The following is a 144179-nucleotide window of genomic DNA, read 5'->3' as shown; positions in this document are numbered from 1 at the left end:
GGGAACACCCTGAATATACTGACTCCACTCGTTAGAAACCAGAGAAAGAAAGTCCTTATGCTTGGACCAGAAATTAAAGAACTTAAAAGGTTTCTTGTAAGAGGTGACAGCATCAGAAACGACCACTACAACAGGAGAGTGGTCAGAGATTGTGGAAGGTAGAAAAAAAGCAGTAGAGTTGGGAAAATTATCCAGCCAAGACTCATTAACCAAAACTCTATCAATTTTAGTTGCAATATACTCCCCACAGTCCCTCTTGTTAGCCCAAGTAAATTGGCAGCCAGAGTAGGACAAATCATCAAGCTCAGAGGCAATAATATAAGAATTAAATTCCTCCTTTGAAGAGTTCCAAATCTGAGAGCCCCCAAATTTCTCATGACTGTATCTAGTAGCATTAAAATCCCCTAAAAAGGCAATGGGACAATTGGACTGAGAATGGGATAAACGAACCATGGTTTCACAAAAGACCCTTCTCACAGAGTAGTTATTATCAGCATACACAAAACAGGCAAGGAAACTAGAGGCCTGAGTAAGATCAGTAATCTCACAAAAAATATGTTGGTCAGAGGCAGAAAGCTGGTTGACCATACAAAAATTTGAGTCCCAAAAAACACAAATTCTGCCAGTTTCATTAGGTTGTGAGTTTGACAAAAAGGACCAATTCTTTAAACAAGAAGAGAAAATTTTCTTTTCATTTACAGCTTTTATTTTGGTCTCCAAAATACCCATGACTTTAATATCTTCTTTAACCACAAAATTTTTTAACTCTCTATGTTTAGAAGGGTCATTCAACCCTCTAATATTCCAAGCAGCTATTTTGAAAGTCATGGAGAACAAAAGACAAAACAAAACCCACAACTAAGAAACTGAGAGTTACCTCCTCTTTTTCCTCTGGCTACTGCTGCTCTTGCCAGAGGATTTACCTTTTGCTGGAAGATTGGGTACAGGACTAGCCTTAGGACTACCAAGATTTGAATCCTTGAACTTCTGGACTTCCTCCAGCAATGTTGGGTCTTGAGGGATGATAAGGCTTATAACATCTGCCAAATTGCTCTTCATCTTTTGCAGGCCCTCAAAGTAGGGAACATCTTCCCCGGTGACAGCCGAAGAACCAGCAAGATTCTGAGAGGCAGCAGGCCTGTTGTCCTCTGCTACTGAGTCAGAAGTTTTTCCTTGAACTGTAGAAGGTACTTCCCTATTCAACAATAAGTCCTCTTCAGTAGCTTCAATTTGGTCAGGTAGGGAAACCTCCCCTGGCACTACTTCCTGTTCATTTGTTCCATGAGTACCTTGAGGAGCAGGGATTGCCTCATCTCCAGCACTAACTCCAACTTGCTTCTTCCCTTTAGCCATAATAGTGGTCCAGCCAGGCTCAGTAGGATTCTCTTCTGTTTCTTTCTGGAGAGATACCAGTTTGGCCACTTGAGTAGTAACACATCTAGTTGTGTCATGGCCGAAAGCAACACAATGCTCACATTTAGCAGGAAGACCTTGGTATTCAACATTCACAACAACTGTTTCACCATCACAATTTACAGGGAATGAAGGTGGTTGTTTGGAAGAAGCATCAACTTCCACACACACTCTGGCAAAAGCAACCCTACCCCCACTAGCCATGAGTTGATCCGTAAACAAAGGGTTACCAACAGCACTAGCAATCCTACCAAGGCCATTATCATCCCAATATTCTAAAGGAATGTTATAGAATCTAACCCAGACTGCTACTTTAGTCACCTTATCCTTCGATAATTTCATCATCCGTTTCCATTTTTTCAGAATAATATTGAAGCCCCCAATGTACCAAGGACCTCCCTCCAGAACTTCAAAGCAACACTCAGGGTTATCAAAAATGAAGAAAATAAAACCCTCACCATTAGCTAAAACTTCTTTAAGACCCTTATTCTTCCACATGCTAAATGCGCTGTTCTTCATATAGTTGAAGTTAACCCCTTTCCCTAAGAAGTAACCCACCAAACAGGAATCCCACTTTTGAAGGGGATTAGGTCTAGGGGGCAAATCAACACTGATAAAGTCATCTTTAACAGTAGGAGGGAAGTACCTGAGAGAGACTTGCGATCTAGTAGACGAATTTGTGATTTCAGCCCACGATTTCCCCGAATGATTTCCAGATCCCCTACCTCCGCCACGACCTCTGTTGCCTCTTCCTCCTCGAGTATTTGTCCCTCCGCGATCTAGATTATCCCCGAATGAGATATCCTCCCTTTGTTCTTCCTGACCCAGAAAGTCTTGTAGATTTTTCCTCACAGTGTCAGACGGCTGACCTGAATCACCCTCCATACCCTCACGGGATTTCCCATCACCTCTATTCCTTGCTATTTCCAAGCTATCTAGAAGCCTATGGAACACAGAAGGCTCATTCTCACTACGATCTGACCAGCGAGGAGTACCTGGAGTCGAAGGGGCTCCGATGGCCAGGTTAGGGTTAGACGATTTAAGCCTTTCAACCCGATCTACAAAAGTCCGGGGATCAAAGGTCAGATGGGGGGTTACAAAGTCACGTACTCCTTTGCGATTTACCATTTGATCCACCAGATGAGGACTATCTCCAGAGGCTTCTGCCATCTTTGATTCCTGTGGATCATTCGAAATGACCCTTCCCTCGTTATGCTGAGTTGCCATATCTAGGGTGTTAACCCTACGATCAGATTGAGATTGGACCGAGTCACTGCTATCCTGTCCAAGAACAGATACATGAGGATTGATCTCCGATGAATCCATAGCCTCACCACCAAGGATATCGTATTTGTTTTTAAGAAATCCTAGTTTATCACTCATGATGTTTACGCCAAAGTCTGCCTTGCAGATCGTGTCAACACATACAGAAGGTGAAACATTAATGGGACTAGCATTAACTCCTACCATCGTATTCAATAAGGTATTGAAACCCTAGAAACAGAGTTTCTAGAGAGATGCGGGAGCTTCTCATTCTAACCCATGTCCTAGTCCAAATGGATGAAATAATTATGGTGTTTACTACCCATTTCTCATGCATTAGGGTTCGAACACTCGGTCACTTATTCGGACCCTCTTGCATGATGGCAGATACGTAATTATGGTGTTTACTGGCCATGTCTCATACATTAGGGTTCGAACACTCGGTCACTTATTCGGAACCACTTGCATGATGAAAGATATGTAATTATGGTGTTTACTTGCCATTTCTCATGCACTAGGGTTTAAACAAACGGACACGCATTCGGATCATCTTGCACGATTGCAGAATTGTAATTATGGTGTCTATTAGCCATTTCTCATACATTAGGGTTCGAACACTCGGACACTTATTCAAACCCTCTTGCATGATTGCAGATATGTAATTATGGTGTTTACTTGCCATTTCTCACGCATTAGGTTGAAACACTCGGACACTTATTCGGACCCTCTTGTGTGATGGCAAATATGTAATTATGATGTTTACTTGCCATTTATCATGCATTAGGGTTTAAACACATGAATACGTATTCGGATCATCTTACATGATGGTAGATATGTAATTATGGTGTTTACTAGCCATTTCCCAGACATTAGGGTTCGAACACTCAGACACTTAATCAGACCCTCTTGCATGATGGGTTATATGTAGTTATGGTGTTTACTTGCCATTTCTAATGCATTAGGGTTTAAACATTGGGATACTTATTCGGACCCTCTTGCATTATGGTAGATATGTAATTATGGTATTTACTTGCCAGTTCTCATGCATTAGCGTTCGAACACTAGTACACTTGTTCGGACCCTCTTGCACGATGGCAGATATGTAATTATGGTGTTTACTTGCCATTTCTCACGCATTAGGTTTTCAACACTCAGACACTTATTCGGACCCTCTTGCGTGACTGCAGATATGCAATTATGGTGTTCATTTGCCATTTCTCATGCATTAGGGTTTAAACACCTGGACACTTATTCGGACCCTCTTGCATGATGGTAGATATTTAATTATGGTGTTTACTTGCCATTTCTCATGCATTCGCGTTCGAACACTAGTACACTTGTTCGGACCCTCTTGCACGATGGCAGATATGTAATTATGGTGCTTACTTTCCATTTCTCATGCATTAGTGTTTAAACACACGGACTTGTATTCGGATCCTCTTGCATGATGGCAGAGATGTAATTATGGTGTTTACCAGCCATTTCTCATACGTTAGGGTTCGAACACTCAGTCACTTATTCGGACCCATTTGCATGGTGGCAGATTCGTAATTATGGTGTTTACTTGCCGTTTCACATGCATTAGGGTTTAAACACACGGACACGTATTCGGATCATCTTGCACGACGACAGATATGTAATTATGGTGTTCACTAACAATTTTTCAGACATTAGGGTTCGAACACTCGGACACTTATTCAGACCGTCTTGCATGATGGCAGATATGTAACTATGGTGTTTACTTGCCATTTCTAATGCATTAGGGTTTAAACACTTGGACACTTATTCGGACCCTATTGCATGATGATAGATATGTAATTATGGTGTTTACTTGCCATTTCTCATGCATTAGCGTTCGAACACTAGTACACTTATTCGGACCCTCTTGCACGATGACAGATATGTAATTATGGTGTTTACTTGCCATTTTACATGCATTAGGGTTTAAACACACAGACATGTATTCGGATCCTCTTGCATGATGGCAGATTTGTAATTATGGTGCTTATTAGCCATTTCTCATACATTAGGGTTCGAACACTCGGCCACTTATTCGGACCCACTTGCATGATGGCAAATATGTAATTATGGTGTTTACTGTCCATTTCTCATGCATTAGTGTTTAAACACACAGACACGTATTCGGATCCTCTTGCACGATGGCAGATATGTAATTATGGTGTTTACTAGCCATTTCTCATACATTAGGGTTCGAACACTGGGTCACTTATTCGGACCCCCTTGTAGGATGACAAATATGTAATTATGTTGTTTATGGGCCATTTCTCATGCATTAGTGTTTAAACACATGGACACGTATTCAGATCATCTTGCATGATTGCAGATATGTAATTATGGTGTTCATTTGCAATTTCTCATGCATTAGGGTTTAAACACTTGGACACATATTCGGACCCTCTTGCATGATGGTAGATATGTAATTATGGTGTTTACTTGCCATTTGTCATGCATTAGCGTTCGAACACTAGTACACTTGTTTGGACCCTCTTGCACGATGGCAGATTTGTAATTATGGTGTTTACTTTCCATTTCTCATGCATTAGTGTTTAAACACACGGACACGTATTCGGATCCTCTTGCATGATGGCGGATATGTAATTGTGGTGTTTACTAGCCATTTCTCATACATTGGGGCTCGAACACTCGGTTACTTGTTCGGACCCACTTGCACGATGGCAGATATGTAATTATGGTGTTCACTTGCCATTTCTCATGCATTAGGGTTTAAACACACGGACACGTATTCGGATGATCTTGCACGATGGCAGCTACGTAATTATGGTGTTTACTAACAATTTTTCAGACATTAGGGTTCGAACACTCGGAGACTTATTTAGACCGTCTTGCATAATGGCAGATATGTAATTATAGTGTTCACTTGCCATTTTAATTCATTAGGGTTTAAAAACATGGACACTTATTCGGACCCTCTTGCATGCTGGTAGATATGTAATTATGGTGTTTACTTGCCATTTCTCATGCATTACCGTTCGAACACTAGCAAACTTATTCGGTACCTCTTGCACGATGACAGATATGTAATTATGGTGTTTACTTGCCATTTCTCACACATTAGGGTTTAAACACACGGACACGTATTCGGAACTTCTTGCATGATGGCAGATATGCAATTATGGTGTTTATTAGCCATTTCTCGTACATTAGGGTTCGAACACTCGGTCACTTATTCGGACCCACTTAAATGATGGCAGATATGTAATTATGGTGTTTACTTGCCATTTCTCATGCAAATGTTCGAACACTCGGACACTTAATCAGACCCTCTTGCATGATGGGATATATGTAATTATGGTGTTTACTTGCCATTTCTAATGCATTAGGGTTTAAACATTTGGACACTTATTCGGACCCTCTTGCATGATGATAAATATATAATTATGGTGTTTACTTGCCATTTCTCACGCATTAGTCTTTAAACACACGGACACGTATTCGGATCCTCCTGCACGATGGCGGATATGTAATTGTGGTGTTTCCTAGCAATTTTTTCTTACATTCGGGTTCGAACACTTGGTAACTTATTCGGACCCACTTGCATGATGGCAGATATGTAATTATGGTGTTTACTTGCCATTGCTCATGCATTAGGGTTTAAACACACGGGCACGTATTCGACTCATCTTGCACGATGGCAGATATGTAATTATGGTGTTTACTAGCCATTTCTCATACATTAGGGTTCGAACACTCGTACACTTATTCAGACCCTCTTGCATGATGGCAGATATCTAATTATGGTGTTTACTTGCCATTTCTCACCCATTAGGGTTTAAATACTCGGACACTTATTCGGACCCTCTTGCGTGATGGCAGATATGTAATTGTGGTGTTTACTTGCCATTTCCCATGCATTAGGGTTTAGACACACGGACACGTATTCGGATTATCTTGCATGATGGCAGATATGTAATTATGGTGTTTACTAGCCATTTCTCATACAGTTGGGTTTGAACACTCGGACACTTAATCAGACAGTCTTGCATGATGGGTGATATGTAATTATGGTGTGTACTTGTCATTTCCAACGCATTAGGGTTTAAACACTTGGACACTTATTCAGACCCTCTTGCATGATGGTAGATATGTATTTATGGTGTTTACTTGCCATTTCTTATGCATTAGCTTTCGAACACTAGTACACTTATTCGGACCCTTTTGCACGATGGCAGATATGTAATTGTGGTGTTTACTTGCCATTTCTCATGCATTAAGGTTTAAACACACGGGCACGTATTCGGATCCTCTCTCATGATGGCAGATATGTAACTGTGGTGCTTACTCCCCATTTCTCATACATTAGGGTTCGAACACTTGGTCACTTATTCGGACCCTCTTGCATGATGGCAGATATGTAATTATGGTGTTTATTTGCCATTTCTCATGCATTAGCCTTCGAACACTCGGAAACTTATTCGGACCGTCTTGTATGATGGCAGATATTTAATTATGGTGTTTACTTGCCATTTCACATGCACTAGGGTTTAAACAAACGAACACGTATTCGGATCATCTTACACGATTGCAGATTTGTAATTATGGTGTGTATTAGCCATTCCTCATACATTAGGGTTCGAACACTCGAACACTTATTCTGACCCACTTGCATGATTGCAGATATGTAATTATGATGTTTACTTGCCATTTCTCACACATTAGGTTTAAACACTCGGACACTTATTCGGACCCTCTTGTGTGATGGCAGATATGTAATTACGGTGTTTACTTGCCATTTCTCATGCATTAGGGTTTAAACACACGGATACGTACTCGGATCATCTTGCATGATGGTAGATATGTAATTATGGTGTTTACTAGCCATTTCCCAGACATTAGGGTTCGAATACTCGGACACTGAATCAGACCCTCTTGCATGATGGGATATACGTAATTATGGTGTTTACTTGCCATTTCTCATGCATCAGGGTTTAAACACACGGACTCGTATTCGTATCCTCTTGCATGATGGCAGATATGTAATTATGGTGTTTACTTGCCATTTCTCATGCAATAGGGTTTGAAGAAACGGACCCGTATTCGAATCCTCTTGCATGATAACAGATATGTAGTTAGGGTGTTTACTAGCCATTTCTCATACATTAGGGTTCGAACACTCGGTCACTTATTCGAACCCTTTTGCACGATGGGAGATATGTAATTATGGTGTTTACTTGCCATTTCTCATGCATTAGCGTTCGAACACTCGGACACTTATTCGGACCGTCTTCTATGATGGCAGATATGTAATTATGGTGTTTACTTGCCATTTCACACGCATTAGGGTTTAAACAAACGGACACGTATTCAGATCATCTTGCACCATGGCCGATATGTTATTATACTGTTTACTTGCCATTTCTCATACATTAGGGTTCGAACATTTGGACACTTATTCAGACCCTCTTGCATGATGGCAGATATGTAATTGTGGGGTTTACTTGCCATCTCTCACGCATTAGGTTTAAACACTCGTACACTTATTTGGACCCTCTTGCATAATGGCAGATATGTAATTATGGCATTTACTTCTCGTTTCTCATGCGTTAGGGTTTAAACACACGGACACGTATTCGGATCATCTTGCATGATAGCAGATATGTACTTATGGTGTTTACTAGTGATTTCCCATACATTGGGGTTCGAACACTCGGACACTTAATCAGACCCTCTTGCATGATGGGATATATGTAATTATAGTGTTTACTTGCCATTATCTAATGCATTAGGGTTTAAACACTTGGACACTTATTCGGACCCTCTTGCATGACGGTAGTTATGTAATTATGGTGTTTACTTGCCATTTCTCATGTAATGCGTTCGAACACTGGTACACTTGTTCGGACCCTCTTGCACGATGGCAGATATGTAATTATGGTGTTTACTTTCCACTTCTCATGCATTAGTGTTTAAACACACGGACACGTATTCGGATCCTCATGCATGATGGCAGAAATGTAATTATGGTATTTACTAGCCATTTCTCATACATTTGGGTTCGAACACTCGGTCACTTATTCGGACCCAATTGCATAATGGCAAATATGTAATTATGGTGTTTACTTGCCATTTCTAATGCATTAGGGTTTAAACACACGGACACACGTACTCGAATCATCTTGCACGATGGCAGATATGTAATTATGGTGTTTACTAACAATTTTTCAGACATTAGGGTTCGAACATTCGTACACTTATTCAGACCGTCTTGCATGATGACGGATGTGTTATTATGGTGTTTACTTGCCATTTCTAATGCATTAGGGTTTAAACACTTAGACAGTTATTCAGACCCTCTTGCGTGATGGTAGATATGTAATTATGGGGTTTACTTGCCAATTCTCATGCATTAGCGTTCGAACAATCGCACACTTATTTGGACCCACTTGCACGATGACAGATATGTAATTATGGTGTTTACTTGCCATTTCTCATGCATTGGTGTTTAAACATACGGACACGTATTCAGATCCTCTTGCATGATGGCAGATATGTAATTATGGTGTTTATTAGTCATTTCTCACACATTAGGGTTCGAACACTCGGTCACTTATTCGGACCCACTTGCATGATGGCAGATACTTAATTATGATGTTTAGTTGCCATTTCTCATCCACTAGTGTTTAAACACACGGACACATATTCGGATCCTCTTGCATGATGGCAGATATGTAATTATAGTGTTTACTAGCCATTTCTCATACATTAGGGTTCGAACACTCGGTCACTTATTCGGACCCACTTGCATGATGGCAGATTTGTAATTATGGTGTTTACTTGCCGTTTGTCATGCATTAGGGTTTAAACACACGGACACGTATTGAGATCATCTTGCATGATGGCAGATATGCAATTATGGTGTTTACTAGCCATTTCTCATATATTAGGGTTCGAACACTCGAACACTTAATCAGACCGTCTTGCATGATGGCAGATATGTAATTATGGTGTTTACTTGCCATTTCTAATGCATTAGGGTTTAAACACTTGGACACTTATTCGGACCCTCTTGCATGATGGTAGATATTTAATTATGGTTTTATTTGCCATTTCTCATGCATTAGCGTTCGAACACCAGCACACTTATTCGGACCCTCTAGCATGATGACAGATATGTAATTATGGTGTTTACTTGCCATTTCTCATGCATTAGGGTTTAAGCACACGGACACGTATTCGGATCCTCTCGCATGATGGCAGATATGTAATTATGGTGTTTATTAGCCATTTCTCATGCATTAGGGTTCAAACACTCGGTCACTTATTTGGACCCTCTTGCATGATGGCAGATATGTAATTATGGTATTTACTTGCCATTTCTCATGTATTAGGGTTTAAAAACACGGTCACGCATTCGGATCCTCCTACATGATGGCAGATATGTAAATATGGTCTTTTTTTTTGGGTGAATAAGTAATAAATAAAACAGGAAAATTTACACGAATACAAGGGGCATCCCCCAGGCCCTACCACAAACTACAACAACAACAGCTAAACTGCAAAGAAACAAAAACCTACCAACCCACAAAACCGGGAACACACGCAGCCAAGACGACTAAGCAGAACATAATAATTGTTCAAGAACCATGTCCCCACAACAGACAGGGGTCTTGCACAAATACAACACCAGCCCAGCATTTGCACCGAAACTGGGGAAATACAAGGACCAGCATGAAAACCAACAAAACACCAGCCTAATACTAAGTCTCAAACATGACCAGAACTAAAGACAAAACAACCCAAAGAGGGGACAAAATTATGGTATACAAAAATTACAAACACACTATACGGGAATATGTACAAACAGAAATGAAAACAGCTTATGAACCCACTGAAATGCCTAGGCAAGGCGCAACTTGCAGCCATCGCCGAAGAGCATATCCACACAGTGTACAACGTCAAAGAGGGGCGCTGGTTGCAGCCACCTTCACACCACCAGGCAAAACCAGGCACAGATTGTTGCCAATGCCCAAAAGTAGTCACCAACAGCAGACTACTAGCAGCCGAAGCCCAATAACAAGCCCAATAACCATCCGAAAGAAACTGCCAGGAACAATCCCACCTTACAAGTTGCTGCTTAACCTGTTCAACATATAATAGAAAGGAATTTCCATAACAATATATTGAGTCATAAAGAAGAAGAAACAACAAGCATTCAGTATAGGACCTCCCCTCACTCGACCCACAATAAAAGAGAGCTCTTCACTCAATGTAAGATCTCCCATCACTCGGCCCACATATCTTGTGCTCTCTCATTCCAGCCAGCTGAACAATGTACTTGAGAATTCCATAAACCTGCACAAAATATATATAATATATAGTACATGTTAGTCTAAAATATATGTACTTCCTCCCCCCACACAACCCACATTTACAATAGCATCTGTACTGGCTCACATCACTCAACCCTCCCTTCATAGGCTCCAGATTTTGTAAACATTTGGGATCCATAATAGCTGATAGAATCTGAGAGTAAAACCATCTGCAAGACAGCACCATTTGTTAAACAAAACACTCCTTATCTGCTCACCATCACTCAACCCTCAATGTAGGATAATTCACACCACTCAAATTCCTTTCAGCTGCAGCAGTTTGGGACTGCAACAGGATTTTAGAAGGTAGGTTCCATTGTTCCAAATACCAGTTGTCACCTGCATAAGCTTTCACATTTTCCATAGAAAGGAGTCTACCCCTAACCATTTGGATGATAGAGTTAGTGACAACCTCTTCAGGTTTGAAAACCTTACTAAAAATTCTACTATTTCTCTCCATCCAAATGTGGTAGATAGTGCAGAGAAAAGAGAGTTTCATAATCACAGATTTCAGAGATTTACCATTGATTGATTTAGTAGCAAACTTAACAAGTTCCAACCAGGGCAAAGAAGGCCAATGGGAATTACATTTAGCTTGGATAACAGCCCAAATCCTAGAGGAGTAGAGGCACCTAAAGAACAGATGGGAGTGGTTCTCCTCAGGAGCACAACATAAAGGGCAACTAGGGCTCGTAAGAAGACCAAAGATTTGGAGCCTATCCCCAGTGTTAAGTCTCTCATGGATAGCCAGCCACACAATGAAACTAACCCTAGGGATAACAAGAGGACCCCAAATGAGATTAGACCAAGTAACCTTTGGGCCCTTGTCCCTCCAACATTCCCAAGCAGAGTGAATAGAAAAAGAGCCATCAGCAGTCAAACTCCACACAGGAATATAAGGGGAATCAAGGGAAGGTTTAAGAGAAGGAGGAGTGGCAGCAATCCATTCCTGTATCTCCCAAGAGTTAGGAAAAGGCCAAATCCAAACACTCGGTCGAACACCCGGACACCATATGGTCTTTACTTGCCATTTCTCATGCATTAGCGATCGAACACTCGGACACTTATTCGGACCGTCTTGTATCGTGGCAGATATGTAATTATGGTGTTTACATGCCATTTCACATGCATTAGGGTTTAAACAAACGGACACGTATTTGGATCCTCTTGTACGATGGCAGATATGTAATTATGGTGTTTACTAGCCATTTCTCATACATTAGGGTTCGAACACTCGGTCACTTATTCAGACCCCCTTGCATTATGGCAGATATGTAATTAAGGTGTTTACTTGCCATTTCACACGCATTAGGTTTAAACACTCGGACACATATTCGGACCCTCTTGCGTGATGGTAGATATGTAATTATGGTGTTTACTTGCCATTTCTCATGCATTCGGGTCTAAACACACGGACACGTATTCGGATCGTCTTGCATGATGGCAGATATGTAATTATGGTGTTTACTAGCCATTTCCCATACATTAGGGTTCGAACACTCGGACACTTAATCAGACCCTCTTGCATGATGGGATATATGTAATTATGGTGTTTACTTGCCATTTCTAATGCATTAGGGTTTAAACACCTGGACACTTATTCGGAACCTCTTGCATGATGGTAGATATGTAATTATGGTGTTTACTTGCCATTTCTCATGCATTAGCGTTCGAACACTAGTACACTTGTTCGGACCCTCTTGCACGATGGCAGATATGTAATTATGGTGTTTACTTGTCATTTCCCATGCATTAGTGTTTAAACACCCGGACACAAATTCGGATCCTCTTGCATGATGGCAGATATCTAATTATGGTGTTTACTAGCCATGTCTCATACATTAGAGTTGGAACACTCGGTCACTTATTCGGACCTACTTGCATGATGGGAGATATGTAATTATGGTGTTTACTTGCCATTTCTCATGCATTAGGGTTTAAACACACGGACACGTATTCGGATCATCTTGCACGATGGCAGATATGTAATTTTGGTGTTTACTAGCCATTTCTCATACATTAGGGTTCAAACACTCGGTCACTTATTCGGACCCTCATGTATGATGGCAGATATGTAATTATGGTATTTACTTGCCATTTCTCTTGTATTAGCGTTCGAACACTAGCACACTTATTCGGACCCTCCTGCACGATGACAGATATGTAATTATGGTGTTTACTTGCCATTTCTCATGCATTTGGGTTTAAACACGCGGACACGTATTTGGATGCTCTTGCATGATGGCAAATATGTAATTATGGTGTTTATTAGCCATTTCTCATACATTACGGTTCGAACACTCGGTCACTTATTCGGACCCTCTTGCATGATGGCAGATATGTAATTATGGTGTTTACTTGCCATTTCTCATGCATTAGGGTTTAAACACATGGACACATATTCGGATCCTCTTGCATGATGGCAGATATGTAAATATGGTCTTTACTTGCCATTTCTCATGCATTAGCGATCGAACACTCGGACACTTTTTCGGACCGTCTTGAATCGTGGCAGATAAGTGATTATGGTGTTTACTTACCATTTCACATACATTAGGGTTTAAACAAACGGACACGTATTCAGATCATCTTGAACGATGGCAGATATGTAATTATGGTGTTTACTAGCCATTTCTCATACATTAGGGTTCGAACTCTCGGAAACTTATTCAGGCCCCCTTGCATGACGGCAGATATGTAATTATGGTGTTTACTTGCCATTTCACACGCATTAGGGTTAAACACACGGACACTTATTCGGACCCTCTTGCGTGATAGCAGATATGTAATTATGGTGTTTACTTGCCATTTCTCATGCATTAGGGTTTAAACACATGGACACGTATTCGGATCATCTTGCATGATGGCAGAAATGTAATTTTGACGTTTACTAGGCATTTCCCAAACATTAGGGTTCGAACACTTGGACATTTAAGCAGACCCTCTTGCATGATGGGATATATGTAATTATGGTGTTTACTTTCCATTTCTAATGCATTAGGGTTTAAACACTTGGACACTTATTCGGACCCTCTTGCACGATGGTAGATATGTATTTATGGTGTTTACTTGCCATTTCTCATGCCTTAGCGTTCGAACACTAGTACACTTGTTCGGACCCACTTGCACGATGGTAGATACGTAATTATAGTGTTTACTTGCCATTTCTCATGCATTAGTGTTTAAACACACGGACACGTATTCGGATCCTCTTGCATGATGGCAGATATGTAATTATGGTGCCTATTAGCCATTTCTCATACATTAGGATTCGAACACTCAGTCACTTATTCGGACCCTCTTGCATGATGGCAGATATGTAATTATGGTATTTACTTGCCATTTCTCATGCATTAGGGTTTAAACACACGGACACGTATTCAGATCCTCTTGCGCGATGGCAGATATGTAAATATGGTCTTTACTTGCCATTTCTCAAGCATTAGCTATCGAACACTCAGACACTTGTTCGGACCGTCTTGTATTATGGTGTTTAGTTGCCATTTCACATGCATTAGGGTTTAAACAAATGGACACGCATTCGGATCATCTTGCACGATGGCAGATATGTAATTATGGTGTTTATTAGCCATTTCTCATACATTAGGGTTCGAACACTCGGACACTTATTCAGACCTCCTTGCCTGATGGCAGATATGTAATTATGGTGTTTACTTGCCATTTCACACGCATTAGGTTTAAACACTCGGACGCTTATTCGGACCCTCTTGCGTGATGGCAGATATGTAATTATGGTGTTTACTTGCCATTTCTCATGCATTAGGGTTTAAACACGTGGACACATATTCCGATCATCTTGCATGATGGCAGACATGTAATTATGGTGTTTACTAGCCATTTCCCATACATTAGGGTTCAAACACACGGACACTTAATCAGACCCTCTTGCATGATGGGATATATGTAATTATGGTGTTTACTTGCCATTTCTCATGGATTAGCGTTCGAACACTAGTATACATGTTCGGACCCTCTTGCACGTTGGCAGATATGTAATTATGGTGTTTACTTGCCATTTCTCATGCATTAGCGTTTAAACACACGGACACGTATTCATATCCACTTGCATGACGGCAGATATGTAATTATGGTGTTTCCTAGCCAATTCTCATACATTAGGGTTCGAACCCTCGGCCACCTATTTGGACCCACTTGCATGATGGTTGATGTGTAATTATGGTGTTTACTAGCCATTTCTCATGCATTAGGGTTTAAACACGTGGACACATATTCCGATCATCTTGCATGATGGCAGACATGTAATTATGGTGTTTACTAGCCATTTCCCATACATTAGGGTTCAAACACACGGACACTTAATCAGACCCTCTTGCATGATGGGATATATGTAATTATGGTGTTTACTTGCCATTTCTCATGGATTAGCGTTCGAACACTAGTATACATGTTCGGACCCTCTTGCACGATGGCAGATATGTAATTATGGTGTTTACTTGCCATTTCTCATGCATTAGCGTTTAAACACACGGACACGTATTCATATCCACTTGCATGACGGCAGATATGTAATTATGGTGTTTCCTAGCCAATTCTCATACATTAGGGTTCGAACCCTCGGCCACCTATTTGGACCCACTTGCATGATGGTTGATGTGTAATTATGGTGTTTACTAGCCATTTCTCATGCATTAGGGTTTAAACACACGGACACGTATTCGGATCATCTTGCGCGATGGCAGATATGTAATTATGGTGTTTTCTCATACATTAGGGTTCGAACACTCGGACACTTATTCAGACCCTCTTGCATGATGGCAGATATGTAATTATGGTGTTTACTGGCCATTTCTCACGCATTAAGGTTTAAACACTCGGACACTTGTTCAGACTCTCTTGCGTGATGGCAGATATGTAATTATGGTGTTTACTTGACATTTCCCACGGATTAGGGTGTAAACACTTGGACACTTATTCGGATCTTCTTGTATGATGGGAGATATGTAATTATGGTGTTCACTTGCCATTTCTCATGCATTAGTGTTCGAACACTAGCGCACTTATTCGGACCCTCTTGCACGATGACAGATATGTAATTATGGTGTTTACTTGCCATTTCTCATGCATTAGGGTTTAAACACACAGACACGTATTCGGATTCTCTTGCATGGTGGTTGATATGTAATTATGGTGTTTATTAGCCATTTCTCATACATTAGGGTTCGAACACTCTGTCACTTATTCGGACCCTCTTGCATGATGGCAGATATATAATTATGGTGTTTACTTGCCATTTCTCATGCATTAGGGTTCGAACACTCGGACACTTATTCGGACCGACTTGTATCATGGCAGATATGTAATTATGGTATTTACTTGCCATTTCTCATGCATTAGGATTTAAACAAACGGACCCGTATTCGGATCCTCTTGCATGATGGCAAATATGTAATTATGGTGTTTACTAGCCATTTCTCGTACATTAGGGTTCGAACACTCGGACACTTATTCAAACACTCTTGCATGATGGCAGATATGTAATTATGGTGTTTACTTGCCATTTCTAACGCATTAGGGTTTAAACACTCGGACATTTATTCGGACCCTCTTACGTGATGGCAGATATGTAATTATGGTGTTTACTTGCCATTTCTCTTACATTATGGTTAAAACACACGGACACGTATTCGGATCATCATGCATGATGGCAGATATGTAATTATGGTGTTTACTTGCCATTTCTCATACATTAGGGTTCGAACACTCGGACACTTATTCAGAACCTCTTGCACGATGGCAGGTATGTAATTATGGTGTTTAGTTGCCATTTCTCATGCACTAGGGTTTAAACACTCGGACACTTATTCGAACCCTCTTGCATGATGGCAGATATGTAATTATGGTGTTTACTTGCCATTTCTAATGCAAAGCATTCGAACACTGGGGCACTTATTCGGACCGGCTTGTATGATGATAGATATATAATTATGATGTTTACTTGCCATTTCCCATGCATTAGGGTTTAAGCACTTGGACACTTATTCGGATCCTCTTGCACGATGGTAGATATGTAATTATGGTGTTTACTTGCTATTTCTCATGCATTAGCGTTCGAACACTAGTACACTTATTCGGACCCTCTTGCACGATGGCAGATATGTAATATTGTGTTTATTTGCCATTTCTCATGCATTAGGGTTTAAACAAACGGACACGTATTCGGATCCTCTTGCATGATGCAGATATGTAATTATGGTGTTCACTAGCCATTTCTCATACATTAGGGCTCGAACATTCGGTCACTTATTCGGACCCTCTTGCATGATGGCAGATATGTAAGTATGGTGTTTACTTGCCATTTCTCATGCATTTGGGTTTAAACACACGGACACGTATTCGGATGGCATATATGTAATTATGGTGTTCACTAGCCATTTCTCATACATTAGGGTTCAAACACTCGGACACCTAATCAGACTATCTTGCATGATGGCAGATATGTAATTACGGTTTTTACTTGCCATTTCTAATGCAATTGGGTTTAAACACATGGACACTTATTGGGACCCTCTTGCGTGATGATAGATATGTAATTATGGTGTTTACTTGCCATTTCTCATGCATTAGGGTTTAAACACACGGACACGTATTCGGATCATCTTGCACGATGGCAGATATGTAATTTTGGTGTTTACTAGCCATTTCTCATACATTAGGGTTCAAACACTCGGTCACTTATTCGGACCCTCATGTATGATGGCAGATATGTAATTATGGTATTTACTTGCCATTTCTCATGTATTAGCGTTCGAACACTAGCACACTTATTCGGACCCTCCTGCACGATGACAGATATGTAATTATGGTGTTTACTTGCCATTTCTCATGCATTTGGGTTTAAACACGCGGACACGTATTTGGATGCTCTTGCATGATGGCAAATATGTAATTATGGTGTTTATTAGCCATTTCTCATACATTAGGGTTCGAATACTCGGTCACTTATTCGGACCCTCTTGCATGATGGCAGATATGTAATTATGGTGTTTACTTGCCATTTCTCATGCATTAGGGTTTAAACACATGGACACACATTCGGATCCTCTTGCATGATGGCAGATATGTAAATATGGTCTTTACTTGCCATTTCTCATGCATTAGCGATCGAACACTCGGACACTTTTTCGGACCGTCTTGTATCGTGGCAGATAAGTGATTATGGTGTTTTTTTTTGGGTGAATAAGACATAAATTAAAGACAAAGGATATACAAGATTACAAGGGGAATACCCCAGGCCCTACAGCAACTATACAGGAAAAACAGAAACCCAGAAAAACCAAAAAGCTAACGCAAAGCGAAAACAAAACCCAAAAGAAACACACACTGTTCAGCAGCCATATCAAGAGAGATAGGGATAATGAACACTGCGAAGGACAGCTAATAGCCGAGACCAAAACAAACCCATAGCAACACAAAACAACGGCACAAAACAACGGCACCAAAACCGAGAAACAAGAACGGTTAACAAAAACAAAAAAAAAACCCTGCTAGAGAATAGCCCAAAGCCGAGGGATGAACAGCCCCATAATAGCAAAACAAAATATAACCTGTGGACTACCTAATCCAAAACCAAACAGTAAAGTAATAAAAAACAAAGATAGGTCAAAGATGGACCATTTACTTCCTAGCACACCCCGCTAGGATAGGTAAAATAGCTAAGATGTTAAAACAGAAAAGAAAACAGCTTATATCCCTGATGAAACAACCAGCGGCGCATTCAGCAGCCAGCTTCAAGCCGAGTATCCCAAGAATCAAAACCAAGATGTAGACCTCCACTAGACTAGAACATCCTGCCAGAATTGAGTAACCACATCCATTAGTGATCCTGAAAGATTCCAGTAAACAGATAACCACAATATATGTCTCACATCACTAAACCCTCAATAACCTCACATCACTCAGTTGGAATTTAGCACACAGTATATAAACTCTCATCACTCAACCCACACAGCAAAGCATTACTCCATAGCCTGCACATAAAACTTACAATATATATAAACATTAGATAAAACATTTATGAGAAGCTATTTCACTCAACCCACAATTCTGTCAGTTGTGAATTTTGGACTCACAACACTCAACCCACACTGATCCAAGCACTCCTCATTACTACACATGAAGAAAACAGTTAGAAAAGAAACACTCTGTTTGCTTACAATCACTCAACCCTCATATAGTGAACTCACATCACTCAGCAGCCCTCCCAATGCCGAGAGCATGGGGCTTCAGGACAGTAGCAGGCAGATTCCAATGGTCAATGTACCAGTTATCACCTGCATTTCTAGGAACATTTGTGATAGACAACAATCTACCCCGAATCAGTTGGACAATTATTTTAACCACCACTTCTTCTGGCTTGAATTCTTTGTTGAAAATTCTGTTATTCCTTTCAAGCCAGATTATATAAACAGAGCACAACAATGACAATTTGATGATTATGGATCTTAATGATCTTCTCTTAGTCTCTCTAGTAGCAAAGGGAATAATGCCAGGCCACTGAAAATCAGGCCACTGCACATTACATTTAGCTTTAATTTCAGTCCAGATTTTAGTAGAGAAGACACACTCAAAAAAGAGGTGAGAATGAGTTTCAGTATCATGTTGGCAAAATGGGCAGGTTGGTGTAGGAGAGATGCCAAATAGCTGAAGCCTGTCACCAGTATTAAGTCTCTCCTGGACAGCCATCCAAACCACAAAACTAACCCTAGGAATATTGTGACACCCCTGTTCCGTAGTATGTTAATTGGTCCTTAACATGATGTGATTATGTATTTTGATATGATTTTGTGTTCCACTATGTGAAAATATGTGGTTTGAAATTTTATCTGTTCATCGTAGGAATATCTGTTTGAGTAGTCTGTTTTGGAAATTTAATTGAGGGCCTTATCGGCCACGGAACCCGAAATTGACTACGCCATTGTGGTTGGCATAATTTTTAGGGCCTACGGTGAAATTTAACTGAAATTTGATTCTGGCCAATTTAAACTGATTAAATTGATAAATTAAGTACCCCATTATTTTATATTAAAATATTTGTTAGTGGGGCTTGTTTTATATTTGCATTGCACTCCCCTTTAGCTCTCTTAAAACTCAAAATTTGAGTTAGACAATTGAGAGGGAGAGAGAGGCCGGCCATGGAGAGAAAAAGGGAGAGATTTGTGTAATTTGGGCTCAAGACTTGGGAATTTGAAGATCTAGCTCAAGATTTGGCTAGAGCTTGAGTGTTGAAGCTCTTAGGTAAGTGATTTCATGAACTCTTACTTGTAATTTGTAAGTTCAAGGGTTGTTTGTGATCAAGAACATGTAATGAGTTGATTTTTGTTGAGATTGAAGTCTTAGAACTCATGCATGTAAGAAATTACCTTGAAATTGCATGTTTGAGCTTGAAACACATGATTCATGTGGAGTTTTGGGTAAAGCTCATATTGTAGTCACCATTTGTACCATCTAAGTTGAGAATGATGAGCATCTCCCACATGCATGTACAAATCATGGGAGTATAAGTCTTGAATGTTGAATTTGAGCATGTTGATGATGGGTTTGAGACAATTTGGGACATGCATGTAGATAATTCATGTAATTGAGCTTCCTAATGTTATAATCTGCATTAGTAGCATGTTAGCATGTGTAAATGTGTAATTTGAACCATTGCATGCAAGAAATGTAGATGGAAAACTGATTTGGAGCTCAAGAACACGATCTGGGAAACCCAGATTTTTGAGGTCCGCTCGAGCGGGGTAATGGCCGCTCGAGCGGGAAAATCGTGCTCCCAGCATTTTTGCAGAGTTGGATGCCCGCTCGAGCGGGACATTTCACGCTCGAGCGTGGATTCTTGTAGACGGACCTTCAGCTCGAGCGCATCTTTTGTGCAAACCAGTACCTTGCAGGCCTTAAGGGTCCGCTCGAGCGGAGAAGCTTACGCTCGAGCGGGGACCCTGTTTTCTGGAATTTTGTTCATGCATTCTGTGATTCGTTTTCCGTTCTCTTTCACTTGTAAGCACTCTTAGGCATGTGTTAAGCATTGTAAATGAGTTAATGAGATAAGAACAAAGCCTAAAGAGGAATATGTGAATTAAAGAACGGATCGAACTGTTAGTGACCCTTTTGTATTCATGAAATGTGTAGGGTCAAGCTCCAGGGCGCATCCACAAGCCGATCACTGTGAGTAATATCAATATTCGAAAACTTGTCAATGTCCAATCGTTATTCCCCCATAAATATTATGAGTTGTTAATTGGGATTGTGGACAAAAGTTTGACATGAATGAATGGGCCAAAGGCCGTTTGACATGAACGAATGGGCCAAAGGCCGTTTGACATGAATGAATGGGCCAAAGGCCATTTGACACGAATGAATGGGCCAAAGGCCGTTTGACATGAACGAATGGGCCAAAGGCCGTTTGACATGAATGAATGGGCCAAAGGCCGTTTGACACGAATGAATGGGCCAAAGGCCGTTTGACACGAATGAATGGGCCAAAGGCCGTTTGACACGAATGAATGGGCCAAAGGCCGTTTGACATGAATGAATGGGCCAAAGGCCGTTTGACATGAATGAATGGGCCGAAGGCCGTTTGACATGAATGAATGGGCCGAAGGCCGTTTTGCCATGAATGGAAACCCGGATGGGCCGAAGGCCGTTTTGCCATGAATGGACACGTATTCAGATCATCTTGCACGATGGCAGATATGTAATTATGGTGTTTACTAGCCATTTCTCATACATTAGGGTTCGAACTCTCGGACACTTATTCAGGCCCCCTTGCATGACGGCAGATATGTAATTATGGTGTTTACTTGCCATTTCACACGCATTAGGGTTAAACACTCGGACACTTATTCGGACCCTCTTGCGTGATAGCAGATATGTAATTATGGTGTTTACTTGCCATTTCTCATGCATTAGGGTTTAAACACATGGACACGTATTCGGATCATCTTGCATGATGGCAGAAATGTAATTATGACGTTTACTAGGCATTTCCCAAACATTAGGGTTCGAACACTTGGACATTTAAGCAGACCCTCTTGCATGATGGGATATATGTAATTATGGTGTTTACTTTCCATTTCTAATGCATTAGGGTTTAAACACTTGGACACTTATTCGGACCCTCTTGCACGATGGTGGATATGTATTTATGGTGTTTACTTGCCATTTCTAATGCATTAGCGTTCGAACACTAGTACACTTGTTCGGACCCACTTGCACGATGGTAGATACGTAATTATAGTGTTTACTTGCCATTTCTCATGCATTAGTGTTTAAACACACGGACACGTATTCGGATCCTCTTGCATGATGGCAGATATGTAATTATGGTGCCTATTAGCCATTTCTCATACATTAGGATTCGAACACTCAGTCACTTATTCGGACCCTCTTGCATGATGGCAGATATGTAATTATGGTATTTACTTGCCATTTCTCATGCATTAGGGTTTAAACACACGAACACGTATTCAGATCCTCTTGCGTGATGGCAGATATGTAAATATGGTCTTTACTTGCCATTTCTCAAGCATTAGCTATCGAACACTCGGACACTTGTTCGGACCGTCTTGTATTATGGTGTTTAGTTGCCATTTCACATGCATTAGGGTTTAAACAAATGGACACGTATTCGGATCATCTTGCACGATGGCAGATATGTAATTATGGTGTTTATTAGCCATTTCTCATACATTAGGGTTCGAACACTCGGACACTTATTCAGACCCCCTTGCATGATGGCAGATATGTAATTATGGTGTTTACTTGCCATTTCACACGCATTAGGTTTAAACACTCGGACGCTTATTCGGACCCTCTTGCGTGATGGCAGATATGTAATTATGGTGTTTACTTGCCATTTCTCATGCATTAGGGTTTAAACACGTGGACACATATTCCGATCATCTTGCATGTTGGCAGAGATGTAATTATGGTGTTTACTAGCCATTTCCCATACATTAGGGTTCAAACACACGGACACTTAATCAGACCCTCTTGCATGATGGGATATATGTAATTATGGTGTTTTTTTTTTTTTGGGTAAGTAAGTCATAAAATAAAGACAGTAAAATATACAAGTTTACAAGGGGCATACCCCAGGTACGCCCAACAACAAATAATAAATGAACAAAACACCATAAAACTACCACTGGACATCCAACAACATAAAAAACCACACTCGCAGAAGCAAAAGAACAACAGAAAACAGAACCCCACTTTGCCCATATATCCTTTTTGTCCCCAAGTAACCCCTATCATCAGAGATAATAGATGGAAACTTGAGGTGGATATATGGGCAAATAAACAAAAAAACACCACAGATAGATACAACATAACAGAAACACACAATACAAATGTAACTAACTAAACATCCAACAAGACCAATCGAAAAATGATAACTGCCCCCGCTTGCTCCCAGTCTCTACCTCAGATGAAAGCATGGAATCCAATAAGCATCTCGCTTCTCATAGCCGTGACATCCTAGCCACTCAACTAAAGCCATGACGAAGGAAAATATCTATCCCATGAAAGATCCTCGCTGAGTCACATGAAGCTTGCATAGTCAAACACCATAATCCACGGTCTTGAGAAGTTTAGTGAAAAAACAATAGCCCCGCTACAACAAACCAATACATAGCCAATCAAAACATAAGAGCAATCATCACATCCCCCAGTCCCTTCCTTAGTAGATCACAAGCCTCAAACCCCACGGCAGTGTCCCCTTCACTCCATGTCAGGCGTGGCAAGGCAATCAATTAGGATGGGTCACATGAAGACAAGAAGCGACCAGAAAACCGGTAGCTATCCTCCCGCTCATCTCCCAGTCTCTAACTCGGCTAGTTATCGAACCACAATTCCCCATAGCAGTGACTCCCCAATCACTCTTGGTGGAGATGGCACGAAACCACCCTCATATCGAGTCACATGAGGATCACACAATCAATCAACATGAAATAATTAACTACAAAAGGACCGCTGCAGTGTGACTAAACAAAATATATAGGCTGAAATAGTGCGCCCAAAGCTGCGGCAACCACCAGCACAAAAACAAGCTTGCCCAAATTTGTAAACCCGTGGGTCAAACTACCCACGGTTTGGGCCTTAACAAAACCACCAGTCAAACCCAATAAACCAAATAAATAATTCAACCCACTATGAGCCACAAACCAATTTGTTTATAATACAACCGTAGGTGGGACCCAAAGTTCCAACATTGCACGTGATGGCCATTTCACAACCAGCTCAAATGAAAATCATGGGCCATGGAACCTGGAATTTGAAATTCAAAAGCAATAATTTTGCTGGCCCCACGTGGTACTCCACTAAAACAAAAAGTATATATAATATATTATTATATACACTTAGACTCTTGCCCATTCATAGAATCTGCAGCCTACACCAATGCAATTTCCAACGTACTCAACCTCTTTTTCCATACGGTTTGCACCCACTAAGTACAAAAAAACAAATATTCACCCATATATATATATATATAAAAGGTGGAACAGCTGTTCAACATACCAACGCAAAAGATGGGCGGGAAAACTGTGCGTGCGTCCCTCTGCCCCAAAACACGCCCCACGTTCCGACTATACTTGTAACTACGCCCAGCCGCACCTAGGCGCGTCCACACGATTACATCTTCTTCCATACACACACACAGTGCACGGCCTGGCTACACCAGCAGCTGAATCACAAAGAAACCATACCTGAAGGAGCAATAAAGCACCGTCACCAATATTTGCCATGCTAACCGGTGGCTCCGCAAGACCACTAGCGTTACCACCCAAACCACCCAAGCACTCGAGCTCCAACGCTGAAGGACCATGCTGTAGCATCACCTCCTCAGTCAACGCCGGAGACGAAAACACACCGAAAGGTCCACCATGCTTGGACACCAGAGCTAACTCGCAAGGCCAAAACTGCAGCCAGCCTGTGTGACGCTAAGCTCACAAAATAGGACCCAAGACGACAGTCTAGGCCCCACTTACAAGAACACCAATCCACAGGGAGGCATCTAGCAATATCCTGGGCATTTCCAGACCCCTTCATTCAGCTACCAAGCTACTCAAGCACAGAAAAACCACTGTCACATTAAATAACCCACCAAACAGTGACCAAACTCCGAATCAGGCTCTAACCCACGGACGATTTGACCAATAGGGGCGACAAATAATGGCCAAGGCTAACCACAGCTCAAGGACAATGGAAACCAAAGTTGGGGCATGAAAACCTCCCAAGAGCTACTAGAAAACTCCAAACAAATATGAAAATTAGAAAACAAAAGTCAGCAAAACCCCAATCCGGGACTTACTAGACTTGAAACATACTCACTCACCCCCAGAAACATGGGTAGAGGAGCTAAAACATGCTGGCCGAGAAGCACCAGTCCTACACCACCATGAAACATCTCCGGGGGGAGCTTTCTCTCTCTAGAATCTAGAGAGAGAGGCTCTGGATTAGCGTTCGAACACTAGTATACGTGTTCGGACCCTCTTGCACGATGGCAGATATGTAATTATGGTGTTTACTTGCCATTTCTCATGCATTAGCGTTTAAACACACGGACACGTATTCATATCCACTTGCATGACGGCAGATATGTAATTATGGTGTTTCCTAGCCAATTCTCATACATTAGGGTTCGAACCCTCGGCCACCTATTTGGACCCACTTGCATGATGGTTGATTTGTAATTATGGTGTTTACTTGCCATTTCTCATGCATTAGGGTTTAAACACACGGACACGTATTCGAATCATCTTGCGCGATGGCAGATATGTAATTATGGTGTTTTCTCATACATTAGGGTTCGAACACTCGGACACTTATTCAGACCCTCTTGCATGATGGCAGATATGTAATTATGGTGTTTACTGGCCATTTCTCACACATTAAGGTTTAAACACTCGGACACTTGTTCAGACTCTCTTGCGTGATGGCAGATATGTAATTATGGTGTTTACTTGACATTTCCCACGGATTAGGGTGTAAACACTTGGACACTTATTCGGATCTTCTTGTATGATGGGAGATATGTAATTATGGTGTTCACTTGCCATTTCTCATGCATTAGTGTTCGAACACTAGCGCACTTATTCGGACCCTCTTGCACGATGACAGATATGTAATTATGGTGTTTACTTGCCATTTCTCATGCATTAGGGTTTAAACACACAGACACGTATTCGGATTCTCTTGCATGGTGGTAGATATGTAATTATGGTGTTTATTAGCCATTTCTCATACATTAGGGTTCGAACACTCTGTCACTTATTCGGACCCTCTTGCATGATGGCAGATATATAATTATGGTGTTTACTTGCCATTTCTCATGCATTAGGGTTCGAACACTCGGACACTTATTCGGACCGACTTGTATCATGGCAGATATGTAATTATGGTATTTACTTGCCATTTCTCATGCATTAGGATTTAAACAAACGGACCCGTATTCGGATCCTCTTGCATGATGGCAAATATGTAATTATGGTGTTTACTAGCCATTTCTCGTACATTAGGGTTCGAACACTCGGACACTTATTCAAACACTCTTGCATGATGGCAGATATGTAATTATGGTGTTTACTTGCCATTTCTAACGCATTGGGGTTTAAACACTCGGACATTTATTCGGACCCTCTTACGTGATGGCAGATATGTAATTATGGTGTTTACTTGCCATTTCTCTTACATTATGGTTAAAACACACGGACACGTATTCGGATCATCATGCATGATGGCAGATATGTAATTATGGTGTTTACTTGCCATTTCTCATACATTAGGGTTCGAACACTCGGACACTTATTCAGAACCTCTTGCACGATGGCAGGTATGTAATTATGGTGTTTTTTTTGGGTGAATAAGACATAAGTAATTATGGTGTTTAGTTGCCATTTCTCATGCATTAGGGTTTAAACACTCGGACACTTATTCGAACCCTCTTGCATGATGGCAGATATGTAATTATGGTGTTTACTTGCCATTTCTCGTGCATTAGCGTTCGAACACTAGTACATTTATTCGGACCGTCTTGTGTGATGGCAGATACGTAATTGTGGTGTTTACTTGCCATTTCACATACATTAGGGTTTAAACAAACGGACACGTATTCGGATCCTCTTCCACGATGACAGATATGTAATTGTATTGTTTACTAGCCATTTCTCATACATTACGGTTCGAAAACACGGACACTTATTCAGACCCTCTTGCATGATGGTAGATATGTAATTATGGTGTTTACTTGCCATTTCTAATGCATTAGGGTTTAAACACTTGGACACTTATTCGGACCCCCATGCGTGATGGTAGATATGTAATTATGGTGTTTACTTACCATTTCTCCTGCATTAGGGTTTAAACACACAGACACGTATTCCGATCATCTTACATGATGGCAGATAGTTAATTATGGTGTTTACTAGCCATTTCTCATATATTAGGGTTCGAACACTCGGACACTAAATCAGACCCTCTTGCATGATGGCAGATATGTAATTATGGTGTTTACCTGCCATTTCTAATGCATTAGGGTTTAAACACATGGACACTTATTCGACCCCTCTTGCATGATGGTACATATGTAATTATGGTGTTTACTTGTCATTTCTCATGCAGTAGAGATCGAACACTCGGACACTTATTCGGACCGTCTTGTATCATGGTAGATATGTAAATATGGTGTTTATTTGCCATTTCTCATGCATTAGGGTTTAGACCCACAGACACGTAATTGGATCATCTTGCATGATGGCAGATATATAATTATGGGGTTTACCAGCCGTTTCTCATACATTAGGGTTCGAACACTTGGACACTTATCCAGACCCTCTTGCATTATGGCAGATATGTAATTATGATGTTTACCTGCCATTTCTCATGCATTAGGGTTTAAACACTCGGACACTTATTCGAACCCTCTTGCATGATGGCAGATAAGTAATTATGGTGTTTACTTGCCATTTCTAATGCATTACGGTTTAAACACTTGGACACTTATTCGGATACTCTTGTACGATGGTAGATACGTAATTATGGTGTTTACTTGCCATTTCTCATGCATTAGCGTTCGAACACTAGTACACTTATACGGACCTTCTTGCACGATGGCAGATATGTAATTATGGTGTTTACTTGCCATTTCTCATGCATTAGGGTTTAAACACACGTACACGTATTCAGATCCTCTTGCATGATGGCAGATATGTAATTATGGTGTTTACTAGCCATTTCTCATTCATTAGGGTTCGAACACTCGGTCACTTATTCGGACCCTCTTGTATGATGGCAGATATGTAATTGTGGTGTTTACTTGCCATTTCTCATGCATCAGGGTTTAAACACACGGACACGTAATCGGATCCCCTTGCATGACGGCAGATATGTAATTATGGTGTTTACTTGTCATTTCTCATGCATTAGCGATCGAACACTCGGACACTTATTCGGACCGTCTTGTATCATGGCAGATATCTAATTACGGTGTTTACTTGCCATTTCTCATGCATCAGGGTTTAAACACACGGACACGTAATCGGAGTATCTTGCATGATGGCAGATATGTAATTATGTTGTTTACTAGCCATTTCTCATACATTAGGGTTCGAATACTCGGACACTTATGCAGACCCTCTTGCATTATGGCAGATATGTAATTATGGTGTTTACTTGCCATTTCTCATGCATTAGGGTTTAAGCACTCGAACACTTATTCGAACCCTCTTGCATGATGGCAGATTTGTAATTATGGTGTTTATTTGCCATTTCTCATGCATTAGCGTTCGAACACTCGCCCACTTATTCGGACCGTCTTGTATGATGGCATATATGTAATTATAGTGTTTACTTGCCATTTCTCATGCATTAGGGTTTAAACAAACGGACACGTATTCGGATCCTCTTGCATGATGGCAGATATGTAATTATGGTGTTTACTAGCCATTTCACATACATTAGGGTTCGAACACACGGACACTTAATCAGACCCTCTTGCATGATGGCAGATATGTAATTATGGTATTCACTTGCCATTTCTATTGCATTAGGGTTTAAGCACTTGGACACTTATTCGGACCCTCTTGCGTGATGGTAGATATGTTATTATGGTGTTTACTTGCCATTTCTCATGCATTAGCGTTCGAACACTAGTACACTTATTCGGACCCTCTTGCACGATGGCAGATTTGTAATTATGGTGTTTACTTGCCATTTCTCATGCATTAGGGTTTAAACACACGGACACGTATTCGGATCCCCTTGCATGATGGCAGATATGTAATTACGTTGTTTGCTAGCCATTTCTCATACATTAGGGTTCGAACACTTAGACACTTGTTCAGACGCTCTTGCATTATGGCAGATATGTTATTATGGTGTTTACTTGCCATTTCTCATGCATTAGGGTTTAAACACACAGACACGTATTCGGATACGCTTGCGTGATGGCAGATATGTAATTATGGTGTTTACTTGTCATTTCTCATGCATTAGCGTTCGAACACTCGGACACTTATTCAGACCGTCTTGTATCGTGGCTGATATGTAATTATGGTGTTTACTTGCCCTTTCTCTTGCATTAGGGTTTAAACACACGGACACGTAATCGGATCATCTTGCATGATGGCAGATATGTAATTGTGGTGTTTACTAGTCATTTCTCATACATTAGAGTTCGAGCACTCGGACACTTATTCAGACCCTCATGCATTGTGGCAGATATGTAATTATGGTGTTTACTTGCCATTTCTCATGCATTAGGGTTTAAACACTCGGACTCTTATTCGAACCCTCTTGCATGATGGTAGATATGTGATTATGGTGTTTACTTTCCATTTCTCATGCATTAGCGTTCGAACACTCGGCCACTTATTCGGACCGACATGTATGATGGCTGATATGTAATTATGGTGTTTACTTGACATTTTACATGGATTACGGTTTAAACAAACGGACACGTATTCGGATTCTCTTGCACGTGGGCAGATATGTAATTATGGTGGTTACTAGCCATTTCTCATACATTAGCGTTTGAAAACTCGGACACTTATTCAGACCCTCTTGCATGATGGCAGATATGTAATTATGGTGTTTACTTGCCATTTCTAATACGTTAGGGTTTAAACAACTGGACCCTTATTCGGACCCTCCTGCGTGATGGCAGATATGTAATTGTGTTGTTTACTTGCCATTTCTCATACATTTGGGTTCGAACACTCGGAAACTTAATCAGACCCTCTTGCATGATGGCAGATATGTAATTATGGTGTTTACCTGCCATTTCTAATGCATTAAGGTTTAAACACTTGGACACTTATTCGAACCCTCTTGCATGATGGTAGATATGTAATTATGGTGTTTACTTGTCATTTCTCATGCATTAGCGATCGAACACTCGGACAAGTATTCGGACCATCTTGTATCATGGTAGATATGTAATTATGGTGTTTACTTGCCATTTCTCATGCATTAGGGTTTAAACACACGGACACGTAACTGGATCATCTTGCATGATGGCCGATATGTAATTATGGTGTTTACTAGCCATTTCTCATGCATTAGGGTTTGAACACTCGGACACTTATTCAGACCCTCTTGCATTATGACAGATATGTAATTATGATGTTTTCCTGCCATTTCTCATGCATTAGGGTTTAAACACTCGAACACTTATTCGAACCCTCCTGCCTGATGGCAGATATGTAATTATGGTGTTTACTTGCCATTTCTAATGCATTAGGGTTTAAACACTTGGACACTTATTCGGATACTCTTGCACACGGGTAGATATGTAATTATGGTGTTTACTTGCCCTTTCTCATAGCGTTCGAACACTAATACACTTATTCGGACCCTCTTCCACGATGGCAGATATGTAATAATAGTGTTTACTTGCCATTTCTCATGCATTAGGGCTTAAACACACGGACACGTATTCAAATCCTCTTGCATGATGGCAGATATTTAATTATGGTGTTTACTAGCCATTTCTCATACATTAGGGTTCGAACACTTGGTCACTTATTCGGACCCCCTTGCATGATGGCAGATATGTAATTATGGTGTTTATTTGCCATTCCTCATGCATTAGGGTTTAAACACACGGACACATAATCGGATCCCTTTGCATGATGGCAGATATGTAATTATGGTGTTTATTTTCCATTTCTCATGCATTAGGGTTTAAACACACGGACACGTAATCGGATCCCTTTGCGTGATGGCAGATATGTAATTATGGTGTTTACTTGCCATTTCTCATGCATTAGGGTTTAAACACACGGATGATAATTACATATATGCCATCATGTAATTATGGTGTTTACTTGCCGTTTCTCCTACATTAGCGATCGAACACTCGGACACTTATTCGGACCGTCTTGTATCGTGGTAAATATGTTCTTATGGTGTTTACTTGCCATTTCTCATGCATTAGGGTTTAAACACACGGACACATAATTGGATCATCTTGGATGATCGCAGATATGTAATTATGGTGTTTACTAGCCATTTCTCATACATTTGGGTTCAAACACTCGGACACTTATTCAGACCCTCTTGCATTATGGCAGATATGTAATTGTGATGTTTACCTGCCATTTCTCATGCGTTAGGGTTTAAACACTCGGACACTTATTCGAACACTCTTGCATGATGCCAGATATGTAATTATGGTGTTTACTTGCCATTTCTAATCCATTAGGGTTTAAACACTTAGACACTTATTTTGATACTCTTGCACGAGAGTAGATATGTAATTATGGTGTTTACTTGCCATTTTCCATGCATTAGCGTTGGAACACTAGTACACTTATTCGGACCCACTTGAACGATGGCAGATATGCAATTATGGTGTTTACTTGCCATTTCTCATGCATTAGGGTTGAAACACACGGACACGTATTCAGATCCTCTTGCATGATGGCCGATATGTAATTGTGGTGTTTACTAGCCATTTCTCATACATTAGGGTTAGAATACTCGGTCACTTATTCGGACCCCCTTGCATGACGGCAGATATATAATTATGGTGTTCACTTACCATTTCTCATGCATTAGGGTTTAAACACAATGACATGTAATCGGATCCCTTTGCATGATGGCAGATACGTAATTATGGTGTTTACTTGCCATTTCTCATGCATTAGCGATCGAACACTCGGACACTTATTCAGACCGCCTTTTATCATGGCAGATATCTAATTATAGTGGTTACATGCCATTTCTCATGCATTAGGGGTTAAACACACGGACACGTAATCTGATTATCTTGCATGATGGCAGATATGTAATTATGTTGTTTACTAGCCATTTCTGATACATTAGGTTTCGAACACTCGGACACTTATTCAGACCCTCTTGCATTATGGAAGATTTGTAATTATGGTGTTTACTTGCCATTTCACATGCATTAGGGTTTAAACAAACGGAGACGTATTCGGATTCTCTTGCACGATGGCAGATATGTAATTATGGTGTTTGCTTGCCATTTCTCATGCATTAGGGTTTAAACGCACGGACACGTATTCAGATCCTCTTGCATAATGGCAAATATTTAATTATGGTGTTTACTTTCCATTTCTCATGCATTAGGGTTTAAACACACGGACACGTATTCAGATCATCTTACATGATGGCAGATATGCAATTATGTTGTTTACTAGCCATTTCTCATGCATTAGGTTTCGAACACTCGGGCACTTAATCAAACCCTCTTGCTTGATGGCAGATATGTAATTATGGTGTTTACCTGCCATTTCTAATGCATTAGGATTTAAACACTTGGACACTTATTAGAACCCTCTTGCATGATGGTAGATATGTAATTATGGTGTTTACTTGCCATTTCTCATGCATTAACGATCGAACACTCGGACACTTATTCAGACCGTGTTGTATCATGGTAAATATGTTATTATGGTGTTTACTTGCCATTTCTCATGCATTAGTGTTTAAACACACGGACACGTAATTGGATCATCTTGCATGATGGCAGATATGTAATTATGGTGTTTAGTAGCCATTTCTCATACATTAGGGTTCGAACACTCGGACACTTATTCAGACCCTCTTTCATTATGGCAGATATGTAATTATGATGTTTACCTGCCATTTCTCATTCGTTAGGGTTTAAACAATCGGACACTTATTCGAACATTCTTGCATGATGGCAGATATGTAATTTTGGTGTTTACTTGCCATTTCTAATGCATTAGGGTTTAAACATTGGGACACTTATTCGGATACTCTTGCACGAGGGTAGATATGTAATTATGGTGTCTACTTGCCATTTCTCATGCATTCGGGTTCGAAAACTAGTACACTTATTCGGACCCTCTTGCACGATGACAGATATGTAATTATGGTGTTTACTTGCCATTTCTCATGCATTAGGGTTTAAACACACGGACACGTATTCAGATCCTCTTCCATGATGGCAGGTATGTAATTATGGTGTTTACTAGCCATTTCTCGTACATTAGGGTTCGAACACTTGGTCACTTATTTGGACCCCCTTGCATGATGGCAGATATGTAATTATGGTGTTTACTTGCCATTTCTCATGCATTAGGATTTAAACACACGGACACGTAATCGGATCCCCTTGCATGATGGCAGATATGTAATTCTAGTGTTTAGTTGCCATTTCTCATGCATTAGGGATCGAACACCCGGACACTTATTCGGACCGCCTTGTATCATGGCAGATATCTAATTATGGTGTTTACTTGCCATTTCTCATGCATTAGGAACACATGGACACGTAATCAGATTATCTTGCATGATGGCATATATGTAATTATGTTGTTTACTAGCCATTTCTGATACATTATGGTTCGAACACTCGGACACTTATTCAGACCCTCTTGCATTATGGCAGATATGCAAATATGGTGTTTACTGCCATTTCTCATGCATTAGGGTTTAAACACTCGAACACTTAATCGAACCCTCTTGCATGATGGTAGATACGTAATTATGGTGGTTACTTGCCATTTCTCATGCATTAGCGTTCGAACACTCGAACATTTATTCAGACCGTCTTGTATGTGGGCATATATGTAATTATGGTGTTTACTTGCCATTTCTCATGCATTAGGGTTTAAACAAACGGACACGTATTCGGATCCTCTTGCGCGATGGCAGATATATAATTATGGTCTTTACTAGCCATTTCTCATACATTAGGGTTCAAACACATGAACACTTAATCAGACCCTTTTGCACGATGGCAGATATGTAATTATGGCGTTCACTTGCCATTTCTAATGCATTAGGATTTAAACACTTGGACACTTATTCGGACCGTCTTGCGTGATGGTTGATTTGTAATTATCGTGTTTACTTGCCATTTCACATGCATTAGGCTTCAAACAAACGCACACGTATTCGGATCCTCTTGCACGATGGCAGATATGTAATTATGGTGTTTACTAGCTATTTCATTAGGGTTCGAACACACGGACACTTAATCAGACCCACTTGCATGATGGCAGATATGTAATTATGGTGTTCACTTGCCGTTTCTAATGCATTAGGGTTTAAACACTTGGACACTTATTCGGACCCTCTTGCGTGCTGGTAGATATGTAATTATGGTGTTCACTTGCCATTTCTCATGCATTAGCGTTCGAACACAAGTACACTACCCTCTTGCTCGATGGCAGATATGTAATTATGGTGTTTACTTGCCATTTCTCATGCATTAGAGTTTAAACACACGGACACGTATTCGGATCCTCTTGCATGATGGCAGATATGTAATTACGGTGTTTGCTAACCATTTCTCATACATTAGGGTTCGAACACTCGGACACTTATTCAGACCCTCTATCATTATGGCAAATATCTAATTATGGTGTTTACTTGCCATGTCTCATGCATTAGGGTTTAAACGCTCGGACACTTATTTGAACCTTCTTGCATGACGACAAATATGTAATTATGGTGTTTACTTAACATTTCTCATGCGTTAGCGTTCGAACACTCGGCCACTTATTCGGACCGTCTTCTATGATGCCAAATATGTAATTATGGTGTTTACTTGCCATTTCACATGCATTAGGGTTTAATCAAACGGACACGTATTCGGATCCTCTTGCACGATGGCAGATATGTAATTATGGTGTTTACGTGCCATTTCTCATGCATTAGCGATCAAACACTCAAACACTTATTCGGACCGTCCGGTATCATGGCCAATATGTAATTATGGTATTTACTTGCCATTTCTCATGCATTAGGGTTTAAACAAACGGACTCATATTCGGATCCTCTAGCATGATGGCAGATATGTAATTATGCCGTTTACTAGCCATTTCTCATACATCAGGGTTGGTGGCTTTTAATTGGGCTCTTTTAGGTAAATGGTTGTGGCGTTTTGCTGTGGAGATGGAGCAGTTATGGAGGACGATGGTGGTGGCGAAGTATTGGGTGGACCTTAGTTGCAGGAATTGTGCAACTAGGTGGCGATTCAGAATCTCGATTCTGTGTTTCCTAGAAAGAAACGTGTAAGAATAGCATTTCTATGGGGAGAGAAACGCGATTCAGTCCGAGATGGGATCGTAAAGGGGGGAGAGAGAGAGAGAGAGAGAAACCTGATCTCGTCGTCGACTTCGACCTTTGCTCTAGCCCTACCCCTAGCCTTAGCCTTCGACATCGACATTTTCTCTAGCCCTAGCCTTCGCCTTTGCCTTCACCTTCGCCTTCGCCTTCGCCTTCACCATCGACGTCGACCTTCGCTCTCGCCTTTGATCTGCTTGCGATCGCGTTCATCTTTGCCTGCGATCCCCTTTGTCTTTGCCTTCTCTCTCTGTCTCACTCGCTCTCTTCCTTTCTGACGTTCTCACGATCTATATAATATAAGTTATATATATATTAAGATAAAACATCTAAAATAAAGAAATCTATTTAACATATAAAAAATAAAATAAATCATCTAATTGTTTAAAAGAAATCTATTTAAATAATATAATTAAAAAAATCTTAAAAAATTTATAAAATAAAACATCTAATTTTTATTTTTTTATATTTATTTTAACATAATTTATTATTTCCTATTTATTATAATAAAAAAAATATAATTAACAAAAGTAATACATAAGGGCTCCTAATCTACGACTTCTCTAAGTGGCCACATTCCCCCTCTTGCATGATGGCAGATATGTAACTATGGTGTTTACTTAACATTTCTCATGCATTAGCGTTCGAACACTCGGCCACTTATTCGGACCGTCTTCTATGATGCCAGATACGTAATTATGGTGTTTACTAGCCATTTCACAAGCATTAGGGTTTAAACAAACGGACACGTATTCGGATCCTCTCGCACGATGGCAGATATGTAATTATGGTGTTTACTTGCCATTTCTCATGCATTAGGGTTTAAACGCACGGACACGTATTCAGATCCTCTTGCATAATGCCAGATATGTAATTATGGCGTTTACTAGCCATTTCTCACACATTAGGGATCGAACACCCGGACACTTAATCAGACCGTCTTGCATGACGACAGATATGCAATTACGGTGTTTACTTTCCATTTCTAATGCGTTAGGGTTTAAACACTTGGACACTTATTCGGACCCCCTTGCATGATGGTAGATATGTAATTATGGTGTTTACTTGCCATTTCTCATGCATTAGCGTTGGAACACTAGTACACTTATTCAGACCCTCTTGCACGATGGCAGATATGTAATTATGGTGTTACTTGCCATTTCTCATGCATCAGGTTTAAACACACGGACACGTATTCGGACCCTCTTGCACGATGGCAGATATGTAATTATGGTGTTTACTTGCCATTTCTCATGCATCAAGTTTAAACACACGGACACGTATTCGGATCCTCTTACATGATGGCAGATATGTAATTATGGTGTTTACTAGCCATTTCTCATACATTTGGGTTCGAACGCTCGGTCACTTATTCGGACCCTCTTGCATGATGGCAGATATGTAATTATGGTGCTTACTTGCCATTTCTCATGCATTAGGGTTTAAACACACGGACACATATTCGGATCCTCTTGCATGATGGTAGATATATAATTATGGTGTTTACTTGCCATTTCTCATGCTTAGCGATCGAACGCTCGGACACTTATTCGGACCGTCTGGCATCATGGCAGATATGTAATTATGATGTTCGGCTGGCATTTCTCATGCATTAGGGTTTAAACAAACGGACCCGTATTCGGAATCCTCTTGCAAGATGGCAGATATGTAATTATGGCGTTTGCTAGCCATTTCTCATACATTAGGGTTCGAACACTCGGTCACTTATTCAGACCCTCTTGCATGATGGCAGATATGTAATTTATGTTGTTTACTTGCCATTTCTCATGTATTAGGGTTTAAACACACGGACACTTATTCAGACCCTCTTGCATGGTGGCTGATATGTAACAATCATGTTTACTTGCTATTTCTCTTGCATTAGCGATCGAACACTTTGACATTTATTCGGACCGTCTTGTATCATGGCAGATATGTAATTATGCTGTTTCCCTATCATTTCTCATGCATTAGGGATTAAACAAACGGACCCGTATTCGGATCTTTTTGCATGATGGCAGATATGTAATTATAGTGTTTACTAGTCATTTCTCATACATTAGGGTTCAAACACTCGGACACTTATTCTAACCCTCTTGCATGATGGCAGATATGTAATTATGGTGTTACTTGCCATTTCTCACGCATTAGGGTTTAAACACTCGGACACTTATTCGGACCCTCTTACGTGATGGCAGATATGTAATTATGGTGTTTACTTGCCATTTCTCATACATTCTGGTTAAAACACACGGACACGTATTCAGATCATCATACGTGTTGGCAGATATGTAATTATGGTGTTTGCTAGCCATTTCTCATACATTAGGGTTCGAACACTCGGACACTTATTCAGACCCTCTTGCATGATGGCAGATATGTAATTATGGTGTTTAGTTGCCATTTCTCATGCATTAGGGTTTAAACACTCGGACAACTATTCGAACCCTCTTGCATGATGGCAGATATGTAATTACGGTGTTTACTTGCCATTTCTCATGCATTAGCGTTCGAACACAGGGACATTTATTTGGACTGTCTTGTATGATGACAGATATATAATTACGGTGTTTACTTGCCATTTCTCATGTATTAGGGTTTAAACAAACGGACACGTATTCGGATCCTCTTGCACGATGGCAGATATGTAATTATGTTGTTTACTAGCCATTTCTCATACATTAGGGTTCGAACACTCGGACACTTTATCAAACCCTCTTGCATGATGGCAGATATGTAATTATGGTGTTCACTTGCCATTTCTAATGCATTAGGGTTTAAACACTTGGACACTTATTCGGATCCTCTTGCACGATGGTAGATATGTAAATATGATGTTTACTGGCTATTTCTCATGCATTAGCGTACGAACACTAGTACACTTATTCGGACCCCCTTGTACGATAGCAGATATGTAATTGTGGTGTTTACTTGCCATTTCTCAAGCATTAGGGCTTAAACAAACGGACCCGTATTCGGATCCTCTTTTTTGGGTGGATAAGTCATAAAATAAAAGACAAAAAACTTACACCACGACAAGGGGCATACCCCAGGCCCTAACCAAGCACTATACAAGAACCAAAAGAAAACAAAACCTAAGCCATTCCAGAAATTACCCAGAAAGACTTACACCGAACCATTATCAAACTAGACAAATTAACAAAAAGCAGAAACTAAAATAAAGCAGACATACAAAAAGGGAAGGAACCAAAGTGTGTTCATGTGCCGCATGAAAAGGCAATGAGGGACATGAACACACCCGATATCTAAGTAGCAAAAAAGTCGGAAGGAAACATAGAACATCCGTGTACACCCCACACGGGTAGGCAAAGTACCAAACATACTCTTAAAGAAGACAAACATAAAAGAAAGTAAATCTTCACACACGAGGCGCATCTTGCAGCCATCAACACAGTCATATCCAGCAACCCATGCAGCACCGTCCAAACAATGCATAACAGGCAATTCCACAGCTTTCTTCAAACACAGAGGCGCCTTCAGCAGCCATCAACACGATCATAGACACTTCCGCAGCTTTCACTAACCCAGGTTGATCACCGAAACAGGCAGCATCAATACGGGTACACTGATGCCACTCCATACACCGAAAACAGTGGTTAGACATTATAATAAACCCTGTCAAAATCAAATACCAAGACAGGATTAGCCAATCCCCAAACCGATAGCACTCATAAGACAGGGGCATATTACTTGTAACAACACACATATATATGCTCTCATCACTCAACCCACAAATATATATACTCTCATCACTCAAGAACGATGCTCCACACACCTGCAAAATAGATATACAGAGAATATTCAAAATAAACATGTTAGCTCCTCTCAATATGGCTAGTGATTGTGGGTTAGGATTAAATTTGTTCCTCACACTATACTCAACCCTCATAAAAAAATGGCACACGCTCAAGTTGCTCCTTCCCAATTAGCCGCAAACCTATATCAATAACAAACATTAGGAAACCCCACAATGTATTTGCTTACTTTCACTCAACCCACATTTTGTGAACTCACATCCCTCACAGCAGGTTCGGCATGTTTCAGCACAGTATGAGGAATCTTCCACGAAGTCAAGTACCATCTATCAGTATGGTGAGGCTTCAGATTGTTTATGTACATAACCCTGAATCTAACCATGTCCATAATATGCTTTATGACCACTTCTTCAGGGACCATATCCTTACCAAAGACTCTATTATTCCTAGCAATCCATAACTGGTACACAGTACATGTGAATGCAAGCTTGGTAATAATAGTCCCTAGAGATTTCCCTTTTACAGATGTTGCAATAAGCTGAACCAAGTCACCCCAAGGAATTGATGGCCAATTAACATTCATCTTCCCTTTTATGCAGGTCCACACTCTATCAGAGAATGGACACTCAAAGAAAAGATGATTGTGATCTTCACAAAAGTGCTGGCAGAAAACACACTCACTAGTCTGGGTCACACCAAAAATTTTTAACCTATCCCCAGTGTTCAATCTGCAAAGGATAGCCATCCACACCACAAAACTCACTTTGGGGATATTATGAGGGCCCCAAAGGAGCTTAGACCAGATCACAGGAACAAAATGGGTCCTCAAAACATGCCACATGGACTGAATAGTGAACTTACCATTAGCAGTAGGGCTCCAGCTCACATCATCAGGCCCACCCAAAGGGAGGAGAGTGGGAGGAGTACTAGAAATGAGGTCCATTATCTCCCACGAAGATGGGAAAGGCCATTTCCAAGTAGTACCTGTCACAATCTCGCTAACCTTAGCATCAATACCCAAAGCAGAATCATGGGCAATTCTGGGCCCAAAACTATCCCACAAAGAACCCATAGGGTGCCAATTATCAAACCATAGAAAGACCCTAGAACCATCACCCACCCTATGTTTGATTAAAGGGTAAATAATGGGCCTAAGAGAAAGAATTTTCCTCCAAACCCAGGAGGGGTCATTTGGCACCCTAACCCTCCAAAAACTTTTACCCTTGAGGATATACGATCTAATCCAGAGACACCACATAGATTGATCACCCCCAGAAAAAAGGAACCAGATATGTTTAGCAATAGCAGCTTTGTTCCACACTTGGAGAGATTTAAACCCCAAGCCCCCTTCATTTTTAGGGGAGCACATTCTATCCCAAGACACCTTAGCCCCATACTTCTTCAGATCACACCCGGACCAGAAAAAAGCTCTAAAAAGACTCTCTAAAGAACGGATGACCTTCTTAGGAAGAATAAACAGCGAAGTCCAGTACACTTGCATAGAAAAAAGGACAGATTGGATCAACTGGCCTCTACCAGCATAGGTAAGGCACTTATTAGTCCAACTTTTAATTCTCTTAGTGATACGCTCCACAAGCTGATCACAATCAGCAGCTTTGAGTTTAGTAGAGACTAAAGGAACCCCTAAGTACCTCACAGGCAAAGCACCTTCGCTAAAATTACAAACACGAAGGATCTCATCCCTCATTTTCGTTTTACAGCCCGAAAAGAAGATGTGGCTCTTATTAGGGCTAGGGGACAACCCAGATAAGCTTTCAAATTCCTCTAAGCCCATTTTGATAGACTGAACAGTGAACACATCCCCCTTACAGAAGATCATCAAATCATTTGCAAAGCACAAATTAACAATTTTTGTTTTCTCACACCGCCAATGAAATTTGAAGTCAGGGTGAGAGGCCTTCTCAGCCAAAATCCTAGAGAGGATCTCCATAACAATGACAAAAAGATACGGAGACATGGGGTCTCCTTGCCTCAACCCTCTCTCCCCCCTGAAATAACCATGCAGACTCCCATTAATACAAATGGAATATGTAGGGCTAGTCATGCAAGCTTTTATCCAAAGAATGATATTAGGGGGGAACCCCATAGCACTAAGAACATCTAGAACAAACTCCCATCTAACATTATCATAGGGTTTCATAATATCCACTTTCATGGCACACCTGGGAGAAGGAGAAGACCTATGATAGCCCCTCATAAGTTCTTGTGAAAGAAAGATATTATCAGAAATTCTCCTCCCAGGGACAAAAGCTGATTGCACAGGATCAATAAGATCATGGAGAACAACTTTAATTCTGTCAGCAATGATCTTAGAGATACACTTATACAAAGTATTACAACAGGAGATAGGACGAAAATCTCCCACTCTTTCAGCATTGGGGATCTTAGGAATAAGAGCAATGGTGGTACTATTCATTTCCTGAAGGAGTTCCCCCGAAGTAAAAAAAGATTGGATAGCTTCAACAACCTCTCTACCCACAATATCCCAAGCTTTCAGAAAGAAGCCAGCAGAATACCCATCAGGGCCGTGTTACTAGCTATTTCTCATACATTAGGGTTCGAACCCTCGGACACTTATTCAGACCCTCTTGCATGACGGCAGATATGTAATTATGGTGTTTACTTGCCATTTCTAACGAATTAGGGTTTAAACACTCGGACACTTATTCGGACCTTCTTAAGTGATGGCAGATATGTAATTATGGTGTTTACTTGCCAATTCTCATGCATTAAGGTAAAAACACACAGACACGTAATCGGATCATCTTGCATGATGGCAGATATGTAATTATGGGGTTTACTAGCCACTTCTCATACATTTGGGTTCGAACACTCGGACACTTATTCAGACCCTCTTGCATGATGGTAGATACGCAATTATGGTGTTTACTTGCCATTTCTCTTGCATTAGGGTTTAAACACTCGGACACTTATTCGAACCCTTTTGCATGATGGCAGATATGTAATTATAGTGTTTACTTGCCATTTCTCATGCATTAGCTTTCAAACACTCGGACATTTATTCGGACCGTCTGGTATGATGACAGATATGTAATTATGGTGTTTACTTGCCATTTCTCATGCATTAGGGTTTAAACACTCGGACACGTATTTGGACCATCTTGCATGATCGCAGATATGTAATTATGGTGTTTATTTTCCATTTCTCAAGCATCAGGGTTCGAACACACGGACACTTATTTCGATCCTTTAGCTTGATGGCAGATATGTAATTATGGTGTTTACTTTCCATTTCTCATGTATTAGGGTTTAAACGCATGGACATGTATTCGGATCATCTTGCATGATGGCAGATATGTAATTATGGTGTTTACTAGCCATTTCTGAAACATTAGGGTTTGAACACTCGGACACTTAATCAGACCCTCTTGCATGATGGCAGATATGTAATTATGGTGTTTACTTCCCATTTCTAATGCATTAGGGTTTAAACACTTGGATACTTATTCGGATTCTCTTGCACAATGGTAGATATGTAATTATGGTGTTTACTTGCCAGTTCTCATGCATTAGTGTTCGAACACAAGTACACTTATTCGGACCCTCTTGCACGATGGCAGATAGGTAATTATGGGGTTTACTTGCCGTTTCTCATGCATCAGGCTTTAAACACACGGACACGTAATCGGATCCTCTTGCATGATGGCAGATATGTAATTATGGTGTTTTCTTGCCATTTCTCATGCATTAGGGTTTAAAGACACAGACACGTATTCAGATCATCTTGCATGATGGCAGATATGTAATTGTGGTGTTTACAAGCCATTTCTCATACATTGGGGTTCGAACACTCGGACACTTAATCAGATCCTCTTGCATGATGGCAGATATGTAATTATGGTGTTTACTTGCCATTTCTAATGCATTAGGGTTTAAACACTTGGACACTTATTCGGATCCTCTTGCACGATGGTAGATATGTAATTGTGGTGTTTACTTTCCATTTCTCATGCATTAGCGTTCGAACACAGGTACGCTTATTCGGACCCTCTTGCACGATGGCAAATGTGTAACTATGGTGTTTACTTGCCATTTCTCATGCATTAGGGTTTAAACACACGGACACGTAATCGGATCCTCTTGCATTATTGCAGATATGTGTTTATGGTGTTTACTTGCCCTTTCTCTTGCATTAGCGATCGAACACACGGACACTTATTTGGACCGTCATGTATCATGGCAGATATCTAATTATGGTGTTTACTTGCCATTTATCATGCATTCGGGTTTAAACACACGGACACGTAATCGGATTATCTTGCATGATGGCAGATATGTAATTATGTTGTTTACTTGCCATTTCTCACACATTAGGGTTCGAACACTCGGACACTTATTCAGACCCTCTTGCATTATGGCAGATATGTAATTATGGTGTTTCCTTACCATTTCTCATGTATTAGAGTTTAAACACTCAGACACTTATTCGGACCCTCTTGCACGGTGGCAGATATGTAATTATGGTGTTTAGTTGCCATTTCTAATGCATTAGGGTTTAAACACACGGACACGTATTCGGATCATCTTGCATGATGGCAGATATGTAATTATGGTATTTACTTTCCATTTCACATGCATTAGAGTTTAAACAAACGGACACGTATTCGGATCCTCTTGCACGATGGCAGATATGTAATTGTGGTGCTTACTAGCCATTTCTCATACATTAGGTTCGAACACACGGACACTTTTTCAGACCCTCTTGCATGATGGCAGATATGTAATTATGGTGTTTACTTGCCATTTCTAATGCATTAGGGTTTAAACACTGGGACACTTATTCGGACCCTCTTGCGGGATGGTAGATATGTAATTATGCTATTTACTTACCATTTCTCATGCATTAGCGTTCAAACACTAGTACAATTATTCGGACCCTCTTCACGATGGCTGATATGTAATTATGGTATTTACATGCCATTTCTCATGCATTAGGGTTTAGACACACGGACACGTATTCGGATCCTCCTGCATGATGGCAGATATGTAATTACGGTGTTTGCTAGCCATTTCTCATACATTAGGGTTCGAACACTCGGACACTTATTCAGACCCTCTTGCATTGTGGCAGATATGCGATTATGGTGTTTACTTGCCATTTCTCATGCATTACGGTTTAAACAAATGGACCCATATTCGGATCCTCTTACATGATGGCGGATATGTAATTATGGGGTTTACTTAACATTTCTCGTGCATTAGCGTTCGAACACTCGGCCACTTATTTGGACCGTCTTGTATGATGGCAGATATGTAATTATGGTGTTTACTTGCCGTTTCACATGCATTAGGGTTTAAACAAACGGACACGTATTCGGATCCTCTTGCACGATGGCAGATATGTAATTATGGTGCTTACTTGCCATTTTTCATGCATTAGGGTTTAAACACACGGACACGAATTCAGATCCTCTTGCATGATGGCAGATCTGTAATTATGGTGTTTACTAGCCATTTCTCATACATTCGGGTTCGAACACTCGGACACTTAATCAGATCATCTTGCATGATGGCAGATATGTAATTATGGTGTTTACTTGCCATTTCTAATGCATTTGGGTATAAACACTTGGACACTTATTCGGACCATCTTGCGGGGTGGTAGATATGTAATTATGGTGTCACATACCATTTCTCATGCATTAGCGTTCGAACACTAGTACACTTATTCGGACCCTCTTACACTATGGCAGATATGTAATTATGGTATTTGCTTGCCATTTCTCATGCATTAGGGTTTAAACACACGGACATGTATTCAGATCCTCCAGCATGATGGCAGATATGTAATTACGGCGTTTGCTAGCCATTTCTCATACATTAGGGTTCGAACACTCGGACACTAATTCAGACCCTCTTGCATTATGGCAGATATGTAATTATGGTGTTTAGTTGCCATTTCTCATGCATTAGGGTTTAAACAAACGGACCCGTATTCGGATCCTCTTGCACGATGGCGGATATGTAATTATGGTGTTTACTTAACATTTCTCATGCATTAGCGTTCGAACGCTCGGCCACTTATTTGGACCGTCTTGTATGATGGCAGATATGTAATTATGGTTTTTACTTGCCATTTCACATGTATTAGGGTTTAAACAAATGGACACGTATTCGGATACACTTGCACGATGGCAGATATGTAATTATGTTGTTTAATTGCCATTTCTCATGCATTAGGATTTAAACACACGGACACGTATTCAGATCCTCTTGCATGATGGCAGATATGTAATTATGGTGTTTACTAGCCATTTCTCATACATTAGGGTTTGAACACTCGGACACTTAATTTGACCATCTTGCATGATGGCAGATATGTAATTATGGTGTTTACTTGCCATTTCAAATGCATTAGGGTTTAAACACTCGGACACTTATTCGGACCCTCTTGCATGATGGTAGATATGTAATTATGGTGTTTACTTGCCATTTCTCATGCATTAGCGTTCGAACACTAGTACACTTTTTCGAACCCTCGTGCACGATGGCAGATATGTAATTATGGTGTTTACTTGCCATTTCTCATGCATTAGGGTTTAAACATACAGACACGTATTCGGATCCTCTTGCACGATGGCAGATATGTAATTATGGTGTTTACTAGCCATTTCTCATACATTAGGGTTCGAACACTCGGTCACTTATTCGGACGCTCTTGCATGATGGCAGATATGTTATTATGGTGTTTACTTTCCGTTTCTCATGCATTAGGGTTTAAACACACGGACACGTATTCGGATCCTCTTGCATGATGGCAGATATGTAATTATCGTGTTCACTTGCCATTTCTCATGCTTAGCGATCGAACACTCGGACACTTATTCGGACCGTCTTGTATCATGGCAGATATGTAATTATCATTTTTACTTGCCATTTCTCATGCGTCAGGGTTTAAACAAACGGACCTGTATTCGGATACTCTTGCATGATGGCAGATATGTAATTATGGTATTTACTAGCCATTTCTCATACATTAGGGTTCGAACACTCGGTCACTTATTCGGACCCTCTTGCATGATGGCAGATATGTAATTATGTTGTTTACTTGTCATTTCTCATGCATTAGGGTTTAAACACACGGACACGTATTCGGATCCTCTTGAATGGTGGCATATATGTAATTATGGTGTTTACTTGCCATTTCTCATGCATTTGCGATCGAACACTCGGACACTTGTTCGGACCGTGTTGTATCGTGGCATATCTGTAATTATGGTGTTTACTTGCCATTTCTCAAGCATTAGGGTTTAAACAGACGGACTCATATTCGGATCCTCTTGCATGATGGCAGATATGTAATTATGGTGTTTACTAGCCGTTTCTCATACATTACGGTTCGAACACTCGGACACATATTCAAACCATCTTGCATGACGGCAGATATGTAATTATGGTGTTTACTTGCCATTTCTCTTGCGTTAGCGATCAAACAATCGGACACTTATTTGGACCGTCTTGTATCATGGCGGATATCTAATTATGGTGTTTACTTGCCATTTCTCATGCGTTAGGGTTTAAACACACGGACACGTAATCGGATTATCTTACATGATGGCAGACATAGAATTATGTTGTTTATTAGCCATTTCTCATACATTAGGGTTCGAACACTCGGACACTTATTCAGACCGTCTTGCATTTTGATAGATATGAAATTATGGTGTTTGCTTCCCATTTCTCATGCATTAGGGTTTAAACACTCGGACACTTATTCGAACCCTCTTGCATGATGGCAGATATGTAATTATGGTGTTTTTTTTTTTTTTTTTTTTTGGGTAAGTAAGTCATAAAATAAAGACAATAAAATGTACAAGTTTACAAGGGGCATACCCCAGGTACGCCCTACCATAAATAATAAACAACTACAAATAGAAACAGAAACAACCACTGTACGCCCTACAACATAAAACAACCCCGCAAATCGAGACAGCACTAGAAAAAACACCCACTTTGCCCATATATCCATTTTGTCCCCGAGTAACCCCTACCATCAGAAATAATAGATGGAGCAAAAAGACCAAATCAGGGGATTAGGTTGGGAGCTTCTCTCTCTAGAATCTAGAGAGAGAAAGCTCCCTCCGTTGTTACCCATGGAGTTTCTTTGTAGTTCCTTATCAAACTCTTTGTCTGGTTTGGTAAGAGAGTGATTTAGAGACTGATCTGAATTTCAGGCCCGCTCTATTGATTAAGTTGTGCTTTGATTTGTCTTTTTATTAAAGCAAATCGTGTTTATTTCGGTTTCATGGAGGTCCGACGTGAGAGTCTCATTCCGGCTATTCTTATGGCTGGTTTGGGGTGCTGCCCAAAGCTTGGTGTTAAGCTAAGGTGACCTGTGGGTGTTCATGCCGTTGCATCATGTTCTGGGTTGGGTCACCACCAGTGTGGTCGTCAATGGTTCGGCTCGGTGGGATGGCTCACAGTTCAGCAAGGCTGAGCTCCATTTGGTTCCTTGCTTGTCGTCCGCGGTTTGGGTCGCCGGAGGTGTTGGGTCTTCCATGTCCGTGCTTCGAAGATCGCCTCTGCCATGGCAAGCTTGCTGCCAGTTTTTTGGTTGTGGGCGGTGCCATGGCTGCTTTGCTTTGAAGTTTGGGTATATTGGTGCCGCTGGTGGTGTTCTAGCTGTCGGTGTGTTTTTGCGCATGCCGCTGGTCTATTCGGTTGGGAGTTTGGTTCCGGTGTTGGTCTGTCCGGTTTACCGGCGTTGTTTTGGTGCTAGATTCTCCAACACAGGTGCCGATGGTGGATGGTCTTTTTTGGTGAGGATGTTGTTGTTTACACGCAGATGTTGGCGTGTGGTTTGGGCATTAGGAGTTGACGCTTCTGGGGCAGGGTGACCAGCTGCAAAGTTGTTGCTTGTTGCTATCACCCATGTTTTGTTCTGATCAAGGACCACACGTGGGTCTCTTTTTCGGCAGCACATCGGGAAGTGGGGACCGACCCGCAGGATTATTTTTTTGTAGTATTTGTTTATAATTAGTTTTTTTTATTTGCTTTAGTCCCCCCACATTTGGGGGGCGTGAGGTTTTATTGTATTACCTGGGGTATGCCCCTTGTAAATGTGTAAGTTTTTTGTCTTTAATTTATGACTTACCCACCCAAAAATAATAGATGGAAACTTGGGGTGGATATATGGGCAATAGACAAAAACACAAAAACAATGCTTAAAACTCCACAGGCACACTCACAAAGCAACAAAGCAACAACCCTCAAGCCGAATCAAAGATGATAACAAACCCCGCCAACTCCCAGTCTCTGTTGTAGATAAACGCATGGAATCCAATAAGCGACCCACTCCTCACAACCGTGACATCCAAGCCACTTAACCAAAGTCATGACAGAGGAAAAAATCTACCCCACGAGAAATCACAACAAAGTCACATGAAGCTAACACGATCAGTAACCATAATCAACGGTCTTGGGAGTTGTAGTGACATACAATAGCCCCACAGCAACAGACCAATACATAGCCAACAAAATCATGAGAGTAATCATCACATCCCCCAGTCCCTTCCTTAGTAGATCACAAGCCTCAAACCCCACGGCAGTGTGCCCTTCACTCCATGTCAGGCGTGGCAATACAATCAATTAGGATGGGTCACATGAAGACAAGAAGCGACCAGAAAACCGGTAGCTATCCTCCCGCTCATCTCCCAGTCTCTAACTCGGCTGGTTATCGAACCACTATTCCCCATAGCAGTGACTCCCCAATCACTCTTGGCGGAGATGGCTCAAAACCACCCTTATATCGAGTCACATGAGGATCACACGATCAATCATCATGAAGTAATCAACTATAAATGACCTGCTGCAAAGAGACTAAACGAAAGGAATTTTTCAAAATGAACCCAAGTGGGCCCCAGTAGCCCACGCCATGCATTCCACATTTCGGTTTCTTGATCCACAAAAGCAGCCCAAAATTTTGCACCACAAAATAAACACGGTGGGCCCGTATAAAAAACGGAGCCCAATTATGTATATAAAAACCATGAGAGCATGGTTTGACAAATTGTTGTGGGCCCATTCACCCCCACTTTGCAGCTTAAAGCATATAATATAATATGCACAACCTCAGCCCATATAAAGCCACTAACGTTGTGGTGGGCCCCATAACTTGAAACCCTTATCACAAAAATTTGACTTTCCCCCAAACATGCCCACATGATGATAGTCCTGTAGCACTACAGAAAACCCATCAACTTTGCATCAGCTCACTCTTCCCAACGTTGGTGAAGCACCCAAGATCCGAAAAAAAGTTACAACCTTCAACTTCCGTCCCAAACACGCTACATCAGCTGCCATCTTCAGTACAACAACAGCTGTATATAGAGAACCTGCCAATCACATCAACCCACACCAAGGAGCGAGATTCCACGTATCACCAAGACCAGGAACCACATGCGCATGGACGTGCATCACACGGTGAGATTCAGACAACCATCACCGGTGTAGCAACGACCCCACTAACCATAGCCAACAAAACTCACAGTAGCAATGGCACCATATAATAGAACGCCAAGCTTTCTCTCTCCAAATACCATTGATAACGGCACCGGAGTACCCATGCATATTCACGTCTGAAACTAAGCCGACGAACCACACCAGTGAAACAAGACCGTCGAATGAGATATGCAGGTCGTAGCTAGCACCATTCACCGTGTCGAACTCGACGGCAGAGAGAGCCCATCCCAAACTGACTCGTCGGTGACGAAACACAATAGATGGCGAATATTCTAGTAGATGCTGAACCGCAACACCACCACCAACAATCCAACCCAACACACAGACACATCACACAAATAACCAAAACCAACTCATACAAATATATATAAAAGACATACATACTTGTAATGAATTGTACAGTCATTGTTAAATAGCCATGGTCCAACGACATGATGGCAGATATGTAATTATGGTATTTACTTGCCATTTCACATGCATTAGGGTTTAAACAAACGGACACATATTCGGATCCTCTTGCACGATGGCAGATATGTAATTGTGGTGTTTACTAGCCATTTCCCACACATTAGGTTCGAACTCACGGACACGTATTCGGATCCTCCTGCATGATGGCAGATATGTAATTACGGTGTTTGCTAGCCATTTCTCATACATCAGGGTTCGAACACTCGGACACTTATTCAGACCCTCTTGCATTATGGCAGCAGATATGTAATTATGGTGTTTAGTTGCCATTTCTCATGCATTAGGGTTTAAACAAACGGACCCGTATTCGGATCCTCTTGCACGATGACGGATATGTAATTATGGTGTTTACTTAACCTTTCTCGTGCATTAGTGTTCGAACACTCGGCCACTTATTTGGACCGTCTTGTATGATGGCAGATAAGTAATTATGGTGTTTACTTGCCATTTCACATGTATTAGGGTTTAAACAAACGGACACGTATTCGGATACTCTTGCACGATGGCAGATATGTAATTATGGTGTTTGATTGCCATTTCTCATGCATTAGGGTTTAAACACACGGACACGTATTCAGATCCTCTTACATGATGGCAGATATGTAATTATGGTGTTTACAAGCCATTTCTCATGCATTAGGGTTTGAACACTCGGACACTTAATTTGACCATCTTGCATGATGGCAGATATGTAATTATGGTGTTTACTTGGCATTTCAAATGCATTAGGGTTTAAACACTCGGACACTTATTCGGACCCTCTTGCATGATGGTAGATATATAATTACGGTGTTTACTTGCCATTTCTGATGCATTAGCGTTCGAACACTAGTACACTTTTTCGAACCCTCGTGCACGATGGCAGATATGTAATTATGGTGTTTACTTGCCATTTCTCATGCATTAGGGTTTAAACACACAGACACGTATTCGGATCCTCTTGCACGATGGCAGATATGTAATTATGGTGTTTACTAGCCATTTCTCATACATTAGGGTTCGAACACTCGGTCACTTATTCGGACGCTCTTGCATGATGGTAGATATGTTATTATGGTGTTTACTTTCCGTTTCTCATGCATTAGGGTTTAAACACATGGACACGTATTTGGATCCTCTTGCATGATGGCAGATATGTAATTATCGTGTTCACTTGGCATTTCTCATGCTTAGCGATCGAACACTCGGACACTTATTCGGACCGTCTTGTATCATGGCAGATATGTAATTATCATTTTTACTTGCCATTTCTCATGACGGGTTTAAACTAACGGACCTGTATTCGGATCCTCTTGCATGATGGCAGATATGTAATTATGTCATTTACTAGCCATTTCTCATACATTAGGGTTCGAACACTCGGTCACTTATTCGGACCCTCTTGCATGATGGCAGATATGTAATTATGTTGTTTACTTGCCATTTCTCATGCATTAGGGTTTAAACACACGGACACGTATTCGGATCCTCTTGAATGGTGGCATATATGTAATTATGGTGTTTACTTGCCATTTCTCATGCATTTGCGATCGAACACTCGGACACTTATTCGGACCGTGTTGTATCGTGGCATATCTGTAATTATGGTGTTTACCTGCCATTTCTCAAGCATTAGGGTTTAAACAGACGGACTCATATTCGGATTCTCTTGGATGATGGCAGATATGTAATTGTGGTGTTTACTAGCCGTTTCTCATACATTACGGTTCGAACACTCGGACACATATTGAAACCATCTTGCATGACGGCAGATATGTAATTATGGTGTTTACTTGCCATTTCTCTTGCATTAGCGATCAAACACTCGCACACTTATTTGGACCGTCTTGTATCATGGCGGATATCTAATTATGGTGTTTACTTGCCATTTCTTATGCATTAGGGTTTAAACCCACGGACACGCAATCGGATTATCTTGCATGATGGCAGACATAGAATTATGTTGTTTACTAGCCATTTCTCATACATTAGGGTTCGAACACTCGGACACTTATTCAGACCGTCTTGCATTATGATAGATATGAAATTATGGTGTTTGCTTCCCATTTCTCATGCATTAGGGTTTAAACACTCGGACACTTATTCGAACCCTCTTGCATGATGGCAGATATGTAATTACGGTGTTTACATGCCATTTGTCATGGATTAGCGTTCGACCACTCGGCCACTTATTCAGACCGTCTTGTATGATGGCAGATATGTAATTATGGTATTTACTTGCCATTTCACATGCGTTAAAGGTTTAAACAAACGGACACGTATTCGGATCCTCTTGCACGATGGCAGATATGTCATTGTGGTGTTTACTAGCCATTTCCCACACATTAGGTTCGAACTCACGGTCACTTAATCAGACCCTCATGCATGATGGCAGATATGTAATTATGGTGTTTACTTGCCATTTCTAATGCGTTAGGGTTTAATCACTTGGACACTTATTCGGACCCTCTTGCGGGATGGTAGATATGTAATTATGGTTTTTACATACCATTTCTCTTGCATTATTGTTCGAACACTAGTACACTTTTTCGAACCTTCTTGCACGATGGCAGATATGTAATTATGGCATTTACTTGCCATTTCTCATGCATTAGGGTTTAGACACAGGGACACGTATTCGGATCTTCCTGCATGATGGCAGATATGTAATTACGGTGTTTGCTAGCCATTTCTCATACATTAGGGTTTGAACACTCGAACACTTATTCAGACCCTCTAGCATTATAGCAGATATGTAATTATCGTGTTCACTTGCCATTTCTCATGCATTACGGTTTAAACAAACGGATCCATATTCGGATCCTCTTGCATGATGGCGGATATGTAATTATGGTGTTTACTTAACATTTCTCATGCATTAGCGTTCGAACACTCGGCCACTTATTTGGACCATCTTGTATGATGGCAGATATGCAATTATGGTGTTTACTTGCCATTTCACATGCATTAGGGTTTAAACAAACGGACACATATTCGGATCCTCTTGCACGTTGGCAGATACGTAATTATGGTGTTTACTTGCCATTTCTCATGCATTAGGGTTTAAACACACGGACACGTATTCAGATCCTCTTGCATGATGGTAGATATGTAATTATGGTGTTTACCAGCCATTTCTCATACATTAGGGTTCGAACACTCGGACACTTAATCAGACCATCTTGCATGGTGGCAGATATGTAATTATGGTGTTTACTTGCCATTTCTCATGCATTAGGGTTTAAACACTTGGACACTTGTTCGAACCCTCTTGCATGATGGTAGATATGTAATTATGGTGTTTACTTGTCATTTCTCATGCATTAGCGTTTGAACACTAGTACACTTATTTGGACCCTCTTGCACGATGGCAGATATGTAATTATGGTGTTTACTTGCCATATCTCATGCATTAGGGTTTAAACTCACGGACACACATTCGGATCCTCTTCCACTATGGAAGATATATAATTATGGTGTTTACTAGCCATTTCTCATACATTAGGGTTCGAACACTCGGTCAGTTATTCGGACCCTCTTGCATGATGGCAGATATGTAATTATGGTGTTTACTTTCCATTTCTCATACATTTGGGTTCGAACACTCGGTCACTTATTCGGACCCTCTTGCACGATGGCAGATATGTAATTATGTTGTTTACTTGCCATTTCTCATGCATTAGGGTTTAAACACACGGACACGTATTCAGATCCTCTTGCATGGTGGCAGATATGTAATTATGATGTTTACTTGCCATTTCTCATGCATTAGCGATCGAACACTCGGACACTTATTCGGACCGTGTTGTATCATGGCAGATCTGTAATTATGGTGTTTACTTGCCATTTCTCATGCATTAGGGTTTAAACAAACGGACTCGTATTCGGATCCTCTTGCATGATGGCAAATTTGTAGTTATGGTGTTTACTAGCCATTTCTCATACAATAGGGTTCGAACACTCGGACACTTATTTTATTTTTTTTGGGTAAGTAAGTCATAAAATAAAGACAATGAAATTTACAAGTTTACAAGGGTCATACCCCAGGCATACCCAACAACGAATAAATAAACGAATACATAACCAACATAACCTACCACTGCCCCCCCTAAGATTGGGGGAGAACCACAAGAACAACAGAAAAAACAAAGTAACCCAACTTTGCCCATATATCCTTTTGTCCCCAAGTAACCCCTACCATCAGAGATAATAGACAGAAACTTGGGATGGATATATGGGCAAAGATACAAACAAACACCAAAAAAAACTTGAAAGCCACAACAAGCAAACTCACAAAGCAACAACCCTCAAGACAAATCAAAAATGGTAACCAACCACATTCGCCCCCAGTCTCTACCGTAGATCAACACATGGAATCTAGTAAGCATCCCACTCCTCACAGCCGTGACATCCTAGCCACTCAACAAAAGCCATGACAGAGGAAAAAATCTACCCCATGAGAAATCCCGACAGAGTCACATGAAGCTAGCACGATCAGTAACCATAAGCAACAGTCCTGTGAGTCGAAGTGACAACGGTAGCCCCACAGCAACAAACCGATACATAGCCAAAAATAACCTGAGCGTGGCAATACGACCAATTAGGATGGGTCACATGAAGACAAGAAGCAACCGGAACCGGTAGCTATCCTCCCGCTCATCTCCCAGTCTCTAACTCGGCTAGTCATCGAACCACTATTCCCCATAGCAGTGACCCCTCAATCACTCTTGGCGGAGATGGCTCAAAACTAACCTCATATCGAGTCACATGAGGATCGCACGATCAATCATCAAGATAAAAACGACTATACATAATCTGCTGCAAAGTGACTAAAAAAAATAAAAAACCAGCTGCCCAAATTTAAAAAATAGCCCAAGAAAAGGCCATAACCCATGGATAGTGGACCCAAATAATAATATAACCATGAAATCCAAAAGGGCCCCACCAAAATCTACATAAAACCCAATTTGCCGTGGGCCAAAATTTTCCACTGCCACAAACGACTTCACGCCCCAAACTTGGAATAAAATACCAAGTGGGCCCCAGTTGCCCAAGCCTTTAAGCTCCACCAAAAACCGTAGTCAACAACCAAAATATATATATATGAATATTATATATATATATATATAAAGTTGAGAAGCTATTACCTTCCCCAACATCAGCCCCATGTCAAAAGATTATACACGGCACCCAATCAAGAAATGACCAGCCACCTAATTGCTCTGCCCCAAGACCCACGTGCTATCCTTGAGCAGAACATTAGCAAAGCTTATACAGCAAGCTTTGGCGGAAAACACAACACCAACGTCCACGCGACAAAAAAAACGTGGAACTCCTTCCATAACCACCCAAACTCAAACGTTGCAGACCCTCCAATGAATGGCAGCAACTAAACGACAGTGAACAAAAATCAAATCGCAGCCGGCGGTAAACCAGACCAACCCAGCAGCAACAAAGACACGTCACTACCTGAACCCAAAAGCACCAACATCCCTTGCACGATAGAAAACAAACCGAACCAGTACAACCCACGCTGGAGTAGCAACTAAGGTCGGATAACACACGCCGAAGTAGACAGAAAGTCTTCTACGGTCAACTCGAAGATATTAAACTAGAGAACATGTCCAGCGTAGCAAATAAAAACACCACGCTGGATCACCAACGATGAACCCAGAACAAACAGACCATTGCCGAATAGACCACCGATGAACCCAGAACACCGACGCTGGAATAGAGCGACACCATTGCCGAAAAGAAAACCAGCGGCACACCCAGAACACACCCGTAACTATCGCGGTCTTAGACACCAACGGCAGAATACGGCCTGAACCAAAGATCACTTATCCACAAACAAACAGACAATGCTTCAGAAACCAGCGAAGCACCCAGAAACGAGCAACTCACGCCGACTCCAACAACACGCTGCCTCTAACTCAATATAGTAGCAGTGGCGCCGGTGGAGCAGAACCAAACTGGTGCTGGAGAACCTTGCATCCACAATAGTGTAACGACGGGCACGCAACAACTAGAAGCGAAGCTTCGAGCAGTCAACAAACCCAGCACAGCTGGTGACACATCCCCACCGGTAGCCCAAACGCATATCGAATCAAGTTTAATACATGAACCCAGGAGGTGAACCCTGGTGTGAGACAACCAACAACCCAAGACCAGCCATGTAAAATGGTCGGACTGAAAGAACAAGAACCCAATAAATCTTCCGCAAACCCTCCTGAATCTGGATAAAAATAAGAAGAGATTCCGCCACAAACACACAGCACCATCCAAACCAGACAAAAATCTGATAAGGAGCCCATAAAACTCCCTGGGTAACAACGGAAGGAGCCCTTAACCCTCGGACACTTATTCAAACCCTCTTGCATAGATATGTAATTATGGTGTTTACTTGCCATTTCTCTTGCATTAGCGATCGAACACTCGGACACTTATTTGGACCGTCTTGTATCGTGGCAGATATCTAACTATAGTGTTTTCTTGCCATTTCTCATGCATTTGGGTTTAAACACACGGACACGTAATCGGATTATCTTGCATGATGGCAGATATGTAATTATGTTGTTTACTAGCCATTTCTCATACATTAGGGTTCGAACACTCGGACACTTATTCAGACCGTCTTGCATTATGGCAGATATGAAATTGTGGTGTTTACTTCCCATTTTTCATGCATTAGGGTTTAAACACTCGGACACTTATTCGAACCCACTTGCATGATGGTAGATATGTAATTATGTTGTTTTCTTGCCATTTCTCATGCATTAGGGTTTAAACACACGGACACGTATTCGGATCCTCTTGCACGGTGGCAAATATGTAATTATGGTGTTTACTTGCCATTTCTCAAGCATTAGCGATTGAACTCTCGGACACTTATTCGGACCGTGTTGTATCATGGCATATCTGTAATTATGGTGTTTACTAGCCATTTCTCATACAATAGGGTTTAAACAGACGGACTCCTATTCGAATCCTCTTGCATAATGGCAGATATGTAATTATGGTGTTTACTAGCCATTTCTCATACATTAGGGTTCGAACACTCGGACACATTTTCAAACCATCTTGCATGACGGCAGATATGTAATTATGGTGTTTACATGCCATTTCTCTTGCATTAGCGATCGAACACTCGGACACTTATTTGGACCATCTTGTATCATGGGGGATATCTAATTATGGTGTTTACTTGCCATTTCTCATGTAATCGGATTATCTTGCATGATGGCAGATATATAATTATGTTGTTTACTAGCCATTTCTCATACATTAGGGTTCGAACACTCGGACACTTATTCAGACCGTCTTGCATTATGATAGATATGAAATTATGGTGTTTACTTCCCATTTCTCATGCATTAGGGTTTAAACACTCGGACACTTATTCGAACCCTCTTGCATGATGGAAGATATATAATTATGGTGTTTACATGCCATTTGTCATGGATTATAGTTCGACCACTCGGCCACTTATTCGGACCGTCTAGTATGATGGCAGATATGTAATTGTGGTATTTACTTGCCATTTCACATGCGTTAGTGTTTAAACAAACGGACACGTATTCGGATCCTCTTGCACGATGGCAGATATGTAATTGTAGTGTTTACTAGCCATTTCCCATACATTAGGTTCGAGCTCACGGACACTTAATCAGACCCTCTTGCATGATGGCTGATATGTAATTATAGTGTTTACTAGCCATTTCTCATACATTAGGGTTCGAACACTCGGTCACTTATTCGGACCCTCTTGCATGATGCCAGATATGTAATTATGGTGTTAGTTGCCATTTCTCATACATTAGGCTTCGAACACTCGGTCACTTATTAAGACCCTCTGGCACCATGGCAGATAAGTAATTATGTTATTTACTTGCTATTTCTCATGCATTAGGGTTTAAACACATGGACACGTATTCGGATCCTCTTGCATGGTGGCAGATATGTAATTATGGTGTTTACCTGCCATTTCTCATGCATTGGCGATCGAACACTCGGACACTTATTTGGACCGTGTTGTATCATGGCAGATCTGTAATTATGGTGTTTACTTGCCATTTCTCATGCATTAGGGTTTAAACAAACGGACACATATTCGGATCCTCTTGCATGATGGCAGATATGTAATTATGGTGTTTACTAGCGATTTCTCATACATTAGGTTTGAACACACGGACACTTAATCAGACCCTCTTGCATGATGGCAGATATGTAATTATGGTGTTTACTTGCCATTTCTCATGCATTAGGGTTTAAACACGCGGACACGTATTCGGATCCGCTTGCATGATGGCAGATATATAATTATGGTATTTACTAGCCATTTCTCAGACATTAGGGTTCGAACACTCGGTCACTTATTCGGACCCTCTTGCATGATGACAGATATGTAATTATGGTGTTTATTTGCCTTTTCTCTTGCTTAGCGATCGATCACTCGGACACTTATTCGGACCGTCTTGTATCATGGGAGTTATGTAATTATCGTTTTTAATTGCCATTTCTCGTGCATCAGGGTTTAAACAAACGAACCCGTATTCGGATCTTCTTGCATGATGGCAGATATGTAATCATGGCGTTTACTAGCCATTTCTCACACATTAGGGTTCGAACACTCGGTCACTTATTTTGCATGATGGCAGATATGTAATTATGTTGTTTACTTGCCATTTCTCATGCATTAGGGTTTAAACACACGGACACGTATTTGGATCCTCTTGCATGGTGGCAGATATGTAATTATGGTGTTTACTTGCCATTTCTCAAGCATTAGTGATCGAACACTTGGACACTTATTTGGACCGTGTTGTATCATGGTAGATCAGTAATTATGGTGTTTAGTTGCCATTTCACATGCATTAGGGTTTAAACAAACGGACTCATATTCGGATCTTCTTGCATGATGGCAGATATGTAATTATGGTGTTTACTAGCCATTTCTCATGCATTAGGGTTTAAAACTCGGACACTTAGTGGAACCCTCTTACGTTATGGCAGATATGTAATTATGGTGTTTATTTTCCATTTCTCATACATTAGGGTTAAAACACACGGACATGTATTCGGATCATCATGCATGATGACAGATATGTAATTATGATGTTTACTAGCCATTTCTCATACATTAGGGGTCGAACACTCGGACACTTATTCAGACCCTCTTGCATGATGGCAGATGTGTAATCATGGTCTTTAGTTGCCATTTCTCATGCATTAGGGTTTAAACACTCGGACACTTATTCGAACCCTTTTGCATGATGGCAGATATGTAATTATGGTGTTTTTTTTTTTGGGTGAATAAGTAATAAATAAAAGAGGAAAATTTACACGAATACAAGGGGCATACCCCAGGCCCTACCACAAACTACAAAAACAACACCCAAACTGAAAAAGAAACAAAAACCTACCAACCCACAAAACCGGGAACACACGCAGCCAAGACGACTAAGCAAAACATAATAATTGTTCAAGAACCATGTCCCCACAATAGACAGGGGTCTTGCACAAATACAACACCAGCCCAGCATTTGCACCGAAACTGGGGAAATACAAGGACCAGCATGAAAACCAAGAAAACACCAGCCCAATACTAAGTCTCAAACATGACCAGAACTAAAGACAAAACAGCCCAAAGAGGGGACAAAATTATGGTATACAAAAATTACAAACACACTATACGGGAATATGTACAAACAGAAATGAAAACAGCTTATGAACCCACTGAAATGCCTAGGCAAGGCGCAACTTGCAGCCATCGCCGAAGAGCATATCCACACAGCGTACAACGTCAAAGAGGGGCGCTGGTTGCAGCCACCTTCATACCACCAGGCAAAACCAGGCACAGATTGCAGCCAATGCCCAAAAGTAGTCACCAACAGCAGACTACTAGCCGCCGAAGCTCAATAACAAGCCCAATAACCATCCGAAAGAAACTGCCAGAAACAATCCCACCTTACAAGTTGCTGCTTAACTTGTTCAACATATAATAGAAAGGAATTTCCATAACAATATATTGAGTCATAAAGAAGAAGAAACAACAAGCATTCAGTATAGGACCTTCCCTCACTCGACCCACAATAAAAGAGAGCTCTCCACTCAATGTAAGATCTCCCATCACTCGGCCCACATATCTCGTGCTCTCTCATTCCAGCCAGCTGAACAATGTACTTGAGAATTCCATAAACCTGCACAAAATATATATAATATATAGTACATGTTAGTCTAAAATATATGTACTTCCTCCCCCCACTCAACCCACATTTACAATAGCATCTGTACTGGCTCACATCACTCAACCCTCCCTTCATAGGCTCCAGATTTTGTAAACATTTGGGATCCATAATAGCTGATAGAATCTGAGAGTAAAACCATCTGCAAGACAGCACCATTTGTTAGACAAAACACTCCTTATCTGCTCACCATCACTCAACCCTCAATGTAGGATAATTCACACCACTCAAATTCCTTTCAGCTGCAGCAGTTTGGGACTGCAATAGGATTTTAGAAGGTAGGTTCCATTGTTCCAAATACCAGTTGTCACTTGCATAAGCTTTCACATTTTCCATAGAAAGGAGTCTACCCCTAACCATTTGGATGATAGAGTTAGTGACAACCTCTTCAGGTTTGAAAACCTTACTAAAAATTCTACTATTTCTCTCCATCCAAATGTGGTAGATAGTGCAGAGAAAAGAGAGTTTCATAATCACAGATTTCAGAGATTTACCATTGATTGATTTAGTAGCAAACTCAACAAGTTCCAACCAGGGCAAAGAAGGCCAATGGGAATTACATTTAGCTTGGATAACAGCCCAAATCCTAGAGGAGTAGAGGCACCTAAAGAACAGATGGGAGTGGTTCTCCTCAGGAGCACAATATAAAGGGCAGCTAGGGCTCGTAAGAAGACCAAAGATTTGGAGCCTATCCCCAGTGTTAAGTCTCTCATGGATAGCTAGCCACACAATGAAACTAACCCTAGGGATAACAGGAGGACCCCAAATGAGATTAGACCAAGTAACCTTTGGGCCCTTGTCCCTCCAACATTCCCAAGCAAAGTGAATAGAAAAAGAGCCATCAGCAGTCAAACTCCACATAGGAATATCAGGGGAATCAAGGGAAGGTTTAAGAGAATGAGGAGTGGCAGCAATCCATTCCTGTATCTCCCAAGAGTTAGGAAAAGGTCAATTCCAAGAATCATTTGAGATAATTGAACTAACCTTAGAATTGTCAGGAAGGTTGGTATCATACAAAATCCTAGGACCATACCGAAGCAAGAGCGAACCAAAGGGGTGCCAGTTATCATGCCAGAGGAACACATTTTCACCATTACCAAGTTTGAATTTGATAATAGGGAAAATGAAATCCCTAAGCGACAAAAGTTTCCTCCAAACCCAGGAGGGATCACTGGGCACCTTAATCCCCCAAAAACTCTTACCCTTAAGTAAGTAGGACTTAACCCATTGACACCACATTGAACAATCCCCACCCGAAAACAAATACCAAACATGTTTGGCTATAGCCACTTTAATTATGGTGTTTACTTGCCATTTCTCATGCATTAGCGTTCGAACACTGGGACATTTATTCGGACCGTCTTGTATGATGACAGATATATAATTATGGTGTTTACTTGCCATTTCTCATGCATTAGGGTTTAAACAAACGGACACGTATTCTGATCCTCTTGCATGATGGAAGATATGTAATTATGGTGTTTACTTGCCATTTCTAATGCATTAGGGTTTAAACACTTGGACACTTATTCGGATCCTCTTGCATGATGGTAGATATGTAATTATGGTGTTTACTTGTTATTTCTCATGCATTACCGTTCGAACACTAGTACACTTATTTGGGCCCTCTTGCACGATGGCAGATATGTAATTATGGTGGTTACTTGCCATTTCTCATGCATTAGGGTTTAAACACTTGGACACTTATTCGGATCCTCTTGCACGATGGTAGATATGTAATTATGGTGTTTACTTGCTATTTCTCATGCATTAGCGTTCGAACAATAGTACACTTATTCGGGCCCTCTTGCACCATGGCAGATATGTAATTATGGTGTTTACTTGCCATTTCTCATGCATTAGGGTTTAAACAAACGGACCCGTATTCGGATCCTCTTGCACGATGGCAGATATGTAATTATGGTGTTCCTAACAACTTCTCATACATTAAGGTTCGAACACACGTACACTTATTCTGACCCTCTTGCATGATGGCAGATGTGTAATTATGGTGTTTACTTGTCATTTCTAACGCATTAGGGTTTAAACACTCGGACACTTATTCGGACCCTCTTACGTGATGGCAGATATGTAATTATGGTGTTTACTTGCCATTTCCCATACATTAGGGTAAAAACACACGGACACGTATTCGGATCATCTTGCATGATGGCAGATATGTACTTATGGTGTTTACTAGCCACTTCTCATACATTTGGGTTCGAACACTCGGACACTTATTCAGACCCTCTTGCATGATGGCTGATATGTAATTATGGTGTTTACTTGCCATTTCTCATGCATTAGTGTTTAAACATTCGGACATTTATTCGGACCCTCTTGTATGATGACAGATATGTAATTGTGGTGTTCATTTGCCATTTCTCATGCATTAGGGTTTAAACCCTCGGACACGTATTTGGACCTTCTTGCATGATGGCAGATATGAAATTGTGGTGTTTGCTTTCCATTTCTCAAGCATTAAGGTTCGAATGCACAGACACTTATTCCGACCCTCTAGGTTGATGGCAGAAATGTAATTATGGTGTTCACTTGTCATTTCTCATGCATTACGGTTTAAACACACGGACAGGTATTCGGATCATCTTGCATGATGGCAGATATGTAATTATGGTGTTAACTATCCATTTCTCATACATTGGGGTTCGAACACTCGGACACTGAATCAGACCCTCCTGCATGATGGCAGATATGTAATTATGGTGTTTACATTTCTAATGCATTAGGGTTTAAACACTTGGACACTTATTCGGATCCTCTTGCACCATGGTAGATATGTAATTATGGTGTTTGCTTTCCATTTCTCATGCATTCGCGTTCGAACACTGGTACACTTATTCGGACCCTCTCACATGCATTAGGGTTTAAACACACGGACACGTATTCAGATCCTCTTGCATGATGGCAGACATGTAATTATGGTGTTTACTTCCCATTTCTAATGCATTAGCGATCAAACACTCGGACACTTATTCGGACCGTCTTGTATCATGGCTAATATGTAATTATGGTGTTTACTTGCCCTTTCTCATGCATTAGGGTTTAAACACATGGACACGTAATCGGATCATCTTGCATGATGGCAGATATGTAATTATGGTGTTTACTAGACATTTCTCATACATTAGGGTTCGAGCACTCGGACACTTATTCAGACCCTCTTGCATTATGGCAGATATGCAATTATGGTGTTCACTTGCCATTTCTCATGCATTAGGGTTTAAACACTAGGACACTTATTCGAACCCTCTTGCATGATGGCAAATATGTAATTAGGGTGTTTACTTGCCATTTCTCATGCATTAGCGTTCGAACACTCGGCCACATATTCGGGCCGTCTTGTATGGTGGCAGATATGTAATTATGGTGTTTACTTGCCACTTCACATGCATTAGGGTTTAAACAAACGGACACGTATTCGGATCCTCTTGCACGATGGCAGATATGTAATTATGGTGTTTTCTAGCCATTTCACCAACATTAGGGTTCGAAAACTCAGACACATATTCAGACCCTCTTGTATGATGGCAGATATGTAATTATGGTGTTTACTTGCCATTTCTTACGCATTCGATTTTAAACACTCGGACACTTATTCGGACCCTCATGCGTGATGGCTGATATGCAATTTTCGTGTTTACTTGCAATTTCTCATGCATTACGGTTTAAACACACGGACACGTATTTAGATCATCTTACATGATGACAGATATGTAATTATGGTGTTTACTAGCCATTTCTCATAGATTAGGGTTCGAACACTCGGTCACTTATTCGGACCCTCTTGATGGCAGATATGTAATTATGGCGTTGACTTGCCATTTCTCATGCATTAGCGATCGAACACTTGGACATTTATTCAGACCGTCTTGTATCATTGCAGATATCTAATTATGGTGTTTACTTGCCATTTCTCATGCATTAGGGTTTATACACCCGAACACGTAATCGCATTATCTTGCATGATGGCAGATATGTAATTATGGTGTTTACAAGCCATTTCTCATACATTGGGGTTCGAACACTCGGACACTTAATCAGACCCTCTTGCATGATGGCAGATATGTAATTATGGTGTTTAGTTGCCATTTTTAATGCATTAGGGTTTAAACACTTGGACACTTATTCAGATCCTCTTACACGATGGTAGATATGTAATTATGGTGTTTACTTGCCATTTCTCATGCATTAGCGTTCGAACACTAGTGCACTTATTCGGACCCTCTTGCACGATGGCAGATATGTAATGATGGTGTTTACAGGCCATTTCTCATGCATTAGGGTTTAAACACACAGAAACGTATTCAGATCCTCTTGCATGATGACAGATATGTAATTATGGTGTTTACTAGCAATTTCTCATGCATTAGGGTTCGAACACTCGGTCACTTATTCGAACTCTCTTGCATGATGGTAGATATATAATTATGGTTTTTTTTTTTTTGGGTGAATAAGACATAAATAAAACAGCAAAATATACAAAGATACAAGGGGCATGCCCCAGGACCTACAGAGCTATACAAAGAGGCAAAAACCACGTAGAGCAAGACAAAAGGAACCATACACACAATGTTCAAAACCTATCTCGAAGAGAAATAGAAGACGAACACAAGCGAAGGAGCTAAAGGACAAAACAAACTGGAACAGCCATACATCAACAAAAAAAAGGCTGCCAAAATTCAAAACAGTCAACAAAGACAGTAAATCTGCAGAACAGACCGAAAGGGTATCAGCCAAAGGCCTAGGATGTGCAGAGAAGTTATCTACTGTATGTACCCAACATCTAAAACTATGGTAAACCCAACAATATTCTCTAGTACATCCCACTAGAGTAGGCCAAACTGAGTATGATTTAAATAGCTACAAACAGTAAATTAAAGACAGCTTCTGAACATTCAGCAATTTTGGAAGGCGCATATAGCAGCCATACCCATTGATTTGGAGTTTCACACGACAGCTTTTAGATGACTAATCCCGAGAGTTTCCACTGCAGCTTTAAATGACAAATCCCGAAATTGCACAGATTGAGTATTCAAGTTAACCAAGGTAGAACGACCCATAGATTTGGAGGTTCCCACGACAGCTTTAGATAACAAGCCCCGAGATTTTCCACTGCAATTTGCGTGTGCAGGTTAAACATAATAGAATGACCTGCCAATGAGTAACAGAAGATAGAAACCATGAGAATTAAGTAACCAAGTCAGAAGTAGATTCTCTCAATTTTGATCTCACTTCACTCGACCCACAGTATTGAATCTCACCACACTCGGATAAAGCTTCCTTAATCTGCAATAAAGATACAATATATATAGTGGTTAGCTTGTAAAACATATAGATTCTAAATTCACTCAACCCACAGATTTCGAGGACCTAGTAACTATATGTCTCACCACACTCGACCCACAAATAGTATTCATCTTCAAGTGATCACACCTACACACTTAACAGCTAGTTAGATAAACACTCCATGTTAGACTCACATCCACTCAACCCACAATATACTGCACTCACATCACTCCGTGGTCCTCCCACCATTGTAAAGATGGGGCTTCAGAATGGATCTAGGGAGGTTCCATTGATCAAGGAACCAATCATCACCTGTTGCAGTAGGAATGTTGCTAACAGATAACATTCTATTTCTTACCATAAGTACAATAGATTTGATGATAACCTCTACAGGTTTATATTCTTTGTTAAAAACTCTATTGTTTCTTTCAAGCCAAATATGATATACAGTTGTGAGAAAAGAAAGTCTAGTGATGATGGATTTCATGGACTTACCTTTGCTCTCTCTGTCGACAATAATAGCAGTCTCAGGCCAAGAGACCTGCTGCCATTGCACATTACACTTACCTTGCATGACATGCCAAATTCTGGATGTGAAACTACACTCGAAGAAGAGGTGTGGATGGCTTTCAGTTAAATCAAGACAAAATGGGCATGTAGGACTAGAAGGGATTCCAAATAATTGGAGTCTATCACTAGTATTCAGCCTGCCATAGATAGCCAGCCAAACAATGAAGCTAACTTTGGGGATAGTAGCATGGCCCCAGACAAGGTTATACCAAGGCACCGAATCTTGCTTGTATCTCCACAGATCCCAAGCAGACTTAATTGTGAAGGCACCATCAGGGTTGAGTGACCAGATAGTAGTATCCCTCTCCAAGGGGTTAGGAAGGCAATTGTTGGGGATTTGGGAAGTTAATTCCCTGAGATCCCAGGAGTTGGGAAAAGGCCAATGCCAAGAGTTCCCAACAATAATTTTACAGACTTTGGACTCCCCATTTAAGCCAGAGTCATACATTAGGTGTTTCTCATGCATTAGGTTTTAAACACACGGACACGTATTCGGATCCCCTTGCATCATGGCAGATATTAATTATGGTGTTTAGTTTCCATTTCTAATGCATTAGCGATAGAACACCCGAACACTTATTCGGACCGTCTTGTATCATGGCAGATATGTAATTATGGTGTTTACTTGCCATTTCTCATGCATTAGGGTTTAAACAAGCGGACACGTATTCCGATCCTCTTGCACGATGGCAGATATGTAATTATGGTGTTTACAAGCCCTTTCTCATACATTAGGGTTCGAACACACGGACACTTAATTAGACCCTCTTGCATGATGGCAGATATGTAATTATGATGTTTACTTGCCATTTCTAATGCATTAGGGTTTAAACACTAGGACACTTATTCGGACCCTCTTGCGTGATGGTAGATATGTAATTTTGGTCTTTACTTGCCATTTCCCATGCATTAGCGTTCGAACACTAGTACACTAATTCGGACCATCTTGCATGCTGACAGATTTGTAATTATGATGTTTACTTGCCATTTCTCATGCATTAGGGTTTGAACACACGGACACGTATTCGGATCCGCTTGCATGATGGCAGATATGTAATTACGGTGTTCGCTAGCCATTTCTCATACGTTAGGGTTCGAACACTCGGCCACTTATTTAGACCCTCTTGCATTATGACAGATATGTAATTATGGTGTTTACTTGCCATTTCTCATGTATTAGAGTTTAAACACTCGGACACTTATTCGGACGCTCTTGAACGATGGCAGATATGTAATTATGGTGTTTACCTGCTATTTCTCATGCATTAGCGATCAAACAGTCGGACACTTATTCGGACCGTCTTGTATCATGGTAGATATGTAATTATGGTGTTTACTTGCAATTTCGCATGCATCGGGTTTAAACAAACGGACACGTATTCGGATCCTCATGCACGATTGCAGATATGTAATTATGGTGTTTACTAGCCATTTCTCATACATTAGGGTTCGAACACACGGACACTTCATCAAACATTCTTGCATGAAGGCAGATATGTAATTATGGTGTTTACTTGCCATTTCTAATGCATTAGGGTTTAAAACACTAGGAAACTTATTCGGACCCTCTTGCGTGATCGTCGATATGTAATTATGGTGTTTACTTGCCATTTCTCATGCATTAGCGTTCGAACACTAGTACACTAAATCGGACCCTCTTGCACGATGGCAGATTTGTAATTATGGTGTTTACTTGCCCTTTCTCATGCATTAGGGTTTAAACAGACTAACACGTATTCGGATCCTCTTGCATGATGGCAGATATGTAATTACGGTGTTTGCCAGCCATTTCTCATACATTAGGGTTCGAACACTCGGACACTTATTCAGACCCTCTTGCATTATGGCAGATATGTAATTATGGATTTTACTTGCCATTTCTCATGTATTAGGGTTTAAACACTCGGACTATTATTCGGACCCTCTTGCACGATGGCAGATATGTAATTATGGTATTTAGTTTCCATTTCTCATGCATTAGGGTTTAAACACACGGACACGTATTCGGATCCTCTTGCATGATGGCAGATATGTAATTATGGTGTTTACTAGCCATTTCTCATATATTAGGGTTCGAACACTCGATCACTTATTCGGACCCTCTTGCATGATGGTAGATATGTAATTGTGTTGTTTACTTTCCATTTCTCAAGCTTTAGGCTTTAAACACACAGACACGTATTTTGATCCTCTTGCAAGATGGCACATATGTAATTCTGGTGTTTACTAGCCATTTCTCAAACATTAGGGTCCGAACACTCGGACACTTCATCTGACCAACTTGCATGATAGCAGATACGCAATTATGGTGTTTACTTGGCATTTCTAACGCATTAGGGTTTAAACACTTGGACACTTATTCGGACCCTCTTGCATGATGGTAGATATGTAAGTATGGTGTTTACTTGCCATTTCTCATGCATTAGCGTTCGAACACTAGTACACTAATTTGGACCCTCTTGCACGATGGCAGATATGTAATTATGGTGTTTAGTTGCCATTTCTCATGTATTAGGGTTTAAACACATGGACACGTATTCAGATCCTCTCGCATGATGGCAGATATGTAATTATGGTGTTTACTAGCCATTTCTCATACATTAGGGTTTGAACACTCAGTCACTTATTTGGACCCTCATGCACGATGGCAGATACGTAGTTATGGTGTTTACTTGCCATTTCTTATGCATTAGGGTTTAAACACACGGACACGTATTCGGATCCTCTTGCATGGTGGCTGATATGTAATTATGGTGTTTACATGCTATTTCTCATGCATTAGCGATCGAACACTCGGACACTTATTCGGACCGTCTTGTATCATGGCAGATATGTAATTATGGTGTTTACTTGCCATTTCTCTTGCATTAGGGTTGAAAGAAACGGACACGTATTTGGATCCTCTTGCACGATGGCAGATATGTAATTATGGTGTTTACTAGCTATTTCTCATACATTAGGGTTCGAACACACGGACACTTAATCAGACCCTCTTGCATGATGGCAGATATGAAATTATGATGTTCACTTGCCATTTCTAATGCATTAGGGTTTAAACACTTGGACACTTATTCGGACCCTCTTGCGTGATGGTAGATATGTAATTATGGTGTTTACTTGCCATTTCCCATGCATTATCGTTCGAACACTAGTACACTAATTCGGACCCTCTTGCACGATGGCAGATATGTAATTATGATGTTTACTTGCCATTTCTCATGCATTAGGGTTTAAACACACGGACACGTATTCGGATCCTCTTGCATGATGGCAGATATGTAATTACGGTGTTTGCTAGCCATTCCTCATACGTTAGCGTTCGAACAGTCAGACATTTATTTAGACCCTCTTGTATTATGGAAAATATGTAATTATGGGGTTTACTTGCCATTTCTCATGTATTAGAGTTTAAACACTCGGACACTTATTCGAACCCTCTTGCACGATGGTAGATATGTAATTATGGTGTTTAGTTGCCATTTCTCTTGCATTAAGGTTTAAACACACGGACACATATTCAGATCCTCTTGCAAGATGGCAGATATGTAATTATGGTGTTTACTTGCTATTTCTCATGCATTCGTGATCGAACACTCAGACACTTATTCGGACCGTCTTGTATCATGGCAGATATGTAATTATGGTGTTTACTTGCCATTTCTCATGCATTAGGGTTTAAACAAACGGACACGTATTCGGATCCTCTTGCACTATGGCAGATATGTAATTATGGTGTTTCCTAGCCATTTGTCATACATTAGGGTTCGAACACACGGACACTTAATCAGACCCTCTTACATGATGGCAGATATGTAATTATGATGTTTATTTGCCATTTCTAGTGCATTAGGGTTTAAGCACTTGGACACTTATTCGGACCCTCTTGCGTGATGGCAGATATGTAATTATGGTGTTTACTTGCCATTTCCCGTGCATTAGCGTTCGAACAGTAGTACACTAATTCGGACCCTCTTGCACGATGGCAGATATGTAATTATGATGTTTACTTGCCATTTCTCATGCATTAGGGTTTAAACACACGGACACGTATTCGGATCCTCTTGCATGATGGCAGATATGTAATTACGGTGTTTGCTAGCCATTTCTCATACGTTAGCGTTCGAACACTCAGACATTTATTTAGACCCTCTTGCATAATGGCAGATATGTAATTATGGTGTTTACTTGCCATTTCTCGTGCATTAGGGTTTAAACACACGGACGCGTATTCAGATCCTCTTGCATGGTGGCAGATATGTAATTATGGTGTTTACTAGCGATTTCTCATACATTAGGGTTCGAACACTCGGACACTTAATCTGACCGTCTTGAATGATGACAGATATGCAATTATGGTGTTTACTTGCCATTTCTAATGAATTAGGGTTTAAACACTTGGACACTTATTCGGACCCTCTTGCATGATGGTTGATATGTAAGTATGGTGTTTACTTTCCATTTCTCATGCATTAGCGTTCGAACACTAGTACACTTATTCGGACCCTCTTACACGATGGCAGATATGTAATTATAGTGTTTAGTTGCCATTTCTCATGCATTAGGGTTTAAACACACGGACACGTATTCGGATTCTCTTGCTTGATGGCAGATATGTAATTTTGGTGTTTACTAGCCATTTCTCATACATTTGGGTTCGAACACTCGGTCACTTATTCGGACCCTCATGCACGATGGCAGATATGTAATTGTGGTGTTTTTTTTTTTGGTAAGTAAGTCATAAAATAAAGACAATGAAATTTACATGTTTACAAGCGGCATACCCCAGGCACGCCCAACAACAATAATAAAAAAAACAAATATAACCAACATAAACTACCACTGCATCCCCTAAGAAAGGGTGTAAACAAGAAATTGAAAACACAATAACCCAACTCTGCCCATATATCCATTATGTCCTCAAGTAACCCCTACCATTAGAGATAATAGATGGGAACTTGAGATGCATATATGGGCAAAGACATACATAAAAACACCACAAGCTAATAAACAAAACAAACACACTAACAAAGCAACAACCCCTAGCCGAAACAAAGATGATAGGCAACCCCACATGCCCCCAGTCTCTACTGCAGATAAAACATGGAATCCAATATGCATCCCACTCCTCACAGCCGTGACATCCAAGCCACTTAACCAAAGTTGTGATGGAGGAAAAAGTCTACCCCATGAGAACTCCCAGCAAAGTCATATGAAGCTAGCACGATCAAGAACCATAAGTCACGGTCTAGGGAGTTGAAGTGAAAACAATAGCCCCTCAGCAACAAACCAAAACACAGCCAATAAAATCATGAGATCAAACATCACACCCCCCAGTCCCCTCCTTGGTAGATCACAAACCTCAAACCCCACGGCAGTGTGCCCTTCACTCTATGTCAGGCGTGGTAATACGATCAATTAGGTCGGGTCACATGAAGACAAGAAGCGACCAGAAAACCGGTAGCTATCCTCCCGCTCATCTCCCAGTCTCTAACTCGGCTGGTTATCGAACCACTATTCCCCAAAGTAGTGACTCCCCAATCACTCTTGGTGGAGATGGCTCAAAACCAACCTCATATCGAGTCACATGAGGATCACACGAACAATCAGCACGAGAAAATCAACTGTAAATGGTTTGCTACTTTGTGGCTAAACAGGAATTTTTGGACTCACCAATCATATAAATATATGCAATATGCCCCAAGAAAAATCAATGAGCCCAAATCAACAGCAAACCCGTGGGACAACCCACTAAACCAATAAAAAGGCCCACCACTTAACAAATTAACACATATTAACAAACTGCCACCCCAAAATAAATATAAACGAATGCCCTGCGGGACCCACAACCCAATACCATCCCAAAAAATCAACCACCACCATTTTGGAAAAATATATGCAATATCCACGAAGGACTACTCTCACGTGGGATCAAGACCAGCAAAAAAAACCCACGTGCAACCCATACCCACTAACGTCACTTTTCAAACAACAGTAACGTGCATATACGGCATACCTATACCTTGATTATCACCATACCTCTGCAATTCAAATGATGATGGACACAGCGCCCAATCAAAAATTGACCAGCCACCATGTTGGTCTGCCCCATGAACCACGTGCTATCCTTGAGCCAAAGCTTACACAGCACGCTTGGGCGGAGAAGCCATCGTCCACGCGACAGACCACACGTAACCGTCACGCTCCATCTCAAAAGACAAACCAGTAACAACTCCGACCAGCGGAAAACAAATGAGCTAGCACAGAGATCGGAACCCTGCATAGCCCATAAAGCTTCATCAGTCCGTGCTTAGACCGACGGAACCAAAGTTGCGGAAGCAACCTGGACGGCGAGAACCGACACGGCATACAGCTGAACCACTACTATGGCCGATGAGACCACCGACATTGCACACAATAGACCCAAAAATCAATGGCACCAGCAACACATAGGGAGATGCTTAGCATATCACAAGTGATGAACCTAGAACCGATGACAATATGCACCCAATAAAACTCTCGTATTCTTGACCACCATGGCAGCCATGGATACAAGCTTGCATGAAGACTGTGAAACCACAGCCAAACCACCAAAAACCAGCAGCAAACGATGACCACCCACGGTTAGCAATGACCACACATTCACTATAACACAACGAGACCCATCATAACCAGCGATCAACATCGCCTTTGGACCACCATCTAGAATAGCCAAGAACGAGCTTAAAACTTGAACCTATACTGATCAAACGGTAAAGGTGCCACCCACAACCGGAGCTCAACAACCCAGATTTACACACCCATTAACCTCATCCGTCTTTTATAGAAAAATCTAGAGAGACTGGTTAACAACAAGAGAGCACGGCCAAAGACCCACATAGTCACTACACACCAGAAGCTAACAGACCTGGAAACCCACGCTTACTATCACTCAAAAATGAGTATAGGAGCTAAAACAACTGGCCGGAGGAGCACCAGATTCAACAACACACAAGACCACCCAACCAGACAAATAATCTGATATGGAACCATCAAAAAATCTCCAAGGGTAACAACGGAGGGAGCTCTCTCTCTCTAGAATCTAGAGAGAGAGGCTCTCAACCTAATCCCCCCACCACTTATAATTGTGGTGTTTACTTGTCATTTCTCGTGTATTAGGGTTTAAACACACGGACACGTATTCGGATCCTCTTGCATGATGGCAGATATGGAATTACGGTGTTTATTTGCTATTTCTCATGCATTAGCGATCGAACACTCGGACACTTATCCGGACCGTCTTGTATCATGGCAGATATGTAATTGTGGTGTTTACTTGCCATTTCACATGCATTAGGGTTCAAACACACGGACACGTATTCGGATCCTCTTGCATGATGGCAGATATGTAATTACGGTGTTTGCTAGCCATTTCTCATATATTAGGGTTCGATCACTCGGATACTTATTCAGACCCTCTTGCATTATGGCAGATATGTAATTATGGTGTTTACTTGCCATTTCTCATGTATTAGAGTTTAAACACTTGGACACTTATTCGGACCCTCTTGCACGATGGCAGATATGTAATTATGGTGTTTAGTTGCCATTTCTCATGCATTAGGGTTTAAACACACGGAGACGTATTCAGATCCTCTTGCATGATGGCAGATATGTAATTATGGTGTTTGCTAGCCGTTTCTCATACATTAGGGTTCAAACACTCGGTCACTTATTCGAACCCTCTTGCATGGGGGTAGATATGTAATTGTGGTGTTTACTTGCGATTTCTCGTGCATTTGGGTTTAAACACACGGACACGTATTCGGATCCACTTGCATGATGGCAGATATGTAATTATGGTGTTTACTAGCCATTTTCTCATACATTAGGGTTCGAACACTCGGACACTTAATTAGACCGTCTTGCATGATGGCAGATATACAATTATGGTGTTCACTTGCCATTTCTAAAGCATCAGGGTTTAAACTCTTGGACACTTATTCGGACCCTCTTACATGATGGTAAATATGTAAGTATGGTGTTTACTTGCCATTTCTCATGCTTTAGCGTTCGAACACTAGTACACTTATTCGGACACTCTTGCACGATGACAGATATGAAATTATGGTGTTTAGTTGCCATTTCTCATGCATTAGGGTTTAAACACATAGACACGTATTCGGATCCTCTTGCATGATGGCAGATATGTAATTATGGTGTTTACTAGCCATTTCTCATACATTAGGGTTCGAACACTCGGTCACTTATTCAGACCCTCATGCATTATGGCAGATAAGTAATTATGGTGTTTACTTGCCATTTCTCATGTATTACAGTTTAAAGACTCGGACGCTTATTCGGACCCTCTTGCACGATGGCCGATATGTAATTATGGTGTTTAGTTGCCATTTCTCATGCATTAGGGTTTAAACACACGGACACGTATTCAGATCCTACTGCACATTGGCAGATACGTAATTATGGTGTTTACTTGCTATTTCTCATGCGTTAGCGTTCGAACACTCGGACACTTATTCGAACCGTCTTGTATCACGACAGATATGTAATTATGGTGTTTACTTGCCATTTCTCATGCATTGGGGTTTAAACAAACGGACACGTATTCGGATCCTCTTGCACGATGGCAGATATGTAATTATGGTGTTTACTAGCCATTTCTCATACATCAAGGTTCGAACACACAGACACTTAATTGGACCCTCTTGCTTGATGGCAGATATGTAATTACGATGTTTGGTTCCCATTTCTAATGCATTAGGGTTTAAACACTTAGACACTTATTCGGACCCTCTTGCGTGATGGTAGATATGTAATTATGGTGTTTATCTGCCATTTCCCATGCATTAGAGTTCGAACACTAGTACACTAAATCGGACCCTCTTGCACGATGGCAAATGTGTAATTATGATGTTTACTTGACATTTCTCATGCATTAGGGTTTAAACACACGGACACGTATTCGGATTCTCTTGCACGATGGTAGATATGTATTTACGGTATTTGTTAGCCATTTCTCATACATTAGGGTTCGAACACTCGGACACTTATTCAGACCCTCTTGCATTCTGGCAGATATGTAATTATGGTGTTTACTTGCCATTTCTCATGTATTAGAGTTTAAACACTCGGACACTTATTCGGACCCTCTTGCACGATGGCAGATATGTAATTATGGTGTTTACTTGCTATTTCTCATGCATTAGCGATCGAACACTCAGACACTTATTCGGACCGTCTTGTATCATGGCAGATATGTAATTATGGTGTTTACTTGCCATTTCTCATGCATTAGGGTTTAAACAAACGAACACGTATTCGGATCCTCTTGCACGATGGCAGATATGTAATTATGGTGTTTACTAGCCATTTCTTATACATCAAGGTTCGAACACTCAGACAATTCGGACCGTCTTGTATCATGGCAGATATGTAATTACGATGTTTGCTTCCCATTTCTAATGCATTAGGGTTTAAACGCTTAGACACTTATTCGGACCCTCTTGCGTGATGGTAGATATGTAATTATGGTGTTTATTTGCCATTTCCCATGCATTAGCGTTCGAACACTAGTACACTAAATTGGACCCTCTTGCACGATGGCAGATGTGTAATTATGATGTTTACTTGACATTTCTCATGCATTAGGGTTTAAACACACTTACACGTATTCGGATTCTCTTGCACGATGGTAGATATGTATTTACGGTACTTGCTAGCCATTTCTCACACATTAGGGTTCGAACACTCAGACACTTATTCAGACCCTCTTACATTATGGCAGATATTTAAATATGGTGTTTACTTGCCATTTCTCATGTATTAGAGTTTAAACACTCGGACACTTATTCGGACCCTCTTGCACGATGGCAGATATGTAATTATGATGTTTACTTGCCATTTCTCATGCATTAGGGTTCAAACACACGGACACGTATTCGATCTCTTGCATGATGGCAGATATGTAATTACGGAGTTTGCTAACCATTTCTCACATATTAGGGTTCGAACACTCGGACACTTAATCAGACCCTCTTGCATGATGGCAGATATGTGATTATGATGTTTACTTGCCATTTCTAATGCATTAGGGTTGAAACACTTGGACACTTATTCGGACACTCTTGCGTGATCGTCGATACGTAATTATGGAGTTTACTTGCCATTTCCCATGCATTAGCGTTCGAAGACTAGTACACTAAATCGGACCCTCTTGCACGATGGCAGATATGTAACTATGATGATTACTTGTCATTTCTCATGCATTAGGGTTTAAACAAACGGACACGTATTCGGATCCTCTTGCACGATAGAAGATATGTAATTACGGTGTTTACTTGCCATTTCTCATACATTTGTCTTCAAACACACGGACATTTAATCAGATCCTCTTGCATGATGGCAGATATGTAATTGTGATGTTTACTTGCCATTTCTAATGCATTTGGGTTTAAACACTTGGACACTTATTCGGACCCTCTTGCGTAATGGTAGATATGTAATTATGGTGTTTACTTGCAATTTCCCAAGCATTAGCGTTCGAACACTAGTACACTAATTCGGACCCTCTTGCCCGATGGCAGATATGTAATTATGATGTTTACTTGCCATTTCTCATGCATTAGGGTTTAAACACACGGACACGTATTCGCATCCTCTTGCATGATGGCAGATATGTAATTACGGTGTTTGCTAGACATTCCTCATACATTAGGGTTCCAACACTCGGACACTTATTCAGACCCTCTTGCATTATGGCAGATATGTAATTATGGTGTTTACTTGCCATTTCTCATGTACTAGAGTTTAAACACTCGGACACTTATTTGGACCCTCTTGCACGATGGCCGATATGTAATTATGGTGTTTAGTTGCCATTTCTCATGCATTAGGGTTTAAACACACGGACACGTATTCAGATCCTACTGCACAATGGCAGCTATGTAATTATGGTGTTTACTTGCTATTTCTCTTGCATTAGCGATCGAACACTCGAACACTTATTCGGACCGTCTTGTATAATGGCAGATATGTAATTATGGTGTTTACTTGCCATTTCTCATGCATTAGGGTTTAAACAGATGGACACGTATTCGGATCCTCTGGCACGATGGCAGATATGTAATTATGGTGTTTCCTAGCTATTTGTCATACATTAGGGTTTGAACACAAGGACACTTAATCAGACCCTCTTGCATGATGGCCGATATGTAATTATGATGTTTACTTCCCATTTATAATGCATTAGGGTCTAAACACTTGGACACTTATTCGGACCCTCTTGCGTGATGGTACATATGTAATTATGGTGTTTACTTGCCATTTCCCATGCATTAACGTTCGAACGCTAGTACACTAAATCGGACCCTCTTGCACGATGGCAGATGTGTAATTATGATGTTTACTTGACATTTCTCATGCATTAGGGTTTAAACACACGGACACGTATTCGGATTCTCTTGCACGATGGTAGATATGTAATTACGGTATTTGCTAGCCATTTCTCATATATTAGGGTTCGAACACTCGGACACTTATTCAGACTCTCTTGCATTATGGCAGATATGTAATTGTGGTGTTTACTTGCCATTTCTCATGTATTAGAGTTTAAACACTCGGACACTTATTCGGACCCTCTTGCACGATGGCAGATATGTAATTACGGTGTTTACTTGCTATTTCTCATGCATTAGCGATCGAACACTCAGACACTTATTCGGACCATCTTGTATCATGGCAGATATGTAATTATGGTGTTTACTTGCCATTTCTCATGCATTAGGATTTAAACAAACGAACACATATTCGGATCCTCTTGCACGATGGCAGATTTGTAATTATGGTGTTTTCTAGCCATTTCTCAAACATTAGGGTTCAAACACACGGACACTTAATCAGACCCTCTTGCATGATGGCAGATATGTAATTATGATGTTTACTTGCCATTTCTAATACATTAGGGTTTAAACACTTGGATACTTATTCGGACCCTCTTGGGTGATGGCAGATATGTAATTATGGTATTTACTAGCCATTTCTCATACATTAGGGTTCAAACACACAGACACTTAATCAGACCCTCTTTCATGATGGCAGATATGTGATTATGATGTTTACTACCCATTTTTAATGCATTAGGGTTTTAACACGTGGACATTTATTCGGACCCTCTTGCGTGGTGGTAGATATGTAATTATGGTGTTTACTTGCCATTTCCCATGCATTAGCGTTCGAACAATAGTACACTAATTCGGACGCTCTTGCACGATGTCAGATATGTAATTATGATGTTTACTTGTCATTTCTCATGCATTAGGGTTTAAACACACGGACACGTATTCGATCTCTTGCATGATGGCAGATATGTAATAACAGTGTTTGCTAGCCATTTGTCATACAATAGGGTTCGAACACTCGGACACTTATTCAGACCCTCTTGCATTATGGCAGATATGTAATTATGGTGTTTACTTGCCATTTCTTATGGATTATAGTTTAAACACTCGGATACTTATTCGGACCCTCTTGCACGATGCCAGATATGTAATTATGGTGTTTAGTTGCCATTTCTCATGCACTAGGGTTTAAACACACAGACACGTATTCGGATCCTCATGCACGATGGCTGATATGTAATTATGATGTTTACTGGCCATTTCTCACACAATGGGGTTCGAACACTCGGTCACTTATTCGGACCCTCTTGCATGACGGCAGATATGTAATTATGGTGTTTGCTTGCCTTTTCTAATGCATTAGGGTTTAAACACTTGGACACCTATTCGGACCCTCTTCCATGATGGTAGATATGTAAGTACGATGTTTACTTGCCATTTCTCATGCATTAGCGTTCGAACACTAATACACTTATTCGGACCCTCTTGCACGATGGCAGATATGTAATTATGGTGTTTAGTTGCCATTTCTCCTGCATTAGGCTTTAAATACACGGACACGTATTCGGATCCTCTTGCATGATGGCAGATGTGTAATTATGTTGTTTACTTGCCATTTCTCATATATTAGGGTTTAAACACTCGGACACTTATTCGGACCATCTTGCATGATGGCAGATATGTAATTATGGTGTTTAGTTGCCATTTCTCAAGCATTGAGGTTTAAACACACGGACACGTATTCGGATCCTCTTGCATGATGGCAGATATGTAATTATGGTGTTTACTTGTCATTTCTCATGCATTAGCGATCGAACACTTATTCGGACCGTCTTGTATCATGGCAGATATGTAATTATGGTGTTTACTTGCCATTTCTCATGCATTAGGGTTTAAACAAATGGACACGTATTCGGATCCTCTTGCACGATGGCAGATATGTAATTATGGTGTTTACTAGCCATTTCTCAAACACTAGGGTTCAAACACACGGACACTTAATCGGACCCTCTTGCATGATGGCAGATATGTAACTATGGTGTTTACTTGCCATTTCTAATGCATTAGGGTTTAAACACTTGGACACTTATTCGGACCCTCTTGCGTGATGGTAGATATGTAATTATGGTGTTTACTTTTCATTTCTCATGCATTAGCGTTCGAACACTAGTACACTAATTCGGACCCTCTTGCACGATGGCAGATATGTAATTATGGTGTTTACTTGCCCTTTCTCATGCATTAGGGTTTAAACACACGGACACGTATTCGGATCCTCTTGCATGATGGCAGATATGTAATTACAGTCTTTGCCAGCCATTTCTCATACATTAGGGTTCGAACACTCGGACACTTATTCAGACCCTATTGCACAATGGCAGATATGTAATTATGGTATTTAGTTGCCATTTCTCCTGCATTAGGGTTTAAACACACAAACAGGTATTCGGATCCTCTTTCATGATGGCAGATATGTAATTAGCGTGTTTACTAGCCTTTTCTCATACATTAGGGTTCGAACACTCGGTCACTTTTTCAAACCCTCTTGCATGATGGTAGATATGTAAGTATGGTGTTTACTAGCCATTTCTCATGCATTAGTGTTCGAACACTAGTACACTTATTTGGACCCTCTTGCACGATGGCAGATATGTAATTATGGTGTTTAGTTGCCATTTCTCATGCATTAGGGTTTAAACACATGGACACGTATTCGAATCCTCTTGCACGATGGCAGATATGTAATTGTGGTATTTACTTGCCAGTTCTCATGCATTAGGGTTTAAACACACGGACACGTATTCGGATCCTCTTGCACAATGGCAGATATGTAATTATGGTGTTGGCTTGCTATTTCTCATGCATTAGCGATCGAACACTCGGACACTTATTCGGACCATCTTGTATCGTGGCAGATATGTAATTATGGTGTTTACTTGCCATTTCTCAAGCATTAGGGTTTAAACAAACGGACACGTATTCGGATCCTCTTGCATATTGGCAGATAAGTAATTATGGTGTTTACTAGCCATTTCTCAAACATTAGGGTTCGAACACACGGACACTTAATCCGACCCTCGTGCATGATGGCAGATATGTAATTACGATGTTTACTTGCCATTTCTAATGCATTAGGGTTTAAACACTTGGACACTTATTCGGACCCTCTTGTGTGATGGTAGATATGTAATTATGGTGTTTACTTGCCATTTCCCATGCATTAGTGTTCGAACGCTAGTACACTAATTCGGACCCTCTTGCACGATGGCAGATATGTAATTATGATGTTTACTTGCCATTTCTCATGCATTAGGGTTTAAACACTCGGACACTTATTCAGACCGTCTTGTATCGTGGCAGATATGTAATTATGGTGTTTACTTGCCATTTCTCACGCATTAGGGTTTAAACAAACGGACACGTATTCGGATCCTCTTGCATAATGGCAGATATGTAATTATGGTGTTTACTAGCAATTTCTCATACATTAGGGTTCGAACACACGGACACTTAATCCGACCCTCGTGCGTGATGGCAGATATGTAATTACGATGTTTACTTGCCATTTCTAATGCATTAGGGTTTAAACACTTGGACACTTATTCGGACCCTCTTGTGTGATGCTAGATATGTAATTATGGTGTTTACTTGCCATTTCCCATTAGTGTTCGAACGCTAGTACACTAATTCGGACCCTCTTGCACGATGGCAGATATGTAATTATGATGTTTACTTGCCATTTCTCATGCATTAGGGTTTAAACACACGGACACGTATTCGGATCCTCTTACATGACGGCAGATATGTAATTAAGGGGTTTGCTAGCCATTTCTCATACATTAGGGTTCGAACACTCGGACACTTATTCAGACCCTCTTGCATTATGGCAGATATGTAATTATGGTGTTTACTTGCCATTTCTCATGTATTAGAGTTTAAACACTCGGACACTTATTCGGACCTTCTTGCACGATGGCAGATATGTAATTATTGGGTTTAGGTTCCATTTCTCATGCATTAGGGTTTAAACACACGGACACGTATTCGGATTCTCTTGCATGATGGCGGATGTGTAATTATGGTGTTTACTAGCCATTTCTCATACATTGGGGTTCGAACACTCGGCCACTTCTTCGGACCCTCTTGCATGATGGCAGATATGTAATTATGGTGTTTACTCGCCATTTCTCATGCATTATGGTTTAAATACACGGACACGTATTCGGATCCTCTTGCGTGATGGCAGATATGTAATTATGGTGTTTACATGCCATTTCTGATGTATTAGGGTTTAAACGCTGGGACACTTATTCGGACCATCTTGCATGATGGCAGATATGTAATTATGGTGTTTAGTTTCCATTTCTCTTGCATTAGGGTTTAAACACACGGACACGTATTCGAATCCTCTTGCATTGTGGCAGATATGTAATTATGGTGTTTACTTGCTATTTCTCATGCATTAGCGATCGAACACTCGGACACTTATTCGGACCGTCTTGTATCATGGCAGATATGTAATTATGGTTTTTACTCGCCATTTCTCATGCATTAGAGTTTAAACAAACGGACACGTATTCGGATCCTCTTGCACGATGGCAGATATGTAATTATGGTGTTTGCTAGCCATTTCCCATACATTAGGGTTCGAACACATGGACACTTAATCAGACCCTCTTGCATTATGTCAGATATGTAATTACGATGTTTACTTGCCATTTCTAATGCATTAGGGTTTAAACACTTGGACACATATTCGGACCCTCTTACGTGATGGTAGATATGTAATTATGGTGTTAACTTGCCATTTCTCATGCATTAGCGTTCGAACACTAGTACACTAATTCGGACCCTCTTGCACGATGGTAGATATGTAATTATGGTGTTTACTTGCCCTTTCTCATGCATTAGGGTTTAAACACACTTACACGTATTCGGATCCTCTTGCATGATGGCAGATATGTAATTACGGTGTTTGCTAGCCATTTCTCATACATTAGGGTTCGAACACTCGGACACTTATTCAGACCCTCTTGCATTATGGCAGATATGTAATTATGGTGTGTACTTGCCATTTCTCTTGTATTAGAGTTTAAACAGTCGGACGCTTATTCGGACCCTCATGCACGATGGCTGATATGTAATTATGGAGTTTACTTGCTATTTGTCATGCATTATCGATCGAACACTCGGACACTTATTCGGACCGTCTTGTATCATGGCAGATATGTAATTATGGTGTTTACTTGCCATTTCTCATGCATTAGGGTTTAAACAAACGAACACGTATTCGGAAACTCTTGCACGATGATAGATTTGTAATTATGGTGTTTACTAGCCATTTCTCAAACATTAGGGTTCGAACACACGGACACTTAATCAGACCCACTTGCATGATGGCTGATATGTAATTATGATGTTTACTTGCCATTTCTAATGCATTAGGGTTTACACACTTGGACACTTATTCGGACACTCTTGCGTGATGGCAGATATGTAATTATGGTGTTTACTAGCCATTTCTTACACATTAGGGTTCGAACACACAGACACTTAATCAGACCCTCTTTCATGATGGCAGATATGTGATTATGATGTTTACTTGCCATTTCTAATGCATTAGGGTTTTAACACTTGGACACCTATTCGGACCCTCTTGCATGGTGGTAGATATGTAATTATGGTGTTTGCTTGCCATTTCCTATGCATTAGCGTTTGAACAATAGTATACTAATTCGGACCCTCTTGCACGATGTCAGATATGTAATTATGATGTTTACTTGCCATTTCTCATGCATTAGGGTTTAAACACACGGACACGCATTCGCCTCCTCTTGCATGATGGCAGATATGTAATTACGGTGTTTGCTAGCCATTTCTCATACATTAGGGTTCGAACACTCGGACACTTATTCAGACCCTCTTGCATTATGGCAGATATGTAATTCTGGTGTTTACTTGCCATTTCTCATGTATTAGAGTTTAAACACTCGGACACTTATTCGGACCCTCTTGGATGATGGCCGATATGTAATTATGGTGTTTAGTTGCCATTTCTCATGCATTAGGGTTTAAACACACGGACACGTATTCAGATCCGCTTGCATGATGGCAGATATGTAATTATGGTGTTTACTTGCTATTTCTCATGCATTAGCGATCGAACACTGAGACACTTAATCGGACCGTCTTGTGTAATGGCAGATATGTAATTATGGTGTTTACTTGCCATTTCTCATGCATTAGGGTTTGAACAAACGGACACGTATTCGGATCCTCTTGCACAATGGCAGATATGTAATTATGGTGTTTACTAGCCATTTCCCACACATTAGGGTCGGAGACTTAATCTGACCCTCTTGCATGATGGCAGATATGTAAGTATGATGTTTACTTGCCATTTCTAATGCATTAGGGTTTAAACACTCGGACACTTATTCGGACCCTCTAGCATTATGGCAGATATGTAATTATGGTGTTTACTTGCCATTTCTTATATATTAGAGTTTAAACACACGGAGACTTATTCGGACCCTCTTGCACGATGGCAGATATATAATTATGGTGTTTAGTTGCCATTTATCAGGCACTAGGGTTTAAACAAACGGACACGTATTCGGAACCTCTTGCACGATGGCAGATATATAATTATGTTGTTCACTGGCCATTTCTCATGCATTAGGGTTCGAACACTCGGTCACTTATTCGGACCCTTTTGCATGATGGCTGATATTTAATTATGGAGTTTACCTGCCATTTCTCATGTATTAGGGTTTAAACACACAGACACGTATTCAGATCCTCTTGCATGATGCCATATACGTAATTATGGTGTTTACTACTCATTTCTCATACATTAGCGTTCGAACACTCGGACACTTAATCCGACCGTCTTGCTTGATGGCGGATATGTAACTATGGTGTTTGTTTGCCATTTCTAATGCATTAGGGTTTAAACACTTGGACACTAATTCGGACCCTCTTGCATGATGGTAGATATTTGGTGTTTATTTGCCATTTCTCATGCATTAGTGTTCGAACAGTAATACACTTATTCGGGCCCTCTTGCACAATGGCGGATATGTAATTATAGTGTTTAGTTGCCATTTATCATGCACTAGGGTTCAAACACACGGACACGTATTCGGATCCTCTTGCATGATGGCAGATGTGTAATTATGGTGTTTACCAGCCATTTCTCATACATTAGGGTTCGAACACTCGGTCACTTTTTCGGACCCTCTTGCATGATGGCAGATATGTAATTATGGTGTTTACTTGCCATTGCTCATGCATTAGGGTTTAAACACACGGACACATATTCGGATCCTCTTGCATGATGGCAGATATGTAATTATGGTGTTTACTTGCTATTTCTCACGCATTAGCGATCGAACACTCGGACACTTATTCGGACCGTCCTGTATCATGGCAGATATGTAATTATGGTGTTTAGTTGCCATTTCTCATGCATTAAGGTTTAAACAAACGGACACGTATTCGGATCCTCTAGCACAATGGCAGATATGGAATTAAGGTGTTTACTAGCCAATTCTCATACATTAGAGTTCAAACACGCGGACATTTAATTTGACCCTCTTGCATGATGGCAGATATGTAATTATGATTTTTACTTGCCATTTCTAATGCATTAGGGTTTAAACACTTGGACACTTATTCGGACCCTCTTGCATTATCGTAGATATGTAATTATGGTGTTTACTTGCCATTTCCCATGCATTAGCGTTCGAACACTAGTACACTAATTCGGACCCTCTTGCACGATGGCAGATATGTAATTATGATGTTTACTTGCCATTTCTCATGCATTAGGGTTTAAACACACGGACACGTATTCGGATCCTCTTGCATGATGGCAGATATGTAATTGTGGTGTTTGCTAGCCATTTCTCATACATTAGGGTTCGAACACTCGGACACTTATTCAGACCCTCTTGCATTATGGCAGATTTGTAATTATGGAGTTTACTTGCCATTTCTCATGCATTAGAGTTTAAACACTCGGACGCTTATTCGGACCCTCTTGCACGATGGCCGATATGTAATTATGGTGTTTAGTTGCCATTTCTCATGCATTAGGGTTTAAACACGCGGACACGTATTCGGATCCTCTTGCATGATTACAGATATGTAATTACAATGTTTGCTAGGCATTTCTTATACATTAGGGTTCGAATACTCAGACACTTATTCAGACCCTCTTGCATTACGGCAGATATGTAATTATGGTGTTTACTTGCCAATTCTCGTGTATTAGAGTTTAAACACTCGGACACATATTCGGACCCTCTTGCACGATGGCAGACATGTAATTATTGTGTTTAGTTGCCATTTCTCACGCATTATGGTTTAAACACACAGACACGTATTCAGATCCTCTTGCAAGATAGCAGATATGTAATTATTGTGTTTACTTACTATTTCTCATGCATTAGCCATCGAACACTCAGACACTTAATCGGACCGTCTTGTATAATGGCAGATATGTAATTATGGTGTTTACTTGCCATTTCTCATGCATTAGGGTTTAAACAAACGGACACGTATTCGGATCATCTTGCACGATGGCAGATATGTACTTATGGTGTTTAGTAGCCATTTCATATACATTAGGGTTCGAACACACGGACACTTAATCAGACCCTCTTGCATGATGGCATATATGTAAGTATGATGTTTACTTGCCATTCCTAATGCATTAGGGTTTAAACACTCGGACACTTATTCGGACCCTATAGCATTATGGCAGATATGTAATTATGGTGTTTACTTGCCATTTCTCATGTATTAGAGTTTAAACACTCGGACACTTATTCGGACCCTCTTGCACGATGGCAGATATGTAATTATGGAGTTTACTTGCTATTTCTCATGCATTCGTGATCGAACACTCGGACACTTATTCGGACCGTCTTGTATCATGGTAGATATGTAATTATGGTGTTTACTTGCCATTTCTCACGGATTAGAGTTTAAACAAACGAGCACGTATTCGGATCCTCTTGCACGATGGCAGATTTGTAATTATGGTGTTTACTAGCCATTTCTCAAACATTAGGGTTTGAAAACACGGACACTTAATCAGACCCTCATGCAAGATGGCAGATATGTAATTATGCTGTTTACTTGCCATTTCTAATGCAGTAGGGTTTAAACACTTGGACACTTATTCAGACCCTCTTGCGTGATGGCAGATATGTAATTATGGTGTTTACTAGCCATTTCTCATACATTAGGGTTCGAACACACAGACACTTAATCAGACCCTCTTTCATGATGGCAGATATGTGATTATGATGTTTACTTGCCATTTCTAATGCATTAGGGTCTTAACACTTGGACACTCATTCGGACCCTCTTGCGTGGTGGTAGATATTTAATTATGGTGTTTGCTTGCCATTTCCCATGCATTAGCGTTCGAACAATAATATACTAATTCGGACCCTCTTGCACGATGTCAGATATGTAATTATATTGTTTACTTGCCATTTCTTGTGCATTAGGGTTTAAACACACGGACACGTATTCGATTTCTTGCATGATGGCAGATTTGTAATTACGGTGTTTGCTAGCCATTTCTCATACATTAGGGTTCGAACACTCGGACACTTATTCAAACCCTCTTGCATTATGGCAGTTATGTAATTATGGTTGCCATTTCTCATGTATTAGAGTTTAAACACTCGGACGCTTATTCGGACCCTCTTGCACGATGGCCGATATGTAATTATGGTGTTTATTTGCCATTTCTCATGCATTAGGGTTTAAACACACGGACACGTATTCAGATCCTCTTGCATGATTGCATATATGTAATTACGGTGTTTGCTAGCCATTTCTTAAACATTAGGGTTCGAACACTCGGACACTTATTCAGACCCTCCTGCATTATGGCAGATATGTAATTATGGTGTTCACTTTCCATTTCTCGTGTATTAGAGTTTAAACACTCGGACACATATTCGGACCCTCTTGCACGATGGCAGACATGTAATTATTGTGTTTAGTTGCCATTTCTCATGCATTAGGGTTTAAACACACGGACACGTATTCAAATCCTCTTGCAAGATGGCAGATATGTAATTATGGTGTTTTTTTTTTTTTTTTTTTTTTTTTTTGGGTGGGTAAGTCATAAATTAAAGACAAAAAACTTACACATTTACAAGGGGCATACCCCAGGTAATACAATAAAACCTCACGCCCCCCAAATGTGGGGGGACATAATTAATTATGGTGTTTACTTGCTATTTCTCATACATTAGCGATCGAACACTCAGACACTTAATCGGACCATCTTGTATAATGGCAGATATGTAATTATGGTGTTTACTTGCCATTTCTCACGCATTAGGGTTTAAACAAACGGACACGTATTTGGATCCCCTTGCACGATGGCAGATATGTAATTATGGTGTTTACTAGCCATTTCACATACATTAGGGTTCGAACACACGGACACTTAATCAGACCCTCTTGCATGATGGCAGATATGTAAGTATGATGTTTACTTGCCATTTCTAATGCATTAGGGTTGAAACACTCGGACACTTATTCGGACCCTCTAGCATTATGGCAAATATGTAATTATGGTGTTTACTTGCCATTTCTTATGTATTAGAGTTTAAAAACTCGGATGCTTATTCGGACCCTCTTACACGATGGCCGATATGTAATTATGGTGTTTATTTGCCATTTCTCATGCATTAGGGTTTAAACAAACGAGCACGTATTCGGATCCTCTTGCACGATGGCAGATTTGTAATTATGGTGTTTATTAGCCATTTCTCAAACATTAGGGTTCGAACACACGGACACTTAATCAGACCCTCTTGCATTATGGCAGATATGTAATTATGCTGTTTACTTGCCATTTCTAATGCATTAGGGTTTAAGACCTTGGACACTTATTCGGACCCTCTTGCGTGTTGGCAGATAAGTAATTATGGTGTTTACTAGCCATTTCTCATACATTAGGGTTCGAACACACAGCCACTTAATCAGACCCTCTTTCATGATGGCAGATATGTGATTATGATGTTTACTTGCCATTTCTAATGCATTAGGGTCTTAACACTTGGACACTTATTCGGACCCTCTTGCGTGGTGGTAGATATGTAATTATGGTGTTTGCTTGCCATTTCCCATGCATTAGCGTTCGAACAATAGTATACTAATTCAGACCCTCTTGCACGATGTCAGATATGTAATTATAATGTTTACTTGCCATTTCTCGTGCATTAGTGTTTAAACACACGGACACGTATTCGATCTCTTGCATGATGGCGGATTTGTAATTACGGTGTTTGCTAGCCATTTCTCATACATTAGGGTTCGAACACTCGGACACTTATTCAGACCCTCTTGCATTATGGCAGATATGTAATTATGGTGTTTACTTGCCATTTCTCATGTATTAGAGTTTAAACACTCGGACGCTTATTCGGACCCTCTTGCACGATGGCCGATATGTAATTATGGTGTTTAGTTGCCAGTTCTCATGCATTAGGGTTTAAACACACGGACACGTATTCGGATCCTCTTGCATGATTGCATATATGTAATTACGGTGTTTGCTAGCCATTTCTTAAACATTAGGGTTCGAACACTCGGACACTTATTCAGACCCTCCTGCATTATGGCAGATATGTAATTATGGTGTTCACTTTCCATTTCTCGTGTATTAGAGTTTAAACACTCGGACACATATTCGGACCCTCTTGCACGATGGCAGACATGTAATTATTGTGTTTAGCTGCCATTTCACATGCATTAGGGTTTAAACACACGGACACGTATTCAGATCCTCTTGCAAGATGGCAGATATGTAATTATGGTGTTTACTTGCTATTTCTCATGCATTAGCGATCGAACACTCAGACACTTAATCGGACCGTCTTGTATAATGGCATTTATGTAATTATGGTGTTTACTTGCCATTTCTCACGCATTAGGGTTTCAACAAACGGACACGTATTTGGATCCTCTTGCACGATGGCAGATATGTAATTTTGGTGTTTACTAGCCATTTCACATACACTAGGGTTCGAACACACGGACACTTAATCAGACCCTTTTGCATGATGGCAGATATGTAAGTATGATGTTTACTTGCCATTTCTAATGCATTAGGGTTTAAACACTCGGACACTTTTTCGGACCCTCTAGCATTATGGCAAATATGTAATTATGGTGTTTACTTGCCATTTCTTATGTATTAGAGTTTAAACACTCGGATACTTATTCGGACCCTCTTGCGCGATGGCAGATATGTAATTATGGTGTTTAGTTGCCATTTATCATGCATTAGGGTTTAAACACACGGACACGTATTCGGATCCTTTTCATGATGGCAGATATGTAATTATGGTGTTTACTGGCCATTTCTCATACATTAGGGTTCGAACACTCGGTCACTTATTCGGACCCTCTTGCATGATGGCTGATATTTAATTATGGTGTTTACTAGCCATTTCTCATGTATTAGGGTTTAAACACACAGACACGTATTCAGATCCTCTTGCATGATGGCAGATACGTAATTATGGTGTTTACTACTCATTTCTCATGCATTAGGGTTCGAACACTCGGAGACTTAATCAGACCGTCTTGCATGATGGCGGATATGTAATTATGGTGTTTGTTTGCCATTTCTAATGCATTAGGGTTTAAACACTTGGACACTAATTCGGACCCTCTTGCATGATGGTAGATATGTAAGTATGGTGTTTACTTGCCATTTCTCATGCATAAGCGTTCGAACACTGATACACTTATTCGGACCCTCTTGCACGATGGCAGATATGTAATTACGGTGTTTAGTTGCCATTTCTCATGCATTAGGGTTCAAACACACGGACACGTATTCGGATCCTCTTGCATGATGGCAGATGTGTAATTATGGTGTTTACCAGCCATTTCTCATACAATGGGGTTCGAACACTCGGTCACTTATTCCGACCCTCTTGCATGATGGCTTATATGTAATTATGGTGTTTACTTGCCATTTCTCATGCATTATGGTTTAAACACACGGACACGTATTCAGATCCTCTTGCATGATGGCAGATATGTAATTATGGTGTTTACTTGCCATTTCTCATGTATTAGGGTTTAAACATAGGGACACTTATTCGGACCATCTTGCATGATAGCAGATATGTAATTATGGTGTTTAGTTGCCATTTCTCCTGCATTAGGGTTTAAACACACGAACACGTATTCGGATCCTCTTGCATGATAGCTGATATGTAATCATGGTGTTTACTTGCTATTTCTCATGCATTAGCGATCGAACACTCGGACACTTATTCGGACCGTCTTGTATCATGGCAGATATGTAATTATGGTGTTTACTTGCCATTTCTCATGCGTTAGGGTTTAAACAAACGGACACGTATTCGGATCCTCTTGCACAATGGCAGATATGTAATTATGGTGTTTACTTGCCATTTCTCATACATTAGGGTTCGAACACACGGACACTTAATCAGACCCTCTTGCATGAAGGCAGATATGTAATTACGATGTTTACTTGCCATTTCTAATGCATTAGGGTTTAAACACTTGGACACTTATTCGGACCCTCTTGTGTGATGGTAGATATGTAATTATGGTGTTTACTTGCCATTTCCCTTGCATTAGCATTCGAACACTAGTACACTAATTCGGACCCTCTTGCATGAAGGCAGATATGTAATTACGATGTTTACCTGCCATTTTTCGTGCATTAGGGTTTAAACACACGGACACGTATTCGGATCCACTTGCATGATGGCAGATATGTAATTACGGTGTTTGCTAGCCATTTCTCATAGATTAGGGTTCGAACACTCGGACACTTAATCAGACGCTCTTGCATTATGGCAGATATGTTGTCACGACCCGTACCCGCCCCCATGGGTTAAGGACGTAACCGGCCAGTAATCGTAAGATTACCTACGGCCTCAAACCAAAACAGACTTAACACATCAGAGTAAAGGGGCCAAAGGGAAGCAAAATTTAAAAGCTTTGTCCATAGAGCTGTGCTTACATGGCACATCAAAACAAACCATACATATGTCCGTTAATAACTCACAACAGAAACATAGCGACATAGGTTCTGTACAGACAGGATCATCCAAAACTAAGTCAACCCATAAAACCATAAGTAGACATATACAAAACTTCGCCAACCTGACAAAATGTAAATACATAACAAAAGGGTGAAGACGGGTCTCGTGCGTGAGACACAAGGGCTGACTCTCTTAAAACCTTAGTTGTTCCATACAGACTTCACTGAGACTGGGTCTGGACTTCTCTTGGCTCACCTACAAACACATGAACCAGTGAATAATATCAAATCAAATACAGAAGTTACATAACAATGTAGAACAACTTGTTCCAAACGGCCTTGGGCCCAATTCATACTTCTATTTAACAGATATATATAACTATATGAAATGCAAATCAAGTAACTGTAGTTCCAAACAATCTAGCCCTTGGCCCATTCGGGTTTCCATTCATGGCAAAACGGCCTTCGGCCCATTCACTTATGTCGAAACGGCCTTCGACCCATTCATTTCTGTCAAAATAGCCTTCGGCCCATTCATTTATGTCAAAACGGCCTTTGGCCCACTCGTTCATGTCAAAACGGCCTTCGGCCCACTCACATATGTCAAAACGACATTTGGTCCATTCGTTTACATCGAAACGACCTTCGGTTTCATTTATATCAAAACGACCTTTGGTCCATTCATTTACATCAAAACGACCTTCGGTCCATTCAATTATATCAAAACGACCTTTGGTCCATTCATTTACATCGAACGACCTTCGGTCCATTTATTCATATCGAAACGACCTTCGGTCTACTCGTTTATGTCAAACGGCCTTCGGCCCATACATTCGTATCAAAACGGCCTTCGGTCCATTCAATTATATCAAAATGACCTTAGGTCCATTTATTTCTATCAAAACGACATTCGGTCCATTTATGTTTATTCCTGTCAGACTTTTGTCCACAATCCCAATTAGCAACTTACAAAGCATATAAGGGAGTAATAATTGGTCATTCACAATCATTCAAATATCGATATTACTCACAGTGATTGGCTTGTGGATTTGCCCTGGAGCTTGACCCTACACATTTCATGAACACAAAAGGGTCATTAATAGTTCAACCCATTCTTTAATTCACATATTCCTCTTTAGGCTTTATTATTGTCTCATTAACTCATTTACAATGCTTAACATATGCCTAAGAGTGCTTGCGAGTGAAAGAGAACGGAAAATAGAACACCAAATGCAAAAACAGGATTTCAGAAAATAGGGTCCCCGCTCGAGCGTGGACTTCCCCGCTCGAGCGGACCCTTCGGTCTGCAAAAGTACTGGTTGCCTTCAATTCCAGCTCGAGCGTGAACTCGGCCGTTCGAGCGCCTGTCTACATAGCTCCCCGCTCGAGCGTCAACTTCCCCGCTCGAGCGGGAACCATGTCTGCAGAAAATGCTGGGAGCTCGTTTTCTCCGCTCGAGCGGCACTTCACCCGCTCGAGCGGACATCGAAAATCTGGGTTTTCCAGATTGAGTTCTTGAGCTTCATCTCGACATTCAAAAGCTCTAAAGGCATGATTTCGGTCCAAACTTCACATAATCATGTACTAACATGGTACAAACATAGAATTACAACATATTAAAGCTCAATTTCATAATTTATCTACATGCATGTCTCAAAATATCTCAAACCCATCACCAACATGCTCAAATTCAAACATTCAAGACTTATACTCCCATGATTTGTGCATGCATGTGGGAGGTGCTCATCATTCTCAACTTAAATGGTACAAATGGTGATTACCACATGAGCTTTAACCAAAACTCTACATGAATCATGTGTTTCAAGCTCAAACATGCAATTTCAAAGTAATTCCTTACATGCATGAGTTCTAAGACTTCAAACTCAACAAAATCAACTCATTACATGCTCTTGATCACAAACAACCCTTGAACTTACAAGATCACAGATTCGAACTTATGAATTCAAGAATCAATGCTTACCTAGAGGCTCAATCTTCACAATTATGGCCAAGTCTTGCACCTAGCCTTCCCAATTCACAATTTTGAATCAAAATGCCCAAAGGTGCCTCCCCTCTCTCTCAAAGTCGTCTCTCTCTCTTTTCTAGAGAGTTAAACTTCAGCCAAAATGATATAAGGGTGAGGAATTGATCATAATGAGGCCCTTATTTAGCCCCACCCAACACATTATTTTATTATATAACAATTGGGCACTTAATTTATCAATTTAATCCGTTTAAATTGACCAGGATCAATTTTCAATTAAATTTCACCGTAGGCTCTAAAAATTATGCCAATCACAGTGGCGTAAACAATTTCGGGTTCTATGGCCGATAAGGCCCTCAATTTAATTCCCGAAGCGGATTATTCCAAACAGATAATCCTACGGTGAACAGATACGAATTCAAAATCACATATTATCACATAATGGCACAAAAAATCCCGCTAAACACATAACCATAAACAAATTAAGGACCAATTTCGCATAATACAGAACAGGGGTATCACATATGTAATTATGGTGTTTACTTGGCATTTCTCATGTATCAGAGTTTAAACACTCGAACACTTATTCGGACCCTCTTGCACGATGGCAGATATATAATTATTGTGTTTAGTTGCCATTTCTCATGCATTAGGGTTTAAACACACGGACACGTATTCGGATCCTCTTGCATGATGGCAGATATGTAATTAGGGTGTTTACTAGCCATTTCTTATACATTAGGGTTCGAACACTCGGTCAACTTATTCAAACCCTCTTGCATGATGGTAGAAATGAAATTGTGGGGTTTACTTGCCATTTCTCATGCATTAGGGTTTAAAAACACGGACATGTATTCTGATCCTCATGCATGATAGCACGTATGTAATTATGGTGTTTACTAGCCATTTCTCATACATTAGGGTTCAAACACTCGGACACTTAATCAGACCGTCTTGCATGGTGGCAGATATGCAATGATGGTGTTTGCTTGGCATTTCTAATGCATTAGGGTTTAAACACTTGGACATTTATTCGAACCCTCTTGCGTGATGGTAGATATGTAAGTATGGTGTTTAGTTGCCATTTCTCATGCATTAGTGTTCGAACACTAGTACACCTATTTAGACCCTCTTGCACGATGGCAGATATGTAATTATGGTGTTTAGTTGCCAATTCTCATGCATTAAGGTTTAAACACACGGACACGTATTCGGATCCTCTTGCATGATGGCAGATATGTAATTATGGTGTTTACTAGCCATTTCTCAGACATTAGGGATCGAACACTCGGTCACTTATTCGGACTCTCATGCACGATGGCAGATATGTAATTGTGGTGTTTACTTGCCATTTCTCATGCATTAGGGTTTAAACACATGGACACGTATTCGGATCCTCTTGCATGATGGCAGATATGTAATTATGGTGTTTACTTGCTATTTCTCATGCATTAGCGATCGAACACTCGGACACTTATTCGGACCGTCTTGTATCATGGCAGATATGTAATTGTGGTGTTTACTTGCCATTTCTCATGCGTTAGGGTTTAAACAAACGGACACGTATTCGGATCCTCTTGCACAATGGCAGATATGTAATTATGGTGTTTACTAGCCATTTCTCATACATTAGGGTTCGAACACACGGACACTTATTCAGACCCTCTTGCATGATGGCAGATATGTAATTACGATGTTTACTTGCCATTTGTAATGCATTAGGGTTTAAACACTTGGACACTTATTCGGACCCTCTTGTGTGATGGTAGATATGTAATTATGGTGTATACTTGCCATTTCCCATGCATTAGCGTTCGAACACTAGTACACTAATTCGGACCCTCTTGCACGATGGCAGATATGTAATTATGATGTTTACTTGCCATTTCTCATGCATTAGGGTTTAAACACATGGACACGTATTCGGATCCACTTGCATGATTGCAGGTATGTAATTACGGTGTTTGCTATCCATTTCTCATACATTAGGGTCCGAACACTCGGACACTTATTGAAACCCTCTTGCGTTATGGCAGATATGTAATTATGGTGTTTACTTGCCATTTCTCATGTATTAGAGTTTAAACACTCGGACACTTATTCGGACCCTCTTGCACGATGGCAGATATGTAATTATTGTGTTTAGTTACCATTTCTCATGCATTAGGGTTTAAACATACGGACAGGTATTCGGATCCTCTTGCATGATGGCAGATATGTAATTATGGTGTTTATTTTCTATTTCTCAAGCAATAGCGATCGAACACTCGGACACTTATTCGGACCGTCCTGTATCATGGAAGATATGTAATTATGGTGTTTACTTGCCATTTCTCATGCATTAGGGTTTAAACAAACGGACACGTATTTGGATCCTCTTGCACAATGGCAGATATGTAATTATGGTGTTTTCTAGCCATTTCTCATGCATTAGTGTTCAAACACACGGACATTTAATCAGATCCTCTTGCATGATGGCAGATATATAATTATGATGTTTACTTGCCATTTCTAATGCATTAGGGTTTAAACAATTGGAGACTAGAATTTAATAACAGAAACTAGGGAAAATGGGTTAGAGTGAGAAGCTCCCGCATCTCTCTAGAAACCTGCGTTTCTAGGGTTTCAATTCCTTATTGATTAAGATGACAGGAGTTAATGCGTTACTAAATACTGAGAGTCCTTTGGATCTACGGGTAAAGGATAAGGTGAGCATCGTTCCTACGGTGGGTATAGCGAGTGATACACGAGGGTTTGTTAACAACAGATTTGGGGTTTTGAGTGCAGCGTCCATGGATCTGCCTTTAGATCATATAGATGGGGATGGATTGAAGCTTGGGCAGTCTAACGATACCGAGATTGTGGAGAAATCTTCGAATCAGGGAGAACGAAGGGCGATAAAACCTTCAGACTTTCAACAATTGGCCGATCGTATAGCGAGAATGAAAGACCCATCCTCATCGATTATGACCTCGCCATCTACAGAGGGTTCATTATTTTCAGCGCGATGGTCAGATCGTACGGATTTTGAAACCCCTTTGTTTCAAAACCTACCAGATAGTGTCCTAGTTGCTCGAAACAGGCTCGATGGTAAGAGTCATGATGAGAATCTTCTAGATCGTCCCACAGATCTAGGGCTGGAAGAGAATACTGTCTCAGTCGAGGAGGTCCAAGCTACTGAAGAGATCCCAGTGCAGTCGCTGAACCTCGGAGATGTTGGTCGCGAAGAGATGGCTTCCCAAGGGGTGGGCTTTCAAATGTCAGAGGAGGTAGAGGAGGTAGAGGGCAAGGAGGAGGCAGAGGTCAAGGCCCTTCGAAATCCTGGGCTGATGTGGCTGCATCATCATCGCGATCTAATATCCCGTTGAGGTATGTTCCCCCTATTCGGAGTGATGGCTATGTTAGTGTGAGTCTCCCCCCAAGACCCAACCCCTTAGAGAAATGGGATTCATGTCTGGTAGGGTACTTCCTGGACAAAGGGGTGGCTTATAATTACTTGAAAAATAGTGCGTTTGCTTTATGGAAAAATAAGGGTTTGAAGGAAGTTCTAGCAAATGGAGAAGGCTTCAGTTTCTTCATTTTTGAAAGCCCTGAATGTTGTAGTGCGGTCCTTGAAGGAGGGCCATGGTACATAGGTGGTTCTAACCTTTTTCTGAAAAAATGGACTCGGATGATGAAGCTTTCGAAGGAAAAAGCTACTACTGTTCCAGTCTGGGCTAAGTTCTTCAATGTGCCTTTTGAGTATTGGGATAGTGATGGGCTGAGCCGGATTGCAAGTGCCGTAGGTACTCCTCTGTTTATGGATCAACTCACTGAACAGGGGAGTAGAGTGTCCTTTGCCAGAGTCTGCGTGGAGGTTGAAGCAACATCCACTCTTCCATCGATGTTTAAAGTAAATTGTGAAGATGCAGAAGCTGTAGTAAAAGTCGAATATCAGGGTTTACCCCCTAAGTGTGACCACTGTGTTGTTTTTGGGCATGACACTACCAAATGTGTTAAGACCCAAGTGGCTGCCCTGTTAAACCTCCAGAAACAAACAGAAGACAACCCAGACCCGGGATGGGAAACTGTCAAAGCCAAGGGTAAGAGAAAGGTTGATGTACCTGAGATAGATACTCCTGCAAATTCAAAGGAGGATGGCCTACCGAAAACTGATGTAAGGCAGAGTATACAGCTAGAGCACATTCAGGAGGAGTCAGTGGAGATTGAAGGGGAAATTGAGGCTCAGGAAACTATTCCAGTACCATCGGCAGTGTCTACTCCATCTGAAGGGGAGATTGAGGTTCAAGAGATAGATGGCTTGAAGGCTTTGAAGAACAGTCTGATGGAAATTACCAGTTTGGTTCTTCCCAATGATGTAGAATTGCGGGCTAAAGTGGAAAATCTAGTGGAAACCACCCCTGGTAGTTCGGCTACTAAAAAGGCTCAAGGTGGCACTAAGGCAAAAGGGAGCTCCTCTGGCAAAGGTAACAAGAGCCAGAGGAAGAAACGCAGGTAAATCCCAGTTCATCTGGTTGTGGGTTCATAATTTTTGTGATTTCCTATGTCTTTAAAAACTGCATCTTGGAATGTTAGAGGATTTAATAATCCTCATCGACTGAAGGAGGTTAAAATTTTTTTGTTAAATGAAGACATTAAAATCTTGGGCATTTTGGAAACGAAAATAAAAGCTTTAAATGAACAGCAGATTTTTTCTGGTGTAAACAATTGGCCCTTTTTGACAAACTCACAACCTACTAAAACTGGGAGGATCTGCGTCTGCTGGGACCCAGATTTTTGTAAAGTTACACTGTTATCAGCTTCTGACCAATATATTTTTTGCGAAGTTCATGAATTTTCGTCTGATAACGTGTTTAAAATCTGTTTTGTTTATGCTGATAATAAGCCTGACATTCGAAAAGAGTTTTTTGAGTTTATGGCTACGACATCCCATTTGCAGTCCAATACTCCTATCATGTTTCTGGGGGACTTCAATGCTATAAGATACCCATATGAGAAATCTGGGGGCTCTATTAGCTGGTCTAGGGTCAAAGAGGAGTTTAATTCATACATTCTGAAATTTGAATTGGTTGATCTCTCTTACGGGGGTTGCCAATTTACCTGGACCAATAAGAGAACTAGTGGGGATTACATCGCAACCAAAATTGATAGAGTGCTGGTTAATGAGGCTTGGTTGGATACCTTTCCTGCCTCTTTTGCCACATTTTTACCCTCTGGCATATCTGACCACTCTCCTGCTGTGGTTAATGTCTCTGACAAGAAATCTTCTTTTAAGAAACCTTTTAAATATTTTGACTTTTGGGCCAACCATGAGGACTTCAATACTGTGGTTTCTAGAGTTTGGAATCAGTAAATTTATGGTGTTCCTATGTATAGGGTTTGCCAAAAATTGAGGTATTTGAAGCCTAAACTTAAGGCTCTGAACAAGAGAGACTTTAGTGACATATCTACTAGAGTCCAAACCTCTAAGGGTAAGCTCTTCTCTGCTCAATGTAAGCTGGATAAGGATCCGAGTAATTGTGAGTTGCAGAAACTTGAGCGCACCATCTTTAAGCAGCATGTTGACCTTTTGGCTGTTGAAGAGAGTTTGGCTCTCCAGAAATCTCGTGTCCAGTGGCTTAGCCAAGGGGATAGAAATAGTAGCTTCTTCTTTAAAACCATTAAGGGTAATATCAATAGGGGTAAGATTTTGAATCTGGAGTTGATGGATGGCCAAAAATCTTCTAAAATAGAGGACATCCAGAATGCTTTTACAAATTTTTTCGCTGGTTTGTTTGGTACCCCGTTTGATGACCAGTATAATGGTTCTGCTAGAATTCATTCCCTGGTTAAGACCCGTGTTTCTCCTGATCAATCTATTATGCTTGCGAGCCCGGTTACTGACCAAGAGATCAAGGATACTTTTTGGTCTCTTAAGACCAATAAGGCTCCCGGTCCTGATGGTTTCTCTGCGGGTTTCTTTAAGACATCCTGGGCTATTGTTGGGAGAGATGTTATCCAAGCCATTAGAACGTTCTTTGAGTCTGGCAAACTTCTGACTGAAGTTAATAGCACTATCATAGCTCTCATTCCCAAAGTCCCCAACCCAGCGAAAGTGGGTGACTTCAGGCCTATTTCTTGCTGCAACACCATCTATAAGTGCATTGCCAAGATCATAGCCAACAGGATTAAGTCCGTTCTCCCTGATCTTATTGACCCTGTTCAATCAGCTTTTGTTTAGGGTCGGAGAATTTCTGATAATATCTTCCTTTCTCAAGAGCTTATGAGGGGGTATCACAGGCACTCCCCTACTCCGAAGTGTGCTATGAAGGTGGATATAATGAAAGCTTATGATAGTGTGAGATGGGAGTTTATACTTGATATTCTCAAGGCTATGGCCTTTCCTCCTGTCATGATTTCTTGGATCAAGGCCTGCATCACTAGCCCTTCCTTTTCAATTTGTATCAATGGTAGCCTTCATGGCTATTTTAAAGGTGCTAGAGGCCTCAGACAAGGTGACCCCATGTCCCCTTACTTATTTGTTTTGGCCATGGAAATCCTTGCCAAAATCTTGGCGGAGAAAGCTAAGCACCCTCTTTTTAAGTTTCATTGGAAGTGTGACAAGACTAAAATCATTAATCTTTGCGTCGCTGATGATCTTATGATCTTTAGTAGGGGTGATGCCTCTACTGTTAAGCCCATTATGGAAGGCCTTGAGGAGTTTTCATCCTTATCTGGCCTAATTCCTAATCCCAGCAAAAGTAACATCTACTTTTCTGGTTGTGATTTGGAGTTGAGAGCTTCTATTCTTGAGATTGCTAAGTTTAATGTTGGGACTCTTCCTGTTAGGTACCTTGGAGTCCCCTTAATTACCACTAAGTTGAGGGCTGCTGATTGTGGTCCTCTCATTGATAGGATCACCAAAAGAGTGAAGAGTTGGACCAATAAAGCTTTGTCTTACGCTGGTAGAAGCCAGCTCATTCAATCCATTCTGTTCTCTATGCAAGTGTACTGGTCCTCCCTTTTCATCCTTCCCAAGAAGGTCATTCGGGAGATTGAGAGTATTCTTAGAGCCTTCCTTTGGTCTGGTACTGATCTTAAAACTCATAGTGCCAAAATTGCCTGGGATTCTGTGTGTGCTCCGAAAAATGAGGGAGGTTTGGGCTTTAAATCTTTAGATATTTGGAATAGAGCGGCCATAGCTAAACACATTTGGTTTTTGTTTTCTGGGGGTGAGGGATCGATGTGGTGTCAGTGGGTCAAATCCTATTTATTAAAGGGGAAGAGTTTCTGGATAGTTAAGGTTCCAAATGATCCCTCTTGGGTGTGGCGGAAATTATTGTCTCTTAGGAAGTGGGTTTCCCCACTGATTAAGCATAAGATTGGGTGTGGGGACACCACCTTCCTTTGGTTTGATAATTGGCACCCCATTGGTCCTCTTTGGAACAAATTCGGGGATAGAATTATTTATGATTCTGCCCTTAACAGTGATACAAAAGTCAGTAAAATCATTGAGGGGTCTTCTTGGAAGTGGCCTTTTCCCAATTCGTGGGAAATTCAGGAGCTAATCTCCTCTACTCCTGTGTGTTTTCATCCTAATCCTTCCAACACTGATCAAGCTATTTGGAATCTTACCACTGATGGTAAGTTTTCCATTCAATCAGCTTGGAACCATTGGAGAAAGAAATTCGATAAAGTGGTTTGGCATAAGCTTGTGTGGGGCCCTCACAGAATCCCTAAAGTCAGCTTCATTGTTTGGGTGGCTCTCCACAATAGACTTTACACTGGTGATAGACTCCGTATGTTTGGCCTGTCCACTTGTTCTCAATGCCCCTTTTGCCTCCACCTGGAGGAAAGCCACTCTCATCTATTCTTTGATTGCATCTTCTCTAGTAGAGTCTGGTGTGCCATTGAAGCTGCTTGTAACATTAAGTGGCCTGTCCTTGGCTGGCCTGAGAGTGTTATCTTTGCTTCTAAGGAGACTAGAGGTTACTCTTTGAGGGCAAATATCATTAGTAATGCATTCTTGTGTTCTGTTTACATGATCTGGATTGAGAGAAATAACAGAATCTTTAACAAAGAGCTAAAACCTGAAGAGGTGGTCATTAAATCTGTTATCCAAATGGTTAGAAATAGAATGCTGTCAATTAAGAATATTCCTAGATCCAATGGTGACAAATGGTTTCTAGATAAATGGAGTTTGCCGGAGATAATTCTGAAGCCCCATAGCATCAGAAATGGGAGGGCTGCTGAGTGATGTGAGTTCACTAAATGTGGGTCGAGAGATGGTGAGCTTATATGAGGGTTTATGTACTTAAGCTTTTTTTCTTTTGCAGGCAGTCTCGGGTGTCCCAAGTGGATCTATCTATTTTTGAGGGTCGAGTGATGAAAGTTACTTTATATGTTCTCCAATTATTTGTGGGTCGAGTGATGTTAGCCATAAACAAATTTTTACTAATGACTATATATACTGTAAATTTTTATGTGCAGGATAAGGAAGCTAATTTCGAGTGGTGTGAGCCCCTAAACTGTGGGCCGAGTGTTGAGAGTTCCTACATTGAGTGTGTTGCTGCTATGTTTGGTCCTTGGTATCACTGGATATACTCACTTCTGATTTCTTCTACAGGGTCTATTACAATGTTTGAGCAATATGGTGGCTGCCTGGATAGGGATACGTGCTACGCGTCTGAAGGATGTGGCTGTTATGCAATTCCTATGCTGGGCAGATCAGGCTGCTGTGGGTCCACTAAAATGTTTGAGTTCTGTTGGGGCTGTATGAACTGCCTTGGGTTCGATGGCACTATGGGTGGTCGTGTTTCCTGGCAAATGTTGATGGTTGCTTGTAGCGCCTTTGTGGATACTTGTCTTTCTTTTATTTTTATTTTATTTGACTGTGTATAGACTATGAGTGTTTTGCTAGGTTGTCACTCCTATTGGCCTAGCCGTGTGGGATGTACATGGTTTATCATGAGTGTCTTTCTTTCCTGTTATTTTAACTCCTTACGGTTGGAAATTATAAATGGTTTGCTGTGTTTAATTCCTTTTGGCCTATCCGTGCGGGATGTGCACGGCATTTCTAGTTTGTTGTTTTTTGGGTTTCGTATTGTGGACTTTGGTACGCCTGGTTGCTGTGCTTGGTCTTCTCTCGACAGGTTCCTCTTTTGCATAGGAGCAATATCTGTGGATAGCATCCTAGGTTCTCTGATAAATGGGACAGCCACGGGATGGACTTCTGTTTATTTGCTTACTGTGACCGCTGGAAATGTCCAGAATGTGAGGAACCTTTTGCTTCTTATTTATTTGATTATTTGGTTGTCAAAGCCTGATGAATGCATGTTTATTTTTTGGTCTTATGCTTTAACTACGGGATGTGCATGTTTAAGCTGGTCTGTATGGTCCCGAACCTGTCTGATTGTGTTCATCTTTCCCATTTGTTTATTATGGGACACATGAACATTTTTGTATGTTCGGGTCTGTGTCGGTGCTGATTTAGGCTGTTTTTGTTTCTTTGTTTTTTTTTTTTTTTTGTTTTTGGTTAGGGCCTGGGGCATGCCCCTTGTAAATGTGTAATCTTCTGTGTTTTTATTTATGACTTATTCACCCAAAAAAAAAAACAATTGGACACTTATTCGGACCCTCTTGCGTTATGATAGATATGTAATTATGGTGTTTACTTGCCATTTCCCATGCATTAGCATTCGAACACTAGTACACTAATTCGGACCCTCTTGCACGATGGCAGATATGTAATTAAGATGTTTACTTGTCATTTCTCATGCATTAGGGTTTAAACACACGGACACGTATTCGGATCCTCTTGCATGATGGCAGATATGTAATTACAGTGTTTCCTAGCCATTTCTCATACATTAGGGTTCGAACACTCGGACACTTATTCAGACCCTCTTGCATTATGGCAGATATGTAATTATGGTGTTTACTTGCCATTTCTCATGTATTAGAGTTTAAACACTCGGACACTTATTCGGACCCTCTTGCACGATGGCCGATACGTAATTATGGTATTTAGTTGCCATTTCTCATGCATTAGCGTTCCCTCTTGCATGATGGTAGATATGTAAGTATGGTGTTTACTTGCCATTTCTCATGCATTAGCATTCGAACACTAGTACACTTATTTGGACCCACTTGCACGATGGCAGATATGTAATTATGGTGTTTAGTTGCCATTTCTCAAGCATTATGGTATAAACACACGGACACGTATTCGGATCCTCTTGCATGATGGCAGATATGTAACTATGGTGTTTACTAGCCATTTTTCATACATTAGAGCTCGAACACTCGGTCATTTATTCGGACCCTCATGCACGATGGCAGATGTGTAATTGTGGTGTTTACTTGCCATTTCTGATGCATTAGGGTTTAAACACACGGACACGTATTCTGATCCACTTGCATGATGGCAGATATGTAATTACGGAGTTTGCTAGCCATTTCTCATACATTAGGGTTCGAACACTCGGACACTTATTCAGACCCTCTTGCATTACGGCAGATATGTAATTATGGCGTTTACATGCCATTTCTCTTGTATTAGAGTTTAAACACTCGGACACTTATTCGGACCGTCCTGCACGATGGCAGATATGTAATTATTGTGTTTAGTTGCCATTTCTCATGCATTAGGGTTTAAACACACGGACACATATTCGGATCCTCTTGCATGATGGCAGATATGTAATTATGGTTTTTACTTGCTATTTCTCAAGCATTAGCGATCGAACACTCGGACACTTATTCGGACCGTCCTGTATCATGGCAGATATGTAATTATGGTGCTTACTTGCCATTTCTCATGCATTAGGGTTTAAACAAACGGACACGTGTTCGGATCCTCTTGCACAATGGCAAATATGTAATTATCGTGTTTACTAGCCATTTCTCATACATTAGGGTTCGAACACACGGACACTTAATCAGACCCTCTTGCATGATGGCAGATACGTAATTACGATGTTTACTTGTCATTTCTAATGCATTAGGGTTTAAACACTTGGACACTTATTCGGACCCTCTTGTGTGATGGTAGATATGTATTTATGGTGTTTACTTGCCATTTCCCATGCATTAACGTTCGAACAATAGTACCCTAATTCGGACCCTCTTGCACGATGGCAGATATGCAAATATAATGTTTACTTGCCATTTCTCTTGTATTAGAGTTTAAACACTCAGACACTCATTCGGACCCTCTTGCACGATGGCAGATATATAATTATGGTGTTTACTTACTATTTCTCATGCATTAGCGATCGAACACTCGGACACTTATTCGGACCGTCTTGTATCATGGCAGATATGAAATTATGGTGTTTACTATCCATTTCTCATACATTAGGGTTCGAACACTCGGTCACTTATTCGGACCCTCTTGCCTGATGGTAGATATGTAATTGTCGTGTTTACTTGCCATTTCTCGTGCATTATGGTTTAAACACACGGACACGTATTCAGATCCTCTTGCATGATGGCTGATATGTAATTGTGGTGTTTACATTTCTCATACATTAGGGATCGAACACTCGGACACTTAATCAGACCGTCATGCATGATGGCAGATATGTAGTTATGGTGTTTACTTGCCATTTCTAATGCATTAGGGTTCGAACACTTAGACACTTATTCGGATCCTCGTGCATGATGGTAGATATGTAAGTATGGTGTTTACTTGCCATTTCTCATGCATTAGCGTTAGAACACTAGTACACTTATTCGGACCCTCTTGCACGATGGCAAATCTGTAATTATAGTGTTTAGTTGCCATTTCTCATGCATTAGGATTTAAACACACGGACACGTATTTGGATCCTCTTGCTTGGTGGCAGACATGTAATTATGGTGTTTACTAGCCATTTCTCATACATTAGGGTTCGAACACTCGGTCACTTATTCGGACCACCATGCACGATGGCAGATATGTAATTATGATGTTTACTTGCCATTTCTCATGCATTAGGGTTTAAACAAACGGACACGTATTCGGATCCTCTTGCACGATGGCAGACATGTAATCATGGTGTTTACTAGCCATTTCTCATACATTCGAGTTCGAACACACGGACACTTAATCAGACCCTCTTGCATGATGGCAGATATGTAATTATGATGTTTACTTGCCATTTCAAATGCATTAGGGTTTAAACACTAGGACACTTATTCGGACCCTTTTGGGTGATGGCAGATATGTAATTATGGAGTTTACTTGCCATTTCCCATGCATTAGCGTTCGAACGCTAGTACACTAATTTGGACCTTCTTGCACGATGGCAGATATGTAATTATGATGTTTACGTGCCATTTCTCTTGCATTAGGGTTTAAACACACGGACACGTATTCGGATCCTCATGCATGATGGCAGATATGTAATTACGGTGTTTGCTAGCCATTTCTCATACATTAGGGTTCGAACACTCGGAAACTTATTCAGACCCTGTTGCATTATGGCAGATATGTAATTATGGTGTTTACTTGCCATTTCTCATGTATTAGAGTTTAAACACTCGGACACTTATTCGGACCCTCTTGCACGATGGCAGATATGTAATTATAGTGTTTACTTGCTATTTCTCATGCATTAGCGATTGAACACTCGGACACTTATTCGGACTGTCTTGTATCATGGCAGATATGTAATTATGGTGTTTACTATCCATTTCTCATACATTAGGGTTCGAACACTCGGTCACTTATTCGGACCCTCTTGCGTGATGGTAGATATGTAATTGTCGTGTTTACTTGCCATTTCTCGTGCATTAGGGTTTAAACACACGGACACGTATTCAGATCCTCTTGCACGAAGGGAGTTATGTAATTGTGGTGTTTACAAGGCATTGCTCATACATTAGGGATCGAACACCCGGACACTTAATCAGACCGTCATGCATGATGGCAGATATGCAGTTATGGTGTTTACTTGCCATTTCTAATGCATTAGGGTTTGAGCACTTGGACACTTATTCGGACCTTCTTGCATGATGGTAGATATGTAAGTATGGTGTTTGCTTGCCATTTCTCATGCATTAGCGTTTGAACACTAGTACACTTATTCGGACCCTCTTGCACGATGGTAAATCTGTAATTATAGTGTTTAGTTGCCATTTCTCATGCATTAGGGTTTAAACACACGGACACGTATTCGGATCCTCTTGCTTGATGGCAGATATGTAATTATGGTGTTTACTAGCCATTCCTCATACATTAGGGTTCGAACACTCGGTCACTTATTCGGACCCCCATGCACGATGGCAGATATGTAATTATGGTGTTTACTTGCCATTTCTCATGCATTAGGGTTTAAACACACGGACACGTATTCGGATCCTCTTGCAAGATGGCAGATATGTAATCACGGTGTTTGCTAGCCATTTCCCATACATTAGGGTTCGAACACTCGGACACTTATTCAGACCGTCTTGCATTATGGCATATATGTAATTATGGTGTTTACTTGCCATTTCTCATGTATTAGAGTTTAAACACTCGGACACTTATTCGGACCCTCTTGCACGATGGCAGATATGTAATTATGGTGTTTACTTGCTATTTCTCATGCATTAGGATTTAAACGCACGGACACGTATTCGGATCCTCTTGCATGATTGCAGAAATGTAATTATGGTGTTTACAAGCCATTTCTCGTACATTATGGTTCGAACACTCGGTCCGTTATTTGGGCCCTCTTGCATGATGGTAGATATGTAATTCTTGTGTTTACTTTCCATTGCTTGTGCATTAGGGTTTAAACACACGGACACGTATTCAGATCCTCTTGCATGATGGCAGATATGTAATTATAGTGTTTACTAGCCAATTCTCCTACATTAGGGTTCGAACACTCGAACACTTAGTTAGACCGTCTTGCGTGATGGCAGCTATGCAATTATGGTGTTCACTTGCCATTTCTAATGCATTAGGGTTTAAACACTTGGACACTTATTTGGACCCTCTGGCATGATGGTAAATATGTAAGTATGGTGTTTACTTGCCATTTCTCATGCATTAGCGTTCGAAAACTAGTACACTTATTCGGACCCTCTTGCACGATGGCAGATATGTAATTATGGTTTTTAGTTGCCATTTCTCATGCATTAGGGTTCGAACACTCGGTCACTTATTCGGACCCTCATGCACGATGGCAAATACGTAATTGTGTTGTTTACTTGCCATTTCTCTTGCATTAGGGTTTAAAAACACGGACACGTATTCGGATCCTCTTGCATGATGGCAGATATGTAATTATGGTGTTTACTTGCTATTTCTCAAGCATTAACGATTGAACACTAGGACACTTATTCAGACCGTCTTGTATTATGGCAGATTTGTAATTATGGTGTTTACTTGGCATTTCTCATGCATTAGGGTTTAAACAAACGGACACGAATTCGGATCCTCTTGCACGATGGTAGATATGTAATTATGGTGTTTACTAGCCATTTCTAATACATTAGGGTTCGAACACACGGACACTTAATCAGACCCTCTTGCATGGTGGCAGATATGTAATTATGATGTTTACTTGCCATTTCTAATGCATTAAGGTGTAAACACTTGGACCCTTATTCGGACCCTCTTGCGTGATGGTAGATATGTAATTATGGTGTTTACCTGCCATTTCCCATGCATTAGCGTTCGAACACTAGTACACTAATTCGGACCCTCTTGCACGATGGCAAATATGTAACTATGATGTTTACTTGCCCTTTCTCATGCACTGGGGTTTAAACACACGGACACGTATTCGGATCAACTTGCATGATGGCAGATATGTAATTACTGTGTTTGCTAGCCATTTCTAATACATTAGGGTTCGAACACTCGGACACTTATTGAGACACTCTTGCATTGTGGCAGATATGCAATTATGGTGTTTACTTGCGATTTCTCATGTATTAGAGTTTAAACACTCGGACACTTATTCGGACCCTCTTACACGATGGCAGATATGTAATTATGGTGTTTAGTTGCCATTTCTCGTGCATTGGGGTTTAAACACACCGACACGTTTTCGGAACCTCTTGCATGATGGCAGATACGTAATTATGGTATTAACTAGCCATTTCTCATACATTAGGGTTCAAACACTCGGTCAGTTATTCGGACCCTTATGCACGATGGCAGATATGTAATTGTGTTGTTTACTTGCCATGCACTAGGGTTTAAACACACGGACACGTATTCGGATCCTCTTCCATGATGGCCGATATATAATTATGGTGTTAACTTGCTATTTCTCAAGCATTAGCGATCAAACACTCGGACACTTATTCGGACCGTCCTGTATCATGGCAGATATGTAATTATGCTGTTTACTTGCCATTTCTCATGCATTAGGGTTTAAACAAACGGACACGTATTCAGATCCTCTTGCACGATGGCAGATATGTAATTATGGTGTTTACAAGCCATTTCTAATACATTGGGGTTCGAACACACGGACACTTAATCAGACCCTCTTGCATGATGGCAGATATGTAATTATTATGTTTACTTGCCATTTCTAATGCATTAGGGTGTAAACAATTGGACACTTATTCGGACCCTCTTGCGTGATGGTAGATATGTAATTATGGTGTTTACTTGCCATTTCCCATGCATTAGCGTTCGAACACTAGTACACTAATTCGGACCCTCTTGCACGATGGCAGATATGTAATTATGATGTTTACGTGCCATTTCTCATGCATTAGGGTTTAAACACACGGACACGTATTCGGATTCCCTTGCATGATGGCAGATATTGAATTACGGTGTTTGCTAGCCATTTCTAATACATTAGGGTTCGAACACTCGGACACTTATTCAAACTCTCTTGCATTATGGCAAATATGTAATTATGGTGTTTACTTGCCATTTCTCATGTATTAGAGTTTAAAAAATCTGACACTTATTCGGACCCTCTTGCACGATGGCAGATATGTAATTATGTGTTTAGTTGTCATTTCTCGTGCATTAGGGTTTAAACACACGGACACGTATTCAGATCCTCTTGCATGATGGCAGATATGTAATTATGGTGTTTACAAGCCATTTCTCATACTTTAGGGTTCGAATACTCGATCACTTAATCAGATCGTATTGCATGATGGCAGATATGCAATTATGGTGTTTACTTGCCATTTCTAATGCATTAGGGTTTAAACACTTAGACACTTATTCGGACCCTCTTGCATGATGGTAGATATGTAAGTATGGTGTTTACTTGCCATTTCTCATGCATTAGCGATCGAACACAAGTACACTTATTCGAACCCTCTTGCACGATGGCAGATATGTAATTATAGTGTTTAGTAGCCATTTCTCATGCATTAGGGTTTAAACACACGGACACGTAATCGGATCCTCTTGCTTCATGGCAGATATGTAATTATGGCGTTTACTAGCCATTTCTCATGCATTAGGGTGTAAACACACGGACACGTATTCCGATCCTCTTACATGATGGCCGATATGTAATTATGGTGTTTACTTGCTATTTCTCAGGCATTAGCGATTGAACACTCGGACACTTATTCAGACCGTCTTCTATCATGGCAGATATGTAATTACGGTGTTTACTTGCGATTTCTCATGCATTTGGGTTTAAACAAACGGACACGTATTCAGATCCTCTTGCACGATGGCAGATATGTAATTATGGTGTTTACTGCCCATTTCTCATACATTAGGGTTCGAACACACGGACACTTAATCAGACCCTCTTGCATGATGGCAGATATGTAATTACGGTGTTTACTTGCCATTTCTAATGCATTAGGGTTTAAACACTTGGACACTTATTTGGACCCTCTTACGTGATGGTCGATATGTAATTATGGCGTTTACTTGCCATTTCTCAGGCATTAGCGTTCGAACACTAGTTCACTAATTCGGACCCTCTTGCACGATGGCAGATATGTAATTATGGTGTTTACTTCCCCTTTCTCATGCATTAGGGTTTAAACACACGGACACGTATTCAGATCCTCTTGCATGATGGCAGATATGTAATTACAGTGTTTACTTGCCATTTCTCATCCATTAGGGTTTAAACACACGGAGACGTATTCTGATCCTCTTGCATGATGCCACATATGTAATTATGCTGTTTACTAGCCATTTCTCATACATTAGCGTTCGAACACTCGGACACATCATCTGACCGTCTTGCATGATGGCAGATATGCAATTATGGTGTTTACTAGGCATTTCTAATGCATTAGGGTTTAAACACTTGGACACTTATTCGGACCCTCTTGCATGATGGTAGATATGTAATTATGGTGTTTAGTTGCCATTTCTCAAGCATTATGGTATAAACACACGGACACATATTCGGATCCTCTTGCATGATGGCAGATATGTAATTATGGTGTTTACTGGCCATTTTTCATACATTAGAGTTCGAACACTCGGTCACTTATTCGGACCCTCATGCACGATGGCAGATATGTAATTGTGGTGTTTACTTGTCATTTCTTATGCATTAGGGTTTAAACACACGAACCCGTATTCTGATCCACTTGCATGATGGCAGATATGTAATTACGGTGTTTGCTAGCCATTTCTCATATATTAGGGTTCGAACACTCGGACACTTATTCAGACCCTCTTGCATTATGGCAGATATGTAATTATGGTGTTTACTTGCCATTTCTCATGTATTAGAGTTTAAACACTCGGACACATATTCGGACCCTCTTGCACGATGGCAGATATGTAATTATTGTGTTTAGTTGCCATTTCTCATGCATTAGGGTTTAAACACACAGACACGTATTCGGATCCTTTTGCATGATGGCAGATATGTAATTTTGGTGTTTACTTGCTATTTCTCAAGCATTAGCGATCGAACAATCGGACACTTATTCGGACCGTACTGTATCATGGCAGATATGTAATTATCGTGTTTACTTGCCATTTCTCATGCATTAGGGTTTAAACAAACGGACACGTATTCGGATCCTCTTGCACAATGGCAGATATGTAATTATCGTGTTTACTAGCAATTTCTCATACATTAGTGTTCAAACACACGGACATTTAATCAAACCCTGTTGCATGTTGGCAGATATGTAATTATGATGTTTACTTGCCATTTCTAATGCATTAGGGTTTAAACACTTCGACACTTATTCGGACCCTCTTGCGTTATGGTAGATATGTAATTATGGTGTTTACTTACCATTTGCCATGCATTAGCATTCGAACACTAGCACACTAATTCGGACCCTCTTGCACGATGGCAGATATGTAATTATGATGTTTACTTGCCATTTCTCATGCATTAGGGTTTAAACACACGGACACGTATTCGGATCCCCTTGCATGATGGCAGATATGTAATTACGGTGTTTGCTAGCCATTTCTCACACATTAGGGTTCGAACACTCGAACACTTATTCAGACCCTCTTGCATTATAGCAGATATGTAATTATGGTGTTTACTTGCCATTTCTCTTGTATTAGAGTTTAAACACTCGGACACTTATTCGGACCCTCTTGCACGATGGCAGATATGTGATTATGATGTTTACTTGCTACTTCTCATGCATTAGCGATCGAACACTCAGACACTTATCCGGACCGTCTTCTATCATGGCAGATATGTAATTATGGTGTTTACTTGCCATTTCTCATGCATTAGGGTTTAAACAAACGGACACGTATTCGGATCCTCTTGCACGATGGCAGATATGTAATTATGGTGTTTAGTAGCCATTTCTCATACATTTGGGTTCGAACACACGGACACTTAATCAGACCCTCTTGCATGATGGCAGATATGTAATTATGATGTTTACTTGCCATTTCTACTGCGTTAGGGTGTAAACACTTGGACACTTATTCGGACCCTCTTGCGTGATGGTAGATTTGTAATTATGTTGTTTACTTGCCATTTCGCATGCATTAGCGTTCGAACACTAGTACACTAATTCGGACCCTCTTGCACGATGGCAGATATGTAATTACGATGTTTACTTGCCATTTCTCATGCATTAGGGTTTAAACACACGGACACGTATTCGGAGCATGATGGCAGATATATAAATACGGTGTTTGCCAGCCATTTCTCATACATTAGGGTTCGAACACTCGGACACTTATTCAGACCCTCTTGCGTTATGGCAGATATGTAATTATGGTGTTTACTTGCCATTTCTCATGTATTAGAGTTTAAACACTCGGACACTTGTTTGGACCCTCTTGCACGATGGCAGATATGTAATTATGGTCTTTAGTTGCCATTTCTCATGCATTAGGGTTTAAACACACGGACACGTATTCAAATCCTCCTGCATGATGACAGATATGTAATTATGGTGTTTACTAGCCGTTTCTCATACATTAGGGTTCGAACACTCGGTCACTTAATCGGACCCTCTTGCATGATGGTAGATATGTAATTGTGGTGTTTACTTGCCATTTCTCGTGCATTAGGGTTTAAGGACGGACACGTATTCAGATCGTCTTGCATGATGGCAGATATGCAATTATGGTGTTTACTAGCCATTTCTAATGCATTAGGGTTTAAACACTTAGACATTTATTCGGACCCTCTTGCATGATGGTAGATATGCAAGTATGGTGTTTACTTGCCATTTCTCATGCATTACCGTTCGAACACTAGTACACTTATTCGGACCCTCTTGCACGATGGCTGATATGTAATTATGGTGCTTAGTTGCCATTTCTCAAGCATTAGGGTTTAAACACACATAGACGTATTCGAATCCTCTTGCATGATGGCAGATATGTAATTATGGTGTTTACTAGCCATTTCTCACACATTAGGGTTCGAACACTCGGTCACTCATTCGGACCCTCATGCACGATGGCAGATATGTAATTATGGTGTTTACTTGCCATTTCTCATGCATTAGGGTTTAAACACACGGACACGTATTCGGATCCTCTTGCAAGATGGCAGATATGTAATTATAGTGTTTACTTGCTATTCCTCATGCGTTAGCGATCGAACACTCGGACACTTTTTCGGACCGTCTTGTATCATGGCAGATATGTAATTATGGTGTTTACTTGCCATTTCTCATGCATTAGGGTTTAAACACACGGACACGTATCCGGATCCTCTTGCATGATCGCAGATATGTAATTACGGTGTTTGATAGCCATTTCTCATACATTTGGGTTCGAACACTCGGACACTTATTCAGACCCTCTTGCATTATGGCAGATATGTAATTATGGTGTTTCCTTGCCATTTCTTATGTATTAGAGTTTAAACACTTGGACACTTATTTGGACCCTCTTGCACGATGGCAGATATGTAATTATGGTGTTTAGTTGTCATTTCTCATGCATTAGGGTTTAAACACGCGGACACGTATTCGGATCCTCTTGCCTGATGGCAGATATGTAATTATGGTGTTTGCTAGCCATTTCTCACACATTAGGGTTCGAACACTCGGTCACTTATTCGGACCCTCTTGCATGATGGTAGATATGTACATGTGGTGTTTACTTGCCATTTCTCGTGCATTAGGGTTTAAACACACGGACACGTATTCAGATCCTCTTGCATGATGGCAGATATGTAATTATAGTGTTTACTAGCCATTTCTCATACATTAGGGTTCGAACACTCGGGCACTTAATTAGACCGTCTTGCATGATGGCAGATATGCAATTATGGTGTTCACTTGCCATATCTAATGCATTAGGGTTTAAACACTTGGACACTTATTCGGACCCTCTTGCATGATGGTAGATATGTAAGTATGGTGTTTACTTGCCATTTGTCATGCATTAGCGTTCGAACACTAGTACACTTATTCGGACCCTCTTGCACTATGGCAGATATGTAATGATGGTGTTTAGTTGCCATTTCTCATGCATTAGGGTTCAAACACACAGAGACGTATTCGGATCCTCTTGCATGATGGCAGATAAGTAATTATGGTGTTTACTAGCCATTTCTCACACATTAGGGTTCGAACACTCGGTCACCTATTCAGACCCTCATGCCTGGTGGCAGATATGTAGTTGTGGTGTTTACTTGCCATTTCTCATGCATTAGGGTTTAAACACACGGATACGTATTCGGATCCTTTTGCATGACGGCAGATATGTAATTATGGTGTTTACTCGCTATTTCTCAAGCATTAGCGATCGAACACTCGGACACTTATTCGGATCCTCTTATGTCATGGCAGATATGTAATTATGGTGTTTACTTGCCATTTCTCAGGCATTAGGGTTTAAACAAACGGACACGTATTCGGATCCTCTTGCACGATGGCAGATATGTAATTATGGGGTTTACTATCCATTTCTCATACATTAGTGTTCAAACACATGGACACTTAATCAGACCCTCTTGCATGATGGCAGATATGTAATTATGATGTTTATTTGCCATTTCTAATGCATTAGGGTTTAAACACTTGAACACTTATTCGGACCCTCTTGCGTGATGGTTGATATGTAATTATGGTGTTTACTTGCCATTTCCCATGCATTAGCGTTCGAACAGTAGTACACTAATTCGGACCCTCTTGCACGATAGCAGATATGCAATTATGATGTTTACTTGCCATTTCTCATGCATTATTGTTTAAACACACGGACACGTATTCGGATCGTCTTGCATGATGGCAGATATGTAATTACGGTGTTTGCTGGCTATTTCTCATACATTACGGTTCGAACACTCGGACACGTATTCAGACCCTCTTGCGTTATGGCAGATATGTAATTATGGTGTTTACTTGCCATTTCTCATGTATTAGAGTTTAAACACTCGGACGCTTATTCGGACCGTCTTGTATCATGGCAGATATGTAATTGTGGTGTTTAGTTGCCATTTCTCATGCATTAGGGTTTAAACACATGGACACGTATTTAGATCCTCTTGCATGATGGCAGATATGTAATTATGGTGTTTACTTGCTATTTCTCATGCATTAGCGATCGAACACTCGGACACTTATTCGGACCATCTTGTATCATGGCAGATATGTAATTATGGTGTTTATTTGCCATTTCTCATGCATTAGTGTTTAAACAAACGGACACGTATTCGGATCCTCTTGCACGATGGCAGATATGTAATTATGGTGTTTACTAGCCATTTGTCAAACATTAGGGTTCGAACACACGGACACTTAATCAGACCCTCTTGCATAATTGCAGATATGTAATTATGATGTTTACTTGCCATTTCTAATGCATTAGGGTTTAAACACTTAGCACTTATTCGGACCCTCTTGCGTGATGGTAGATATGTAATTATGGTGTTTACTTGCCATTTCCCATGCATTAGCGTTCGAACACTAGTACACTAATTCGGACCCTCTTGCACGATGGCAGATATGTAATTATGATGTTTACTTGCCATTTCGCATGCATTATGGTTCAAACACACGGACACGTATTCGATCTCTTGCATGATGGCTGATATGTAATTATGGTGTTTGCTAGCCATTTCTCATACATTAGGGTTCTAACACACGGACACTTATTCAGACCCTCTTGCGTTATGGCAGATATGCAATTATGGTGTTTACTAGCCATTTCTCATTCATTAGGGTTCGAACACTCGAACACTTAATTCGACCGTCTTGCATGATGGTAGATATGCAATTATGGTGTTCACTTGCCATTTCTCAAGGATTAGAGTTTAAACACTCGGATTCTTATTCGGACCCTCTTGCAGGATGGCAGATATGTAATTATGGTGTTTAGTTGCCATTTCTCATGCACTAGGGTTTAAACACAAGGACACGTATTCGGATCCTCTTGCATGATGGCAGATATGTAATTATGGTGTTTACTGGCCATTTCTAATACATTAGGGTTCGAACACTCGGTCACTTATTCGGACCATCTTGCATGATGGGTGATATGTAATTATGGTGTTTACTTGCCATTTCTCATGCATTAGGGTTTAAACACATGGACACGTATTTAGATCCTCTTGCATGATGGCAGATACGTAATTATGGTCTTTACTACCCATTTCTCATACATTAGGGTTCGAACACTTGGACACTTAATTAGACAGTCTTGCATGATGGAAAATATGTAATTATGGTGTTTACTTGCCATTTCTAATGCATTAGGGTTTAAACCAAAGGACACGTATTTGGAACCTCTTGCACGATGCCAGATATGTAATTATGGTGTTTACTAGCCATTTCTCACACATTAGGGTTCGAAAACTCAGACACTTATTCAGACCCTCTTGCTTGATGGCAGATATGTAATTAAGTTGTTCATTTGCCATTTCTAATGCATTAGGGTTTAAACACTTGGACACTTATTCGGACCCTCATGCGTGATGGTAGATATGTAAGTATTGTGTTTATTTGCCGTTTCTCATGCATTAGCATTCGAACACTAGCACACTTATTCGGACTCTCTTGCACGATGGCAATTATGTATTTATGGTGTTTAGGTTCCATTTCTCATGCATTAGGGTTTAAACACGCGGACACGTATTCGGATCCTCTTGCAAGATGACAGATATGTAATTATGGTGTTTACTAGCCATCTCTCATACATTAGGGTTCGAACACTCAGTCACTTATTCAGACCCTCTTGCATGATGGCAGATATGTAATTATGGTGTTTACTTGCCATTTCTCATGCGTTTGGGTTTAAACACACGGTCACATATTCGGATCCTTTTGCATGATGGCAGATATGTAGTTATGGTGTTTACTTGCTATTTCTCATGCATTAGGGTTCAAACAAACAGACCCGTATTCGGATCCTCTTGCATGATGGCAGACATGTAATTATGGTGTTTTTTTTTTGGGTATGTAAGTCATAAAATAAAGACAGTAAAATGTACAAGTTTACAAGGGGCATACCCATGGTACGCCCAACAACAAATAATAAATGAACAAAACACCATAAAACTACCACTGGACATCCAACAACATAAAAACTACACTCGCAGAAGCAAAAGAACAACAGAAAACAGAACCCCACTTTGCCCATATATCCTTTTTGTCCCCAAGTAACCCCTATCATCAAAGATAATAGATGGAAACTTGGGGTGGATATATGGACAAATAAACAAAAAACACCACAGATAGATACAACATAACAGAAACACACAATACAAATGTAACTAACTAAACATCCAACAAGACCAATCGAAAAATGATAACTGCCCCCGCTTGCTCCCAGTCTCTACCTCGGATGAAAGCATGGAATCCAATAAGCATCTCGCTTCTCAAAGCCGTGACATCCTAGCCACTCAACTAAAGCCATGACGAAGGAAAATATCTATCCCATGAAAGATCCTGGTTGAGTCACATGAAGCTTGCATAGTCAAACACCATAATCCACGGTCTTGAGAAGTTTAGTGAAAAAGCAATAGCCCCGCTACAACAAACCAATACATAGCCAATCAAAACATAAGAGCAATCATCACATCCCCCAGTCCCTTCCTTAGTAGATCACAAGCCTCAAACCCCACGGCAGTGTCCCCTTCACTCCATGTCAGGCGTGGCAAGGCAATCAATTAGGATGGGTCACATGAAGACAAGAAGCGACCAGAAAACCGGTAGCTATCCTCCCGCTCATCTCCCAGTCTCTAACTCGGCTAGTTATCGAACCACAATTCCCCATAGCAGTGACTCCCCAATCACTCTTGGTGGTAATTATGGTGTTTACTTGCCATTTCTCATGCATTGGGGTTTAAACACGCGGACACGTATTCAGATCCTGTTGCATGATGGCAGATATGTAATTATGGCGTTTTCTAGACATATCTCATACATTAGGGTTCGAACACGCAGTCACTTATTCGGGCCCTCTTGCATGATGACAGATATGTAATTATGTTGTTTACACGAACACGTATTCGGATCCCCTTGCATGATGGCAGATACGTAATTATGGTGTTTACTTTCCATTTCTAATGCATTAGCAATCGAACACTCGGACACTTATTCGGGCCGTCTTGTATCATGGCAGATATGTAATTATGGTGTTTACTTTCAATTTCTAATGCATTAGCGATCGAACACTCGGACACTTATTCGGGCCGTCTTGTATCATGGCAGATATGTAATTATGGTGTTTACTTGCCATTTCTCATACATTAGGGTTCGAAAACTTGGACACTTATTCAAACCCTCTTGCGTGATGGCAGATATGTAATTATGTTGTTTACTTGCCATTTCTAATGCATTAGGGTTTAAACACTTTGACACTTATTCGGACCCTCATGCGTTATGGTAGATATGTAAGTATGGTGTTTACTTGCCGTTTCTCATGCATTAGCGTTCGAACACTAGTGCACTTATTCGGACCCTCTTGCACGATGGCAGATATGTAATTATGGTGTTTAGTTGCCATTTCTCATGCATTAGGGTATAAACACACGGACACGTATTCGGATCCTCTTGCATGATGGAAGATACGTAATTATGGTGTTTACAAGCCGTTTCTAATACATTAGGTTTCGAACAATCAGTCACTTATTCGGACCCTCTTGCATGATGGCAGATATGTAATTATGGTGTTTACTTGCCATTTCTCATGCACTATGGTTTAAACACACGGACACATATTCGGATCCTCTTGCATGATGGCAGATATGTAGTTATGGTGTTCACTTGCTATTTCTCATGCATTAGGGTTTAAACAAACGGACTCGAATTCGGATCCTCTTGCATGATGGCAGACATGTAATTATGGTGTTCACTTGTCATTTCTCATGCATAAGGGTTTAAACAAACGGGCCCGTATTTGGATCCTCTTGCATGATGGCAGATATGTAATTATGCTATTTACTTCCCATTTCACATACATTAGGGTTTAAACAAACGGACACGTATTCGGATCCTCTTGCACGATAGTAGATATGTAATTATGGTGTTTACTAGCCATTTCTCATACACTAGGGTTCGAACACACGGACACTTAATCAGACCCTCTTGCATGATGGCAGATATGTAATTATGGGGTTTACTTGCCATTTCTAATGCATTAGGGTTTAAACAGTTGGACAGTTATTCAGACCCTCTTGGGTGATGTTAGATATGTAATTATGGTGTTTACTTACCATTTCCCATGCATTAGTGTTCGAACACTAGTACACTAATTCGGACCCTAATGCGTGATGGCAGATATGTAATTATGGTGTTTACTTGCCATTTTTCATGTATTAGAGTTTAAACACTCAGACACTTATTCGGACCTTCTTGGACGATTGCAGATATGTAATTATGGTGTTTAGTTACCATTTCTCATGCATTAGGGTTTAAACATACGGACACGTATTCGGATCCTCTTGCATGATGGCAGATATGTAATTATGGTGTTTACTAGCCATTTCACATACATTAGGGTTCGAACACTCGGTCACTTATTCGGACCCTCTTGCATGATGGCAGATATGTAATTATGGTGTTTACTTGCCATTTCTCATGCATTCGGGTTTGAACACACGGACACGTATTCGGATCCTCTTGCCTGATGGCAGATATGTAATTATGGTGTTTACTTGCTATTTCTCATGCATTTGCGATCGAACACACGGACACTTATTCGGACCGTCTGGTATCATGGCAGATATGTAATTATGGTATTTATTTGCCATTTCTCATGCATAAGGGTTTAAACACACGGACACGCATTCGGATCCTCTTGCATGATGGCAGATATGTAATTATGGCGTTTACTAGCCATTTCTCATACATTAGGGTTCGAACACTCAATCACTTATTCGGACCCTCCTGCATGATGGCAGATATGTAATTATGTTGTTTACTTGCCATTTCTCATGCATTAGGGTTTAAATACACGGACACGTATTCGGATCCCCTCGCATGATGGCAGATATGTAATTATGGTGTTTACTTGCCATTTCTCATGCATTAGCGATCGAACACTCGGACACTTATTCGGACCGTCTTGTATCAAGGCAGATATGTAATTATTTTGTTTACTTGCCCTTTCTCTTGCATTAGGATTTAAACACTCGGACACTTAATCGGATCAGCTTGCATGATGGCAGATATGTAATTATGCTGTTTACTTGCCATTTCTCATACATTGCGGTTTAAACACACGGACACGTATTCGGATCCCCTTGCATGATGGCAGATATGTAATTATGGGGTTTAAACAAAAGGACACGTATTCGGAACCTCTTGCACGATGCCAGATATGCAATTATGGTGTTTAATAGCCATTTCTCACACATTAGGGTTCGAAAACTCGGACACTTATTCAGACCCTCTTGCTTGATGGCAGATATGTAATTAAGTTGTTTACTTGCCATTTCTAATGCATTTGGGTTTAAACACTTGGACACTTATTCGGACCCTCATGCGTGATGGTAGATATGTAAGTATGGTGTTTATTTGCCGTTTCTCATGCATTAGCATTTGAACACTAGCACACTTATTCGGACCCTCTTGCATGATGGCAGTTATGTAATTATGGTGTTTAGTTGCCTAATGTAATTATTTTCTATTTCTAATGCATTAACGATCAAACACACGGACACTTATTCGGCCCGTCTTGTATCATGGCAGATATGTAATTATGGTGTCTATTTGCCATTTCTCATGCATAAGGGTTTAAACACACGGACACGTATTCGGATCCTCTTGCATGATGGCAGATATGTAATTATGGCGTTTACTAGCCATTTCTCATACATTAGGGTTCGAACACTCAGTCACTTATTCGGACCCTCTTGCATGATGGCAGATATGTAATTATGTTGTTTATTTGCCATTTCTCATGCATTAGGCTTTAAACACACGGACACGTATTCGGATCCCCTCGCATGATGGCAAATATGTAGTTATGGTGTTTACTTGCTATTTCTCATGCATTAGGGTTCAAACAAACAGACCCGTATTCAGATCCTCCTGCATGGTGGCAGACATGTAATTATGGTGTTTACTAGCCATTTCTCACACATTAGGGTTCGAACACTCGGTCACCTATTCGGACCCTCATGCCTGGTGGCAGATATGTAGTTGTGGTGTTTACTTGCCATTTCTCATGCATTAGGGTTTAAACACACGGACACGTATTCGGATCCTTTTGCATGACGGCAGATATGTAATTATGGTGTTTACTCGCTATTTCTCAAGCATTAGCGATCGAACACTCGGACACTTATTCAGACCCTCTTGCGTTATGGCAGATATGTAATTATGGTGTTTACTTGTCATTTCTCATGCATTATTGTTTAATCACACGGACACGTATTCGCATTGTCTTGCATGATGGCAGATATGTAATTACGGTGTTTGCTAGCTATTTCTCATACATTAGGGTTCGAACACTCGGACACTTATTCAGACCCTCTTGCGTTATGGCAGATATGTAATTATGGTGTTTACTTGCCATTTCTCATGTATTAGAGTTTAAACACTCGGACGCTTATTCGGACCGTCTTGTATCGTGGCAGATATGTAATTGTGGTGTTTAGTTGCCATTTCTCATGCATTAGGGTTTAAACACACGGACACGTATTTAGATCCTCTTGCATGATGGCAGATATGTAATTATGGTGTTTACTTCCTATTTCTCATGCATTAGCGATCGAACACTCGGACACTTATTCGGACCATCTTGTATCATGGCAGATATGTAATTATGGTGTTTACTTGCCATTTCTCATGCATTAGTGTTTAAACAAACGGACACGTATTCGGATCCTCTTGCACGATGGCGGATATGTAATTATGGTGTTTACTAGCCATTTGTCATACATTAGGGTTCGAACACACGGACACTTAATCAGACCCTCTTGCATGATTGCAGATTTGTAATTATGATGTTTACTTGCCATTTCTAATGCATTAGGGTTTAAACACTTAGCACTTATTCGGACCCTCTTGCGTGATGGTAGATATGTAATTATGGTGTTTACTTGCCATTTCCCATGCATTAGCGTTCGAACACTAGTACACTAATTCGGACCCTCTTGCACGATGGCAGATATGTAATTATGATGTTTACTTGCCATTTCGCATGCATTAAGGTTCAAACACACGGACACGTATTTGATCTCTTGCATGATGGCTGATATGTAATTACGGTGTTTGCTAGCCATTTCTCATACATTAGGGTTCTAACACGCGGACACTTATTCAGACCCTCTTGCGTTATGGCAGATATGTAATTGTGGTGTTTACTAGCCATTTCTCATTCATTATGGTTCGAACACTAGAACACTTAATTCGACCGTCTTGCATGATGGCAGATATGCAATTATGGTGTTCACTTGCCATTTCTCAAGGATTAGAGTTTAAACACTCGGATACTTATTCAGACCCTCTTGTACGATGGCAGATACGTAATTATGGTGTTTAGTTGCCATTTCTCATGCACTAGGGTTTAAACACAAGGACACGTATTCGGATCCTCTTGCATGATGGCAGATATGTAGTTATGGTGTTTACTGGCCATTCTCATACATTAGGGTTCGAACACTCGGTCACTTATTCGAACCCTCTTGCATGATGGCAGATATGTAATTACGGTGTTTACTTGCCATTTCTCATGCATTAGGGTTTAAACACACGGACACGTATTTAGATCCTCTTGCATGATGGCAGATACGTAATTATGGTCTTTACTACCCATTTCTCATACACTAGGGTTCGAACACATGGACACTTAATTAGACCGTCTTGCAAGATGGCAGATACGTAATTATGGTGTTTGCTTGCCATTTCTAATGCATTAGGGTTCAACCACTTGGACACTTATTCGGACCCTCTTGCATGATGGTAGATATGTAAGTTTGGTGTTTACTTGCCAATTCTCATGCAGTAGCGTTCGAACACTAATACACCTATTCGGACCCTTTTGCACGATGGCAGATATGTAATTATGGTGTTTAGTTGCCATTTCTCATGCATTAGGGTTTAAACGCACGGACACGTATTCGGATCCTCTTGCATGATGGCAGATGTGTAATTATGGTGTTTACTAGCCATTTCTCATACATTAGGGGTCGAACACTCGGTTACTTATTCGGACCCTCTTGCATGATGGCAGGTATGTAATTATGGTGTTTACTGGACATTTCTCATGCATTAGGGTTTAAACACACGGACACGTATTCGGATCCTCTTGCATGATGGCAGATATGTAATTATGGTGTTTTCTTGCCATTTCTCATGTATTAGGGTTTAAACACTCAGACACTTATTCGGACCATCTTGCCTGATGGCAGATATGTAATTATGTTTTTTACTTGCCGTTTCTCATGCATTTGGGTTTAAACACACGGACACGTATTCGGATCCCCTTGCATGATGGCAGATATGTAATTATGGTATTTACTTGCCATTTCTAATGTTGTAACGATCGAACACTCGGACACTTATTCGGACCGTCTTGTATCATGGCAGATATGTAATTATGGTGTTTAGCTGCCATTTCTCATGTATTAGGGTTTAAACAAACGGACACTAATTCGGAGCCTCTTGCACGATGGCAGATATGTAATTATGGTGTTTATTTGCCATTTCTCATCCATTACGGTTTAAACACACGGACACGTATTCGGATCCTCTTGCATGATGGCAGATATGTAATTTTGGCGTTTACTAGCAGATACAGAATTATGTTGTTTACTTGCCATTTCTCATGCATCCTAAGCACACGGACACGTATTCGGATCCTCTTGCACGAAGGCAGATATGTAATTATGGTGTTTACTAGCCATTTCACATACATTAGGGTTCGTAAAATCGGAAACTTATTCAGACGCTCTTGCATGAAGACAGATATGTAATTATGGTGTTTACTTGCCATTTCTCGCACATTGGGGTTTAAACACACGGACACGTAATCGTATACCCTTGCATGATGGCAGATATGTAATTATGGTGTTTACTTGCCATTTCTCATGCATTAGCGATCGAACACTCGGACACTTATTCGGACCATCTTGTATCATGGAAGATATCTAATTATGGTGTTTACTTGCCATTTCTCATGCATTAAGGTTTAAACACACGGACACGTAATCAGATTATCTTGCTTGATGGTCGATATGTAATTATGTTGTTTACTAGCCATTTCTCATACATTAGGGTTCGAACACTCGGACACTTATTCAGACCCTCTTGCATTTGGCAGATATGTAATTATGGTGTTTACTTTCCATTTCTCTTGCATTAGGGTTTAACCAGTTAGACACTTATTCGAACCCTCTTGCACGATGGCAGATATGTGATTATGGTGTTTACTTGCCGTTTCTGATGCATTAGCGTTCGAACACTCGGCCACTTATTCAGACCGTCTTGTACGATGGCAAATATGTAATTATGGTGTTTACTTGCCATTTCTCATGCATTAGGGTTTAAACACTCGGACACTTGTTCGAACCCACTTGCGCGATGGCAGATATGTAACTATGGTGTTTACTTGCCATTTCTCATGCATTACCGTTCGAACACTCGGCCACTTATTCGGACCGTCTGGTATCATGGCAGATATGTAATTATGGTATTTACTTGGCATTTCACATGCATTAGGGTTTAAACAAACGGACACGTATTCGGATCCTCTTGCACGATAGCAGCTATGTAATTATGGTGTTTACTAGCCATTTCATATACATTAGGGTTCGAACACACGGACACTTAATCAGAGCCTCTTGTATGTTGGCAGATATGTAATTGTGGTGTTTACTTGCCATTTCGAATTCATTAGGATTTAAACACTTGGACACTTATTCGGACCCTCTTGCGTGATGTTAGATATATAATTATGGTGTTTACTTGCCATTTCCCATGCATTAGCGTTCGAACACTAGTACACTAATTCGGACCCCAACGCGTGGTGGCAAATATGTAATTATGGTGTTTACTTGCCATTTCTCATGTATTAGAGTTTAAACACTCAGACACTTATTCGGACCCTCTTGCACGATGGCAGATATGTAATTATAGGGTTTAGTTACCATTTCTCATGCATTAGGGTTTAAACACACGGACACATATTCAGATCCTCTTGCATGATGGCAGATATGTAATTATGGTGTTTACTAGCCATTTCACATACATTAGGGTTCGAACACTCGGTCACTTGTTCGGACCCTCTTGCATGATGGTAGATATCTAATTATGGTGTTTACTTGGTATTTCTCATGCATTAGGGTTTAAAGAAAAGGACACGTATTCGGATCCACTTGCACGATGGCAGATATGTAATTATGGTGTTTACTAGCAATTTCTCATACATTAGGGTTCGAAAACTCGGACACTTATTCAGAGCCTCTTGCATAGTGGCAAATATGTAATTAAACACTCAGACACTTATTCGGACCCTCATGCGTGATGGTAGATATGTAAGTATGGTGTTTACTTGCCGTTTCTCATGCATTAGCGTTCGAACACTAGTACACTTATTCGGACCCTCTTGCGCGATGGCAGATATGTAATTATGGTGTTTAGTTGCCATTTCTCATGCATTAGGGTTCAAACACTCGGACACGTATTCGGATCGGCTTGGATGATGTCGGAGATGTAATTCTGGTGTTCACTAGCCATTTCTCATACATTAGGGTTCGAACACCCGGTCACTTATTCGGACCCTCTTGCATGATGGCAGATATGTAATTATGGTGTTTACCTGCCATTTCTCATGCATTAGGGTTTAAACACACGGACACATATTCGGATCCTCTTGCATGATGGCAGATATGTAATTATGTTGTTTACTAGCCATTTCTCAAACATTAAGGTTCGAACACTCGGACACTTATTCAGACCCTCTTGCATTATGGCAGATATGTAATTATGGTGTTTACTTGCCATTTCTCATGCATTAGGGTTTAAACACTCGGACACTTATTCCAACTCTCTTACACGATGGCAGATATGTAATTATGGTGTTTACTTGCCATTTCTGATGCATTAGCGTTCGAACACTCGGCCACTTATTCGGATCGTCTTGTATGATGGAAGATATGTAATTATGGTATTTACTTGCCATTTCTGATGCATTAGCGTTCGAACACTCGGCCACTTATTCGGACCGTCTTGTATGATGGAAGATATACAATTATGGTATTTCCTTGCCATTTCACATGCATTAGGGTTTAAACAAACGGAGACGCATTCGGATCCTCTTGCACGATGGCAGATATGTAATTATGGTGCTGACTTGCCATTTCTTGTGCATAGCGTTCGAACACTCGGCCACTTATTTGGACCGTCTTGTGCGATGGCAGATATGTAATTATGGTATTAACTTGCCATTTCACATGCATTAGGGTTTAAACAAACGGACACGTATTCGTATCCTCTTGCACGACGGAAGATATGTAATTCTGGTGTTTACTAGCCATTTCTCTGACATTAGGGTTCGAACACACGGACACTTAATCAAACCCTCTTGCATGATGGCAGATATGTAATTTGGTGTTTAGTTGCCATTTCTAAAGCATTAGGGTTTAAACACTTAGACACTTATTCAAACCCTCTTGCTTGATGGTAGATATGTAATTATGGTGTTTACTTGCCATTTCTCATGCATTCGGGTTTAAACACACGGACACGTATTCGGATCCTCGTGCCTTATGTCGGATATGTAATTATGGGGTTTATTTTCTATTTCTAATGCATTAACGATCAAACACACGGACACTTATTCGGCCCGTCTTGTATCATGGCAGATATGTAATTATGGTGTCTATTTGCCATTTCTCATGCATAAGGGTTTAAACACACGGACACGTATTCGGATCCTCTTGCATGATGGCAGATATGTAATTATAGCGTTTACTAGCCATTTCTCATACATTAGGGTTCGATCACTCAGTCACTCATTCGGACCCTCTTGCATGATGGCAGATATGTAATTATGTTGTTTACTTGCCATTTCTCATGCATTAGGCTTTAAACACACGGACACGTATTCGGATCCCCTCGCATGATGGCAAATATGTAATTATGGTGTTTACTTGCCATTTCTAATGCATTAGGGTTTAAATCAAAGGACACGTATTCGGAACCTCTTGCACGATGCCAGATATGTAATTTTGGTGTTTACTAGCCATTTCTCACACATTAGGGTTCGAAAACTCAGACACTTATTCAGACCCTCTTGCTTGATGGCAGATATGTAAATAAGTTGTTCATTTGCCATTTCTAATGCATTAGGGTTTAAACACTTGGACACTTATTCGGACCCTCATGCGTGATGGTAGATATGTAAGTATGGTGTTTATTTGCCGTTTCTCATGCATTAGCATTCGAACACTAGCACACTTATTCGGACCCTCTTGCACGATGGCAATTATGTATTTATGGTGTTTAGGTTCCATTTCTCATGCATTTGGGTTTAAACACGCGGACACGTATTCGGATCCTCTTGCAAGATGACAGATATGTAATTATGGTGTTTACTAGCCATCTCTCATACATTAGGGTTCGAACACTCAGTCACTTATTCAGACCCTCTTGCATGATGGCAGATATGTAATTATGGTGTTTACTTGCCATTTCTCAAGCGTTTGGGTTTAAACACACGGTCACATATTCAAATCCTTTTGCATGATGGCAGATACGTAATTATGGTGTTTACTTGCTATTTCTCATGCACTAGGGTTCAAACAAACAGACTCGTATTCGGATCCTCTTGCATGATGGCAGACTTGTAATTATGGTGTTTACTTGCCATTTCTCATGCATTGGGGTTTAAACACGCGGACACGTATTCAGATCCTGTTGCATGATGGCAGTTATGTAATTATGGCATTTTCTGGACATATCTCATACATTAGGGTTCGAACACTCAGTCACTTATTCGGACCCTCTTGCATGATGGCAGATATGTAATTATGTTGTTTACTTGCCATTTCTCATGCATTAGGGTTTAAACACACGAACACGTATTTGGATCCCCATGCATGATGGCAGATATGTAATTATGGTGTTTACTTTCCATTTCTAATGCATTAGCGATCGAACACTCGGACACTTATTCGGGCCGTCTTGTATCATGGCAGATATGTAATTATGGTGTTTACTTGCCATTTCTCATACATTAGGGTTCGAACACTCGGACACTTATTCGAACCCTCTTGCGTGATGGCAGATTTGTAATTATGTTGTTTACTTGGCATTTCTAATGCATTAGGGTTTAAACACTTTGACACTTATTCGGACCCTCATGCGTGATGGTAGATATGTAAGTATGGTGTTTACTTGCCGTTTCTCATGCATTAGCGTTCGAACACTAGTGCACTTATTCGGACCCTCTTGCACGATGGCAGATATGTAATTATGGTGTTTAGTTGCCATTTCTCATGCATTAGGGTATAAACACACGGACACGTATTCGGATCCTCTTGCATGATGGAAGATATGTAATTATGGTGTTTACAAGCCGTTTCTAATACATTTGGTTTCGAACAATCAGTCACTTATTCGAACCCTCTTGTATGATGGCAGATATGTAATTATGGTGTTTACTTGCCATTTCTCATGCATTATGGTTTAAACACACGGACGCATATTCGGATCCTCTTGCATGATGGCAGATATAGTTATGGTGTTCACTTGCTATTTCTCATGCATTAGGGTTTAAACAAACGGACCCGTATTTGGATCCTCTTGCATAATGGCAGACATGTAATTATGGTGTTTACTTGCCATTTCTCATGCATAAGGGTTTAAACAAACGGGCCCGTATTCGGATCCTCTTGCATGATGGCAGATATGTAATTATGCTATTTACTTGCCATTTCACATACATTAGGGTTTAAACAAACGGACACGTATTCGGATTCTCTTGCACGATAGCAGATATGTAATTATGGTGTTTACTAGCCATTTCTCATACACTAGGGTTCGAGCACACGGACACTTAATCAGACCCCCTTGCATGATGGCAGATATGTAATTATGGTGTTTACTTGCCATTTCTAATGCATTAGGGTTTAAACAGTTGGACAGTTATTCAGACCATCTTGGGTGATGCTAGATATGTAATTATGGTGTTTACTTGCCATTTCCCATGCATTAGTGTTCGAACACTAGTACACTAATTCGGACCCTAATGCGTGATAGCAGATATGTAATTATGGTGTTTACTTGCCATTTCTCATGTATTAGAGTTCAAACACTCAGACACTTATTCGGACCCTCTTGGACGATTGCAGATATGTAATTATGGTGTTTAGTTAACATTTCTCATGCATTAGGGTTTAAACAGACGGACACGTATTTGGATCCTCTTGCATGATGGCAGATATGTAATTATGGTGTTTACTAGCCATTTCACATGCATTAGGGTTCAAACACTCAGTCACTTATTCGGACCCTCTTGCATGATGGCAGATATGTAATTATGGTGTTTACTTGCCATTTCTCATGCATTCGGGTTTGAACACACGGACACGTATTCGGATCCCCTTGCCTGATGGCAGATATGTAATTATGGTGTTTACTTGCTATTTCTCATGCATTTGCGATCGAACACACGGACAGTTATTCGGGCCGTCTGGTATCATGGCATATATGTAATTATGGTATTTATTTGCCATTTCTCATGCATAAGGGTTTAAACACACGGACACGTATTCGGATCCTCTTGCATAATGGCAGATATGTAATTATGGCGTTTACTTACCATTTCTCATGCATTAGGGTTTAAATACACGGACACGTATTCGGATCCCCTCGCATGATGGCAGATATGTAATTATGGTGTTTACTTGCCATTTCTCATGCATTAGCGATCGAACACTCGGACACTTATTCGGACCGTCTTGTATGAAGGCAGATATGTAATTGTGGTGTTTACTTGCCCTTTCTCATGCATTAGGATTTAAACACTCGGACACTTAATCGGATCAGCTTGCATGATGGCAGATATGTAATTATGCTGTTTACTTGCCATTTCTCATACATTACGGTTTAAACACACGGACACGTATTCGGATCCCCTTGCATGATGGCAGATATGTAATTATGGTGTTTACTTGCCATTTCTAATGCATTAGGGTTTAAACAAAAGGACACGTATTCGGAACCTCTTGCACGATGCCAGATATGTAATTATGGTGTTTAATAGCCATTTCTCACACATTAGGGTTCGAAAACTCAGACACTTATTCAGACCCTCTTGCTTGATGGCAGATATGTAATTAAGTTGTTTACTTGCCATTTCTAATGCATTAGGGTTTAAACACTTGGACACTTATTCGGACCCTCATGCGTGATGGTAGATATGTAAGTATGGTGTTTATTTGCCGTTTCTCATGCATTAGCATTCGAACACTAGGGTTTAAACAAACGGACACGTATTCGTATCCTCTTGCACGACGGAAGATATGTAATTCTGGTGTTTACTAGCCATTTCTCTGACATTAGGGTTCGAACACACGGACACTTAATCAAACCCTCTTGCATGATGGCAGATATGTAATTTGGTGTTTAGTTGCCATTTCTAAAGCATTAGGGTTTAAACACTTAGACACTTATTCAAACCCTCTTGCTTGATGGTAGATATGTAATTATGGTGTTTACTTGCCATTTCTCATGCATTCGGGTTTAAACACACGGACACGTATTCGGATCCTCGTGCCTTATGTCGGATATGTAATTATGGGGTTTATTTTCTATTTCTAATGCATTAACGATCAAACACACGGACACTTATTCGGCCCGTCTTGTATCATGGCAGATATGTAATTATGGTGTCTATTTGCCATTTCTCATGCATAAGGGTTTAAACACACGGACACGTATTCGGATCCTCTTGCATGATGGCAGATATGTAATTATAGCGTTTACTAGCCATTTCTCATACATTAGGGTTCGATCACTCAGTCACTCATTCGGACCCTCTTGCATGATGGCAGATATGTAATTATGTTGTTTACTTGCCATTTCTCATGCATTAGGCTTTAAACACACGGACACGTATTCGGATCCCCTCGCATGATGGCAAATATGTAATTATGGTGTTTACTTGCCATTTCTAATGCATTAGGGTTTAAATCAAAGGACACGTATTCGGAACCTCTTGCACGATGCCAGATATGTAATTTTGGTGTTTACTAGCCATTTCTCACACATTAGGGTTCGAAAACTCAGACACTTATTCAGACCCTCTTGCTTGATGGCAGATATGTAAATAAGTTGTTCATTTGCCATTTCTAATGCATTAGGGTTTAAACACTTGGACACTTATTCGGACCCTCATGCGTGATGGTAGATATGTAAGTATGGTGTTTATTTGCCGTTTCTCATGCATTAGCATTCGAACACTAGCACACTTATTCGGACCCTCTTGCACGATGGCAATTATGTATTTATGGTGTTTAGGTTCCATTTCTCATGCATTTGGGTTTAAACACGCGGACACGTATTCGGATCCTCTTGCAAGATGACAGATATGTAATTATGGTGTTTACTAGCCATCTCTCATACATTAGGGTTCGAACACTCAGTCACTTATTCAGACCCTCTTGCATGATGGCAGATATGTAATTATGGTGTTTACTTGCCATTTCTCAAGCGTTTGGGTTTAAACACACGGTCACATATTCAAATCCTTTTGCATGATGGCAGATACGTAATTATGGTGTTTACTTGCTATTTCTCATGCACTAGGGTTCAAACAAACAGACTCGTATTCGGATCCTCTTGCATGATGGCAGACTTGTAATTATGGTGTTTACTTGCCATTTCTCATGCATTGGGGTTTAAACACGCGGACACGTATTCAGATCCTGTTGCATGATGGCAGTTATGTAATTATGGCATTTTCTGGACATATCTCATACATTAGGGTTCGAACACTCAGTCACTTATTCGGACCCTCTTGCATGATGGCAGATATGTAATTATGTTGTTTACTTGCCATTTCTCATGCATTAGGGTTTAAACACACGAACACGTATTTGGATCCCCATGCATGATGGCAGATATGTAATTATGGTGTTTACTTTCCATTTCTAATGCATTAGCGATCGAACACTCGGACACTTATTCGGGCCGTCTTGTATCATGGCAGATATGTAATTATGGTGTTTACTTGCCATTTCTCATACATTAGGGTTCGAACACTCGGACACTTATTCGAACCCTCTTGCGTGATGGCAGATTTGTAATTATGTTGTTTACTTGGCATTTCTAATGCATTAGGGTTTAAACACTTTGACACTTATTCGGACCCTCATGCGTGATGGTAGATATGTAAGTATGGTGTTTACTTGCCGTTTCTCATGCATTAGCGTTCGAACACTAGTGCACTTATTCGGACCCTCTTGCACGATGGCAGATATGTAATTATGGTGTTTAGTTGCCATTTCTCATGCATTAGGGTATAAACACACGGACACGTATTCGGATCCTCTTGCATGATGGAAGATATGTAATTATGGTGTTTACAAGCCGTTTCTAATACATTTGGTTTCGAACAATCAGTCACTTATTCGAACCCTCTTGTATGATGGCAGATATGTAATTATGGTGTTTACTTGCCATTTCTCATGCATTATGGTTTAAACACACGGACGCATATTCGGATCCTCTTGCATGATGGCAGATATAGTTATGGTGTTCACTTGCTATTTCTCATGCATTAGGGTTTAAACAAACGGACCCGTATTTGGATCCTCTTGCATAATGGCAGACATGTAATTATGGTGTTTACTTGCCATTTCTCATGCATAAGGGTTTAAACAAACGGGCCCGTATTCGGATCCTCTTGCATGATGGCAGATATGTAATTATGCTATTTACTTGCCATTTCACATACATTAGGGTTTAAACAAACGGACACGTATTCGGATTCTCTTGCACGATAGCAGATATGTAATTATGGTGTTTACTAGCCATTTCTCATACACTAGGGTTCGAGCACACGGACACTTAATCAGACCCCCTTGCATGATGGCAGATATGTAATTATGGTGTTTACTTGCCATTTCTAATGCATTAGGGTTTAAACAGTTGGACAGTTATTCAGACCATCTTGGGTGATGCTAGATATGTAATTATGGTGTTTACTTGCCATTTCCCATGCATTAGTGTTCGAACACTAGTACACTAATTCGGACCCTAATGCGTGATAGCAGATATGTAATTATGGTGTTTACTTGCCATTTCTCATGTATTAGAGTTCAAACACTCAGACACTTATTCGGACCCTCTTGGACGATTGCAGATATGTAATTATGGTGTTTAGTTAACATTTCTCATGCATTAGGGTTTAAACAGACGGACACGTATTTGGATCCTCTTGCATGATGGCAGATATGTAATTATGGTGTTTACTAGCCATTTCACATGCATTAGGGTTCAAACACTCAGTCACTTATTCGGACCCTCTTGCATGATGGCAGATATGTAATTATGGTGTTTACTTGCCATTTCTCATGCATTCGGGTTTGAACACACGGACACGTATTCGGATCCCCTTGCCTGATGGCAGATATGTAATTATGGTGTTTACTTGCTATTTCTCATGCATTTGCGATCGAACACACGGACAGTTATTCGGGCCGTCTGGTATCATGGCATATATGTAATTATGGTATTTATTTGCCATTTCTCATGCATAAGGGTTTAAACACACGGACACGTATTCGGATCCTCTTGCATAATGGCAGATATGTAATTATGGCGTTTACTTACCATTTCTCATGCATTAGGGTTTAAATACACGGACACGTATTCGGATCCCCTCGCATGATGGCAGATATGTAATTATGGTGTTTACTTGCCATTTCTCATGCATTAGCGATCGAACACTCGGACACTTATTCGGACCGTCTTGTATGAAGGCAGATATGTAATTGTGGTGTTTACTTGCCCTTTCTCATGCATTAGGATTTAAACACTCGGACACTTAATCGGATCAGCTTGCATGATGGCAGATATGTAATTATGCTGTTTACTTGCCATTTCTCATACATTACGGTTTAAACACACGGACACGTATTCGGATCCCCTTGCATGATGGCAGATATGTAATTATGGTGTTTACTTGCCATTTCTAATGCATTAGGGTTTAAACAAAAGGACACGTATTCGGAACCTCTTGCACGATGCCAGATATGTAATTATGGTGTTTAATAGCCATTTCTCACACATTAGGGTTCGAAAACTCAGACACTTATTCAGACCCTCTTGCTTGATGGCAGATATGTAATTAAGTTGTTTACTTGCCATTTCTAATGCATTAGGGTTTAAACACTTGGACACTTATTCGGACCCTCATGCGTGATGGTAGATATGTAAGTATGGTGTTTATTTGCCGTTTCTCATGCATTAGCATTCGAACACTAGGGTTTAAACAAACGGACACGTATTCGTATCCTCTTGCACGACGGAAGATATGTAATTCTGGTGTTTACTAGCCATTTCTCTGACATTAGGGTTCGAACACACGGACACTTAATCAAACCCTCTTGCATGATGGCAGATATGTAATTTGGTGTTTAGTTGCCATTTCTAAAGCATTAGGGTTTAAACACTTAGACACTTATTCAAACCCTCTTGCTTGATGGTAGATATGTAATTATGGTGTTTACTTGCCATTTCTCATGCATTCGGGTTTAAACACACGGACACGTATTCGGATCCTCGTGCCTTATGTCGGATATGTAATTATGGGGTTTATTTTCTATTTCTAATGCATTAACGATCAAACACACGGACACTTATTCGGCCCGTCTTGTATCATGGCAGATATGTAATTATGGTGTCTATTTGCCATTTCTCATGCATAAGGGTTTAAACACACGGACACGTATTCGGATCCTCTTGCATGATGGCAGATATGTAATTATAGCGTTTACTAGCCATTTCTCATACATTAGGGTTCGATCACTCAGTCACTCATTCGGACCCTCTTGCATGATGGCAGATATGTAATTATGTTGTTTACTTGCCATTTCTCATGCATTAGGCTTTAAACACACGGACACGTATTCGGATCCCCTCGCATGATGGCAAATATGTAATTATGGTGTTTACTTGCCATTTCTAATGCATTAGGGTTTAAATCAAAGGACACGTATTCGGAACCTCTTGCACGATGCCAGATATGTAATTTTGGTGTTTACTAGCCATTTCTCACACATTAGGGTTCGAAAACTCAGACACTTATTCAGACCCTCTTGCTTGATGGCAGATATGTAAATAAGTTGTTCATTTGCCATTTCTAATGCATTAGGGTTTAAACACTTGGACACTTATTCGGACCCTCATGCGTGATGGTAGATATGTAAGTATGGTGTTTATTTGCCGTTTCTCATGCATTAGCATTCGAACACTAGCACACTTATTCGGACCCTCTTGCACGATGGCAATTATGTATTTATGGTGTTTAGGTTCCATTTCTCATGCATTTGGGTTTAAACACGCGGACACGTATTCGGATCCTCTTGCAAGATGACAGATATGTAATTATGGTGTTTACTAGCCATCTCTCATACATTAGGGTTCGAACACTCAGTCACTTATTCAGACCCTCTTGCATGATGGCAGATATGTAATTATGGTGTTTACTTGCCATTTCTCATGCGTTTGGGTTTAAACACACGGTCACATATTCAAATCCTTTTGCATGATGGCAGATACGTAATTATGGTGTTTACTTGCTATTTCTCATGCACTAGGGTTCAAACAAACAGACTCGTATTCGGATCCTCTTGCATGATGGCAGACTTGTAATTATGGTGTTTACTTGCCATTTCTCATGCATTGGGGTTTAAACACGCGGACACGTATTCAGATCCTGTTGCATGATGGCAGTTATGTAATTATGGCATTTTCTGGACATATCTCATACATTAGGGTTCGAACACTCAGTCACTTATTCGGACCCTCTTGCATGATGGCAGATATGTAATTATGTTGTTTACTTGCCATTTCTCATGCATTAGGGTTTAAACACACGAACACGTATTCGGATCCCCATGCATGATGGCAGATATGTAATTATGGTGTTTACTTTCCATTTCTAATGCATTAGCGATCGAACACTCGGACACTTATTCGGGCCGTCTTGTATCATGGCAGATATGTAATTATGGTGTTTACTTGCCATTTCTCATACATTAGGGTTCGAACACTCGGACACTTATTCGAACCCTCTTGCGTGATGGCAGATTTGTAATTATGTTGTTTACTTGGCATTTCTAATGCATTAGGGTTTAAACACTTTGACACTTATTCGGACCCTCATGCGTGATGGTAGATATGTAAGTATGGTGTTTACTTGCCGTTTCTCATGCATTAGCGTTCGAACACTAGTGCACTTATTCGGACCCTCTTGCACGATGGCAGATATGTAATTATGGTGTTTAGTTGCCATTTCTCATGCATTAGGGTATAAACACACGGACACGTATTCGGATCCTCTTGCATGATGGAAGATATGTAATTATGGTGTTTACAAGCCGTTTCTAATACATTTGGTTTCGAACAATCAGTCACTTATTCGAACCCTCTTGTATGATGGCAGATATGTAATTATGGTGTTTACTTGCCATTTCTCATGCATTATGGTTTAAACACACGGACGCATATTCGGATCCTCTTGCATGATGGCAGATATAGTTATGGTGTTCACTTGCTATTTCTCATGCATTAGGGTTTAAACAAACGGACCCGTATTTGGATCCTCTTGCATAATGGCAGACATGTAATTATGGTGTTTACTTGCCATTTCTCATGCATAAGGGTTTAAACAAACGGGCCCGTATTCGGATCCTCTTGCATGATGGCAGATATGTAATTATGCTATTTACTTGCCATTTCACATACATTAGGGTTTAAACAAACAGACACGTATTCGGATTCTCTTGCACGATAGCAGATATGTAATTATGGTGTTTACTAGCCATTTCTCATACACTAGGGTTCGAGCACACGGACACTTAATCAGACCCCCTTGCATGATGGCAGATATGTAATTATGGTGTTTACTTGCCATTTCTAATGCATTAGGGTTTAAACAGTTGGACAGTTATTCAGACCATCTTGGGTGATGCTAGATATGTAATTATGGTGTTTACTTGCCATTTCCCATGCATTAGTGTTCGAACACTAGTACACTAATTCGGACCCTAATGCGTGATAGCAGATATGTAATTATGGTGTTTACTTGCCATTTCTCATGTATTAGAGTTCAAACACTCAGACACTTATTCGGACCCTCTTGGACGATTGCAGATATGTAATTATGGTGTTTAGTTAACATTTCTCATGCATTAGGGTTTAAACAGACGGACACGTATTTGGATCCTCTTGCATGATGGCAGATATGTAATTATGGTGTTTACTAGCCATTTCACATGCATTAGGGTTCAAACACTCAGTCACTTATTCGGACCCTCTTGCATGATGGCAGATATGTAATTATGGTGTTTACTTGCCATTTCTCATGCATTCGGGTTTGAACACACGGACACGTATTCGGATCCCCTTGCCTGATGGCAGATATGTAATTATGGTGTTTACTTGCTATTTCTCATGCATTTGCGATCGAACACACGGACAGTTATTCGGGCCGTCTGGTATCATGGCATATATGTAATTATGGTATTTATTTGCCATTTCTCATGCATAAGGGTTTAAACACACGGACACGTATTCGGATCCTCTTGCATAATGGCAGATATGTAATTATGGCGTTTACTTACCATTTCTCATGCATTAGGGTTTAAATACACGGACACGTATTCGGATCCCCTCGCATGATGGCAGATATGTAATTATGGTGTTTACTTGCCATTTCTCATGCATTAGCGATCGAACACTCGGACACTTATTCGGACCGTCTTGTATGAAGGCAGATATGTAATTGTGGTGTTTACTTGCCCTTTCTCATGCATTAGGATTTAAACACTCGGACACTTAATCGGATCAGCTTGCATGATGGCAGATATGTAATTATGCTGTTTACTTGCCATTTCTCATACATTACGGTTTAAACACACGGACACGTATTCGGATCCCCTTGCATGATGGCAGATATGTAATTATGGTGTTTACTTGCCATTTCTAATGCATTAGGGTTTAAACAAAAGGACACGTATTCGGAACCTCTTGCACGATGCCAGATATGTAATTATGGTGTTTAATAGCCATTTCTCACACATTAGGGTTCGAAAACTCAGACACTTATTCAGACCCTCTTGCTTGATGGCAGATATGTAATTAAGTTGTTTACTTGCCATTTCTAATGCATTAGGGTTTAAACACTTGGACACTTATTCGGACCCTCATGCGTGATGGTAGATATGTAAGTATGGTGTTTATTTGCCGTTTCTCATGCATTAGCATTCGAACACTAGGGTTTAAACAAACGGACACGTATTCGTATCCTCTTGCACGACGGAAGATATGTAATTCTGGTGTTTACTAGCCATTTCTCTGACATTAGGGTTCGAACACACGGACACTTAATCAAACCCTCTTGCATGATGGCAGATATGTAATTTGGTGTTTAGTTGCCATTTCTAAAGCATTAGGGTTTAAACACTTAGACACTTATTCAAACCCTCTTGCTTGATGGTAGATATGTAATTATGGTGTTTACTTGCCATTTCTCATGCATTCGGGTTTAAACACACGGACACGTATTCGGATCCTCGTGCCTTATGTCGGATATGTAATTATGGGGTTTATTTTCTATTTCTAATGCATTAACGATCAAACACACGGACACTTATTCGGCCCGTCTTGTATCATGGCAGATATGTAATTATGGTGTCTATTTGCCATTTCTCATGCATAAGGGTTTAAACACACGGACACGTATTCGGATCCTCTTGCATGATGGCAGATATGTAATTATAGCGTTTACTAGCCATTTCTCATACATTAGGGTTCGATCACTCAGTCACTCATTCGGACCCTCTTGCATGATGGCAGATATGTAATTATGTTGTTTACTTGCCATTTCTCATGCATTAGGCTTTAAACACACGGACACGTATTCGGATCCCCTCGCATGATGGCAAATATGTAATTATGGTGTTTACTTGCCATTTCTAATGCATTAGGGTTTAAATCAAAGGACACGTATTCGGAACCTCTTGCACGATGCCAGATATGTAATTTTGGTGTTTACTAGCCATTTCTCACACATTAGGGTTCGAAAACTCAGACACTTATTCAGACCCTCTTGCTTGATGGCAGATATGTAAATAAGTTGTTCATTTGCCATTTCTAATGCATTAGGGTTTAAACACTTGGACACTTATTCGGACCCTCATGCGTGATGGTAGATATGTAAGTATGGTGTTTATTTGCCGTTTCTCATGCATTAGCATTCGAACACTAGCACACTTATTCGGACCCTCTTGCACGATGGCAATTATGTATTTATGGTGTTTAGGTTCCATTTCTCATGCATTTGGGTTTAAACACGCGGACACGTATTCGGATCCTCTTGCAAGATGACAGATATGTAATTATGGTGTTTACTAGCCATCTCTCATACATTAGGGTTCGAACACTCAGTCACTTATTCAGACCCTCTTGCATGATGGCAGATATGTAATTATGGTGTTTACTTGCCATTTCTCATGCGTTTGGGTTTAAACACACGGTCACATATTCAAATCCTTTTGCATGATGGCAGATACGTAATTATGGTGTTTACTTGCTATTTCTCATGCACTAGGGTTCAAACAAACAGACTCGTATTCGGATCCTCTTGCATGATGGCAGACTTGTAATTATGGTGTTTACTTGCCATTTCTCATGCATTGGGGTTTAAACACGCGGACACGTATTCAGATCCTGTTGCATGATGGCAGTTATGTAATTATGGCATTTTCTGGACATATCTCATACATTAGGGTTCGAACACTCAGTCACTTATTCGGACCCTCTTGCATGATGGCAGATATGTAATTATGTTGTTTACTTGCCATTTCTCATGCATTAGGGTTTAAACACACGAACACGTATTCGGATCCCCATGCATGATGGCAGATATGTAATTATGGTGTTTACTTTCCATTTCTAATGCATTAGCGATCGAACACTCGGACACTTATTCGGGCCGTCTTGTATCATGGCAGATATGTAATTATGGTGTTTACTTGCCATTTCTCATACATTAGGGTTCGAACACTCGGACACTTATTCGAACCCTCTTGCGTGATGGCAGATTTGTAATTATGTTGTTTACTTGGCATTTCTAATGCATTAGGGTTTAAACACTTTGACACTTATTCGGACCCTCATGCGTGATGGTAGATATGTAAGTATGGTGTTTACTTGCCGTTTCTCATGCATTAGCGTTCGAACACTAGTGCACTTATTCGGACCCTCTTGCACGATGGCAGATATGTAATTATGGTGTTTAGTTGCCATTTCTCATGCATTAGGGTATAAACACACGGACACGTATTCGGATCCTCTTGCATGATGGAAGATATGTAATTATGGTGTTTACAAGCCGTTTCTAATACATTTGGTTTCGAACAATCAGTCACTTATTCGAACCCTCTTGTATGATGGCAGATATGTAATTATGGTGTTTACTTGCCATTTCTCATGCATTATGGTTTAAACACACGGACGCATATTCGGATCCTCTTGCATGATGGCAGATATAGTTATGGTGTTCACTTGCTATTTCTCATGCATTAGGGTTTAAACAAACGGACCCGTATTTGGATCCTCTTGCATAATGGCAGACATGTAATTATGGTGTTTACTTGCCATTTCTCATGCATAAGGGTTTAAACAAACGGGCCCGTATTCGGATCCTCTTGCATGATGGCAGATATGTAATTATGCTATTTACTTGCCATTTCACATACATTAGGGTTTAAACAAACGGACACGTATTCGGATTCTCTTGCACGATAGCAGATATGTAATTATGGTGTTTACTAGCCATTTCTCATACACTAGGGTTCGAGCACACGGACACTTAATCAGACCCCCTTGCATGATGGCAGATATGTAATTATGGTGTTTACTTGCCATTTCTAATGCATTAGGGTTTAAACAGTTGGACAGTTATTCAGACCATCTTGGGTGATGCTAGATATGTAATTATGGTGTTTACTTGCCATTTCCCATGCATTAGTGTTCGAACACTAGTACACTAATTCGGACCCTAATGCGTGATAGCAGATATGTAATTATGGTGTTTACTTGCCATTTCTCATGTATTAGAGTTCAAACACTCAGACACTTATTCGGACCCTCTTGGACGATTGCAGATATGTAATTATGGTGTTTAGTTAACATTTCTCATGCATTAGGGTTTAAACAGACGGACACGTATTTGGATCCTCTTGCATGATGGCAGATATGTAATTATGGTGTTTACTAGCCATTTCACATGCATTAGGGTTCAAACACTCAGTCACTTATTCGGACCCTCTTGCATGATGGCAGATATGTAATTATGGTGTTTACTTGCCATTTCTCATGCATTCGGGTTTGAACACACGGACACGTATTCGGATCCCCTTGCCTGATGGCAGATATGTAATTATGGTGTTTACTTGCTATTTCTCATGCATTTGCGATCGAACACACGGACAGTTATTCGGGCCGTCTGGTATCATGGCATATATGTAATTATGGTATTTATTTGCCATTTCTCATGCATAAGGGTTTAAACACACGGACACGTATTCGGATCCTCTTGCATAATGGCAGATATGTAATTATGGCGTTTACTTACCATTTCTCATGCATTAGGGTTTAAATACACGGACACGTATTCGGATCCCCTCGCATGATGGCAGATATGTAATTATGGTGTTTACTTGCCATTTCTCATGCATTAGCGATCGAACACTCGGACACTTATTCGGACCGTCTTGTATGAAGGCAGATATGTAATTGTGGTGTTTACTTGCCCTTTCTCATGCATTAGGATTTAAACACTCGGACACTTAATCGGATCAGCTTGCATGATGGCAGATATGTAATTATGCTGTTTACTTGCCATTTCTCATACATTACGGTTTAAACACACGGACACGTATTCGGATCCCCTTGCATGATGGCAGATATGTAATTATGGTGTTTACTTGCCATTTCTAATGCATTAGGGTTTAAACAAAAGGACACGTATTCGGAACCTCTTGCACGATGCCAGATATGTAATTATGGTGTTTAATAGCCATTTCTCACACATTAGGGTTCGAAAACTCAGACACTTATTCAGACCCTCTTGCTTGATGGCAGATATGTAATTAAGTTGTTTACTTGCCATTTCTAATGCATTAGGGTTTAAACACTTGGACACTTATTCGGACCCTCATGCGTGGTGGTAGATATGTAAGTATGGTGTTTATTTGCCGTTTCTCATGCATTAGCATTTGAACACTAGCACACTTATTCGGACCCTCTTGCACGATGGCAGTTATGTAATTATGGTGTTTAGTTGCCATTTCTCATGCATTAGGGTTTAAACACACGGACACGTATTCGGATCCTCTTGCAAGATGACAGATATGTAATTATGGTGTTTACTAGCCATTTCTCATACATTAGGGTTCGAACACTCAGTCACTTATTCAGACCCTCTTGCACGGTCACATATTCGGATCCTTTTGCATGATGGCAGATATGTAGTTATGGTGTTTACTTGCTATTTCTCATGCATTAGGGTTCAAACAAACAGACCCGTATTCGGATCCTCTTGCATGATGGCAGACATGTAATTATGGTGTTTACTAGCCATTTCTCACACATTAGGGTTCGAACACTCGGTCACCTATTCGGACCCTCATGCCTGGTGGCAGATATGTAGTTGTGGTGTTTACTTGCCATTTCTCATGCATTAGGGTTTAAACACACGGACACGTATTCGGATCCTTTTGCATGACGGCAGATATGTAATTATGGTGTTTACTCGCTATTTCTCAAGCATTAGCGATCGAACACTGGGACACTTATTCGGATCGTCTTGTGTCATGGCAGATATGTAATTATGGTGTTTACTTGCCATTTCTCATGCATTAGGGTTTAAACAAACGGACACATATTCGGATCCTCTTGCATGATGGCAGTTATGTAATTATGGGGTTTACTAGCCATATCTCATACATTAGTGTTCAAACACATGGACACTTAATCAGACCCTCTTGCATGATGGCAGATATGTAATTATGATGTTTATTTGCCATATCTAATGCATTAGGGTTTAAACACTTGAACACTTATTCGGACCCTCTTGCGTGATGGTTGATATGTAATTATGGTGTTTACTTGCCATTTCCCATGCATTATCGTTCGAACAGTAGTACACTAATTCGGACCCTCTTGCACGATGGCAGATATCCAATTATAATGTTTACTTGCCATTTCT

The 144179-nt window shown here is 40.5% G+C and overlaps 3 protein-coding genes across 3 annotated transcripts; 1 reads left to right on the top strand and 2 right to left on the bottom strand.

Annotated features, from left to right (window-relative positions):
• Window positions 1–39036: 39036 nt before the first annotated feature.
• LOC145797931 (uncharacterized) lies at window positions 39037–41834 on the bottom strand. Its single transcript, XM_082885376.1, has 3 exons — window positions 39657–41834; window positions 39387–39417; window positions 39037–39257 (listed from the first exon to the last, which is right to left on the bottom strand). Exons 1-3 carry the CDS (start codon window positions 41832–41834, stop codon window positions 39037–39039), a joined length of 2430 nt encoding a protein of 809 aa, XP_082741502.1.
• An 18949-nt stretch (window positions 41835–60783) lies between these two features.
• LOC114317567 (uncharacterized) lies at window positions 60784–61830 on the bottom strand. Its single transcript, XM_082885375.1, has 2 exons — window positions 61576–61830; window positions 60784–61512 (listed from the first exon to the last, which is right to left on the bottom strand). Exons 1-2 carry the CDS (start codon window positions 61828–61830, stop codon window positions 60784–60786), a joined length of 984 nt encoding a protein of 327 aa, XP_082741501.1.
• Window positions 61831–97589: 35759 nt separating this feature from the next.
• On the top strand, window positions 97590–99269 carry LOC145797930 (uncharacterized). Its single transcript, XM_082885374.1, has 2 exons — window positions 97590–98410; window positions 98492–99269. Exons 1-2 carry the CDS (start codon window positions 97590–97592, stop codon window positions 99267–99269), a joined length of 1599 nt encoding a protein of 532 aa, XP_082741500.1.
• The last annotated feature ends 44910 nt before the right edge of the window (window positions 99270–144179 follow it).

This window comes from Camellia sinensis, chromosome 8 (genome assembly GCF_055761805.1).
Source record: "Camellia sinensis isolate YWXY chromosome 8, ASM5576180v1, whole genome shotgun sequence".
Classification (NCBI taxonomy): domain Eukaryota; kingdom Viridiplantae; phylum Streptophyta; class Magnoliopsida; order Ericales; family Theaceae; genus Camellia; species Camellia sinensis.
This window is presented reverse-complemented; position numbering and strand designations above follow the sequence as displayed.

What these genes read in the sequence shown, in the direction of transcription:
- LOC114317567 (XM_082885375.1), bottom strand. Translation starts at nt 61,830, where the DNA reads ATGTGGTGTCAATGGGTTAAGTCCTACTTACTTAAGGGTAAGAGTTTT. An exon ending in ACCTTCCTGACAATTCTAAG is followed by an intron (nt 61,513 to 61,575) that starts GTTAGTTCAATT and finishes TGGGAGATACAG; the next exon opens with GAATGGATTGCTGCCACTCC.
- LOC145797931 (XM_082885376.1), bottom strand. Translation starts at nt 41,834, where the DNA reads ATGAATAGTACCACCATTGCTCTTATTCCTAAGATCCCCAATGCTGAA. An exon ending in CCGAACCTGCTGTGAGGGAT is followed by an intron (nt 39,418 to 39,656) that starts GTGAGTTCACAA and finishes TCTATTTTGCAG; the next exon opens with GTGTGTGGAGCATCGTTCTT. An exon ending in ATCGTTCTTGAGTGATGAGA is followed by an intron (nt 39,258 to 39,386) that starts GTATATATATTT and finishes TGATTTTGACAG; the next exon opens with GGTTTATTATAATGTCTAAC.
- LOC145797930 (XM_082885374.1), top strand. Translation starts at nt 97,590, where the DNA reads ATGAAGCTTTCGAAGGAAAAAGCTACTACTGTTCCAGTCTGGGCTAAG. An exon ending in AGCCAGAGGAAGAAACGCAG is followed by an intron (nt 98,411 to 98,491) that starts GTAAATCCCAGT and finishes TTGGAATGTTAG; the next exon opens with AGGATTTAATAATCCTCATC.